We start from the raw sequence: 116,852 nt of genomic DNA on the forward strand, positions 1-116,852 counted from the left end.
TATTAGGGTAAAATGCAGAGTACCCGAGTTGTAGACATCGTAACCCCTGGTGCCGTAAACCACCTCAATGAAGGGTTAAAATGAATTCACACATCATTCATTATTTAAAAAAATAAAATAAAAGAGTTAAATAAAAGTAATACTTAACAGTAAGTGGTATAATAATGCTTTTAGTTTTATTTTGACCTGTGAAGCCCTTCACAGACCTGACTTCTCGCTCCCTCATACTCTCACACAATCACTTACTCATTCCCTCACATGTCACAGGCCCACAAGGGAGCGCTGTAGTAGTCAAATAATTTTGGTGCTTTGCATTAGTCACACCATAGTTATCAGTCATTTTTTCATAATATGGAATGATGACGGTCACTAAGAGACTGAATGTATTGCTCATAGCAAAAAACAGCTCTGCAGCTACAGATTTAAACCCACAATGATTACTGTGCCTCAGTCAAGACAAGGGAAGTGACCTATTTCCGACTTACTACCTACTCAGGAAGGCACTCTGTCATGTCTGAATCAAAGGGAATTTAGGAATCTCGCCTTCTATTTTAAAGGGTGAACATAATGTAATTGCTAATCACAACACAGCTAAACGCTCATATCCAGCAGTAAGCTGTCAGATACCATGGCAACACCAGGACGGTTTGTTGCCTTTGTGATTCGGTTACAGAGACCTTAACTACCACACTGCCTTCTCAGACAACGAGGACAGCAAGCCATCAAGTCGTCTGGACTACTTCCAGTTTCAGACAGAGCCTACGTTTAAAAATCGATGCATTTCCTGAATTGTTTAAGCAGCATTTTGCGTGAATTGGTATTTCTTCTCCTGGTCTCCCCGTACAGTCAGGAAGTGGAAGTGAAAACTGTTGCATGAACACATGCATTTCTGGACAAGCTGAGATATATATACGGAACCATCACTGAAAGTGAGAGAAGCATGCAGAGTTATATTACAGGATTTTACACAAATGTAACCATTTTTTTATTACCATGTATTACGCAGAGGGTTGCTCTGCCACCAAAGTTACATAGCGCAAGGGGCCGAACCTGGAGTAGCAGCAATAGGGGCACTATTCTCCCCATTCTCCGCAGAACAAATGATTTTAAAACTGCTATTTTAAGGTAAAAGATGTGGCTGTAATGCAAATCTCTTGAATTGACGCTGAAAGTCTGCACATGTCTTGATGGCTTCATTTCAAAGGTTATGTACAGAGACAAAAAAAAAATTGTCCAAATACTTTTGACCTGATGTGGTACGGCAGGCTTTGGAAGCACGGATATCACAAAAAAGAGAAAGATTTGAATATTTTATCATCTTGTTGTATATGTATATCTGTGTATACAGACAGGCCCAAAGACCGTGGGAGGAAGCAATCATTAAGATTATTAACATACGAGTGTGTGAACAGTTTGAGAGGCAATTTTAACTTTCTTTCTTGATATTTCCAAAACAGTAAGTGCATGCATCATATACTTAGATAAATGCTGTGTTCAGGAGAAGAGGGCTTAGCAATCCTTGTTTCTCTGTTTTTTGATTGTTTGTTTGTTTGTTTATTTGCCTTAATAAATCTCACTAGTGCATGTATCCTGCCTCCCTGAATGCACAGCAGCCTTAGGGCTGAAGGGGTTAAAAAACTGAAAACTGAAGGATGGGAGGTGTGGGAGGTGTGTTTCTTAGAGAAAAAACAAAAACAGTGCAGTGTCATGGCACACAGTGAGGGAGAGAGAAGTGTTATGATGAGACGTGTGTTTTCCTAAAATAGCAACATATGATGTCATCACTGGAGAAAAAAATGTAGCTAACTAGTAAATGAAGGCTCAGATGGGCCAGACAGGCCTTTAAAAGTTAATGAAATTGATGCACCAGAGATAAAGTTCTTTAAGAAATTTGTAAGACAGCATTTAGTGTCCCACTTTGATACACTGTGTTAACATGCTTCAGAAAATGACTATAGAATATCCTTCCATCCACCACTTCTTCCCGGTGAGGGTCGCAGTGAGTTCCGCGCCTACTCAAAGTCATTGGGCGCAAGGCAAGCATACCAACCGCACAGGGCACCAGTCCATTGCAGAGTGGGAGGAAACCTGGAGTGTTGACCCCAGGAGAACACACCAAGCTCCTCACAGAGGAGTGAAAGAGTAAGTGAGGGAACCCACAACTTCATGCCCCGGGAGCTGTGCGACAAACGCACAACCTGTAGCACTAGCAATATTTGTATACATACCGTATGTAGACCATAACCAAACTAAAGCCCAATCAACACACGTTTTTATTCGGAGTGCTTTATTAGTAAAAATCCAAAGAATAAATTGATTTGCAGTTACCTCAGAACCAGCAGAGGGCGGCAGCACTTAGTTTAGGGATGACATTTGGGCGTTGCACTGCAAAATCATAGCATATGCCATATACCATACATATCTTGTCCTTTTTATTGGTATTATTACTAACATTATATGTGCAAACATGGTTATATAGGATAAGCCAAACCAGTATTTGATATTGAGCAAATAAAAGAAAGCTGCTTGAAAAAAAATTCTTGCAGTTGGTAAGAACAAACAGTGTCCATTAAAATACATATTCCAGAACAAGTGAGCATAGAAAAAGGCCAAAACTGAAGCAACAAATTCAAAGAAAATATTTACACAGTGCTCAGCTCAGACAGACAATACATGTCGCAAAATGTACAAAAATAATTATGTATAGTATATTCCTCTACTTTATACATAGATACACGATTCTCCCTAAAATTCTGAACTACAATGTTTGACATCACAAAAGTGCAATTTTTGCTTATGTGTGACTTTTTGGAGGCCAGGCTAGCTACTGTGCTCGTTACACTTACTAAGCAAACTGGGTATATAAGCTTTGCCATACCTGTAGGCTACATGCACTGACGTAAGATGCTATGATCTGACCACCCTAACTGGCACTTGTGGTCCCTTTTGGTAATTAATACGATCTATTCATAAACAATAGTACAAGTATTGACAATATCCAAATAGAAATCACCAAAAAAAAACAAAAACAAAAAAAAAACAATATCACCTCCACATCATCATGCAGGCAGGCTCCTGACATACTCAGCCAACATGCTCATGTAGGGCTCAGATGGATGAAATGAGCTCTGAGTATATACGGTTTTACTGGGACCCAGTTGGGCTTCTCAAAAAGCCCCCTCGTTACAGCCCATCCTAATCTCACATGAGTCCCATCTAGAACCCAAATGCAGTGTACAACCCAGATGTGGCCCATGTTTAACCCCTCCTGGTCCATCACTGATCCTGGTAGGCATGTATATGTGGGGCAACGTGGAACCCGAAGGCAAAACGCTCTGGTTTCCAGTTGGGCTACCCATACAGGCCCTACACGGACATGTTAGCTGGGTATGCACCATACGGCTGTCCAAACCAAATTCAAAGACCCCATAAAGCAGTGTATCTCAACCCCAATCAGAGTGCTTCCATGTCTTGCGGATTTTGGGCACCTCATGAAATTTTATTTAGATCACAATGGTTTAGTTTTTGTAATTTTTTTTCTGCAGGACAAAACTACCCCAGGACCAGGACTGAGAAGCTTTAACTTAGACGTCCAAGGATATGCGAAAGTTGTGAGCCCTCTGAGCCAGTTCTTTGGCAAAGTCCCTTGCTTCCTGGATGGCCACTTTGTCTGGAAAATGCAGTGCGGCCTTCTTGGTGGCCACGGCCAGTTGCTTGAGCAGGGCGCACAGGTGGTTACTCTTGCAGAGAAGTTCCTGACTGTCCGGTCTGCTCTGGGCTTCACAGCACAGAGAGTCCATCAGCCTCTGACCCACCATGATCACCAGTTTACCATGGGCTATGAACTTCTCAGGTGGCTGGCCCTCCTCCAAGCTAGTAACAAACACAGCGATGGCTTTCTTGATGGCCCCAAAGTACAGACGGCAGTAGTCCGAGATTTGGGACTTGCTGGGGCTTTGGTGGGTGCTGGGCGGCCTTGGAGGCGCAGGTTTGGAAACCTAATAAAGACAAGAGCCGTTAAAAATCAGGATACCGCTGGTTACTGCTAGTTATCAGGATAGGAATCAGACCAATTGCAGTAAGATGGCCCTTATGCTGAGATAGGATCTGTTATTTACACACTGCTGTAAATAACAACAACCACAGACTAATATCCGCACATGCTGGCTGTGTAAGTGTGCCATCATTAATGCTAAGGGCGCCCAGACAGGAAGACTGCAGATGTACTAAAGAAGAAAGGAGCGGTAATGATGAAAGGGTTTTGCCCTCAATGAAGGTTATTTCCAGTGTTAGCACTGACAGGAAATGCAGGGGCATGGTCAGAGATGCCAAGCGATTTAATGCCTGATCATAATAAGGGCATTGCATGGATTTATGGAGAAATGCTTACCTGTTTTTCTTTGTTCTCTTCATTTGTGCTTGGTTTCGTGTTGTCTTCTGTTTTCATTTGCTGCTGCTCAAACTCTGTCTTTGTCTGGAGGGAGTGACAAAAAAGGAAACATGTATATATATATATATATATATATATTGCTTTTATATGCAGCTTTTTACTTCATTCCTTTAAGAAGTCAAGAATCATACTGTCTCATACTGGATATGCTTTAATACTGTCAAAAAGTAGTTCCACATTAAATGTTATTTTTATTCAATGGTAAGTTAAATGACGTGGGGATTCTTGTGGGGCCCTGTATGCAGCCTAAGACTACTGCTGATACTATAAGGCTACTATAGAGCCACAGAACTGTTGAAGTATCAAGTTTAGCCAGAGACAAGCCACTGGTTGAAGACAAGCCACTGGTTGAAATATGAATGGGAGTTCTCGTAACGCTCAACATGGCGTCTGTTTACAAGTAAAGACCAGCCCTTTAACAAAAAGAGCCAGTCAGCTTGCTGGTTATGCTGTGAGAGGAGTAGGGTTCACCCGTTCCATCATTGTGTAGAAGCCAAAACAAGCCGATAAATCATGGTTTGTTGTGCATTATTGAGCCAAACGCTACTGGTTTTATCTTCAGTTTCAGAGCATTTTGGTCTCCTTCCATTCACAGAGATCAGAGCCTGGTCTTGTGTGACTGGAAATGACTGCCCGGGTCAGCAGACTTCTGGTTCAGCTTTGCCTTGTGACTTTTTGTCAACACGCCAGCGCAGGGATACAGTTTTAGTGTGATAAAGCCATGTCTTTTATCACAAATATCAGCATGTTTCTCAACCAATCAGATTGTGAGGTCAGAACTAACTATTGTATAAAACTAAATCATCTCTAGGGATGCACCAATCCAACTTTTTTAGTCCTACAAAAAGTGCATTACAGCAGCCTAAGCATGAAATGGGTCTTGATTCATTGGATCTCTGGTTAGTACATTGATTTCATCTCCTGCACATTTTGTCATACAGTATTTCATGAAAAAGGCAGGGGCCAGACATGAGAATCACTGTGCTGAACTAAACTGTGTTGAACTGAACTCCACTTACCTGAAGTTGTACATAATCATTGTCATCTGCCTCCGAGTCTGGCGGTGGTTCATTCTTGCCAAGGCTTAGTCTTGTGTTCGAGGGACTGGTGTTTTTTGGTGCCTCGGGCTCTTTTGAAGCACTTCTGAAGAGAAGCTTGCCATTAGCATTGAGGATGGACACAAGCCGCTTCACATCTTCAGGCACGGTTCGAGCTACCATGACAAAGCGCTCAAGCTGGTCTGGAGTGTGTGGCTGCCCAGGATCCTGAACCAGGGCATCAAGGGACCAGCCCAAGCCACCAAGGGCATCCACAGACTGCTGGAGAATGAGTCCCGAGTCTTCCACGATGGACAGCTGCTTCTGCAGCCTAGTCTGCAGGTTGGAGTCAGTAAGCCGCCGTGCGTTTCCTCTAACATCCAGGGCAAAATCGAGGAAGCTGGTGATCGAATTTGCCACACCCTCAGCTGCCACATGGATTTCCTGGAGATGTTGACCAAGGTGCTCCCGACTTCTCCAGCGGCTGCTCACAAAGTCCATCAGTTTTGAAATGGCTTGACATACTACGTCCTGGAGATCCAGCAACCTTTGAGCGACCTCTTCCTGAGACATTGTGATCTCCCTTATAGGCTCGGGAGAAGGGGAGCTCAGCATCAGGGAGTCACAGGAGCTCCTGGAAGAGCTGGAGGTGGTGGAAGCAGTTGACGCGGTGGAGCTACGTTGGTTGTTGCACACAGATCGACCTCTGCCTGTTTCAACACTCTCCTCTATCTCCATGCTAGTTGCTCCCTCTTGGGACTGGCTAGTTACCCTTGTCTGCCTGCCCCAAGATGGGCGCCCTCGAGGAAGATCATACATGGGCCCACTCTTGCCTCTATACTCCAGAGGAACAGGTCCCTTGTCAGAATCGCTCAGGCTTAAGCTTTGCAGCTTTTGGACTGCTGTAGCATCCAGAGAGGCTTCTCTTTGCTTGGCAGTAGGTGGTATGTCATAGATGGACTCATCCCCTGATTTTCTAGAGTCTACACTTTGTTGTGCAGCAATACTGGGTTTTGGAATGTCATAGAGCGAGCAAGCAGAGGTTGTGGCAGAAGAGACACGTGCTGGCAGTGTGTCGTAAAGTTGTTCTGATTTCACACCTTTTGACGGCATGGTGCCATAGTTACCAGCTTCACCACAGGACTTCTCAGGTGTAACAGGCACATCGTAGATCCATTCAGATTTGCGTGGGTTGGGCAAAGTGCTATAGCCACAAGCCACCATTGGGTGAACCTCAGTGTTTGAAGGCACAGGGATGTCGTAATTGGGCTCCTGTGTGATTGATGGTGGTACTGCATAGACCTGCAAAACATGAATTTCAAACTCAGGGATGTGGATGAGTCTTTTGCAGAGAATTGCAATTGTTGTAATGGCACTGTTTACTAGGGGTGCACTGATCCGATACTCAGTATCGCTATTGGTCCGATACTGGCCAAACTCACTGGATTGGATATCGGAAGAAATAAAAAAAGTAGATCCTAAAAATCCTATTTATTATTACCTGATTTATTATCCTAAACTATCACATAAATGCATGGTTCATGCTTACATGCCAGTACCCTAGGCTTTGTAACAGATCAATACCCTATCTATCATTTCTTTAGTCTTTACAAAGAAAAACTCCAGACATAAAGTCAATTTCTGATCAAAATGGTCAAATGCAACTTATTTACATCTCGAATTTAGACATAGTATTAGCCCAGAATCTCCAGAAAATCACATGGCATGTGTGACTGTCTCTTATAAATTCATTGCCATTTTTAAGTGAATTAAGTTATGTCAGACTATTAAAAAAATATGCAAAATTGACCTGGTATCACACATAAAATGTAGTCATGCTACTAAAAGACCATATTAAAATGCTAGGGCGACCACATCTCTGGAGGGTGGAGATGGGCGCACAGGTAGGTGTTGCCTGGATACCACCTGATGTTTTTTTTTAGGTGAAAGGGTAAAAAGAGTTGATTACAGCAAGATTGACGCTTACTGTGGATTTCTTAAATCAATCGGTAAAGCGAACAATCCTTTTTTTCTTAAACTATGTAATAGTTACTTATTTTTAGTTTATGGACAGTATTATGCTAGCTAGCATCTCACAGCTTGGTGTCGAAAATAACGCAAATGTCAACACAACCAAAAAGGCAACAATGCAGATGGACCGATGTGTTGATGCCACAAGATGCTGACATTATGCCAGGTAGATGAAGCCAGTGAACTACCTTTCCCACAATGCCATGTTGCAGAACGCTTTGGCATGCAGTTTTCCAATACACATAGGGAGTTACAGTGGGGAAAAAAAGTATTTAGTCAGTCACCAATTGTGCAGGTTCTGAGAAGACTGAATCTGCAATAGGCAATCAGCTTGGTGTGAAGAAATCTACTGTGGGAGCAATAATCAGAAAATGGAAGACCCACAAGACCACTGCTAATCTCCCTCGATCAGGGGCTCCACGCAAGATCTCAGCCCGTGGGCTCAAAACTATCACAAGAACGGTGAGCAAAAATCCCAGAACCTCATGGGGACCTAGTGATTGACCTGCAGAAAGCTGGGACCAACGTTACAAAGGCTACCGTCAGTAACACACTATGCCGCCAGGGATCTTGCAGTGCCAGACGTGTTCCCCTGCTTAAGCCAGTACATATCCGGGCGCGTCTGAAGTTTGCTAGAGATCATTTGGATGTTCCGGAAGAGTATTGGGAGAATGTCTTATGGTCAGATGAAACCAAAGTAGAACTGTTTGGAGGAGAGTGAATGCTGAGTTGCATCCAAAGAACACCATACCAACTGTGAAGCATGGGGGTGGCAACATCATGCTTTGGGGCTGTTTCTCTGCAAAGGGACTAGGATGACTGGTCTGTGTACAACATACCAGTAACGGTGTGTGCAAACCTTGTGAAAACTTACAGAAAATGTTTGACCTCTGTCATTGCCAACAAAGGATATATAACAAAGTATTGAGATGAACTTTTGTTATTGACCAAATACTTATTTTCCACCAATATTTGCAAATAAATTCTTTAAAAAACAATGTGATTTTCTTATTTTGTCTCTCATCAGAGGTCTACCTATGATGTCAATTACAGGCCTCTCTCATCTTTTTAAGTGGGAGAACTTGCACAATTGGTGACTGACTAAATACTCTTTTCCCCACTGTACATGTAAGCATAACATCAGCCGGTGCACCCTTTTTTGTAGCATGGTTACATCAGCTGTGACACCATTTTGGGGTTAAGAGAGAAAAATGATGGCATTGTATTGCTATCAATATTAGCAGACCCCCTACTGTTTACTCTTTCATTGAGTTTACTGTACTGGACAGACAGAAAATTGGCACTACTTGAGGCATTAATGCGAATCATAATAATTATAATTATTATTAATAATTAGAATTATGGACTGTTCTATTCCATACATACGTTGTTTTGACATGGTTTCCACATTCTTTTCTCCATGCTTTCATATCGTTTCTGGGTCTCTATAGGCGTCATCACAGAGTTCTTCCGTAATAAAGGCCCTGGTGGTGGAACCTGTGTTTATCAAGAGCAATAATGTTCTTTGTTACTCAGAAGTAGTAAATAAAAGAAAAGCAAGGGAAAAAAAAACAACTACGTATTCCTATGAATATTCATTGTGTCAACTTACTGTATTTAGGGAGCCTTTTCTGACAAGACTTGGAACATCATACAGATCAGAGGGTTGTGCCACCTGCAAAACACATAATGAAGAGTGTCTTATCCTTATTCCCTTACCGCTCTAAACAGCAGCATCTGTCTAAAGTAGCTGACCATGAACTTGTTTTTGTTGGGCAGACATTCTTGAATCAGTATGTCTGCCCAATTAACCCAGTTCTCTAATTAAAACCATGGTGCACATGAAGTGGTGGGGAACTACTGTAAAGGTAAACAGTTTTGCCTGAAGCACTGTGGGGAAATTGGCAACATGTGGGTCTACCAGACCCTGTACCCACCCATAGCTGACACCTCTCCCTCTCGCTCTCTTTCTTTCACTCTCTTTTTTTATTTTCTCTCTGCTGGTTGCAGTTAGTGCTGTCTGAAGTCTTTTCTGTTCTTTTATGGGTCCATAAAGATGCTGTGCTGCATGCCTGTGCCTACTGAGACAAATCCCTAGCCCCCATCTGCTTGTGCTTTAGCAAGCAGGGTGACTGCCTCTTAGCCTGAGTTAGCATCACTAGCAAGGCTCTCTGGCTTACTTTGTGGTGAGGAGAGTTTTACTAAGCTAACCAGCATTTGTTCAGACGTGTGTGTATATTTGATCATATCTTTTCATATTTCTGTTCTATGCATGCTGCTAGCAGTCTGACCCCTCAAACCCTAAGAGTCTGTTTGTGGGCCACCATAATTGTTAGAATGATGTAGTATACTTACTAAACAATACGGTTAAGAACTAGTACTAAGCCTATGGTTTTAGAGGTTAAGGATTAAACTGTCTGTTTCTTTAAGGTCCAATGGTGCCCAATGACATGCACTCTTCATTTGGAAAGCTGCAGGATGCCTACCCTGTGTGGAGAGACGCTTCCCTCAGGCACCTCCGGCTTTTTGTGTTTCTGTGGGAAAGGCACGGAGGGAACCTTATAGATCCGGTCCATGACCTCATAAGTCGGACTGGCCGCTAAGGGCCGTGGCACTTTGGGGATTTGATAAATGCTCTGGGTTTTGAGACCCAGCGCTTCGGCCTCTGCTGGAGAAAGGCAAATCAGGCGGTTAGCTGGGGCCAAACCTTCCCGCCCGTGTAGAGAGCATTTCCACCAGCCAGGGCTCCCCTCCACATTCTGCTCCTTCACCGTTACAACTTCGCCCTTACGAAAAGCCAGTTCATCCGGGCTTTCCGCTGTGTTGTCGTAGAGAGCTTTGGCAAAGAGGGTCTGGCAGAGACAGGACAGAAAACACATAAACAGTATTTAAGACAGGTGTTCCACAAAAGATCAGCCTCACACAAGTTTCCCAAGGGTCAGTTAACTGGATGTGTTTCAGCATCTTTGGAGCTACAAGGCTAAATAATGTAGCTAGCAGGAAATTAATATTTATGTCCACAAGTATCCAGTTAAGACACCTCAAAAACGCTTGCCTATGTAGTTTCTGACACTGTTACGCTACAAGAATGGCCAACCTTGTGGTTGAAATTCAAGCTTCAAGATGGTTGCTACTGCTGTTTTTAGCTATGCAGCACGCTTTTATTCATTTTTATAGATTACAGTATGCCATACGTTGAAAGAAACTATATAAGAAATCTGATTGTGATTAGCTGAACTTAATTATTTGTGCAGTTTGCATAATGCTAATTGGTTGACTATAGACAAAATGGTTAGCCAATATACTTTAGCAAACTTGGGACACTAAATGTGTTGACTGATTAACTACATTTGCTTAAAGACAACAAGAACAACAATGCAGTCTCTAAACAGGAGATGTATAAGTGTGGTCACCAATAGAGAGGCCAGTGTCTTTCCAGTGCTGGCTCAGAACAAACAGTGGCTTTGTATGAGGGGGAGAATAGCCCCAGCTGTAGCTAGGCACTGCTTTGCTGCGCGGCTGAAAGAATGCCACTGACCTTATTCTCTAGAAATATTCTTAGCCAGAAACACAGCCTCGTAACACCTGAAGTCATGGTAGTCTAATCCAGTGTGTAATTCTCTGGACAATCAGACTGGAGATGCATTCTCCATGCCATGGAATGGAATGAAATCAGACACTTGTAGTGTTAAGTGAGCCCTGTAAATTGGGTCCACACTTCAATTCTCCACTCTTGTAATTATATATATATATATATATATATATATATATATATATATATATATATATGATGCAAGTGAGTAAGTAAACAATAAGAAAGGTCCATAACCCCATTAACAGTTTATTTTGCCTGCCATGTAGCTAAATGGATTTGCATGGTACTGTGGGAACTGTAGTGATTTAGGCTTCAACCTAGTACTAAACTATGGTGCCCAAAGTAAACAATGAGAAAGGTCCATACACTTTGATTAACATGAAGCTGAAGAAGTGTTGATCTCGTGCACTGAGTAATGAACCCCATATAACCTAATAACATAATCATAATAAGGCCAACATTATGGTGTTTATAGTGTTTTATGCAGTAGTGTGGACCTGCTGTGTGGTGTGGAATGTCTGCCTGGCTGTTGTTTTCAGTTTTTGTCTATTCTCTCCATCTTTTCATCTGCCAGTGTGGGTTAGCAGTCCAATCAAACAGCTGTTCATTTTCCATAGCTTAGATTAGAAGTGGCAGTGGCTCCAGACAGGTGCATAGAGGAAAAGCTCCTTTACCCATCTGGCTTTGGCTTCCTCCCATAGTTTCCGCTGGACAAATAAACGGAAGCCATTTCCACATACTTCTCCAAAAAAGTGTACATTAATATCCTCTCAGAAAGCCCCAAGACTCCCTTATAAACCGAAAACAATGACGAAACAACACAGACCAGTCTAGCAACATCAATCAGTGTCATCCATCCTTTTCTCAATGAACAGGGTTTCCTGAGGGCTGCAAATATAACCGTTGCTCTTCCATTTATTGTGTGAGCTTCGCAAACATTAGCTTGCAGACATACACAACAACACCTGCAAGATCCTGAACTGAACAAGAACAGTTGCTGCCTGCAATGTGCAGGGCCACCGTTCTCCCTCCCTCCCTCCCACTAACACACACACACATACATAAACACGCATGCACACACTTGTGCACGCGTCCCTTTAAACCGAGGCCCATGTGTTTAGAAATTCCTCTGCAGCAACAGTTACCTTCACATACATTCTTGCATTCAAGCCACACACTCTTCAGGGTGAGGGAATGCTTCGCTGGACCAAACGCTGCTAATTAACTGTATCAAGTATGAATCATGCAGTGTGTTTGTTCTTTTTAACAGTGTGAAAGTAATCGGCTGAACCCAGAGGTCCCTCAGTAATAGTAGTAGTCCATCTCCAATCTAACTCACTGATGGAATTCACTAATGGAAGAACAGCATAACCTGCTGATAGACACGCCTATGTGGTGTGTTGTTATCGTCACTGAGTGAACTCTGTGGTGCAGCGCTTGCTGTCCAGGCCTTCTGTGGGGAATTTGGAGCATTAAATAGATACTTTATCCCACAGCAATTGTCCAATCGAATCCTGCACTACTCTGGTTTATAGTCAGTTGGAAAAATATATCAATATATACACCAAATAGCCCTAGCATTAGTTCCACTGACAGGTCAAGTGAAAAACATTGATTATCTTCATCCACAGTGGAATCTGTCAAGGGTGGAGAGTTTAGGCAGTAAGTGAACAGTCAGTTCTATAAGGTGATGATGTGAAGGTGATGATGTGTGACATCAGGCAGGTCTTGTGTTTTTAAAAAAAATTTTTTATCAAAAGTGGTCCAAGAAAGGACAACCGGTGAACCGGCAACATTAGGATCATGGGTACCTAAAGCTCACTGATGTGATCCATGGAGGCCCCATCTCACAACTTACAGCACTTAAGGGATATGCTGCTAATGTCTTGATGCCGGATAGCAGCACTCACAAGAGGTCTCCTACACAATCCACTTAAGGCGTTCCAGACCCTGATTTTGAAGTCGTTATTTCAAGGTTAGATTGCTACATAATGTTGCTTTAAGTCTTGTTATTCAGACCTTCAATGGATTATTAAGTATCTATTATGAAATTAATTTGTCTTTTATGCTGGTACATTAGGGAACCATTGAAGACATACAGTCCATTAAGCCCTTAAAAATGTGGAAGGGTGAAACCGCACTGACACTGCAGTTTACTAATGCATGTCCAAGGTCCTGGCTCTTAGACTTCACTGGGTTAATATTAAAAGGACTATTTACAAGGACTAGTCTCTGTGATTCCAGGGCTTTGCTTTCTCTTTGAAGACGTTTCTTCAGAAATTGTCCGGAGAATCAGGTGTGTGCCCTTTTGCACATGCAGCGTTTTTCAATGTAGGACGCATTCTACACTGCGCTACACTACAGAAAATGTTCTGCATGGTTTAGGCAAGGAGCGACACCGGTGTAGCCACTGTGAACTCTTCGAAAAAATGACCTGCCCTGTTCACACATGGGCTCACTTGGACATTTCCCAGCCTTTGTACTTGGGGGCTGGCACGGGTACCGGTCCAACTGATCCGGACATTTGCGCTCACACATACAATCCCACATCACTGCATCACTGCTAACAAGCTTACATGTCTGATAGCTGAATGAGAAAAATTAGTGTTCTCCTTCAAGCGTGTCCAGCTGTGCAGTGACATTGTGTCAGTAGGTGTAGTTGCTGCTAAAGGATGTGGTGGGTTTCATGAGACAGGGAGGAAGCCTTTGTAGGCAGTAGTGGCTCAGTGGTTATTATTGACAAGGTTGTGGGTTTGAGACCATATCTGCTAAGCTGCTGCTGTTGGGCCTCTGAGCCAAGCACTTCACTGAACCATCTCTCCAGAGGTGTTGAGGCAGGGCTGATCCTTTGTTGTGACTCCAGGCTTCTCAGCTGGGATATGTGAAGAGATCATGTTGGCTGTACTGTGCAGGTGTATACATGAAATGTCAATAAAGGCACCTTCTTCTTCTTCTCCCTTCTTGCTGGCCCTCCCTCACCCAGCATGGGAGCGTCATGTGAGAGGGAGGAGACCTAGCAGAAGGTTAGATATCATTTCCTCTGACTAAACCTGGGGAAAAAATGGGTAAAAGCCGCCCAATTGTTGAGAAGCTTCCACTGTAGTTCAGTGACACCCAACGTCTATATGTCTTGCGCCATGCATGTCTTGTTGCAGTGCTCTGACGTGTGAAGTCGCATCATCAGCTATAGACACTTCCTGTTGCCTAAGCAAGCGTGTCACACTGAAGGAATTGTCCACAACTTGTATGCTGATGCAGTTTTGTTGTTGTGGTACTCTTACAGATCCCACAGTACACAGCAATGAGCCGTGAACAAGCAATGTAGGCTAGTGGACACAGAATAGCCGTAATAGCCGCTAATGTATGACCATTTTGGCACAATTTGACCAAAATGCGCTCCTTTTTTTTTTTTTAATTAGGGAATAGCCATTCATCTTCCTTATAGTATACAGTGTTCCTAATTTTGTCAATGGAGGGAATAGTGATTAGAGACTATTCTTCTTCCCTATAGTAATGTTCTATACAGTGCTCCTCATTTTTCAATCTATCACATACAATAGTGTTGTATATAGTACTCATAATTTTCAGATGTAGGGAAGGGTTGTTAAGGGGGCCATTCTTGTTCCCTATTATAGGTTCTTAATAGTACTCCTGATTTTTCAATGTGGGGAATGGTGATTAGGAACCCATTCTTTGTTCTGTCTAATAGTGTTCTATATTGTGCTCCTAATTTGGGATAATTATTGTTCCCTATAACAGGGTTCAGTGCTCCTCATTTTCCAATGTAGGGAAAAGTGATTAGAGGTCCAGTGTACATTTATGTTCTCGATAGCAGTGTTGTACATAAAGCTTTTATGAATTGGTGTAATTTGTTGTTTTAGAGATGGGACTAGTTTTCCAGAGGGAAAGATGTGTAATAATTGTTATAGCAAAATGGTGTAGGCATGGTGGAGTTTTCACAGGCCTAGTTGGTTCATTATGGAAAATACAAGTTATCCTTTTTGCCTGTTTGTTCCAGTGTTGGAAAATTAACTAAAAAACTAAATAGATTTGGAAGGACATTCTCTCAGTCTCATCCTAACACAGGTAATGTTGCAAATTCCTGTTACCCAGTCATGTATTTCAGATGTCATGGAAGTGCCCAGTGACATCTACATTCCCACTGACATCTGTGGGATGTGCCCAGTGACATCTACAATCTGAACTATTAGTCTATTCTAACTAGCTAAGGTTTCTTTCTTGGGTAAATAGCAAAGCACTTTGTAAGTCGCTCTGGCTAAGAGCATCTGCTAAATGCCATAAATGTAAATGTAAATGTAAATGTACAGTCAAAGTGCGTTAGTGGTAACTGACTATATAATACAGATGCAGGAGTTCTCGACTAGGCTGAAAAACGCTGCTCCTTTAATGTGATGATTTCTTCACCTCTAACCTCACTCTCTGCTGTGCCGCGTGCAGCTGATTCGACCCACGGCCCACCCAATCCATATGACGCACACTCACACAGCATGCTCTATCCTCACGATACATACGCGGTCGCCTTCCTTCCTCACCCCACACGCCTCCACTGATAACACCCGGCCACTAGAACTGCCTTAAATGGCAGCTGGCCTGCTTCTCTGGGTGAATCTTTCATGACAAAGGCTCTATTCAGCCTGTAAGGCCTGACGTAGCAGCACCTGTCGTGCCAAAGGACTGTCAGAGTGGGGCTTGTGGTCACTGCCTTTAGTGTACCAACCACAAGTGCCACACAGCTACACTGACTCAGAGAGAAAGATTGATCGTGGTAGACAGCAAACAGCACGCTAAATAACAATGATGCGTTCTGCAAGAAGAAAAGCAAAACAGCCATTTGGTAGGAAGGGTGAAGGGTTTAGTGTGATGATATCAATAATAACTCCTCTGAAATTCTGAAAGCAGGGGTAGTAAAGGGAGATTTGCCTCCCCTCCAGTAACAGACCTCTACTCTTCGGTGAAGGCTTTTAGTGACACTTTAGTGAGGTCAGGTGCTAATGATCTATAATAGGTCTGCATCACAAACACCACTCCACCTTATCCCAAAGGTATTGGATGTAAATCCAACACTCCAGAGGACATAGTTCTACTGCTTCACAGTCCAATGTGGGGATTTCTACCCCTCTAATAATTGCTTGGCATTGAGTATGGTGACCTTTAGCTTTTTGTGTGCCGCTCCAGAGCATCCATTCTATTGGCAATGCTTTTTTACATTTTGTTTTGCACAGCTGAACACCTCTGTCTAAAGTAGCTGAATTTACTATATAGAAGAGAAAAATGCAAGGAGGTAAGGTAGAGTATTGCTCTCAGATTCGTCGGTATGGTCTAGTGGTAGTTTCTGCAGAGCACTGGTCATTGTATTGTTCTATTGTTCAATAATTGTCTGTTAGTCTATTATCTGCACTGATGACATCACAAGGGCTATACCTTGCAGGCTGCACTAATGCTGTGACAATGGCCTGTAAGATGCAGGCCTCACTGATGACATCACAATGGCCTCTAAGATGCAGGCCTCACTGATGACATCACAATGGCCCACAAGTAAACAGGCTTCGCTGGTGACATCACAATGGCCTGTAAGATGCAGGCCTCACTGATGGCATCACAATGGCCCATAAGTAAACAGGCTGCACTGGTGACATCACAATGGCCCATAAGTAAACAGGCTGCACTGATGACATCACAATGGCCCCATAAGTAAACTGGCTGCACTGATGACATCACAATGGCCCATAAGCAAACAGGCTGCACTGATGACATCACAATGGCCTGTAAATAAACAGGCTGCACTGATGGCGGGTGGCACATAAATAACACCAATTGCATCAAAGCACAAGCAATAATGTCCATTACCTTTAGTAAGGTTTCAGCCAGATAATATACAGATCAATCAATGATGTAAATTATGATATGTATGATATGTATTTGTAAAAAGTGCATTTAAATAGTCTGTGCTTTTTTTGTGTTACTCTTGAGAAGATATGAGGAATGTAAGTGGTGCTGCTCTCAAGTGTGTATATACAGTATACACGTGTCTTCACGAAGCTGTGTGCTGAGTGTGTACATTTCTAAGTTTGGAAAGAGTGTGTGTGTGGTTTAAGAAAGGAGGTCAGATTCAGCTGTGATGGTGTTGGGATTCCTGCACATGCCTGTTTGTGGAGATCAGGCTGAGACAGCTGGCCGAGGCTTTCTTTCAACAGCTGTCTCTCTCTCTCTCTCTCACTCTCACTCTCTCTCACTCTCTCTCACTCTCTCTCACTCTGACCCAAGCAACAATGTTACAGTGTTGGTAGCTGAAAGGTAGCCCATGCTATTATGCTTTGACACTAAAAAGGACATCCCTGTGACACTTGTGAACCCTTCAGGGGAATGTGTTCATTATTGAATTTATCCAAACAACCACAGAAGTTTGCCCGGAACATCTGCAATTAGTCATGAGCTCACTATGCACACGGACCTTCTGCAGTACTAGTATTGCTAAGGTCAATAATTCTTTTTAACAAATGAATATCAACTGTAGAAGCAGAACTGTAAAGCTCTGGCATGAATTCTTAACTTTACATTCTTATCTTACCAAATGTTTGTGGACACCCTATCTAACGAATGCACTCAGCTCCCTTAAGTTGCACCCATTGCTGCCACAGATGTACTAATGCATACACGCACAGCTTGTCTAGTCCCTGTAGAGATTTACTGCCAATAGAATAGGACTCTCTGGGGTAGATATACATTAACCTATTGGCACCACTGGCACCATGCCTAATGCCAGGTTTGGGATGAGAGGGTTAGGCCCACAGCATTGAGCTGTGGAGCAGTGGAGCTGTTGTTCTCTGGAACAATGGTTCTCCTTTTCAGATTGGCTTTTATCTCTATGAGTGTGAAGGATGGCCCTTTCCCACCATCGCTCACCACAATGCTAGCCAGCACTACTGTCTGTTAGCTGACGTAAGCACGCCCCTCTAAGCTGGTTCACCTTTCCAACAAAGTTGTGATGGTCAAAGTTTGAAAAGATGTGGTTGCCTTGCGTTAATTGTGGTGATTTGGAGGAAGCACATGCTGGGAGTTGGAAAAGACTATATTGGAAAAGAAATTTTGTCATTAAAAGGTAGAAGCCACATTTTTGTCTCTTTGCGCTAAAGGGTTAACTGACACTAGACATTTCCAGGTCCTGTGGGAATTATGTCTTCATGGTTTACTTTGACCTTTGACCTTGTGGCGGAAACAGCCTAAACACAAAATGTGAGGTCAGCACCTCTCCGTGAACGGAACATTACGACAAAGCCAGGAATGAAGCAGCACAGTGGTCCGTGTATATGAACCCAGCAGTAAGGTATATGTGGAGTATGTGGGAGACTAAAACGTCAAAATAAACACAAAATAGACCCCATATGCAGCAAATTAGGACCACGGACTATGACACAGATACTCCTGCTGGTGAGAATGTGTGATATGTTTCTCATGGAACGAGAGGTTCAGCTTGTGTGTGAGTGTTTATGTAGAAACACTGAACTCATTTCCGTTTACTCAGATACAAGACAGGAAGCTGCTGTGCAAAACCAACACAGACCATCACAGTGTGTGGATGTGTGTGGATGTGTGTGCTGTGATGGTCTTGACCACAAGAAATGTAGACTGTTCAGCTTTATGACCTACACAAAGCCTGAAACTATTGAGTGAATAATATGAATAATAACACTATGCTTACCAGTAACCAGTGCTTTTCTGCTCTTAATATTCAGTTATTTTCCGAATGACTTCAGTAATCTAACAAACATTACAGCTTGACAAACATTCTTCATCCTATCATCTTATGAATTATAATATGTTTATGATATCAAATACATGTTCACAATATGTATGTGCAGTACATAGGGCTAGGCCATATAGCAAACATCTAATATCAAAAATAACTAATCAGACTTTTACAATAAATAAAGTGTTACAATATTTTTTTGACATCTGATAAGGATGGCACAATTAAAAATACTATAAAAACTATGAGTACAAATACTGGTCAGGTACTTTACTGTTTCGTACGGTATTACACTGAATCAAGTTAACCAGCACGAATTCTGCTTACTTTTGTAATAAATCATGCAGTTCATCAGAACAGTAGAATTGTTGTCAGTGTCAGTAATATGCTTTGAAAAGTATACTGTGAGATACTGTGATGTAGTTTATCCCAAATATAAATAAATGTGGTTGTTCAGTTCTACATATATACACATACATATTGTTACTGTCACACAATCTCCACTTTTTTTATTGATTTATTTTTTTTACTTTTCACTTTTACATCATCATCGTTTTTTAACACTGTATGCAAATTTCATGATGAATGGACCAATAAAAATACTCCAAAATGACCTGGAATAAAATCTCTTTACATTGACTTCCATTGAAAGTTTTTTCCTATTGGAGATTCAAGGTTTTTGCATAACAGCGATGAAATACATATGTACTGGTATGTAAATAAACACAGCATTACGTTCACTTACAGTATATGTATATGTATATACTTCTATAGTAGTATATACTACTAATCCACTACAATAAGTAAAGTGACAAAGTCAAACACATTAAAAAAGGAAGTGAAAAACTGAAAAGCAAATAACAATGAAAAGATCCAAAGAAAATGTAACCCCTAACAACCAGGCATGACCTGTTAAACCACCAAAACTTAACACTGTTGGTTTTAAAAGGATGCAGGTTTAATCAAGAAGCCATTTAGTAAGAAAATAAAAAATGTCCAGACCTCAACATCATTGAATGTGTTTGTGATTACTTGAATGGTGACAAGCAGAAAATGCTCCAGCTTCTAAGATTCTGAACTTTAAAATGAAAAAAATGCACAGTACTCAGTACTGTATGTAAATGACCTCTGTCCTATGTGTTATACTTCATCACCTCAGCTTAACTGGATAGGGCTAAGCTGTTGTTTCTTGAATGGATGCTGATGGGAATAAGTGTTGATGGTTTTAACATCACAGCCATGGTGAATTCAAATTCACAGTTTTTTATACATTATATTATATTTATTATCATATATATATTATTTATCCCTAACACATTTTTACATAGAAATGTTTTATATGGAAACAGTTCAAAACATCATCCCTAAACCCAGGTCTAAAAAAAGAGAAGATGGACGTTGGTGGCTACTCTAGGCCCCAGCATGTCGGTGTTTCTGGCCCTTTTCAGCTGCCCTGGTATTTCCTGTCTCAAAACTATGACAGATATGGTACATAAACGTTATGCTTCTCAGGCTCAGCTTCCTGCGCTCCCTCCACACGGCTTAGCTTATCCAGGGGCAGGATGCTCTATCTCAAAATGATTGACTGCTGTTTAGATCTGAATGCTAGCCATCTTTTAAGCTTCATTTGCAGGCAAGACTGCAGTGAGAGGTGCAGCTGCTGATCCACAGTACTGTTCAAAATTTCTGTTCAAAACACTGTTTATTAAAGAAAAGCAATTTGATTGATTGCAGAAAAATGGAGAAAATGATGCTTCAATGCGAGTTCAGTGGAATGTCCTCTTCTTTGGATTATAATTCTCCAATCCAATCATTAAACAAATAATTGGTTTGTTGATTTTTTCTCCCCACCCACCCGTTCCTAACTCCCTCTTGCACTAGCAATGCTCCCGATCCTAAGAGGGTAACACATGTCTCTATATGCAAAGTCAGCCACTGCCTCTTTTTAAACTGTGCCATCGCTGAGCAGCCGGCACGCTCAGAGGAAAGCGCTGGGTGCTAAGCTCCAACACACCAACCATGCTAGAGACACCAGTGTCAGCTAACATTGCATTAAAAGTAATGGGGGGGTTGGGGGTGAGTGCAACCTAATTGGCTGGAGAAAGAACAGACAATTGTGCTCTCTCTGTCTCCGGTTGCTGAAGGCAAAGCAGCATGGCTTGGGATTCAATTTTTGCGACCTCTGGGCCATAGTGGCAGCGCATTAAACCGCTGACCGCTACTTGGAGCCACCCTAACATTGTTGTTGAATTATTACTGTATTTAAAACAGCATATTAACATTAATATGGGAAGTGGTGCGTGGTATGACCTGTTTCTAAGATTCAGAAGTGTTTGTAGCAAAGAATAGATTGTGAGATATTTGAAACATCCAGTGCACACCATTGCAACACTCAGTCAGCAACGTCCAGCAGTGTGAGAACTGCCTTATAAGAATAGCTGTAAGTGAGAAGCTTATCGGTTCTTTTCCTTGTGGTTTAACTTTAAGCGAACTTCCTGGACCCTAAAGCTATCTGCTTTTATTCTGCTTTACCTCCACCACAGTGCTAACCCCTTCCTGTAGCTGTTCTGTCCTCACCAGAGTGACAAACCATGCCAGACTGTATCTCAACTATTAATGAAACTTAGTTCTACACAATTCTACACAAGTTTGATGTAGTTTCACAAAACTTTATTTAAAAAGATGCTGTTTTTTTACCCAGTCTGCACACTCCATATATGGGGACTGAGAGGCTAGAAATCCACCATATCCACTAAAGCGATAAGGAGTATTCTTACTGTAGATGGCTGGTAGCAGAGTTAGCGGAGAAGAACGTGTGGAGAACGGAACACCAGTGTGAAAAGTGTTGTGACCAGGTTGCGACTGGTAGTGAGTTTGGTTACAAGCTGCAGCGAACGATGGTGCAAGACACTGGGTGAGGGGAAACCCAGGGGAGAAGTTGAACAACATGCATGGATAAAAGAAAAGTCCCATGGTCTGCTTGGACCTTGTTTTCTGCTGCCAAACAGCTTGGAGTGCTCGTTTCTTTCGAACATCCATCTTGGAAGAGAAGAAATCCTGTTGCTTACATGATAGTTCCAGTGTTTTCATGACAAAACATAGTTTGGAGACCAGACAGACTCACTGGGGATTCCTGCTGGTCAAAGATCTTAGTTCGTAGTTTGTGACCCTTCTAAAAAAAAAAACCTGATTACAAGACAAGAGCTTGTGTGGTGTGAACAGTACTGCAATCCGACTACATTAAAAGTCATATAGTGTGAACATGACATTTGTTATCGTTGATTTTACAGCTACAGACTCAGATCAGATCATACCCTATACTGACCCCTTGCCTGGCTGCATTGCTGCTCCCTCAGTTCATTATTTTTTTTTTATGAACTACAAACGCCTGTTGTGTCACATCACAGTACCCTATACAGGGTATTTATACTACATACTACATATATGCCACAACATACATCACAATGTGTATAGTGAAGTTGCTGCCATGCCAAACCTGGTCATAGTCTACATTTCAGCCTGCACAGCCAATCAGAACAAATTATATATAAGGCAGCGAGTGAACAGTCTCTGTTCTTGAAGGTAAAAAATGTCTGAGGGACTTTGACTAGAACTAAACTGTGGTGGCTAGACAACTGGGTGCAATCCATGGAGGTTTCCATCTCCTGCTGCTTACGTCACAGGAAGCCTTCAGAGCTCTCCTGAAATTCATGACGTGAATGGTCAGATCTGTTGTGCTGACAAAAGGGGATCTACTCAATATTAGGCACAAGGCGTTGCCACCATGGCCTGAGGATCGTCTGCCATCAGCAGCCAGAGCCTGAGAGAGCAAAATTGGCCATGCTCTCTACAAGTGTGTGGTTCTCTCTCTCTCTCTCTCTCCCCACATCACTTCAGTGTGATGCTGTCTGGCACGGCCATCTGCTAGCTGATTCATCACAGCGGGGTATCTGGCACCTTTATATATATATATATATATATATATATATATACACAGTATGTGTGTGTGTGTGTGTGTGTGTGTGTGTGTGTGTGTGTATGTAATTAATTGCTGTCAGTGTAGAGGGACAGAAGCCGAAACACACAGTCAGTGTGTGAAAGCTGTAGAAGAGGAGAGACCACAAAAAGCTCAAGTGAGTGAAGTAAGCCAGTGTTAGTGTGTTGTAACACAGTGTGAGAAATTGCAAGCAAGCCAGGTCATGGACACTTGATACACAAACACACACTTGATGTAGTCCTCACCTCTCCTTACACAAAAAATCTCGGCACACTCTGCAATGCCAAAAATGCCAAAAGTGTCAAAAACAATATGCAACGTTGGAAATCCATATTTTCTTTATTTATTTATGTTATATATTAATACCTAAAAGTGGGTTTCAAGAAGCCCTCTGAATTTGCCACAGCGCTAACCCCTTCATTCAACCTTGCCGACAAGGAAAGTGATGAATTGTGTGAGACTGCGTCAGCGCTAATCTTATCAGCATCAGTAGGTTAATAGGCATGCTTATCCCAAAATCTAGACCAGTGATCTGTGGTCTGTCTAAATGACAACCATACAGAAAACCCACGCCTACAACTGAACAAAGACAGTTTAGCCTATAGCTTAAAACTCAGACTACGCTAAGCTATCATGTTGAAATTTCACTGCTCTGACACTCTCTTCTAAATTTCTGATGCCCACTCCCTGGTTAGCATCCTATCACATGGTACCAGTGCTGGGAGGGTGAAGTCTAGCACATGCTTCCTCTGAGGTGTGAAGAATCAACACATGTTTTTGAAATGCTAACACAACATCACAGGACAGCTGACCAGACCCCAGACTGCTTCAGTTGCACCAGCAGTGGTCAGTTCTTTGCTGGCTGCTTTGCACTGGTGTTTATTGTTGAAAATGTATGCCTTCCAGCGGCTTCGCTTCTTCCGCCGCTGGGGGGTGTGCATATGGGGAAAGCTCAATATGTGCAATGCTGAGCATCACCTGGAAAGGTGTACAGCAAACCTCTTAGAGCAGTGGACCATGCTTCCTCATTTGGCCATCGGGCAGCCATTTGACACAAGCTAGCAAAACCTTTTTGGCCAACACCAGTGATGCTCTTGTGGCTGAATGAAAGTGAGTGCCTGCTGCCGTGTTCTTAAGTCTACTGTAAAGTCTCCCCAGAAGAGTGGAAGCTGTCACTGATGTTCTGTAAGAACACGTGGATGTCATGTTCGGGTCATACCCTGTTGGCCATGTAATAAATTCCGAATGACACACAGCCTTAGTTAGGCTCTGGATGAAGGAACCTGATCCAGTGTAGGAGTTGACTGAATGACAGATGGTGAAGGGGAAGTGGAAGAAGTTCTGCTTATTAACCATCAGTGAGATGTGTCACCATTTCTCACTCATTCATCATTCTCTGGGTACATTCACATTACAGTAGCTGTGTCTGATGCTGTATCTACTCTTTCCTGATAATAACGTGATCAGGCAAAGCTACTTCATATGTTCTGATCCAAACGATGCTCTATGATCGTACACTCTCTCAGACAGAACTCACACTCAGCCAAGTCACCCTGCTGTGTCTGTTGTGTAGCCATGGAAAACACAACACTGCGTAGAATCCGCAGATCCAAAGCACTTTGGCTAACGTGGAAACGTTGGACAAAAGGCACAGAATGCTGACAAATTCCATCCATATTTAATGACATTTTGATGAAAATTAAGGCCATCTTAAATATTCAAAAGCAACTGAAAGCATCAATTTGTGGAGTTAATCACGATAAATGACATTTATCTCATCTGCTCAATTTAGAAATTTTAGAAGCAGTGCATTTAGGCCTCTTTTCTACTGCAGGCCAGATTAGTCCGGTGCTGACCTGTTAGACTTGTTTTGAGATCTTTTTCCGGACGTGCACAGCATCTCATTATAATTATAAGATGGTTATATTGTCATTAGTGTGTCTGGTCTCACATTCCCGCCCTGAGTTAGAAAAATTAGCATGGTAACTTGCGAAACGGAGCAGGCTTATCAAATGCGAACTGGAGAACTGATCGTTTTTTGCGAATAAGCCATACACCCATTCGGAATTGCTACCACAACAGTGAGTAAATCCTGACTATGAGTGTAGTGGTAATGTTTCCAGATTAGGCAGCTGGCAGATTGAAAATAATTCAATTAGCTTTAAAGTGCTTGTAGTTTTTTAAAGGTTCCTCCCACCTTCATAATACATCACCAGAAGGGGCTTTTCTTAGTCTTTAAACCAGATCTCCTTCTAGAGACTATTACAGCGCCACTGGACCGGCAAGTAAGCATGTGCACAACAGATAGACCGATCGTTTTATCAATTTTTCATATCAGGTTTTAGTACTCCTTTAACATAAATAGCAAATGAGCAACGTGAGCTTCTGTTTCTTTGAGTTCATTAGGTTGATTTTATTAGACCTGGCAACGGATACTACAAAATAGAGCATCTGTGGGCACTGCATGGAGAAGGTCAGTTGAGCAACAGGCCTTGAAATGTAGCCTTACAACTTTTCCATCAACCTCAGCTCCTTCTCTCCGCCGTCTCTTACAGCAGTTGCACTATATTTGTACTGGGTGACTCAAACGGAGCTAAGAGTAAAAAAAGAAGAAAAAAGAAAAAGAAAAAGTACCCGACACATATGACACACTAGTAGGCATTGAGTTGGTTTTGGGTAATTAGATCATTCTCACATTGACAAATGAGGCTGAAAAACCATAAACAATTCAAAACCTTCTTTTGTGCTGCGTAGCCTCAATGTATGTAGTGCTGCTCTCTTCAAGGGACAATATGTTCACTGAGTAATGAATGTTCAATGAAAGGATCACAAGATATTGTGATAAAGATAATGGGATGTTTTTTACTTGGTACAACTATAGAAACATCTGGGCCAGACGTAGAGTGACTTAACTATAAGGAAAGAGCTTTGTTTTCCCACCACATAGCTGTGCAAATCTTGCGTCACTCTAGAGAGCCATGCGTTGTAGCCATGTAAGACTGACAGTAGCAAAACTTGCATTGTGGCCTGCTATGCCAGGTTCACACTACATGATTTCAGCCACAGACTGGTTTTGGAGAGCAGGTCAGAGACAAATCTGCGTTTGCTTAGCACTGGCTTGGTCGCTATGTGTGAACTGCTGAAAGACGTGATGCGAGAGCTTGCTGAGTGATCTCTGATGCCTCACAAGCCCCCCAACACATATCTAGCAGGTTGACGACTCTACATCCGGTACTCTAAAAAGTGTTGTTAGTGCAGTGACTGGCTACAGCCAACAAGAGTGCAAAACATGGGGTGAAGAGAAAGTCGAGGGCTATTCTTTTCTTTTTCTTTGGTGTGTTTTCGCATCGCATTAGTTCTCGTATGTGTTTTCATGGAGAGCAGACCACCTCGTTGCGGGTTTCACTTGGTGGAAGATTCGTGACCCTGTGACGCTGATCAGTCGTGTAGTGCGCAAACTACAACCACTCGCAATAAGTTGTGTAGTGTGACGGGTACAACAATCTGGGGAAGTCATGTATTGGGACCCTGGCATTACCGGACCTCATAATTCATAGGATCCAGTGTCATTTGGGAGAGAAATGGACACAGGACAAAACAATTTGTTCACCACACAGCATGAAATTTCCCCTTCGTTTCTGCCATAGAGAAATCCAGCTTACATTTCCTAATATGGGTATGATGACTGGCTTCCTGTAGCTGCTGCCCGCATCAGATTCCAAACCCTGATGCTGGCCTACAAAGCCAAAGAACGGACCAGCACCTCCATAATTGATGGCAATGGTCAAAAGCCGATCCGAGCCCTTGGAGCTTCAAGTACGGCTCGGCTCAACCCGCCATCCCTCAAAATCCGCAGAAGGCAAGCGTCCAACCGACTGAAGACCCACCTTCTCCGAGAATACTTGGACGAATAGCGAATAGAGTACTATGGTCACCTAATTGACTTGTGCTTAGTAGAGTCTAAAGCTTAGAGGTATCTTTGAACTATTAGTCTATTCTAACTAGCTGAGGTTTTTCTTGGGTAAATAACAAAGCACTTTTATAAGTCGCTCTGGAGAAGAGCGTCTGCTAAATGCCTTAAATGTAAATGTAAATGACTCCACTCTCCAAAGAAGTTGCTTTAACTGGTTCTTCGAGTGACGCCGTAGAAGAACCACTTTACCAACACATGTCTTTTACAAATATCCTTCACTGGAAGTGGTTCTACTACAACATCTCCCAAAGCACCATTTGAAGCACCTTTATTTTTAAGAATGTAATAGAATGAGGACACATTCTATGCCCTGTTGCATTGATGTAATGTTCCCGCTGGACCACCCCCTCTGTAGTCAGACTGAGGGGCAAAACATTTGGAAACATGGCTGCATTTATTAAGGGAACAAATCCCAACCGGGAACAAAACAAGCAATTATCTCATGAAGTTAAAGGCAGCTGGACTTGCCAGAGATCCATCCACATTACCAAAGAACCAATGGTCAATGGACAGTGATGTGTATCCAGGAAAACCAAGCTAACTGAGGCTCAATTCACACAGGATAAAATCTCATATCTGAAAGCACAAAGTCGAGTAAATGGTTTCAGAAGTGTTTTCAGTGGCTGGATTCCAGTTGTTTCTGTGAATTGCAGCAATTCATTATCATCTTTGTGCAGTAAAAGGATCCTGTGAAATTCTAGAGAATTCTACCTTAATCTTTTTTTTTTTTTTTTTTTTTACAGTCAATCGCACAACAGCTCTTTCACACTGAATGCTAACGCTGTTCACGCAGCAGTCAGGGGAATCATACCGTCTATAAGGTCTCTTTCTAAAAGATGGATGTTGTGTGAGTGAGTGATCGCCACAGCAAGGTCTACAGCCCCACCTGCATGTAGAAGAGCCTGATTCCCTCATTTCTTTCTGCTTCTCTGTTTAGGTGTATGTATGTAGAGCAGCACACTGGGAATCTTCCCAACTAGGACCGCTGATCTGGCTCAAGCCTGGGCCATATCCGGCATTCAAATCTGGCCGACATACCACACTGAATGACTGCCCAGAAACAGGCAGTATGTCAATCAATCGTGCTAATTAGAATATTAGTAAAATACAAGCCCCTCCCCCTCCTTAGCCAAAATCTACTTCGATACGCTGCATCCAGGTGCCCCGTTTTGATTGCTGATGGTGGTTTACAAGATTAGCAGTGCAGCTTTTAAATTTGCGAGATTGCCCTTATATAACCTCAGGTGTAGATGTAAGCGTGTTCATAGAACACAGAACCTACACCGATTTTTTAAAGGAACCCACACTCTGGTGTACAGTTAGAGACCACCTGTTGATGTATGGTTTGTATTAGTCATCCTCTAGCCCTAAATTAATGGTAAATTTCTGACCACAAAGCAGCTCCTGGCTGGATATCTCAACCTCTCTCTTAACCCAGCCATGACCCTGATGTGTAAAAAACTCCAACAACACTGCTAAACCACACACACACACACTGTCACTACCATGTCTGTGCTGAGAATAGTCCAGCAGGCAAAAAATACAGAATGTCCTGAGGTCAGAAACTGACCAATGAGAAATTGTGCAGCAACAGATGGGCTGCAGTCTGTAACTGTGCATCTGTAGTGTGGCCCTGTAGGGTAGTTGGAGCTCAGTACAAGGTAAGGATTTCTAATAAAGTGACGGCACTGGCTAGTGAGTCCAGTTTGACTCTAGTCTGGTCCACATTTACACACTGATGGTCATTTCCACAAACCACCTGCTGAAGGCTTGTTTATACCCATGAACCAGATCATGCAAAGCAGGAAAACTATTCGTGTGATCTCATCCTGTAGAGTAAACACTGCCTCACACCTATCTTACTTATCCTCTCACTTCAGCACCAGCTGTTAGCAATGAAACTTCCTTCAGATTCCACACAGTTTCCTGCTATGCTCAGCCTGGCCAGGCAGAGGCTTAGCCCAGCTGTGGCCAATGCTCCATCAGGCTGGACACAGGGGCAGAGAGACACAGAGACAAGAGATGGAGACACACATCTGCAGACACAGATCCATCCAGGAACCTGCTCAGACACAAATCATCTGCCCTGGCTGCTTCAGACTCCAAACAGACTAAAGAAAAGAAAAACACTGGCCACTTTATTAGAAACCCTGCATTTCAACTCACTGACCATTTTATTAGAAACCCCCTACCCTGTATTTTCACTCACTGGCCATTTTATTAGAAACCCTGACCCCATACTAACACTGACTGGCAATTTAATTAGAAACCATGCCTTATATGTCCACTCACTGGTCACTTTATTAGAAACCCTGACTCTGTAAGTTTTTTACCCACTGGCCACATTATTGTATGTCCACTCACTGTCTAGTTTATTATGAACCCCTCCCTTGTACTTCCACTCACTGGTAATTTTTTAAAGAACCCTGGCCCTGTACTTCCATTCACTGGCTACTTCATTAGAATTACAGACTTGTTTATCCACTTACTGACCACTGGTGAAGAGACTAGTGGACAGCTAGCATGAACTGTGCAAGTAAGTGCCTACAGTATATGGTGAAAATGAGGATGAGGATATTGTGATATCACAACCACGTACAGTGCACTACGCTTTTGGCATGAAGCCACAAAAATGTGGACTTTATGCAACTGAATGGAAAAAATACAAGAAAATGGTAAAAATAGTGACCCTCTAACACATTCGCCGTCCATCTCTCGCAAGAAGGCTCTGCTTGCTTTTAACTTCTGCACTTCTGCATTTATTACTTTGGCAACTGATGTCACAAAAAATACACAGAGGCCACTTCTGCTTGAGTCTTAGAATAGCCGTGGTGTTGTATTCAGCTGACACCAGTCTAACACAGCGGCTTTAGGGAGATGGAGTCGATCAGCACCTCACCCAAAAGCCTGTCCTCTATTTTACGTCTTTCGTACACAGCTTAATTCCACAGATTCCTGAAGGAAAGCAACAAGTTAACGACACCAATAAAGTCCCATTCACCCTCTCCCTCTCTCTCTCTCTCTCTCTCTCTCTCTCTTTCTCAGTATCACATTTCACAGCAGACACTGCAACTCTAAACAGGGCTTTAGGGGGTGGGGGTGGGGTGGGGGGGTTGAAAGGAGGTCATGGGGTGCATGACAAAATAGGAGAGCGAGCTGACACCAACTTTTCAAGTGATATCCCAGCAGCTGGAGGTCCACACACACAAAAAAAAAGTGAGCCTATTAAAACGGGCAGTTTGAAAAATGTAAAAATTGAAGACTACCGCTCTACAACTGCAATGTTCAAAAACATATATTTACAGTACTGTGAAAAAGTGTGCTGCATCAGATTAGTTCCACAAAAGCTCCATTAGTGGACAGTATTAGTTTATTTGGAGTTTATTCACTAAATAAAACACTAATATTAAAAGAAATAGTAATCATATTCATACATAAAGGCGTGGTTTGTGATTTTACGTCACTGTGTTCATTAAAACCTCTCCAAAGCTCTCCTCATGTATTTATAGTCATCATCCAACAACTGGTTTGGTAAATCAGTGCTTAATGATGGTAAATCAGGTGAGCTGCTGCTGCTGCTGCTGCTGCTGCTGGAACTGAACACATCCACGCTGTGCTGGCTGGACTAGGGGTGACCAGGAGAAACTTGGAACCAGGCTTTGTACTTCAGACTAGCTCACAAGATCTCAACCACTTTCTTCAGAAGGAGAAGCTCTTGATTCTGCGTTTTTACTGGATTCATGTTTACCTGCATCTGTTTCAGTGTGAGCCGGAGCTTTTACAGTAACAACCCTCTTATTGAGGAGATTAATGATAGTCTATGCATTTTGTGCTTAGGTCCCAAAAACATATATAAGTACTGTCAACTTTCAGTGGAGGTCAATGGAAAAACTACAAGATTCCAAGTTATTTTGGAGCATTTCTATTGGTCCATTCATCATAAAATGTTGACACAATGTAAAGAACATGACAGATTCTAACTATATATATATATATATATATATATATATATATATATATATATATAAATATATATATATATATATATAGAGAGAGAGAGAGGCAGAGAGAGAGAGAGAGAGAGTATGGAACACTATATGGAATAGTAATGTTCCCACTACATTGGAATATTGGAATAGCAAGAATATAGGAACACTAGAATATAATAATGTATAAAAAATAAAAAATAATATAATATAATAATATATTAATATTATATATATATATATATATATATATATATATATATATATATATATATATATATATATATATATATAAATTCAGAAAATGTAAATACTTTTCCAGACCTTTTTCTGGTGTATTTACACAGACAGACAGATGCATTGTTCAAAATGTTCATTTTGCTTATGGCCATAACTGTATTACTGTATAACTGTGTTGATGCAATATATCCCATTCATGTAAAAAATAATGCACACCTCTGAATCAAGCTAATTTACCATAGCCCTGTCCTGTACCCACAAATAGATTGCTGTTAATGTAGAGATAGATAAACAGACAGATGGTATGCTGTGTTTGTGATCAGTGCTTACCTCCATCTCCGTCTTTGATTAACAGGCTGCAGTAAAATCCAGTTAAAGGTCCATTTACAGCTCAAGTACACTCAGTGCCCTACAATGGAAACCGCCAAGATTAGTGGAACTCTCTTCCTCTCTGCTTCTACACTTCTGTTTTCACCTTCACTCCTTTTTTCATCTACAGCCCACTCTCTGAGGTGTATCTCCCTGTCGCTCACTCTTTCTCTCTCTGTTTTTCACACACTCACACACTCATTGCCCGAGACACATACTCTACAACAATGAGTGGAGAGCAGACTCTGGAAGTTGTCCAGCCTGTCTCTGACCTCGACCAATCACAGTGTCTGTCCCGCAGCTGTCTCCGCCTCATCTGTCTATGTGACCCTCCTTTTCTTCTGAAAACTGAAGTAGTGGGGTAAGTGTGCTCTGATACCGCTGTCTTCTTTCTTCCGTAAAGGGGAAGTTTGGTCTTCCGATGTAAACCTCTTCCAGTGATTCTCCCACCCTGTATTTATTGTTATGCACTTATGCATTATCCAAAAGTCCCTGCCAAAAAAAAGGCTGGCGCATTGTCATTGTCCATATTCCACTGCTCCCTTCTTCAGTATATATTTTTAATGAATTCTAAATCGGAAGATAATCTCACTGCTCTTCATCTAATTCTGGGGAAGCTGGTGATGCTAAGATGCACTGAATCATCTCTTGTATAGAGCTGTACAATTACAAAGACAATTACATCTGTATCCTGCAGAACACTGCTATAGAGAGCCGCAATGCTCAATAGCCATAATCACTGTTCACTACACTGGACATTCAGGAACACTACTGTATATATTATACTATTTAAGGAAACAGAAATGGTTGGGAAATCAGGAAAACTATATAGAACACCAATACTTTAAATAGGAAAGGTCTCCTAATAGAAATAGTTCAGTATTCCATATGGAAAATTGTCCCCTGGAATCACCATTCCCTATATCAAAGGCAATTAATAACTCAGATGACTGTATAGATCACCATAATAGAGAACAGAAATGTCCTGCTAATCAGTATTCTGTACATCAGAAAATGGAATAGTAATGGTTCAATATTCCCTACATTCCCAAAATCAGGAACACTAGAATACAGTTAGAAGGAAAAGTAACTGTCCAATATTCCCTATATTGGAAAACCAAACAATTGCCTTATGGGATTTCTTGTTCTACCTACTAAGCTGTGAGATAGGATTGTAGAAGTGCAGGATATTCTCCACTATTGTGTCAGACTTTGCTGCAGAGCAGGGAGCGATATAGTGCACAGGGCAGAGTTTCAGACTCAGCCATTGTGCTGTTTTTTTCCTCCTCCACTTTTGTCCAGCCCCTCCAGCGTCTGAGCTGATTTATTGTTGATGGCTTATTTTAAAGGCCCGGATTCTCCGGCGTTTCTGCTTTGTTGTCTAGACAACACAAAGAAAAGTGGAAAGGACGGGGGATGGGGGTTTATGGTTTGGGGGATGTTTTGGAGGATAGACTAGAGCAGATCCTGACACAGTTGTGCTCTGGTATTCACTGACGAAATCCAGCCAGAAAAAGCCCTCATCAATCTATCTATCAGTGATGCTTCACATCTGCTCAAATGACACCAGAAGAACTTTCACTCAAAATGCTGTTAAAGGCACATTTACAAACACACACCCTTCATACTGTGATTATATGTTAAAGTCACTCAAATGAAAAGGATTTACCCTCAGCTCTAAATGAAACTGCACTAATGCACTAATGTCTGTCAAAGTCCTGCGAGGAAAATCCCTTATTAGTCAGTCAGCCTCACTATATAACACATATAAGAAGCATTATTTATGAATGTATGTGTTATTTATAAGAGTGAATTAACATTGACAGTGATAATCCACATTTCTGTCCATCATCCTTTATTAATTTGAGGAATTTCGTAACCAGTGTGGACCGTTTATTGTTTACTGACAAATTCCTGGAATAAAAACATCCACATCTGTTAAACGACACCAGAAGGAATTTCGCTCAGTCTGCTGTTTCTTCAGCAGATGAGATCTCAGTCTCATTTCAGCATTTTCTATTTACTGCAGAAAGTAAACTGTGCTAATAAGGATTATGAGTTATGAATTCGGGTTACGAATAGTTGAGCTAAATTATGAACAGTCGCGTTGGGCCAAAATGCACTTCGCTGAACTGAGGTAAATTTCTATAAGTTTAGTTAAGTTCAACTGAGCTGGGAACGTTTAACTAAGTTGAGCTGAGCTGAACTGGGTGAATGTATTTAAGTTCATTTGAACAGGGGCTGAACTAAGATGAGATTAGCTAAGATAGAACTGACCTGAACTGAAGTGCATTTATTTGAGTTAAGTTGATCTGAGCTGAATTGAGGTGAATTAAGTTGAGTTTTGTTAAGCTGAACTGAGCTAAACTGAGTTTAGTTAAGTTGAATTGAGGTGAATTTATTTGACTTCAGGTGAACTGAGCTGAACTAAGGTAAATTTAATTTGACTTTAGTTAAGTTGAACTGAGCTGAACGGAGGTGAGTTTAGCTAAAATGAAACTGAAGCTGAACTGAGGTGAATTCATTTAGTTGAGAGTTTAGTTAATGTGAATTAAGATTCATTTATTCGAGTTAAGTTGAACTGAGATGAATTTGTGTTAAGTGGAACTAAGCTAAACCTATTTTATTTAAGTCTAGGTAAGTTGACCTGAGCTGAACCGAAGGGGATTTAGTTGAGCTGAGCTGAGTTGAACTAAACTGAGTGGAACTGACTTGAATTGTGTTTGATGAAATTTTCCAGAACTGAGGTAAAATAGAGCTGAACTGAGCTTGAGTTGAATTTAATCAAGTAAAGCTGATTTAAGTTGTTAGGTTGAGTTTGAGGTAAGTTTAACTAAATTGAGCTGAACCGGACTGAATCACGCTGATTTGGGGTAATCAAACACATGTATGTACAGAAAGAGCTGTGTAGCAAAATGAGGCACTAAGTAAGATAGATGCCTGTAAAGATTCCAGACAGAGTACAAAGTACTAAGGACAAAGATAGTTCTCCAATATAAAAACAATACAAAGGGGACTAGAGTCTACATTATTCAATTATTATGATTATGATTATTAATATTGATTATTGGATACCTGATTGTATGTTTTTAATTATTTTACAAATCTAAAGCTTTATCTTTAAATACTTGAGCTTCATAACTTCATTCTAAGACTTTAAGATATATATAAATGGGAGAGAGAGAGAGAGAGAGAAAGAGAGACCGACCGACTGACAGACAGACAGACAGGCACACAGACATCAGGTCAATAATAGCTCACTAAAAATCCATGATGACAGCTTTGGAACTGTATCCTAGGAACAGATCTACTGACCCTTTTTGCTTTCCAAGAAATTAGAAACTGAAGAACTTTTCAGTTAGCGCCGTTTCTTTAGAATGACCGCTCTGAAGTATCTGTTCTACACAGCGTCCTTCAACAGGCCAGCTGCCTGAGTTTATCATCAGCTACAAGCCGATGACCGGCACAGGCAACACAGAAAAAACAACACCTGTAAGAAAAAAGTACACAACCGCACAGCATTTAGCTGAACTAGGACACCTGTAACCTAGTTTACAGTTCCGAACCTGTCAGACCACACTTTTCCAGACAGCATTAGATGAGAGACCACTAAACATATTTTGAGAGCTGGTACGAAAGTCAAAGCCTTAAAACCTACACATGCTGCTAGAATCGCCCTGATAAGAGAATGGTATAGAAGTCCGATTCATATTTCTTAATTATGAAACGAATAAGGCTAAATATCAATCATCATCAGTTCTGACAAATCATCCAGGTCCTGTAGAATCAATGCAGCCTCAGACTATCACAATACCACCCCCATGTCTGACCTTTGTCTCATCAGCCCACAAAATGTTATACCAAAACTCTTAGAAGTCTTCATGATGTTCATGATGATGTGAGACGAGCCGTTGTGTTTTAGTTTTGATCAGCAGTGGTTTCTGCATCGCAATTTTTACAATTAATGAAAAGAGGACTTTGGAGCACTGGGCAACAGTCCAGTCCTTTTTTCTTCTTAGCCCAGGTTAAACACTTCTGTTGCTATCTCTGGTTCAGGAGTGGGTTGATGTTAGGAATGCAGCCCCTTTCCTAGAGGCATCTGTACATGGTGGCTTTTGATGCACTGACAACAGCCCCAGTCCAGGATTGAAGCTTTTCTTAAACGATTTTAACCTCTCAAGGCTGCGGTCATCCCTGTTGCTTGTGCACTTTTTCCTACCTTCCAGACAACTTTTCATTAGTATGCTTAGATACAGCACCCTCTGAACAGCCAGGACAACTGCCAAATCAGCAGTGTTCTGTGTGACTGTGGTTGCGTGTGCTGAACTAGATTGAGAGACACATTGTATTTATACTGCTTGAACAGTAAATTACTCAAACTCTAAATAAAATACTCAAATAATCTGACATATAGGATTTCTACTGGTCAAAAGCAAAACAAATAAAAGGCTTGAATGCCACTTTGTACATGTGTATCCAATATAAGTTTACCTATTTAAAAGGTTTTTTGTGAGATGCACCTGTACACTGCCTTACCTGGGTCAGTTTATTATTTTTTTAAATTCGTGGTAGGCCACCATTACTCCAAGTATTCTCTATTTGTGGATAATTAATCTCACTGTGGTTCGCTGTTGTCCCAGAGCTTTAGTATAGGATTGTAATCCTTCGATGACATCTGTATTTGAATTACTTTTTTTAGTAGTAACTACTTTTTACCTGGGGGTTGAATAAACAAATGGATAAACAGATGGAAAAGCTGTATTGTGTGTTAACTTGTCTTCAACGTCAGAACTTCAGCTTCAGCCTCTGCTGCGTTCTCTCCACTGGCTTCCTGTAGCTGCTGCCCGCATCAGTCTCTAAACCCTGATGTGGCCTACAAAGCCAAGAATGGAACATCCCCTCCGCACTTGATGGCAATGGTCAAAAGCTAATCTGTACCAAGAGCCTTTCAAGCTTTAATATGGCTTGGCTTGACACACCATTCTTTAAGATCCACAGAAGACAAGCATCCAGGCTTTTTCTGTAGAGAGTACTTGGGCGAAGTGTAGTGTAGTGTAGTGTAGAGTATTTTACTGACTTTTGTGTTTAGTAGTATCTAGGCTTAGCAGTATCTTTTGGATCCTAGTCTATACAAAGTAGCTAAGGGTATTTTCTGAGTAAACAGTGAAGCACTTTTGTAAGTCAGTCTGGATAAGAGCGTCTGCTAAATGCTTAAATGTAAAGGTTTACTCGTGCTGTATTATCTTATATTTTATTTAGCTGGATGATCTGAAACACTGAAATTTGCCAAACATGCAAAAATGGAAAAAAAAACATTGATTAATCTGACCTGTATGTCCTTGTATGTGCAGCGCAATTGTTCAGTACTGTAAATACTATAAATGTATTTTATTTATTTATTTATTTTATATTCTCTTTTCCTTTTTTTGTTTTTACAAAACAGGCTAAAACAAACCCAATTTCTTTTATTTTTTTTATTTAAAAATGTTGAAATCACCAAACATGAACTGAGAAAGCAAGACTGGTCACATAAGTTCAGCGAGATCCTCTTCTCAAATAGTAATTGGTAGAAAAAAGATAAGGTTTGTTCTCCAGCCAAACAGAATGTGCGACACTGTTTAGCTTAAGATGATCAGAATTGGCTGAATTGACAGACCAAAAACAGTGTGACCAAACTCTTTATGGTCAAATGAAGCCCTCTAGTGGTGAAGGCCATTCAAAGCCACCAGTAGGAAGAACAGGCCTACTGTGATCACATCAGTCCAACAACCTATTTGGTAGGTTGTACAAACCTGAACACACACACTCACACACACACACACTCACACTCACTCCCTCCTAAAACACCTTCAGTCGGTTGTGGTCCGGCGGTACCAAAAGCGCGCTCTGAAGTCATCACTGCAGGTCATGAAGCCAGGGTTAGTTGGAGAGTGGACAATGCAGCGGACAATGTTGTTGTGTCCAAGGCTCAGCAGGTTTTTCCGCTCAGCCGTGCGCGAGTCCCAGCAGCACAAACTGACTGTGCGCTCGTCCGGCAGCAGCACGTAATCCTCTGTGTGGTTAAACACACCCTGAGTGCGGTGTGTCTGACGCCCGCTCAGTCCAGCACCTGTAAAACACAATAATGGCAAGACAGAGTGGTGAATACAGCCTGGTCACCTACTGATTATTCATAATGTCCACGTCACAATTTCCAATAATCAGGACTTAAGTCTTGTGACTAATATTAAACTCAGTTGATGTTTTTGGAACGTCAAGACGGGAAAAACACAGCTATCCAAACTCTCACATGATTCGCATAGATACCCAAGACTTGAAATTTGACTGCAACACTGACATTACTGTAGCCATAGAGTAGATGTAGTCAAGTAACCGCCCACCAATGTACTGCCCACCTAACGACTACTAGAAGTAGGGAAACGGGTGACGGGAAACCATAGTAAAAAAAAAACTAATACTATGGCCCGCGACAGGGATTTTGCACTGATCACTTAAATCAGTGAATTCATTAATAAATAAATAAAACAGATCTCGGTTTTCAGTCCTCAAATGTAATCCAATCTGATCGTCCATTTCATGAGAAGGACAAAGCTGCTAGCTGATTACGCTTATCCAACAGAGGCATGGGAATATAATTGCACCTCACCTTCACTGCCATTTGGGCTAGAGTACTGTCAATCTGACAATATCAAAGGCCATTGGATCAGAGCACTGTCTATCACTGTCTGTAAACCTTACAATACCCAACGTCTTTGGATCGGAGAGCTGGCAACAACTGCTTGAACAGTGGGATCTAAAGAGAGTACAACGCTGCTTTCTAGTGGTCCGGGGTTTAAACACAACACTAAACTAATCACTGTCTGCCACCAACCTCTACAAGTAAACTGTTTATTAAAAATCAGTGCTGTTTTTCAGAATCAATGTGGCACTTAAACACGTTCATTTCTCACCGGTGTATTTGACGAGTGTACGGCCGGTGGAGATTTCCCACAGTTTAGCCACAGAGTCCTTCCCGCTGGACAGGATGTATTTGGAGTTTTTGGAGAAGACGGCTGAGCAGACTTCGGCTCCGTCGTGGGCTTTCTCAAAGGTGGTGACGCAGCGGTTGGAGACGCCATCCCACAGCTTGATGCTGCCGTCTTTGCTGCAGGTGACGTAGCTGTTGGCGGTGGGGTTGTAGTTGACGCCGCAGATGGTGTCGGTGTGCTGGTCAAGGGGGTTCCACGACACGAAACACTGGAACGTGTTGACGTCGTATAGTCGCAGGGTGGGGTGCTGAGTGCCTACAAGCAGGTAATCTCCTGAGGGGTGAAAAGAGATGGAGCGCAACATTTCTGCTTCCTGTGGAGATAAAGCAGATTCCATAAGCAACTGACAAAAGCAGCCAGAAAATGAAGAAACCGTCATTTTTTTTTCAAAAGGGATAAGTGTAATAACATTTAAAACAGAGTGAAAGATGAAACCACTGTGTTCAGCTATGCAACATACTATGCGGGTACCATATTAGGGTAGCATTCATCAAGGCCAGATTTGATTTCAGTTTTGACCAAACTGGTCTAAATGTGAACTACACTAGCACATTTCCACTACTTTCTATCAGTCAGAGTTGCAACATTAATCATTTTATTTGCTCTAAAATGGGCCAAGCTGTCATTTAGAAAAAAACAACATTATGTGGGAATTGGGCTTTGTTGCTGCTTGGCTCCTCCTATAGCTGTGGAGCATAATTCACTTTTACTCCCCTGCCGTGAATACAAATCACGCATTACGCTCCACCCTTATGGTACATATGGCACATTGCATTTGTTATCAAGCTGAGAGATTCAAAACAGGTGTTAATAGTGAAAGAAACATGTGGACTGAGGTGGTAGAGTAATATTACAGGATTTTACATGAATATGACTGGAGTTACACTGTATTACGCAGTTCTCGCAAGAAGTCTTGTGCAGCTCCTACATAGTGCAGTAGCAGCTTTCCGTACTGGAACGGCACAGATAGAGACCCCATTCTCTCCATTACATTCATACAACTTTGTTATAAACACCATAGAAAATCTGAAGAAAAAAATGAAACACATGCATCATGCAATACTTTACCTGTATGTGCTTAAAAGCTCTTTTAGCCGAAGGCTTGGAATAGTCGAAAAGTTTGAGTGTGTAGTCGCGAGAGCCTGAGGCCAGTATCTGCTCGGTGGGGTGAAAGGCCAGGCAGGTGACCTCGTCCACATGGTCATAAAGCGTTCTGATTACAGGGTGGTTCTCCATGTTCTGTTGTGCCGTCTCATTCATCATTACCTGAAGCAGTCAGAGTCATAAGTCTGGTGTTAATGCCAGCTATTACACTGTGTAGCACTGTAACATGCTATAGTGGATCAGTCACAAACAACTTCGCTAACTGATTGACTGAGGGGAAATCTACTATTTACTTGTGGTATAATTATAAAAATACATTTAAGTTGTTGGTGTAGGGCAGTGGGCAACAACACCACCACCTTCCCTGTGCCAGATTACAGTCCAACCCCCCAGCCAGGCTAGCCATCCATACTACACCAATAAGTGTCCTTAGGCAAGACTCCTAACACTACAATTCGCCCACCTGCACAACATGTCCCAAATGTCAGTCGCTGTAAATTAAGAGCTTGCCATAAATGTAAATGTAAGGCAGGTTAATACAATAAGATACTGACGCTTATGTGCTGATCTACTCAACGTTATCCCTTGTTAACGATGCTGAAGCTTACAAGAAAACGCATGGTCATGTATCAGCAATGCTGCTGTTCTATATACCCACCTCCAATGGCATGGCACTCTTGGCCAGCATGCGCTCTGTGTCCAGGATTTTAATGGAGGCGTCAGCTGAGCCGGTTGCTATGAGCTGTCCGTCTCGGCTGTATGTGGCCACACGGCACGGACCTTTATGAGAAGTCACATAACAGGTCTCGTACTCTGAGGCTTCTGGAGACATCGTCTGCACGTCCGCATCAAATTCCAAATCAATCCCCACTCCCGGAGCCACGGTGTCTGAACGGCCAATGGCATACTGCACAGCACTGTCATCGTTCTCCAGCCCTGTAATCACAGAGAGAATCGGTCAAACAATAAATCAACAAACAAGGGAAAAGGACATAGGCTTGATTTTAGGCTACAGTGATACTTATTTAAAGAAATGTGCAAAATATATGTAGCACAACATAGCAGGGATGTCCATCCATCCATCTTATCTGCTTCTTCCTGCTCAGGGTCGTGGTGGGTATGGAATTCTTGGGTGCAAGGTAGGTACACCCCCTGGACAGGATGCCAGTCCATCTCAGGGTAGCACACGCACCCATTCTCTTGCGTATTAAGGGGCAATTTATCTACCATGTGCATGATGAGAGAAAACTAGTACCCAGAGGGAACTGAGAAACAGGGACAACACACCAAATTCCTTGCAGACAGAGACTGGATCGAACCCACCACCTCACATACATCAATCTGTTTTGCTTTTTGTGAAACAGACTTGCTTATCCATGACATGTCATAAGGACATCTTAAAGCTAAAGCGAGCACAGAGGTAGTCATGAGGTCTGAAATGTATTCCATACTTGTCCATTTTTCTGCACACATTTAGGCTGCATGACTACTGTTTGATTGTCTAAAGCAAGTGTGGGCAATTCTGGTCCCTGCACATGTTTTATGTTTTTCTGGCTCAAGCACACCTGATTCATCTCACCTGTTATTAGCAGGTATAGTTGGTCTGTTAGAGCAGGGAAATTGGCAAACTGTTGCCCACCCCTGTTTGAGAGGGAATATTGCATACACATTTCCTGTGACACTTACCAATCTTAGCAAGCTGCATGAGCTGCTCTGATGGGGACACCACGTTCTGGGGTTTCACTTCGTTGATGAGGCTGTTGGCAATGTTGGTATAGCCATCATATAGCAGCTGACTGATGATGAGCTTGTACAGGTGCTGTCTGTCTTTCAGCGTTGGCTTGGGGCGATACATCGTTCCGAATTAGATCCTTCCTGTGCAGAAGCAACAGAAATGAAACATCTCAACGTATTCTAGAAATGCACAAAATAGAGAATTGTGGTCCAGTGTCTGTCTCTGATTATATATATATATATATATATATATATATATATATATATATATATATATATATATATATATATATAGTTTTGTTTTTTTTTAAACAACGTCAGCTAGTGTTTACATTGTGTGGTCATTTCAATAAGAGTGAACCAATAGAAACGATTCATAATTACTTGAAATAAGAGTGTTACATGAATGTACACTGAAAGTAATATTCTGTTAATATTTTGAAGATATATGTTTGTTGTGTGCAGAGATCTTAAGGTGGCACTGTTTTTAATAAGGCATGGCCACACTATAATAAATAGTGAGTAAATATATTGCATCCTGTCTCTTTTTGCGGCCTTATGAAATGATCACATGGTCTCAATATATTATCTTGTGACCACTAGAAAATATTATCATGTGATCACAACTACCATGTCACCTTGAGGGCCCCGTAGTTGTGTAATGTCAAGTCATTATGTAAAACCATGGCCTCCAAAACAGTGCACTAGTACTTTGGAGCAATATTAATCCAGAATTATTGATAATTTACTACAGGGTGAGGTTTAATTCAACTGGTCTGAACTATGTTAAAGTCTCAGTAGCTCATTTTCTGATGAACCCACTAGGACAGTTTAAATCATTGTTAATGGGAAATTATAACATGTCTCTTCTGTACCAGAAAATACAAATCATAACACTACTGGATAATGTGATTTCTACCCAGATGCTAGTGCATGGCGATGCAGATTTTAGAGCCAAAAGATGTCTATAAATGTTAGAGCCATGTTTGAATGAGACGTTTAACATGACAGTGAACACACAATGGTTAAATGTGATTTTGGTGACTTTAACTTTAATCAAAGTCTGAAGACATTTTGCAGAACAGTAAGAACAGCAGTGAACGACAGAGGAAACAGCTTAAGGTTTTCTGTGTTTCTTAAATGTTAAGTTGGTCTAAGAAGGGTCTCATTCGAGAGAGCTGCCCAGGTTCTCCTCTTGATGAACATGGAGATGGACCCAATGCTGCTCGCCATCACTAGACCACAACTCTCTTCTGCACTTTCCACCTTTCGTCTCCATATTCTGAGCAGCTCTCTTTCTGTTAACATAAATGTCACTGAAACACAGGAATTCATTATTTTGATTTATTATCGACTGCTTTAGCTAGCTAAATGCTTTCACTGCTCAGCAGCTGAGTTACACAGCGCAACAGCTAGCTAGCTAACGAGCTCGCCAAGCTAGCGTGGCTGCTAACTGCAGATAGCTAAAGTCTTACCCCGACATTTAAACTCACAGAAACACTGAAATCTGTTCACTCTAGATTCAGTTTGTTTCAGTTTCTATTATTTAGAATCGTCTGGTCATGTCTAACACTGAGAAAACAACCAGACACGGGTAACGTTAATGTTGTGCGCTTAGCCTGTTAGCCTCGCTGCATAAAGAAGCTGCAGCCTCAGACTTCGGAAATAATAACAGTAATAATAATAATATCGTCTCACATATTTTTATTTCTACCTGTTGATGCATTACTAGAGTATTTTTATAATCAGCTGTATTTCTAAAACATGCCAAAAACAGAAGAAATAACACAAATAAATGAATACAATGAATGACTTACCGGAGCAGGTTAGCTACCACACGGCTCGTCTACATGGAACTGTGGGAAACCACACGATACAATAAAAGACACTGACATTTTGGAAAGTCTAGTTTAGACTGTATAACTATTTACATCAATGTTTTTTTAGTTGTTCTGTACTTTTACATTTGGTTTATATTTGCTTTGCAAAAAAAATATATATATAAATAAATAAAGTTTCTGTTTACATTTTTCTTGTTTGTAATTTTACTTTATAAAAATGCAATAAATGTATTTATAAGCAGCAATACTTGACTATAATCTGATAATCCTACTGCGTATATAATCACTTTTTATTAGACTTCAGTACACCCGAGCATAATACCGGCTTTCTGTGGTGAGAGGAGACTTTCTACCATTTATTTATAAATATTAAGTGGGAAATTACTCCCACCTGGTCTTGGTTCCTCCCAGAGTTCACTTTATCTCACTCATTTGGATTACATTTTTATTTTAGTCACTTTGTCTTATTTCTGGAGAGCTTTAAAGCTTAACAAATACAAATAGTTCAGCGAAACCATGTCCTTGGGTTATTGTGTGGAGGGAAAAAAATAAAATAAAAATAAAAATAAATAATAAGAATAAAAGTCATTACATGGCAAATTCATGTCCCTGGTCATGTTAAGCATGTATTATTTAATAATTCATTAATTAATATTTTCCTTCAAATTCCATTCCATCAAAATGTCTTTTTGATATTGACCTCTTGAACATGCTCTGATTTTTGAGTCCATCTTCATGCACCAACCAATATCATGTTTCAACGATAATGCTCAGCCAGGCCAGAGACCTTCCTTATGGCTGGTTCTCTCAGAAATGTGTCTCAGTACAGCAGGAACACACTTTACAATTTCTGAAAACATCCACTATTTGTCTTCTGGGATATAATAAAGAATATTGCTAATTTTTTTGGTCAAAAGAAGTGTGCAAAAGCTGAAGAGAAAACACTGCAATCCTCAAAAACCATCTACAACCACCAATCCATCACATTTTAGGTGTTGAAGGCAGTGGAGTTACTTTTATGAAGTCAAAATACAATTCTTTGGCTGCAAAGAGAAACAATGTTGAGAGGAAAAAAGAAGAGGTGCAGAATTTAATGAAAAGCTCCCTTTACCAAATGTTAATCATAGCGGTGGACTGATCATACTTTGGACTTGTGCTGTAGCCAGTGGCACAAGGGTCACTTCAGTGGTAGAAAGAAGAATGAATTTGAATCTAAATCAGCAAATAAAAACAACAAAGTGAAAAGGTGAAAAGAAGACGGCTTCTCCAGCAGGACAATGATCCTTTGCATACACATCCACAATGGACTTCCTCAAGATGTGCAAGCTGAAGTTTGTCATGGCTCTTATAGCAACACAGTACACAGCTATAATAGAATACCACTGTTGTGATGTGATGGGAAGGCTTTTGGCCCTGGCATATGACAGCTTCTCATTGCTCTCATATGAGCTCCTCTGAATTTCTCAGATGTTTGACCTAAAGCTGGAAAAGTGAAGGTGCATTCCCATTTCTCAAGACGACACAGAGTTTTCTTTTGTTGAATATCTTTAATGTATTTACAAGTTTTACATTTCCTCTATAGGTCTTTTTTTGTACAAGCAGACAGAGCAACCCAGGCACTGTTTTGACTTGCATTAGTAGTGTGTGGATCTTTCAAGCCCCAAATGCATTTAGTGTTTGTGATTTGTTCACTTATTTGAGAGTCCCAAGCATTTCTTGTTGGATGCATTACCTTTGCTGAAGGCAATTTAACTGCTTTCCGTACTGAGCAAGACAAAGCAAGAGGAGCCGTTACTGGTGTTACTCAAGAGAACCTGAGACATAAACAACCAGAGAAAAACAACCGCCTTTCCCTTCATACTAAAACATCTTCATCTTCTTCAAATCTTCTGTTCAGCCGAATGACATGGAAATCCAGGGAGGCCAAAATGCAGTATTCTTAATAACTAATTATTATTATTATTAATAAGATATTTAATATGTTATTTCTATCATCAATGACCTCCTCACTGTGAGCACCAGCAAATGTTAAATAAACTTCCATATTTGTGGCCTTTTTAAAAAAATAATAAATTATTGAGTTCAGAACCTATTTCTTAAAGTCTTTTCTTTAAAAGTAACAAAAGGAACAAAACTTAAAATTTAAAATGAAAAAAAAAAAAAAAAAAAATTCTATATATGATACAAGGGGCTTTACTGGCCCGTCCCTCTCAATGTAGGAATAGGAACACAATATAACGGAGCGATCCAAAGCCGTACCACAGAAATTTTGCTGCTGCAGTGCCTGTGTCTCGCCACCAGGGGAGGATGTCTCTAGCCAGTCATTTACGTACGCATTTCTTTCAGTTTATAATCAGCAGCGTGCCTCTGGGCCTTAAGCAGGCGGCCGCCGCTTCCTCTTGTCAATTGTCTTCTGACTCTTCCTCTGCCTCCCGTAACCATGTGAAGAAGGCGGTGACGGATTTTAGCGCTATGCCCTTTCCCTGCTGCTCAGCCGGGTCATTACTCGTTTCCCACCTGTAGAAGGCATCCTCTGAAATTACATCCTCATCGTAGAGGCAATCAAAGAACATTCGCAGCAAATCTACAGAAACAGAGAGGGGGAAAAATTGCCATGTTTAGACTGTGAATTGTGTCCATTTTATTTCATTAAAAAAACATAATACAAATAAATAAATAAACAAAACAAGGGAGAAAAACAAACGATTTAGATGCAGTTGTTACATTAGTGGTATCGGGGTTACTTTAAACTTATTTTTTTATTGTTTCATCTTCGGGCTGCCACAATTAGTTGGCGTAATCTATGATGTTGACCACTGCATACTTTTATTACCATGACTATTTCTGAATTACTGAACTGCTTCAATTCAAATAAAACTATAATGGCAGCTGCAGTAGAGTCTGACTCTAATAGGTACCCAAGACCCAAGGCTTTGAATGTAGGAAATGCTAAAATCACCTTTTTCTCTAAACAAAAACATGATTTTACACACAGCAGCTCTAGCACGATGCACCCGAGGAGAACACACCCAGGTGCTTTCTGGAAGATGGGCTGGCAAAAATGACAAACGTTGTCTAGTCATGCTTAGCAACTATTAGTAGGGAAGCTTAGTCATTTTAGTTGCAAAACACACTCATTACACACACGTCTGCCTGCTACCCTAGACTTTCTATTGAAAAAGAGAATAAGAGAAAATGGTAATATTAGAATGCAGGTTTCTCCATTGATTGACAGTAACCAGTGTGTGTGTGTGTGTGTGTGTGTTTGTGCTTTGGGCTTGATGGGACACAAAGAAATGTACTTAAATTAATGGCAGACCTTATCTAATCATTTTATTTCTGCCAGTAATTTAAGGAAATTGCAGGGAATTACATTAAATACAACAGACCACACATACAGCTGCTGTTAATTGAGGTCATTTAGTCTTTTCTTAATATTTGAGGCAATATTTGCACTAAACCAGAGATGTATGAAATGAGGCAATGAAAGTATTTGTAAAAAATAACAATAGATCTCAATTATGATCACAAATTCTTAGAAGGATTGATCATTTATGTCATGCAAAGTTATACAAACTATCTAAATGGTCTATAATTTAAATATTTGCCAAAATGTTAGACATTTCTAACATTTGCTTACCCTAACCTAACCCTAACCTTAAATGATTAGGAGGTTATATTGAAGTTGTTATATCCAATGATAATTTAATGTAGTTCAGTGTTTAAGCTGAAAAACTATAATAGGCTAAAATAAGAGTAGCCCACATGCTTAACACTGAAAGTTTCTGCTAATTTGCTCTGGTGTAAGGAATCTTCTCTGTGTTGCTACATTGTTGTTCTGAAACGAATTATTGGCAAATTAATCATTTACACAGTATGAATGCAGTAAACTATATCGACAAATCACAGCAACCTAGAGAAAAGTGATCCAAACAACAAAACTCAGATCTGGACACTTACTGGGTGGTTGCTCCAAGGTTACTATTAATGCTTGGAGAGCATAAAGCGCTTGCAACTGGCGCTCAGTATCTGAGTTAAGGTACTTGTGCAGCACAGGCAGGCGCTTCTGGATGATGGCTGTGTCCACTCTGCAGGAAGTATTCTCATCTGCACAAGAAGAAGAGAAACCCAGAGAAAGCATGTGTGAAATGAAGAACAGTGAGTTGGTCCTTCCAATTTCAACTGAAATCAGTCATATTACCCATCTTACTCATTTATAAAACAACTTAGAGGGCAAACACCTGCCATTAGGTATGGCGCCAATAGGTGCATATCTATCTGCTTCTCCAATTCTATTGGTAATTCTATCTACTTCTCTACAGTGACAAATATACTTCTATAAATAGCAAGAAAAAAAAAACCCTCATGTGTTTTGTAACCTGTTATAAAGAACCATTTCAAAGGTTTCCTACCAGATCAAAGAACCTTTTATCCAGACAAATAACTATTTAAGCACGCAAACTGTTATTATAATTGTCCTGGTTCTATCCAGAACTATTGCCTTTACTTTAGAACCATTAAAAATCCTTTCAGTATAAAATGCACACAATGACTCTTTAGGCACTAGGTAGGTTATGCCCCTCAACTCCAAAGTCTTTAAGCCTTTAACAATTACTTATTGGGCATTTCCATTGTTCTTTATTGCCATTGATGATACAGCTGCACACTGTAGAGGGGCTTGGTGACCAATGCTGCATTAATGCACTGCATTTTTTAATGCGTATAAATAGACACTATAAAATGATGGCTTTTGTTTTGTCGGACTACTTATTTGGATTGGTCATTATACAGAGATTTGAATACAAAATGCAACAATACACAATTTCATATTGCTCTAAATGTGTGTAGTAGCTGCTCCTTTCTCCCGTTTTGAATGCACTGTTACTAATAATAGGAGTTTCCAACCAGAACTCATGTGCACAGCCGGCGAAGCAGCACATACTGATACTTTCTTTTTTATATATGATGTGAATCATGAGAAAGCCTGGTTCTGTCATTCGCTCAATGATGAAAGACGTGCAGTGTATCTGAAATGCTCACATTTTACATGTATGCTTAAAACTGCAGTAGAGTAGAAACAGGAGTACTGTAGGTATTTTATTAGAGGGATAAAGTAGCAGATATTCCATTACGCCCGAAACAGAAATTGCCAAATTATTTTAAATTTTTATTTTATTTTCAGGAATCCTACTGCTAAGATTTATTCTCATAAAATGTATCACTGCAAATATCTCTGTTTATCCTGTGTGGTGTAGCTGCTTGTTAAACTCATGATGTAAGCCCATGATTTAAAACCAAGATTTGCAATAAGGTTGATCTTGGCCTTGTGGGCAGATAATGTACAAAGTATGCCATATGAATATTGTCCCAGCAACCAAAGAATGATCGGTGATAATTTATTCACCAGAATAAATAAGATGTACTCAACATGCATAATGAAAAAGTAAAAGGTTTCAGCGAGCTAAAAGAAAAGAGAAACACCATAAGGAAGAAAAAGCAATGTGACGAGTTTGTACTGCAGTATGGAAGTTTAGTCTTCATTGATAACACACTCACCTTTAACTGCAGCCTTACACACAGCAGTCATTAAAGCTCTGAGGAACAGAGAGGAGCTTATCTGAGATTCATCTAAATTTGCCTGCAAAGTAGAAGAAAACGTGTCACATGTCCATGTAGGGTTCATTCTACTATTAATGCCAAAGCACACGTTCGTAGCTCCCCCAAGCTCTAGCAACGTACTGTAGCATAGCAACAGTGATGCTGATGGATTCTTAGCAATAATGCCTTTATAATGTGTGTAATACAGTTTGTATGTAAATGTGTGTGCAGTGGCTCAATGTTACCTCCACCCAGTCAAATATCTGCTCATCGCTGGCCATATCCACCAGCAGGAGGCGCTCTATCTGTGTATGAAGCTCCTCTGGGGACAGGCTGGGTTTGGAGGGAGAAGAGGGGCTGGAGGAACAGTCTGACACAGTAAACTGCAGCTTCTGGGATGAAGAGAACAGAACATAGAAATGAAAAGCAATGTTAACATTTATGTACGTACATGGAGAAACAGGTGGTTTTGTGCAGTACGGAGATAAACAATTTATATAATTTGAAAAAAAGCTTTGATTGTGTTAAATGTGTGTGCGTGCGTTTTCCCCTCACAGCCTGACTGACCAATCATTTTAAACCTACTTATCTCATGATAAATGTGTAAGACTGTTTTATTTAACAACCATGAATCAATCATTCACAAATGATGAAGTGTGTAGTGTCCTGTCCAGATGTATAAAATACACTGCAGTAATAATTCAGATAAGGAATGCAGAGGAATATAGTGAAACCTTAAGCTGTAATTGTAAATGTAAATTAGCAAGCTAGCAACACAAGCTAGCTTAGCTCAAGCAGATTGGCATCTGACTGGTGATTGGTAAGTGGAAATGACTCACAGGAGGGAGTAGACCTCTCTGCTTCTTTCAAATCAGCTGTGTGGGAAACGTTTAGCTTCCCAGCTGAAGGACAAGTGGTAGGTCACACAGGGATAGTGTGTCAGTTGTAGTGTACTGCTGTACTGTATGTTCACACATACATATGTGTATTTACACATGTATGTATACACACACACACACACACACACACACACACACACACACACACACACACACACACACACACACAATGTTTTCACCCACTGTACTAAACTGTAATGCCCAAACTACGGTGTGAACCAAACCATGACTTCTGCGGGCCATTAGACCCCTTTTAATTACAAAACACTTAGAGTGGGAAGTGGAAATCGCTGTGACTCCACTCCACATGGTATGCTTATGCAGAAATCACCCTGCAGACCCTGTTGACTCACCTGCTCTGAGATGAAACTTTGAAGCTCCTGTTCTTCTGACAGGAAATCATTCCAGTTCAGGCCAGATTCTCTCCATAAAGCGCCTACTTTCCTATGGCTCTGGAGGAGGAAAAACACACAAGAAAGGCACGGTCATTCCTGCTCTAACATTACAGGAAACAAGTTAAATGTGTAAAATTGGTATTGGTGTAAAATAAAAAGGTAGGCCCAGATCGGTTCCTCCAAAATTAATGGGTAGGTGCACGACAAATACATCAGCCATGTATAATGATGTATGTTCACTTCCCAGCTGAAGAGAAAGTGGTAGTTCAGATACGGACAGTGTGTGAGCACTGTTTGACAGTTGGAGGGTATGTTTAAGGTGCTGCCACTGTTTTATCCTGCAAGTTTATCCGGCTGATATTTCGCTGTACATAACCTGAAGAACTCAGGCTCAGGTACTCAGGTTTTCTACAAAAACATGTGTCTCACATACACATTTACTGCTGCACATCAGCCACTGTCCAACAGCCATTATCATAAGTGAGTTCTGAGTAAACAGTCCAGGGCATTGCCCTGGAACATACTGTCCTTGAGAACTGACCAGATGCAGCACAAATAAAGATTAAGATGAAAAAGCTGAATTTGTTCCTTTAAATATGTAACCCTACATTACTTATAGAACCTAAAAAAGGTGGAAAAAAGAAAGATGAAAATCTTACCATTTGCTTGCATAGTAGATGCAGTATTTCTGACATTAACACGCCAGCTCTTCCCACTGGGAGTAACGGTTTGCTTAACTCACTGCAAAGACAAAACAGGCTTGTTTTAGTCAGAATTATCTTAAGTTTTACACAATAATGAAGACCTGAGATATAAGAGACATTTCTTCAATAACTATTCTAACAGGTAATGAACATTATAACCCATTTTACACCTGGTATATAAGCCTAAACTTCTTTACTCTCGTAACTCGTAACATCATAATTATCATCAGTTTTTATAGGCCCTAAAATAGAACCCTGTGTGACTCCAGAATATGTGATGAACCAGATGCTTACCATACAATTCACAACAGTTTCTGCATTAGGAAATATAAGTGAATAAAAAACCTAAAGGGCCAGAGGTTAACATACAAAACCTTCCTGAAGTACTAATTTCCTTAAAAAGAATTTAGAGCTTAATTCTTTGAAGCCACAGTTATCACTGAACATAATTATAATGATGTAACAATATAATGATGTAACTACATAAGCATATATACTAAGTGCAGCAATGACAATAACTCTCATAGGAGTTAGATGATGGTTGATGGTAAGACGAAATGCATTTACCTAAAAAGTTCCTTCATGGGGATTCCTCCTTCTTTAAGCACAGGGCACAGTAGCTCCGCCAGATAAAGCCAAATGTGAGGGATATCTATGGCCATATCATCAGCCATCTCCAGAGTGTCTGCAAACCTGGAGACAACATACATTTTTTTTAGACCTTTTATAAACATGGTCTCCATGTCTGTCTGTTCAATAGTCACACTGGAGGAAAGCATATGTAGAGCTGGGAAGAAATTCTCCTCTTTTAAAGGACTAATAGAGCAGTTTTCATCCTAATAGCCATTTGTGGCACCACAGGCTTTTTTTTACGACTACACGCTGTTAAACCCATGATGTAACACTACAGCTATCTCATGGGAGACACTACATGTAACAAATGAAACTTGCTTGACTGTCTGCTTTCATTTAATAATTTTTATTTTTTTTTTAAACTAGCGTAACCATTGCTTCCACAGAAAGGTAAAATCCCCCTGGTATCCACACTGGTATTCACTTTTATCCCTTTAAATCTCCCACTTCTATACATGCGTCCGGCATGGAAAATAAGAATGAGCTAAAAAAGTAACAAATGTTCACATAACATTTCAGTTCCTGAGCATTTGCAATTCACAAACCCTTTATATCTGCATTTGGGAGACAAGTCATCTATTTTTGTAATCTGTTATTTTAGCCATTCATGTAGTTTATAACTATAAGTTACTAAGTTCCTTTTTTTGTAACTATACTTTTACTTTAGTGCAGGGTTAAGCCACTCCACAGAGTGAAGAGATTCAATTCAATGACAGTCGCAGGGAACGAGTGAGTGAGTGTGTGTGTGTGTCACGCTCATGGGTGAGTGAGAGACAGAAAAAGCTAAGAGCTATATCTCACCCTGTGTATAGTTGTGTCCGTGGCAGACAGCCATGTTGGATGAGCTGATAGAAGAGCTGACCCATGTGCTCTCGGGCAATCTGACTGCGCTCCAGTGTGGACTCCACACACACCCGCACAAACACCACCAGGAACATTTGATCCAGCTCCTCCACACACTGCACCGCCTCCTGCACACAAACACACACACACACACACACATTGATCCATTACAGCAATCATGTAGCAGTAAAGCACAAACCATTACAAAGTATACATACACTATATGGACAAAAGTATTGGGACACCTGCTTATTCATTGTTGCCTCTGAAATCGAGGGTATTATTCATGTATTATATGGAAAAAAAAAGTCAATCCTGCTTTTGTTGGATTAATTGTCTCTGCTGTCAAGGGAAGGCCGTCTATGAGATTTTGGTGTACTTGTGGGAGGATCTGATTGTATTCAGAGCGCCATTCCAAAAGTATTGCATGGCGAACCACTGTTCCAGAGAACAGAGCAATGCTGGGGGGCTTTATACTCCTCTAGCCCATGCCTGACATTAGGCCTGGTGCCAACAGGTTAAAGTTTATCTGCTCAAGAGAATCCTATTCTATTGGCAATACTGAGATTTAAACACCTTTGAGGCTTGAAGTGATGAAATCTATTCCCTCACCCCAAATCTAGCTGACCTGAAGTTGGACTTTTCTTTCAATCTTGCACTGGAGCTACAAGGCTAAAGTAGCTTTAGTCTAAGCTAAAGTAGCTTTAGTCTAAGTCTAAGCTTTTTAATAGAAAAGAAAAAAAGGAGCGACAGCAACACCTTGTAGTCATTGATGTGCAAAAACTCATCGATGATGGCCTTGGATTTCCTCTCCATTTCCTCCTCAGACAGAGCAGGTTTGGCCGGAACCACCGTTACTGGGCTTTCTCTTTTTACTGCTGAGGAACAAAAGAGAACATAATTGGTTATTTTGTAAAAAAAATCCTGTCTTGTCTGATCTAGTTTAGTTTTGGTACTCCGGTCTGATATTGTGTGCTTAAGTGTGCGTAGACATGACTACAAAGTCATGCCAAGCCTTTAATTGTAGCAAATCAAGCAAATGCATACATGTGACTGCAATGGCAGGCCTATGTGTGGTGTGGAGTCTACTGTTGTAGACTGCTAAGCAATTCATCCACTAGGGGACAGTTCTGAGGCAGGAGTTTCTGACAACAACAAACATGGTGAGGGTGGAGAAGGTTGTGATGGCACGTTATTGAGGTTGTGCGTTTTCTGAGTCTCTTTTTGTCGTGTCCATATGGCAGTGGCTGTGAACTATTTGCTACACTGCTTCCATGATATCTGGTGGAACTGCTCAGTTCTGTCAGTATCCGCAAACTTTCAATGAACGTGCACAAAAACTAACAAAATAAATGCTGAGTACGAACAGAAGGCTCCTCCCATATCAGTATTTAATGTTGGGCATAAATGAGCTTGTGGTGGAGACAACAAAACAGACATCCCATTTCACCTACAGTTCAAACTTTTGACCAAGAAGCCATTAAGAAACTCATAATGGGCGAAGCTTGTGCTATTGAGCTATGTGCCACTATTAGCTGGTAAAAAGTGAGCGTGATTAAATAGCCAGCTAAGGCCAACATGACAGCTGCTTGAACAGCTGCTTGTGTCTGTGTTTGTTCTGCTTGCTAGGGAGCTGTTGTTGTGATCTATGTAGCAAGCTTGTTAATTTTTCACTCTCTTGACACCCCCTAATGTGTAGTCACAGATACACATGCTGGAGGTGCAAATGCGTGAGGAACAGGTCATGGATGATATGGCTATATAAAGGCTATCACACAATCAAATCCATTTTGCTTTTGTATTAGTAGTGTAAACATTATACCATGTAAAGTCAGTCCAAGCCGTGTATGTGTCTTACAGGGTTCTCTGGGTCTGCTGTGCTGTGTCTCGCTCCTTTCTTCCGAGACGCTGGTTTTGCGAGGTGGCATGTGTGTGTCTTCTCTGCGTGGCTCTTCAGGGGGCACAGCTTCCAGCAGCTCTTTACTGCTGCTGCCACGGCCCAGAGGCCGCGAAGGGCCCGAACTTAAAACCTTCTCACTCCGATTACTGCTGCCCCGGCTGAGAGACACACACACCCAAACGGCAGATCAGCAAAGTGTTGATCAAAAACATGAATAAGAACTGATGAAAAGTTATACAAAGTAACAGATATTAAGAGGAACCACTGTACCCTCCAAGGTCCATGCATCTTTTGATATTTTCTTAACATCACTCAACTGTGTGGTACATTTTGTAAATGTAGGGTATATGTAGTTCATAATTCATAAGCTATATGTTTGGGTAATCCATCTGTACTGTAGAACACCATCTTATGAACATTAAAGTCATCAATAAACACCATTGACCCAGTTTAATTGGCAGCCATACATGCTCATTCCACCATAACACTGCCTCCACCATGTTTGACAGATGATGCAGCACACATTGAATCATGGGCCCTCTGTATACTCCATTCTCTTTCAGTCTTTCTGGTACATGGCTTCATCTGTCCAAAACAAATCTTGTTCCAGGATTGGGCACATTTCTACAACTGGCTTTTTTCAAGATCTGGCCTTTTAGTTCTTGTGTTACCAGTGACACTAAGATACACACAACCATCCTGGCATCCATGGCATTCTCTGACACGACTGGAGGAAAGAGCTGGGTCCCCAGCTTCACCGCACTAAGACTATAATAAATCTTAAGGGCTCATTACCTTAGGTAAAGATCCATAGAGAGAGTAAAGAGGCAGTGTGTGACGCCACTTAGTCCAGAGAGGGAGGAAAGACCCAGTTAAACTAACTTAAAGTAGTGAAACCGATGAACTCTGAGCTCTGTTCCAATTCACTGCTGGCAATATGCCAGTTAATAAAAGCCTCGATGCCTGGAAGAAAGCCAGCCATAGACTTCCACCATATTCTAGCTGCTAACAAATGTGATAAATGTTCTTTAAATACATTATTTGCACTTACTGATCTGCATATGAAAGCAAGCTAGTAATTTGTAAATTGTTCCTGGCAAAAAGTCAAACAATCTTACTGCTAAGTTGATCAGCTACATGCTAACTACTTGATTTAAAGGTATTGCTTGGCTAGCTGTTCATTCAGACAAGAAATACGGTTATCTATCTAATTGCAGGTCTCAAGGTTGCTACTAAAGTACGTTTGTCCACATAACAGTAGAACATACAATGTCAGAAACCACATTAGCATGCAATTTTCCCATTGCTCATAGGTGGGGCATAAGCATTATTGTGTTTACCTTGCCAGAGGTCGTCTGGAGTCAGGCTCAGGGTTTTGCGCTGGTGGTAATGCTGACTGGGCTGCAGACGACTGCAGTGGTGAATACCGGTTCAGACTACTGCTACCAGTGCGGGACAATTCTGCAACACAAACACACAGAGGCACACAAACAGAAGTGGATGTGGATATGATATTTTTATAGAACATATAGAACAGTGTATCCTATTCCAAATCCAATACATCCCCTGTTCTAAATGTGTGTATTCTTAAAAAAAAAAAAAAAAACTGGATTAGTGTAAAAATGTGCTGTAAGACCTGTAAGTAAATCATTACCAGAATCGCTGGCTTTGGCTCCTCCGCTGCTGCCCTTCACCCAGTTTAGCTGAGCCCTTGGCCCCAGCTGGATCTTATCATCAATTTGAGGCTGAGAGAATGAACGAGAGAGAGAGAGAGAGAGAGAGAGAGAGAGAGAGAGAGACAGAGAGAGAGAGAGAGAGAGAGAGAGAGAGAGAGAGAGAGAGATGGCATATCATGGCTTAATTACTGTTTTCAGCATTTCCTATACTACTGTAAATACCTCATACTGTGCAATTTCTGTACATTTACATTAGACATTTACACAATGTTTGGCCCTTTTAACCCTTTAATTCCTGTATGTAGGCCCACACTTTATTACTATTATAATTTACATCACTTCCACGGGCCCTAAAATAATCAATATCCGGTGAACTAAACAGCTATACAATAGTTTCTAATAATTACATTTACATTACAATTATATTTCACAAGCACAAGTTTTACCCAGAAGTTGTAACCCGCTAGCAAGTAAAGTTTGGATTTGCAGGGTATATATCCTGTTATACCGAACTCACACTGCATTGAATTGTGGTGCAAATTGAACTGTTACACTACCCTAGATCTATCTTTATTATCATTACTTAAACTGAATCTGAATTCTAGGTAACATACTAAACATACCAGACCACACTGAGAATCTTTATCCTATAATAAGTATATAAATATAATAAAAGGGAGAACAGTAGGTCTCTCTCTCTCAGCTAGATAAATGCATGTGAAAAGCATGTCCTTTAGGGGTGGCTCAAAGAGCCAATTACACGTCCCAACTGTATGCAAGGGGGGAGGGGCAATTCTTGCATAATGCCGCTTTAAAAGTCATCTGTGGTTAGGAGTCCAGGAGAGCATAATTAACCTAGATTTCTCTGGATGGGTAGCATAGCCTCTCTCCACCCGATCACTCAGCACGATGCAAGCCAACATGGGCATCTGTTAGCTGACATAACTGCCAATTCTGTTAAAGTACTCCTCCAAGTGTGTTCAAATGTTCAGCAATGTTGTGTTTGGGGAAAAAAAAAATCTGTAGTATGTGACATGGAGGAAGCACGTTCCAGCCTTCACCCTCACAGTGCTGGCAGTGTTGTGTGATAGAAGAAGAATAAGAGGAATTAGTAAGTGGGTGAGTAACTGGAAGTGGCTAAACTAACTTCATCAGACGAACGTCAACGAACGGATTAGCTTGTGTGTAATACAGAGAGCAGCCATATAAACAAACCTTGGAGATTTTGGGGATTTTGGAGGGGTCTATGGTTCTGCTGTTTTTGGTGACCGGTACAGTACTCCAGGTTTCCTCTCTCTGACCACGCAATTCCCTCGGTTCTGTAAACAGAAGAAGACAGGATACATTCACTGCTTTGTACCTGCCGCCATTCAAACACACATATTCAGGTCCTGGACATTGATTAATAACAGATTTTACTCAGTAATATAGTTGGTGATATGGACAGCACCGGTCAAAGATTTGGAACTACTTGACTGAAGCTTTAAGATATTCATGTAACCCAACAAATGTAAAATAATTCGAAATCTCACAATAAGTAGTATATAGTATTCTGGATATGCTGTATGTTGCAGCCTTACTTGTAGAGCTTGAGGGTTTTTTGTTGCTGCAGCCTGACTGGTGTGCTGTTATGTAAACTAGAGAAGCTAGTAGTGAGTGCTGCTGATTTTAGTACTAACCTGGTCTTCTCTTGTCCTTAGATAGAAGCTGCTGGTGGACTTTCCTTTGCTCCTCCTGCTCCTCGATCTTAGCCTCTTTATGGATCTGCTCGATGGTCTTAGGTCCCTGTTCAGCCCTTCGGGAAACCCAGTTATGCTACAAAAATGGAGAAACAGAAACAAATGTCTTACAGAAAGGGGCCGGTTACTGATCACTGCATCAATGTATACATACAAAGATAAGTATTCAGGCAATCACTGAACACAGCATTTTGGTGAGCCTACACTGCGTAGTACTATCGACTACCCATGCTATAACTAGCTAGGTTAATTAGCAACTGTTTTCTAGCTAATGCTGAAGTTTCAGCCTTGAAGGACACTGAGCGTAAATGGGTATTCCATGAGAAATTATGTTTTGGCTCCTTTAATTCATTAATTAACAGGCCAGATAAATTAAGCACGTATCACATTTACTAAACAGACGAAAAAGTATTGGGACACCTACTCATTTATTCCAGGGTATTTAAAAAAAATGCTGAATGAAATTCATTAGAAGGGGTGTCCACAAACATTTGGACATTTAGTGTGTGTCATATGCACCAAACTGTCTGAAATGTATGTGTACTTGTAAACTACTGGAATGAAGTAATCCTTATTGTGCAATGTTTGTTTTTCAGTGAGCTGTGAGCCAAAATGCTTTTGCCCTGTCTGTTCTTTTCTCTGTTCAAGAAAACAGCAGTAATAGGAAACACTCACGGTAAACAATTGGTCAAAAGCGAGCCACGCGATCAAACAAAAACACAAACGGCACATGTACACACATACCAGTCTCAGTTCGATTACATCCTGAAGCATAAAGCGGATCCGTGATGACGTCTTGCGCTCCTTGACTATTTTCTCCATCTGGTTAAAGTACTGGTCCATGCGAGGCTATTTGAGGACACAGAACAGAGGCTAATCAGAAACACAGGCACTTTTTTAACTTACACACACCCCCACACCCACACCCACACACACAAAGAGTCTCGACAAAAGCACAACAAGAAAAGCCACAAACCGCTGTAACATTTGTTAATCTCACTGGGAAAATTGCCAGGAATAAACAAAAACATCATGAGAAGACATTCCAACAAGAAATATTCTACACAGGATAAAATCGTAATGAACTGAGAGACTATTTATCTGGGCAAGATGCACTTCTCTGCTCAAGGGAATACACTGTAGCATGCATCAACATTTCTGTTAATATTAATAGTTAAAAAAGTAAAAGATGACCTGATTTCCAAAAAAGCCTAAAGTGAAGTGACCCAGCATGGTCACCACTTAATAACACCCTACTTTGGCAAGTATCGCAGCCTGTAAATGTATTCTGTAGCCAGCTAAGAGTCTTTCAAATCCGATTGTGAGGAATTCCCAATTCCATCCATTTTTTCTGCAGAAAGTTCCAGTTCTGTGGGAATCATAGTGAGATACTCGATGATGTTTTGTCAGGGGACTGTGAGGCCATTGCAAAACCTTTAGCTTGCACCTCTTTAGGAAGTCCATTGTGGATTTTGAGGGGTGTTTAGGATCTTTATCCTGCTGCAGCCATCCTCTTCATCATTATCTTCAGATTTTGTACAGAAGTGTGTCACTTACACAAGCCCATACCGTCAAATCAGCAGGTCAAAAACAAAAAGTATCCTTGCTCAATCAATTCTGTGCCAAGACTCTAATACGAGTTGACATTTGTTTTTGTGTAAATGTGTTTAACCCCCAAGCTGTTCGTCAGTCGGATGTATGGTCTCGTACATGGTTATCGTACCGTAGCCAGGACTAGTTACCTTTGCCTTCTCAAAGTCCAGGTCCTTGCCGATGGTGGTAAGGAGCCTACAGAGACACTCTAGGCTTTCATCGTCGTGGTTCTTCAACAGCTTCACCACACAGTCATGCATGATGGGCTCAGTCAGCATCCGGAGCTTAAAGAGCTCGCCGATGAACTTGATGTTTCCTGTGGAGCGGCGGCGGGCCTTATCCTTCGCCTCCTCCAGTTCCTCCTGCAGCCGCTCCTTTTCACTGACCTTGTGAAAAAGAAAAAAGAAAACAATTAAGTAACATCATGTATTTGTATGCGGCTTCTGTATGACCGTTGCTATATAAGCAAGTACATCACATAGCTAGAATGTTTCAAACTAGCATACCAAACATCTACGTTTGATTTTTCTTTTTACTAAATCACTAAAGCATCACTTTTATTGGAGGTAAAAAGTTATGGAATATTCTAGGTGATGCTCACTGATGTTGCTGAGTCAAGCTCCTTCTGCTTCTTCTCAAATGCAGCATCGTCCATTTTATCCCTTTCAAATTCCTTCTGACAGCGGTTCAGCAGAAGCTTCCGGAAGTTCACTGTGGTGCCAGGTTTGTCTGCCATGGGTACCTTTAGCTGCAGGCATGTCAAAGGAAGTAAGAAAGTGAGAAAAAAAGTTAATGCAGATTGCTTCCAAGGGGCAGAAACAGCTGTTTTGCCCCCCCATTTTACTAAAATTTCAAAACACCAAACGGAAGACTTTATAACAGGCAAGAACTGCTATTTTATCCCGTCAGCATACTTTAGCACTTAAACCTGAAGGGTGTTTAAACCTCAATAGGGCTAAACGACTATGCTTTATTAGATTAACTTTCCTCACTCAAACCTTGGCTGGAATTAGCTTTTAGTCTAGCACTAGTCTAGTCTAGAACTTCCCTGTGAGGTTTATGTACCTTTGCACAGACAATGGCACAGGAAAGCTGCAGTCATGAGGCCTGGTCTAGTTTTTCTTTAACTTGCCAAGTCTCAGGAAACTGACAGGAAGAATTTAAAACATCATTCTCTTTATTTAAGTTTTCCATCACATCACAGCTTTTTTGCTTGAAAGACATTTTGCTAGTGGGCTGAGTGTAAAATTTTATGAAAATTACATTTTGGGGAAATATTAAAATAAACCAAGACAAACTAGGGAACCTTTAAAAATTACAGTCGTTCAGCCTTACTGTTGAGCCTAACAGTCATTTTAACACTGATTTTCCCAAACAGTTGGAAAACAAAAATGGTCAAAGCATTATTTAGGCAGACACAGCCAGACTAAGAAAGACACTTTCACTAAGCTTAAAAGACCCACATTATTTTTTTGTTTTTAATAATAATAAAAAAATTCTATAATATAAATATATATAAAAAAAAAAAAATAATAATATATATGAGGGAGAGTGAGAGAGAAAAAAAACCACATACTGTAGCAAGACAGTGGCACATGTTGGCATATGCAACTGAAAAGCTGGGCTCGTCAATGGCCTTCTCAAACACCAGGTCTATAACCCCCTTCAGCCGCTCCTCCGTGTTTATGGTGAGGTCCGTCACCTGCTTCATCAGGGGTGTAAACATCTGTGGTGTCAGCTTGTTCAGGATGCTTCGAACCTTCCGCAAAAGGTCCTGAATGGGAATCCACAAAATAAATCAATAAACAAAATTGACAAACATCATTTACAAATAAAAAACTGGTTATAAGTCTATAATTTATTTATCACCATCAGCTTCTTTAGGGGTAAATAATCTCAGATTATCTTTGATTTGCTACACTGTGTACACATTCATTTACACACTTTTATTTATTTATACCCTTATTCTGATTTGCCCCCCCTCCTCTCTTTGTCTTTTTTTGCTATTTAGTGGTCCTGGTTTGTTGGTTTGCCCTTTGTGTAGTAAGAAATTACTGAAAGAAGATGAACAAAAAAAAAGAGCTTTCTTGAAAACAAACCAAGAACAGGCCCAATTGTTTTTGAAGTGCTGAGCACAAATGCTTTCGTTTCGTCTTGACAGCAGAACGGAAAAACAGTAGAGAAGGAGCAAGTCTACATTACTTGTTTTCCCCTTAAGCAGATTTTGAACAGAACATACAGAGTTTACAATAACACAATTCAGTTACAGTAGTGAGTGGTAAGCAGTAGCCAGGAACTAACCCATAGAGGCCACACGTCATGTTATATGATTTATCACCTCATATTCCATTTGTGTTTATTAGTAGGAGACATTTCAGTATCACCCTGATTCTCAATTAAATGACAACATGTTTACCAAATGACACTAAATAACAACATGTGCACTTGATGTCTGGGTTGGGTAATTATGAAAGTATTGAAGATGAACATGGAGATTACTCTGGGTATTCTTTTAGCATCACTGTGAGGCTCATTCACCAAATTTTTTTCATTTGTCCTTGAGAAAAGTCTACGTCAGATTCATGATGTGCTTTCAAACCACACAACTGTTCACAGCTCTGCTCTTATAATGATGGATGCCACCATACTCGTAAATTGTACAAATCCTAAATAAGACATATCAGAATCTTTGTGAAACTGTGTAAGTGGGTTCTAAGAAGACATCTCTTCTTGCGAGCGGTTGGTGAATAAGGCTAATTGCTATTAGTCACGGACTATAAGGAATATACAATTAGTAGAGCTTTATGTGTGCTGTGTATAGGTCCAGCCTCCAAGTGTGTGTGTGTATATATATACCTGCGTTTTCTGTGTCGCCAGGTCTTCTGTGACCGCCTCTCTCTTCAGGCCGGGTTTCCAGGCATTTTCAGCCTTTTTGAGTTGCACATCATCATTCACTGAGACGTTCATTATGATCTTCCGTGGCGGTGGCCGCCGGGCACCCAGACTAAGGAGCTGAGAACAATAATTAATACAGTTACTCTGACAACAACAACGCAACAACAACAGTTTTATTAGATTTGCTTTTTATTATAGTCATATTAATTTCTTGTCATTTCATTCCATTTCTTTGCATTTTATTTTTAAACCATTGAGAAATGAAAGCAGTCAAGGCATGCATGTACAAAGTGTGTTATATCCGAATGCTACTGAATGGTATTCTACGGGACTGTGTCAATTCAATTCAGAAATCGTTATAAAAACTGTCTGGGGTGACTATCAATAGCCCAATTTAATTTTCGGAAGGGCTCACATGTCCCAATTTATCTGGAAAATGTCCAAAGAAGTCAAGAAGATCCAAATGTTTGACAGGCCCCGCATGTGTGCATATATATGGGCATATGACTATGTGCGTGTGCTGGCATGCATCGCTCACTGCTGTTCCTCGCATTCCGGGTAACTGTCTGGTAAAATCGGCGAACGCTGGAGTGAAGTCTGGCCCTCTGGCTATCAGCCGGGGGTCCACCATCCTAATCAGTGGCACCTTAGTTTGATTAATCTGGAACACAATACAATAAAATACAGCATAACCATGCAACACCATGACTTCACCAGCAGAGGGCAAAACATGCTCCAGCCAATCTGAAACCTTACAGATGAATGAAATTCCTCACATTCCCACACTCTAAACAGACAAACCAAGCATGTACGGAGCTAAAAACTGTACTGCTAACAGAAATCATTATGTTAGTAATCAAGTAAGCTACTACTACTACTAACCTGATGATTCATTAAACAGTTAAACAAAGTCAAACAATAAAAGTACACCATTCTAAAACCAGAGCCTTATAAAAGATTGCAAAATGCACAATATTTCCAAAAGTATTCCCTTTACATTCAACCATGGACACAAATGTTTGTGCACACACATCTTGTATAATCTCAATACAACAGCATTTCCAATGGAACGGGACATTCTGGAGCAGCTGTACATGAACAGTACCATAGAAGAGCCACTTTTGTTTCCAGAAAGGTAAAGAAGCTTCATATCAAATAATTCTGGATGTATAGGCGTCTACAAACTTATTATATAGTCATGTAGTGAACCCTACTGGATAAAACCATTAAAATAACTATACGCCATTAGAAAGACTTAATGGCTTTTCTGGGGCACAACGGGTGTACAACATTCAACTTTAATAAACAAAATGGGGAACAAGTTTACATTTTCTGGACTTATCTGAAATAGAAAATATATACAGGGACAGAAAATATATACAGGCTCAACAATACACATACAGCACACTTTATATTTGATTAAATGTATCTAAACAAGTTACGCTATGGTGCTCTTGGTAGCCATCATCATCAAGCTTTTGGCAGAATTCTAGCTGGATACTTGAACACTCTTCTTGGCAGAAGTGTTCAATTAAATCTGTTCATTTCTTGGCACAAATCCAACTTTAAAGCACATTCCAAATATTTTCCCGACAGAGGTCAGAACTTTGGGAAAGCAATTCCAAAAGCCTAATGCCTGGGTTATTGGTCTGTTGTGTCATGGGTTGCGTCCAAGTTTGAGCGTCTAACTGATGGTTTGAGGTTACGCTGAAGAATTCTGAAGTTCTGAAGTCCTCCTCCTTCATTATTTTCTTTCCACTTTATGCAACATACCAGTTCAAACTGACAGCAACCCAGACCCAGGGCATGATGCTACCACCACCAGGCTTTACTGCTCCAAACAGTCCTCTGATCATTGTGGCCAACCAACTCAACCCCAGAACTACACTCAAGAAGGTGTGTAGAACTCAAACTAATGTTTGAGCTTGAAGTTGTCGATTTAGGAGCTGGGGCTTCTTTTTAGAACACCTGCCTCTCTGTCATGGCGCTCTCAAAAACCTACTTGACTGTCGAACGTTACACTAGAGTTCCAGCAGCTTCCAGTTGACGGTGGGGCTGTGTCCAAACCTCTTTTTTCTCTTAGCGGAGGGTGATCGTTTGGGTCTTTCTTCAGATCTTGGTTACACCTCCCAACAACTTGTACATACATGTTCAATCGTTTGAACTGTTAATAGTGGTAAGTTGTTTAGAAAAGACGTTTCTGACAATCTGTGATTGTTGTTCTTATATCTGCACTGAGCTCTTTATACCTTTCTATTGTATGATGTGACGGTCAATCCAGTAGCTGTCAAGAAAACCCTTTTTATGTGGGCACAGAAAAGAGGCCAGCTGTAGTCAATCATGACCACTAACAGGACGTTAAGAGGTTTCGGCAAGTTAAAAAACATTTTGGGACCTTCAAAACCAATTAATTAATAATGGGTGGGTGTATGTATAGTACACAATATACTACAATAATACAATTAATGGACCAAACCAAAGACTTTATGTTTTTTCCCCCCTATTAAAAAATGTATCTTGTACACTAAAATTCTAAAACTAATATAAACCTTGGATTTAAACCTTGGACTTTTTAATACAAAACAGAGCTCAGTCGCTCTTACAGGCACAGTAACAAAAAATCAGCCGAAAATTCTAAGAATCAAGGCAGTGCCCCATTATAGTGCCTTCTAGGCAGGGGCAAGGCATCATAGAAACCCACTGTGTGTGTTGATATCCCCTCAACAACATGTTTAGCAAATTATGCCTCATTCATCACGTGACTGAAGCAAAGCAGAAAGTGAAGAAAACCAGATGGCAGCAGCCAGACATGCATAAATTAAGTCTAAACTAGCAACTCAACCTGAAACTGAAAGTACTAAATGAATGCTTGAGATGGGAAACAGGTGTGTGACTGTCATTTCCTTTCATCTTAAGTGCGGACGATCAGCCAATAGGTACAGATATCTGTAGGTTGCTTCTTGATGTCTGCAGGAAGAACAGCCACCCTAAAGCCCGACTGATTTTTCTAATCTACTTTCTAATCTGCTTTAAAGTCAAGAACCTGATTGTTTAGGCATGCAGTTTTCTCTTACAATGCTTTCACAAGGCTGGAGTATAGTGCTTCAGAAGCATTTCTTGGTGGCTCTGGTCCAAAACTCAAAGCGCAAACTTAGACACTAAACACGTCTTGGTGTCTTTTGTGCGATTGGCTACATCTGTGCAAATGAAATTTTTTTTCTTGCTGAACTGTGGCTTAAACAGGAGACAGTCCAGTGTAGAGTTAGGGTGTGAAATTGTGTATCTGATGCGGGCAGGACGTATTTTCCCGCTTGTCTTTCGGCTAAATTGAGTATACTGCCAAGTGTGACATAACCATAATGCAATTTTAATGGAAACAGGATGTCTGAACGCTTTGAGCAGAGAACTACCCAGCGGAGACATACATGAGCTACAGTTCACAAACTGTAGGCTGTTTTTCCACACAGGAGACAAGAGGAGAGCAGTATATTGGTTTTACAGATCATACAGTTAGAAGTATTTTTACATTTATATTCAAACTATAATTCAGTTAAAGTTTGTTTCTAGGAGTAATATAAATAGTGACATTGATGCCTTTCTATTAAAGCTTATTAAATTATCCAAGGATATATGTTATAAAATATGTATTACTTCTCCAACAAAATTACCATTGTCTTGTTATAGCAGCAAAAACTTCATTTCTTACTTTCTTTTTCTTTAGATTTCCCCCCTCATATTCCCCCCAATTTGGACTGCCAATTACTGTGCGTAACAAACCCCCCAGCACACCAGCCTGCAGACGCCAGTGACTGCCAGCATTGCAACAAAGCGACTGGGAAGGTGGAGGGGTAGGGGTCACCATCTACCCACCCTGAAGAGTCCACTGGACCACCTGGGGTCCCTCCTAATTTCTACAATATAGTGCTGGCCAGTATGATTATGTTTTTAGTATATTATTTAAAATTCGGCCCAGTGGGCTGCGTTTCTTCCATATCGTCATATGCAACAAAAAAAGTGCAGAATGAAATTTAGCACTGTGTAACTCAGATGCCATTACAGCTCAAATGCGTAGCATCGTGTTGCTAACGACAGTAGGCTAGCACACAAGCCCTCCTGGGCAGTTTTCACATCAGAGTAAACCTGCTCGCTGTTGAACTCGTGATTATGAAGGAGAGGCAGATGCGATAACTCCTATAAAGATCTTTGTAGCTGGGGTGCCCAACAGAATCATGCAGTAAATTACAAAACACTGAGCTTTAAACTTGCTCTCTGCACAACGTCTCACTCTCTCCACACACACGCGCTCTCTTACTTGTAGGGTGCCAGGTACTTTCTGAACACGCTACAATAATGTTGAGACTTTTTGGGGTCAAGCTGCACTTTGAACACATTTTTGTTTTCTTTCTTAAGTTCAGTTCATGAAATTTAAAAAGATATGTATTAAAGACTGAAGCACTTCGAAACAACACTGCTATTGTTAAATGTGTATTAGTAGTAAAGATAGCCACTGTTAACCTTTCTAGTAGGACTCAAAGTCAATATTACTGTGATATACTGCAAAACTGTCAAAAATAAATAAATAAATAAATGTGATGCACTTTTTGTGGTCATATAGTCCCACCCAGTCCTACTACAATGGAATTGCTTTAGTGAAACGTAGAATTGGGAAACACTGAACCCTATTATCGGCCTCTCTCAACGGTAAACAGTGGAGTACCATTCTCACAACAGAGCTTTCTGACTATATGCCATGTGTGTCATTATTTCCATGTGAAATCTACACAACAACTGCAGCATTAGACCACAGTGTATTCAAATGAATGTCCATCAGTTCATTAGTTGATCATTTCTCCACACCTGTTTTGTTTTGTCATCACTTGGTTGCCAGTCAGTGGATCAAATACACCATCCAGTGGACACAATCAAAGACCCTCTTACACTGCCTTCCATACACGCTAGTGGATAAGCATACATTCAGATGAGTAAACACTAACATACATTTTCCCCCATTCTGATGGCTGATCATTGTGGACAGTACCTGAAACTGCTGGTCTATATCTTGTAGGTGTACAGACCTTTGTAATACAATGTATGTGTTCATGGTGCCAGACAGGCCGGTCTAAATATTTCTAGAACTGTTTGTCTTCTGGGATTTTCAGGAACACCAGCCTCAAGAGTTTACTCAGAATGGTGCCATAAAAATAACTCCCAGATCTTATTTGAGATAGACAAACTAAATCCCTGATGGAGCCTCATTATTATTATTATTATTATTATTATAATTATTGGTTTTTACTAGGGAATGCACTACAGTTTAAATGATTACTGGCAAGGGCCGAGTTTCCCAAAAGCACACAGATGATTCTTAAATAGTAAACCGGGTCTCCCACTGAACACTCTCTCTACCAGCGACGATGATGTTAAAATGCTTCAAGGAAACTGGGCCAAGACTTGAGAAATTTGCAATGTCATAGACATGGTTGTGTGTTCTGTGAGCTTAGCCATGTTTTGGGCTCTGATTGTGCTCCACTGTGTACTTATTTCATCTGTAATTACCTGAACCTGAAGCACCTGAACAATAACAGCAGGCCTTTTCCAATGCACCTCATGCAAACGGAATAAACAAAGGCGGCTAATAGACAAGGCTGTACAACGTTACTGCTTTTGCCTGTGGCTACTGGTGGCTATTCGGGGAAATTACACAGATACTTATTATCACATGCCACACAATGTGTTTTATATAAATTCATTTGGGAGGATATTTCCACCCACAATAGTGGGTGAGCCCAAATGAGATACCCAAGATACCTACCTTGTCCAGAACGACATCACTGATTGGAGGCAAGCCCTCTGGTTTCTGCACACACGCTGGCATAAACTGGAAGCCCAACAGGAAGTCCCGGTCATACTGCCTTTTACCATTGGGCTGGACAGGCACTGAGGCAAAAAACATACGAAGCAGTGAAAACCAGAGTAACAATTACAATGCACTTTTACAGTTTACAACACTCTCTTTTAACCCCCACAGTTAAACCATTACAAATGTATGCTGCTATTGTACAGTAATTGTTATAAGGAAATTCTGTGGAAAGCAACGCCACGTATCAATCAATGCCACGTTTGAGTCTGTAAGCAGAAGAGGAAATATGTAATCTTGTACAGAGAGAGAGAGCGAGAGAGAGAAAAACACATTTCCCCCCTCAGACAACCCAGGCTTCTTCTTTCAGTCTCTCGTTCTCTTTCAAGCCTCCTTCCTCTTCACTTCTCATAAAAAAAAATAAATAAATAAAAAAAAAAGCTTTTGACAAATTCAAGGTTGGATCCATGTGTGTAATGTTTACTGTCTGAGAAAGTGTCTCTCAGGCCACAGCCAATTAACATTCTTATCTGTCTGGCACTACAGGCTATACCCCTTTACTTCTCTGCCAGAACCTGGAAGTATTAGAGAGGTTATGTACCCCAGAAGTAAGCAGATGGACTGATCTTCAAAAGGCAAAACGTTGAAGCTGAGACACTCATTTCAACAGGTTAAGCTAGTTGTTTTTACTCAAGATTTTACACACATTAGTGTATTATTATTATTTATGTTACACAATTTTAGAATGAAAGAAGAATAAAAACTAAAAAACAGGTAAGCCTAGTTTTGCCGGACCACCACTGGCTGCATAGAATCCTCAAAGGCATTTCAACAGTGAGGAGTTTGGCACCGAAAGACCAGCTCTTTATTGTGGAAAAAGGTTCTGTGACATAAAATAACCTGCCTGATAAAGGACTCTAGCCTCGTTCTTAGAGCGCATATGCAGACCACAAATACTACTTTTTTATGGATAAGATAAGATAGTCCTTTATTAGTCCAGCAGTGGGGAAATTCCCAGATGTGAAAAGCCCTGGACCTCATGAGCACCCCAAGACAATTGAGGGCTCCTAACTTTTAGAAAAGGTAGACCTTAATTAGCTTGTCAGGGTGGTGGTTTGTTCATGATAATCATTAGAAAAGGCCAGGTGATGCTAAATTCAAAGCTCGTCCCAACAATCAGCCACCATGGGCTCCTCAAGCAGCTGCCTAGCGCTCTGAAAATGTAAATAATTCATGCCTGCAACACAGAAGACGACTATAAGAAGAACACTGTGTTTTCAAGTGGTCATTTCCTTCCAGTTCGTAATGTACGTAATGGCAGTTAACAGGAACTGAGGTCAAGCTGAGAGAGAGCTGCTTGTAAAATCCCTAGGAAGGCAATCTGCTTGACTGCAGAATACCTTTAGGAAGATTTAGCAGACTCTGGAGTAATGATGCAAATTTTGCATTTTTATGTTTATTTGGAAATAAAAAAGTAATCTTGCTTAAAATATTAAGGAAATGTGTCATCTTCAACTTTGTGCCGTTCTGATATCATGACATCATCTTTAACTAACTTAGCAATTCACATTTACAGATATTTTGACTAAGTGCCTAGATCTAGTCAAAGTATCTATGAAATCTATCTATCAAAAACTAACCTTAAAAGACCTCTATAGTCTCCTAACTCGCATTTCTATTTTTTTTTATTACACCAATAAGAATGACATTTAACCTCCTATGCTCTGTGACCTTTCTTAAACTCTAATAAAGCCAGAAACTACCAGTGGTTCCGAGGAGGTTTAAAATAGCACAAAAGTCTAGGGAGGTAACTAATGATTATTTCTACTGGACTACTGAATGTTATTAAAATCATTATTCTTTCTCAATTTGCAGCTGCCTCCAAGCAATATTATCCTCTTAGCTTCCTGTAGTCTACTGCAACCTTTTAGAATGACCATGTGCATCATATGCACAATACAGAGCATCATAGCGTGGTTGACTTTCTTGACTAACAACTGCGATCTAAAGATACAGCATTAAAGTACAAGAGAAGCAAGCAGCTCATACTGCACCTCAAGTTAAGCCAAATAACTGTATCTATGCAACCTGTGAATTATTTTTATACTGCATACACATACATACACACGTCAGCTGCTATTTGTTCATATACACGGGTCTGGGGAAAAAACTGAGACTACTTTTATTTCTTAAATCTTAAATCTTTTTATTTGGAATTTAGGGGAAATGCATGGCTTCATGGCTTCATGGAAATCCATGGCTTATGAAATACAACACAAATGACAATTTCCCTAAATACATTACCTATAAATAGTAAAACCAGAGAAACTGATCATGTAGGGTGGTCTCTTAATTTTGTCCGGAGCTGTATATACACCTACAATACAAGGATCACTTCTTACATGCAATAACCATAATCCTTCAGTGATTCCATTTATTATTTTCTTAAATATTTCTCTTACATGGATATTTGTTTAAAAAAATAGGTATAGGTATACTGCCCATCTCCATGTGGGACAACTCTTACCCTCCTGTATGAGTGATGGCGTGCCTGTAGAGTTCTTCTTTTCCTCAGTGACCCCACTGTCCACACTCTCCGTCTCTGATGCGTGGCCAGCTCCGTTCCTCAGTGGCTCTGACTCACCGTTCTCCTCCAGAACGGATGGTTTCTCCTGGATGTCCTCTGCTGGTGCGGAGCCGTTTGTCTCCGACCCAGATGTCTCGTCTCCAGCAGAGCCATCCTTATCGGGCCCCTCCTGGAGGAGTAAAGAGTGGAAGAGGAGTTTTTGAGTTTGCTGAGGGAAATTAATAAGAACACAGGACAATAGAACAATATATCCATATTATCAGTCTAACAATCACAGTCACTAATGTCAAAGCTGCACTGCAAATACACACCTCATTCTGCTTCTGTGGAGGCTCCACATCCACACATTCCTCATTTGGTTTCTTCCAGCCCTTTGGTGCAACAGAAGCAGCTTGTGCTAAAAGAGAAAGAGGGAGAGAGAAAAGGCTAGTCCATGTTTACTTAGTAAGATCACTGAACAGCAGCCTTGCTTCTGCGGTTTATTTGAGAAATCTGATGACTGCAGTGATAACTATATTAGGCAATTGACAATCATATCTGCTCATAGTTCTATTAATTTTGTCGTCCAATTTAATGCACTTTACCTGTTGACAACAACTTTCTGGAATTAGTTTGACACTGTACATCAGAATTGGCATCAGTCTCCTGCACTGCTGCCTCAGCCTTTAGGTGGACATTAGTGTCTGTGGCTCTGTTTATTTCTTCAGTTTCGCTGGAAGTTGGCAGAAGTACCACAGAGAGGCCAGGAGGGGGCGCTAGAGCAGCCACAGGGATGCTAGGGGGCAAGGAAGTGGTTGAGGTGGATGAAGTCTGGGTACCAGGCTCAAATGGTGACGAAGTGATTTGTGTCTGGTGAGGTTCTCTTGAAACTGGGGCTTCCTTTTGTGGGTGTTCTATGAGAATTGAGCTCAGTGTTGAAAGGTTGGGGGCAGGGGCAGAAAGGATCTCCTGAGATGGAAAGTCTGATTCACAGCAGGGAGAAGGTGCTGGAGACTCCGCTAAACCGTTAACTGCTTTCAAAGGAGGTGAGGGAGAAGCTGATGGACTTGGAGAAGCTTCTGGAAGAGAGTTTTCTGTATCAGGTACTGGGGTCTGGGCTAAAACAGCAGGACCTGTAGAAATGGTCTGAAGATGATCTTCAGGTTCTCCTGCAGCAGTGGGCTTGCAGGTGCTCAGAGGAAGAGGGGCGCTAGGGGGCGACGCGGAGAGCTCTGGCTCCACGAGAGAGGGAGAAGAAGAGTCAGATAATGGAAGACTTGGGGCTTCCCTCCTGTCTGTAGAGGATTCCGAAGGCCTAAGTCCAGGAGATGATGGTTTATGGGGGCTGGAATCCGTTCTAGGCTTGTCCTCTAACATATAAAAGCACATCAGAGATTCAGTTGGTCATTCAGTTTTCCATTTATTTTATTACATTTTATTGTACTTAATGTTTTTATTAGTCATGTGGGTCCATTCATTCTAGCTAAACTGAGCTTGTTATGAAGATTGACTGCTGCTGATTCACTTCCTCTGAGATCAATCCATCAGTCAACTCTCAATCCTGTTCCATCATTGCTTTTAAGAATCTAATTTAATCTCACATGTAACCATTTCATCTCTGTGTATTACTTATCTTTGAGAGCAAACAGGTTGATCTAAAAGGGCTTACCTAAGGCGGGTTTGCTGTCTGTAGACACAGGGCTGAGTCTGTACGGTGGATCCATATTGTAGACTAACTGCTCTGGAGTCTGACTGGCACTCCGCTGCTATGGACACACAAAAGGGACGATAGATCACATCTACTGTATGATAAAAGTATATTATGTTCAGATTTCATGGATTTATTCATTTTGGAAAAATCCACCATCAGTGTTTACATATAGTTAGCAATCTAATGAACGCATCTCTAATGTGATAATTTTATTTGGGCAACACCTGAGTGGATGCAATTAATTACAGTATATTCCAACACTCCAACACCAATACAATTCCATACAACTGCTACATGCAGTTTTACACAGGAAGTCTGTTTGTGTTGGTCCTACCTGAGGTGGTGTGGGGGTGGAGAAAGTGTGACCCACAGGGGGTGTGGGATTCCTGCTCCCGGACATGATCTCCTCTGTGATGTCCTTTCCTCCCTGGTTAGGATCCCGGATCCGGATCTGTGAGGACAATGATACAGAAAGCACAGAAGGCACTAACTAAAGCAGCAGAAATGCACTGAATTTAGAGTGCAAGCTAGACGTGCAACTATCTCCAGTTAAGTCTGACAGGTTTTGATACTGACCATGGTCAGAAACTGCTTAATTTGGCAAGAAAGGGTCGCTGAGGTTCTGAAAATGAAGCTACAAAATCAGAGGAAAGGCCAGAAAAAGTCAAGTAACAATTTCCACTGTCAAAAAGGTAACCAATAAATGAAGGGAACTGCAGCAGCCCAAGGAGAAAGCCATCAGACATCACAGCTCGTATGCTCACCAGAAGGGAATGCAAACAGCAAAAGACTTGCAAAAACTCAGCTACTGTACAGCATTGATTGCACAAATATGATCTGCACGGAGGAATCGTAAGAAACCCTGACATTTAACCTTATCACAACAATCAAATGTCTGCATTAGCAGAACAACATCTAGATAAGCCTGAGGCAATATTAAACAAGTGTACAAAAAAGGAAAAAAGAGCAACATTTGATAAAAAGCACACTTTGCTAACTGTTAAGCATTGGGTTGTGTGGCAGCCAGTGGCACAGAGTATTCATTATAATAGCATGTGTAAATAGAAGAAAGGATTTGTTAAATATCTGCAAATCCCATAGAATCTGAAGCCCGAACAGAGGTCTGCTTCTACAACAGTGACCCGAGCTTCAAAATCCACCATGAACTACTTTAAGAAATGCAAGATGAAAGTAATTAAGTGCTCTACATGAAAACATGGATGGTTATTGTTAATACAGTGACAAAAAGGCTCCTAGCTGTGTTTGTAGGTGGTCATATCTGCCAAAAGAAGTGCTAGTATTAAGTAAGCGAGGTGCTGAAACTTGCTCAGGGCACAATTACCATTAAATTTTATTCTCCATTACAAATGACCATTAAAAGTCTATTCTCCAATTAATGAAAAATATAGTAGCTGATCTGATTAATATAACCATAAAAAATATAAACTTCAAAAAGTAACAAAATATATAATCTGATCACCCATTAAGCCTTCCTTTCTGTGCTGTTTTATTAATACCAACCAACCTTTCATCAGACCATATGGCCACACTGGGGTTTTTATAGACAGTTTTGGCAGAACATAGGCTACATCATGCACAACAGGGTTTAAATGGGTTTAAATTTGTTGGGTGTAATACAAAAACTAAACCCTTTAGTCTGATGCCAGCTCACCCAGGCCTGCTGTTATTTGCTATTCATTGTTTGGCACTTGATTTCTACTCTCTTACTTTTTTGTGAGGTGGAAATAACCCTCAACTTTTACTACACTGACAATACCTACACAGGGCCTCCACAAAAGTTTAATGCCAGTGTTTGGTTGTCTGTGCCAGTTTGGAGAAGGGAAAGAATCCGACTGGCTTTGACCACACCACCACATAAGAAAGACAAAACATGATCTGTTCACTTTCGAGAGCTTAAAAATACTCAAATCTGTTCCTGTGGGGACATCCGTCTTTCTTATTAACAGAATCCCCATAATAATCAAGCAGTTTTTCGTCCAGAACAAGGCTTTAAGTGATTTGATTGAAATACCTCCTCTTTACTGAGACTATAGTCAGTCAGTCAGAATGAAAATGTGTTGAAAATATGCTTCTTTAGTCTTAAATAAATGGACTTACATGGGTTATGATACTGTGTAATGTACTTCTGTGTCTTCAGTACATTAACTAAGGTTAATTAAGGTTCGATGGAGCAGAATGTCAGCTTTTGTTTCCTTATACTTGACTACATCTAGATGTGTTACCACTTAACACTCCAAGGAGTATTACATACTAAAGATATTATTCAGAAACTATAGGAACTTCTGTAGAAACTGGTTGGGCTATTCCTTGGTAATAGAAGTGTGTAATAAATCTCTTTGCTTGGCGTCGGCGGGCCATAGGCCATTTAAGTGGTTAAACAACTTGGAACGTGGTAGTACTTCTTTGGTGAGCAGAAGTACTGGTACAGAAGGTTTTAAAGTAAGCTAAAGTAAAAACACTTAAAGTTTGGTTGCATGTCTCTTGCTTCCAATACCTGTATGAAACCAACAACCCACTGATATCCTCAAACTGTTGCATTCTTTATTTTTATTATTTTTCTAGGTATTTTTTTGCAGCTTCGTTCAGAGGAAATTCATGTTCAGTCTTGGCCATGAAGTGCTTTCTAGTGTTGTGGGTCTTTGTCTTGTTGCACAATGATAAAATTCCTCTCAGTTACATTGGCTGCATTTCCTTGTAAACTGACAGGCAGAAAATGTCTATAGACTCCTGAATTCTCCTGCTGCTACCATCATGAGTTCCATCATCAATAAAGAATAGGGAGCCCATTCCAGAAGCAGCCATGCAAGCCCAAGCCATGACGCTTCCTACTTTCCTGCTTGAGTTATATGTGTCTTATCATGAACAGATCATTTCTTTCTCCACATTATGGCCTCTTCGTCACTTTGGTAGAGGTTAATCTTGGTCTTATAAGTGCAGAAAACGTTTGTGGCTCCTCTCCGAACCCCATTGCAAATTCCAATCTGGCATTCCGATTCTTACTGACAAGGAGTGGTTTGCATCCCGTGGTACAGCCTCTCAAAGTCTTCTTAGAATGGCGGATTGTGACACTTTCACCCCCCGTCCTGTGGAGGATGTTGGTGGGTTTTTCTTCACAGCCCTCATAATATTTCTGTCATCGACTGCTGCTGTTTTTCAGGACATTCCAAATGTTTTCATGCCCAATGCAATGTTCCCTCTTTTCTCAGCTTTAAAAAGTTGTTCTTTTCTCCCATAGATAAATGCAGTCTTCACCAGTAAGACCCAGGGCTCAAACTAAGAGTAGACATTCAGAGCTATTAACAAAATCAATGTTTCCAATATTTTTGCCCATTTGACAAATTAGTGGGTTTAAACAAGAAGGGCAATGTTCTAATTATTTTGACACATCCATATGTAAATATCAGGAAATAAAAGATTACAAATATTAATAAAAAGAATGGTTGGTTCTATAGAGCTCACTGAATTCCAGCATGGTGTTGTAATAGGGTGCCACCGTTGCGACTTGGTAAAGTCACTTGGAGTGGTTTTATTAAAAAGTGGAAGCTTTCGACAGCTCCTCAGCCACAAAGTGGCAGACCAAATAAAGGCGTGTAGTGCATAAAAGTCGTCAACGCTCTACTGACTCAATAACTGCCGATTTCCAGACCTCCTCTGGCATTAACATCAGCACAGAAACTGTGCTTCGGGAGATTGAAATGGTCTTCCATGGCCGAGCAGCTGCATGGAAGCCTTACATCACCAAGCACAATGCTAAGCGTCGGAAGGAGAGGTGTAAATCACACTCTGGCTCTGGAGCAGTGGAAACCTGTTCTGTGGAGTGACAAATCACGCTTCTCTATCTGGCAGTCTGAAGAACAAGTCTGGGTTTGGTGAAGGCCAGAAGTGCACTACCTACCTGACTGCATTGTTTGGTAGAGGAGGGATAATGCTACAGGGTTGTTTTAGGCCTCTTTATTCCAGTGAAGGGAAATCTTAATGCTTCAATATACCAAAACTTTGTGGACAACTGTATGCTTCCAACTTTGTGGAAACAGCTCGGGGAAGGCCCTTTTCTGTTGCAGCATGACTGTGCCCCAAGCCCATCGAACAACCAATACCAATTCATTCAGTGATAAGGAACAGAATACTGCTGTTTCACTGGTGCATCATCTCTGTTCCACAAAAAATATCCCATGCATTGGTGATATGAGTATAGTATAATGGTATAGCTCAAATGGCAAAAACGTTCAATACTAATAACTATATATGCCTTCTTTGGCATACTCACTGGCTTTTTCTCACGCTTGGCTGGCGGAGGCTGCTGTGGTACTGTAGGCACTATGATGGGGGCGGAGGAGGGGTACACCGTCTGACCCGGAAAATACGCCGGTCCAGCAGCTGCTGGAGCTGAGAAAGAGAGAGCGGTGAGTGAGCAGTAATATCTTGAAATTTTTTTTTTTTTTTTTCCCTCACTTCTTAATGCTTTCCAACTCACTATTGACTTAGTTTAGAAAGTTAAACTAAAAAAAGAGACAATGAGCAAGATAAAGAGGGACAAAATGAGAGCAAGAGAGAGAGACAGAGAGAGAGGTACAGAGTTAGAGAGATGAGCGTGAAATAGACAGTAAGAGAGAGACAGAAAAAGAGAGCATGATGGGAATAAGAGAGAAAGTGACAAAATGATAGAGGAAGACAGAGAATGAGAGACAGACAGAGAAAAAGATGACAGTGAAACAGACAGAGACAAAATAGAGTGGGAGAAAGAGAGAGAGAGAGAGAGAGAGAGAGAGAGAGAGAGGGGGTAAAGAGAACACAAAAAGTGAGTGAGTCAACAACGGTGTGATTTGCTTCATATGAGTCACTGATCAAAACAGCTACTGAGGAGAACGTTCTGGAGTGTGGACAAATCAGACAGGCTGAAAATAACCGCCAGTAACTAAAAGCAGCTGGGTGTGAGACACACACACACACACACACACACACACACACACACACACACACACACACACACACACACACACACACACACACAAATACGAATGACTACAGTGTGTACTGACCATATGGTGTGGGGTATTCCCCTGGTCCAGGCCCAGAGTAGAAGGTTCCGGAGCCCGGGGGCGGCACAGAGTACTGCTGTGGGGGTCCGACATAGGGTGCACTGTGACGATACTGAGCACAGAGTGAAGAAACCAGGGTTTAGACTCAATACCACCTACATTTACTACATTAGTGAGGATCCAACTGCCAGATTCAACACTGGGCATCAAACACACAAAACGCCAACCTGCACATACATCAACTTTCTTATGGAAACCTTGAATTTTTGACATGGTTACTTTAGAATGTTTTTTTCACTTGCTTTTTTTAAAACTTAAATGTACAAATTATAAAAAAAACATAATAAGACTTTACTCTGGGCCAGTTACTGATCCGTTCATCATAAAACGCGTAGGCCAACTGGCCTAAAAAACTAAAAAACAAAACAAACAAAGGCAGTCTAGGTAAAGCAAATTAGCATCTAGCTAATGCTGGAAGAGATCAACTGTACATTAGATATTGCTGAATCAGCCTGCTTATCAAGGGATTTAGGGTTTAGGGACAGTAAACATTAAATAAATGTTTCACTGTTACTTTCAGTTCAATAAAAAAAAAAAAAAACACATTTAAGACATATTTCATGCTTACATTGAAAGTAGGGTTTTTTCACTAGGTTTTACCAAACATCCGTGATTAATAGGGCTGGGTGTTGGAAATAACCAGGTGATACGATAAAAGTTTAATAATTGTATTTGACATTACACATTGCAGGTCCTGTGATTGACTACTGCACATTTGCACATTGCTGAAACGATTTACTGTACAACTCTAACTGAAATAATTCTTTAGTTTAGTTATTTTTCAAAACAGCTCACGATAATCTTGCTGCAAAGGTGGTATAAACACTTGAAAGCCTGTGTGACTGTGAGAGCTGACATCAGAACAAGCAAACAAAATGTGTGGCATTTGACATTAGAATTTGGCAAGTAGAACTATCACCACTATGGCTACAAATATTTAGACTATTTCGTAATACTGCTTTCTTCAAAATATACCTGCTTGGACTGTAGTGTAGTAACTTACTGCAACTAACACATGCATATACACACATACATACACGTGAATCTGCCAGTGGTTCTTTACATCAGAACAGATCCATGGACCAATAGAAAGGCTCCAAAATGACTTGGTCTTTTAGATCGATTAAAGTTGCCATTTTGGAGATGCAAGGTTTTTTGTGTGACTGTGATGATAATATTCGGAAAAGCTAGATGTCCCTAACATTTCTGACAAGCAGTGTAAACGGCCCAACAATTCTCCTGCTGGCGGTGTTGCTGGATGCTGAGTGTGTACAGTTCATTTAGTCTGCTAGAGGCGCCTCCCTGCAGCGCTACATGCACGTATATCTGCTAGCAGGTGTTTGGTGCGTACCTGTGGGATATAGTACTGGGCCGTCTGTGGTGAGGGGAAGGGCATGGGGGTCATGGTCATCATGATGGTCTGATTGGGGGGGTAGACAGCAGCCGCCGGAGTCTGAGATGGCCGGATGGAGGGAGCATTGGAGGGGAGAGCAGGACGAGTTGTCTGCATCTGAGCCCTGTGCAGAAACTAGAGAGCAAGAGAGAGACAGAGACAGAAAGAAAGAGGAAGTGAGAAAGAGAGAGATAGACAGGTGGATAACTGGTCAAAATACATAGATAGTCTTTTTCTTTTAGTTTCCATTCTCACATTTAGCTATTATTTCGATATTTTGAATAATTATTTTTTTAATGCATTTAGTCAATCATTTCTCTCTGCCAAAAACAAGAGATGTACTACATGAAGAAAAAAAAATCTTAAGAATTTGTTTTGAGATTCTGGTACACTTTCATACATCTCTAAAGGCTTGCATTATTTTAACTACACAATTTTATTTGTTGGTATCTTGTGAATACTAAATGAAAACTGATGCATAACATCAAGCCAACAAACACTCCTCTGGCTGAGAGCAGGGATGTCATACACATGGCCTGAGTTTTTTTTTTTCCCCCATTCCCCGTTCCAGCCTGTAGTAGCATGACCAGGATTCGAACCATGCGCCATATTCCGCTGAACCACTCGGGGAACCAATCAGCAGTCAGAATGTCCTTTTCAGCTCACTAATCTGGTAAACGCTTTCACTGCAATGCACGAATAGCTAAGATTTAGGCACTTTGTCATAGTTTACATTCCTATACGGTGTAAAAATTAGTCATTCGCAGGTTTTTCTGAATGCTACATTACTGGCACAGTTCCAACTGATCTTCAGAACTAGCAAAGGTAGCTAACTTGGTGAAGTGCAGTGAACAGGGAAAGGTCAAAGCACACACTGCCACTGTTTACTGGAACACGTTATTGTGTTATGGCTCTGATAGCGACTATATTTAATGATGAAAGTTAGTATTAGACAGTGAGTGAGCAGCTGTGCTTTAGCAGTCAGAGAAAACATCATGTCAGTCAGATCAATTTAAACTTTGCATTTAAATGTGACTAATAAATAAATAATTACACCTCTGGCTTAAAAGGTCTGTTTGCATGTTGCAGCTTTCTGCAATATCAGTAACGCAAAATTGCAATAACAATTAACACGATATATTGTCTTAAAACACACACACACACACGCATGCGTGCATATTCAAAGGGGCCTGTGGAACGGATGGGGTATTATGGGTTGAGCTCCAGCACAAAGCCTTATTCACCCAGAGAACAGAGTGTGTGTGCAAACTGCAGGAGAAATCCCCCAACCCGCACTGCAAATATTTCTTCAACAAACCAGCCTAATGGGAGCGCCAGCTGGGCAACATCAAACCGGGAGGTGACCCCTCAATATCCTTCCAGCTGCTCTTCCATACACACAGTCACACACACTCTCGTGCACTCACACACACACACACACACACACACACACACACAAAATAGTTATTTTTGGAAGAAAAAAAAAGGAAATATGTCACCAGTCAAAAGTTTTAGAACACCCCAATTTTCTCCTTATTCATTGATGTTCAAGCAGTTTAAGTTCAGTGAATAACCTCAAATGGTACAACGTCCAGTGACCTCAGCTGGACCACGGCTGGCTTCTGAGGACACGAACTACAAACTGAAAAATAATTCAAGTCATTGCATAAACAACTTACAGCTGGTCTGTAGTAATGGAAGTAAATTATTATGCAACTATTAAGACTACTAAGATTATTGATGCAACCAATTCACAACTTGCCAACCTTTTGTCTGTAGAAAAGCAGCGCTGGAACAGACTGTCACTGCACTCTGTACCACAGCATTTACACAACATTGCCCGTCTGGGCTGCCATCATAGGAAGACAGACAGAGCATTAAAACTCTTCAAAACAGCATCAGGGGCCCAGATTGGTCCAGCGGACTAAGGCGCAGTCAACATGAGCAGAGGAGGTGTAGGTTCCAATCCAGGTCATGCTGCTTATCCATCGGCAGCCGACCAGAGAGAGCACAATCTGCCTTGCTCTCTCTAGGGTGGGTAGACGGTGCTCTCTCCCCACATCGCTTTGCTGCGATGTTGGCAGTCACTGGCGTCTGCGAGGTGTAGAGAAGTACTGCTAATAGAAAAGGACTCTCTGAAGATTGGCACCAAGCATGCTTAAGAGGAGGGGGGGGGACTGGTTGGTGGTTACATTTTTGCTGATGAACTGATGAAAGCAAGGAATCTGTGCTTAAAGTAAAGCTATTTATTTGGGTAATTGTGTTTTATTGTGTAATTGTGATCTGGCAAGATTAAACAAAAAAACACACCAACAGATAGTAAAGCACCAAATCACTACGCAGTTCCAGTAAGAGTTACAGTATATATAAAATCCTAACAACACCCATCTCTAATTGTGGGTGAAAGAGGGAGGAAAAGTGAGGAAACCTCCACTGGACTCACAAAGCGAACCGCATCATAAAATCCACTGACTCTCTCCAGCTCAGTAAATCACTGAGCTATTGAGTGCACAGAGGCTATTTGGAGAACATAATGCTGTTATACTGAAATCAATGCGTCAGAAAAGCCAGAGGAGACCAGAGCCAACAGTGGAGTTAATATAAGGCAAGTATGTGTGTGTATGTGTGCGCATGTGTGTGTGTGTAATGCAGTAAGCCAGCTTTTATAAAGCAAACATGATTCAAACCCTACTAACATTCAAAGAGGTGATACTGTATCCTAATCTCTAAATGTCAAGAGTTGTTACATTTGTGTTTTTTATACACTTTTCAAATGTAATGATCTCTTTACATTATTCATTACATCGTTTTTCCAACACATCAGTGTCTGAACAGCTTCTAGTCTGCATTCCTAACGTTTTGTTTTCATGTCAAAAAAGAGCTCCAAGTCTTTCAACTCTTGTTTAGGGGATGTTCACCCTTCTTTTCGAAAGGGTTCTAGCTCTGTGAAATTCTTGGTCTGTCTTGCGTGCACTGCTCTTTTTTTTTTAAGGTCTATCTGCAGATCTTTAGGCCAGGGGACTGTGAGGGGCCATGGCAAAGCCTTCAGCTTGAGGTAGTTCAATGTGGACTTTGAGGTAAGTTTAGGATTATTATTTTGCTGTGAAAGTTGGAGAGGTTGGAGTTCTGCACCCTTTTTTGCGACTAACAGGTGCAATTTTACTTCATCAGTCCACAGGTCACGGCACAGTAGAGCTCCAGAGTCTGATAAATGTCTCTGAAAGTCTTCTGCAGTAAATATGGGGTCAATTTTTTTCTTTCTAGCAATCCTACAAGCGGTTCTTCTGGAATGTTTTCTTGGTCTTACAGACATGAACTCTATTTTAGACATTAACTCTATTCTAATTTCTACTTTACAGTATCTTTTTTGTTTATATATTGTTCTCTCTTACTAATTAACCTGTTTATTTATTCAAATTATTTACTTTAATCTTTAATAATATTCTGTTATGTTTTGCAAATGAGGTTTAAAGCATTACACTTCAATGTAATTCTGAAACCAGACTTTTATGGCTAAGACTTTATAAGCTTTAAGCAGCTTTCCAGATTTTCCCCTCACTGGAACTACGGCCCCCAGCTCCAGACCTTTATTCCTCCTACACCAAACCTTACAGTTGGCACTATGCATTCAGGTAGCTTCCGTTTCTTCCTTTTTATGACGACATTTACACCAACAGAAACATGCCAGAGTTGTTGATCATCGAAGATGGTAAATGAAATATACAGCCAGGTCTGTAAGTAATTGGACAGTGACAATTTTATATGTACACAATAGATTTGCAATGAAGCATTATAAATGTAACTTAATTCACCAACAAGTCATTGTTCAGGAATTACAGCTAGGGCTAGGAGGTGTAACTAAAAACCCAGGAGCAGACCCGAAACCCTCGTTATTTCATTTCAAGTTGGAGAGAAGCTCTGGAGTTAATTCTAAGTGCAGAATTTGCATTTGTAAGCTTTTCATGAGAAATTTGTATATAATATGCAGTATAAAGACACCACGGTGCGGCTGACAAAAACAAACAAACAAATAAAAAACCCAAACATAATCAGACAGATAGCACAAATGTTTGGAGTGGCCAAACCAATGTTGGTACATTTTTAAACAGAAGGAATGCACTGGCACACTCAGTAACACACACACACACACACACACACACACACACACACACACACACACACACAAAAGCACTGGAAGTGCTTCATAGTGTCCGGATAAAAACGCTCTTGCAACAAGCCAATATGTTTGCTCCAAGCTAACACAACAACACAACAGTTACCAGCTGGTCGTCTCAAAAAAAACGTTACAATACGACCTGCTGAGACAGGATTTCATACAATATGATTGGCTGTATTGTTGCAATCTTGTCAGTATTCTATATGAAAAGCGCCATCCTTCACCCACTCCCAACTAGAGGGGCAGAGAGGAACAGGAAGGAGAGGGGGGGGCTGTCTTGGACTAAAACATAGTGAGCGCATAAGTGTGGCAATAGTGGGGGTTTCCAGGCTACTATGTGGGTGTGTGGCCACTGACGAGCCATGACTCATTTGTGCCAACAGAAGAGCATAGCTGGGCCAAAAGACCACTCTACAGGCTCTGTATGTGTGTGTGTGTGTGTGTGTGTGTGTGTGTGTGTGTGTGTGTGTGTGTGTGTGTGTGTGTGTGTGTGATTACATCTAGCTATGATTCAGGTACACCAACAAGAGAGAAATGTGGGCTTGGAGCGAAAAATCTTGTGCTTGTCCTCCACAATCAACTTTGTGTATGGAGGTTCATCATTGATGAACAGGATGAAAGGAGGCTAACAAAGTAAGTAGCGTAGCAGATGGACTACAGTCTGGAATTATAGAACTACAATGTGCTCTTACATAGTAACAGGAGCTGATTTAATGGACAATGGCTGTAGAAACAGGGAGGTGGTATTAATGTTGTGGCTGAACACCTCTTAATCACTGAATTCAGGTGTTTCATTCAGCCCCATTGTCACAGCTGTATAAAATCAAACACCTAGCCAACTGTTCAATTTGGTGGAGGTGGGATAATGCTATGGGGTTGTTCTTCAGGGGTTGTCCTAGGCCCCTTAGTTCCAGTGTCGGAAAATCTTAAAGCTTCAGAGTACCAAACATTTTGGGCAATTGTATGTTTCCATGACTGTGCCCCAGTGCACAAAGCAACATTCATAAAGGCATAGCTGGGTGAGTTTGATGTAGCAGAACTAGACTAACCCGTACAGAGCCCTGACCTCAACCCCATCCAACACCTCAGGGATGAGCTAGAATGGCCATTGCGAGCTAGGCCCTTTCGTCTAACATCACAAATGTTCTTTTGGACGAATGAGCAAAACGTCCCATAGGTACACTCCAAAATCAGGGCGAAAGCTTTCCAGAAGATTAGATAATAAAGCTGCAAAGGGGAATCAGCTCCAAATGAATGCCTATGGATTTAGAATGGGAGGTCATAAAAGCTCCTGTAGGTGTCCAAATACCCCCCCCCCCCCCCAAATATATACTTTCCCCCCCAATACATCACTGATCACTGATGCGATCCATGGAGGTACCACCTCACAACTTACAGGACTTAAAGGATCTTCTGCAAACGCCTTGATGCCACATAACACAGGACTCCTTCAGAGGTTTTTTCGAGTCCATGTCTCGATAGGTCATAACTGTATTGGTGGCACAAGGATGGCCTACTCAATATTAGGCTGATCAGTGTAAAACTACTTCATACAATGGACAGTTCCAATAATAAAATATGATTGTTGAAGTATATTCCCACAAGGTGTCATTTTAAGGTCTATAAAACTGATGTTCATCATATTAGTAACATAGTTAAGAGAGTGAGGAACTGAACTGTGGGCTTACATACAGAGTCTAAAGGGTTAACCATGGCATGGGAAAACCCCATTAATTCACTGCCTTAAATGCTTTTATTTACACTAACATTTCATTATTGGATATCAACTAAAAACCAAAATATTAACAAGACAAATGATTCTATACATGAATGACAGTGTACATGCATCTAAGGGCGACTCTCTGGGCACTCCCACAGCTGACCTACATTCAACAGCAGCCAACTAGCCCTCTGTATGTGTGCACGTGAAAGTGTGTGTGTGTGTGTGTCCACTCCCTCTTGGCTCCCTGCTCTGCTTGGTTTTGTATGGCCTGCAGGCTGCTGGTGCTGACAGGATGCAGTGGAGGGCAGGCAGGAACATGCTGTCGTTCAGAGTTAGAACACCAGCTCAGCTCTTTTTAAACCTGCGTAGATGTCAAATCTCCACAGTGCACCATGGGAGACATATATAATTTAGGACAGAAGCCTTCCCTGACATATGAGCATGAACTGCCTTAAAAACTCAAAGGTTTAGCAATGCCAAGGTCATATATAAGGACGTCCTGGTCTGATCTGAAAGATCGATATCAGTCGTTTCAAGCATTGTTTTTTTCCCTTGTTATTTTAATGGATAGATAACATATACTGCTCTCTTATCCATTGTGTGCTATAATTGTACGCAAATGCACTATTTGGACAAAAGTACTGGGACACCTGCTCATTTATCGTTTCTTCAGGAGTTCATCCTGCTTTTGTTGGAGTAACTGTCTCTACTGTTCAGGAAAGGCTTTCTCCTAGAGGTTGGGGCATTGATGTGAGGATTTGATTGCATTCAGCAACAAGAGCGTAAGGTCAGGATGTTGGGTGATCACCACCTTACCTTATACCCAATTCCCCATCTCAGGAACAGTTCCATTGCTCCACAGCAGAATGCAGGGGGGCCTTATACCCCTCTAACCCATGTCTGGCATTAGACATGGTACTAATAGGTCAATGTTTGTCTGATCCAGAGAGTCCTATTCTATTGGTAATACTTCTCCACAGGGACTAGACTGATCTCTGTCAGCAATGGGTGTAACTTAAAGTAGCTTAGCGCATTCATTAGAATAGGGGCTCACAAACATTTACTACTTTTACTACAGTTAAAGTTAAACATTTACAGCACTCTCTAGGAATATTGTATCCAAGCTGGATGGATTTTTTCAAACTTTACGGTACTCGTATTATCTATATATGGCAAAAATACAATGATCAGATCAAACTCAGTACATAGGCTCGCTGAAATGGCTGAAAGCCCAGGATTTAGCTGTGTAACTGTGCTGTAGACTGTAGAAATTTCTACCCGTCTTAAAATCAGTGTAAAGTTCATCAGTTTAGATAGTATACAAGGCACAGCTACGATAACATCTGTGATACCTTCCAACAAAAATCATGCAAAAGAAGTTCTCTGGAAAAAATATTACATAAGCATTGATTATTAACATTCTCAAACAGCACAAGTGGATTTGCTTTCACTAGATCAGAACATGTAGAAGTTGTTGTTTCCACAGAAAAAACAATGAAGGGGTTTATTCTACTCCTCTGAGAAAATGGATCACGGACACTAACCTCAGAAAGCATGCCGCTGATGTCTGTTAGCATAGGATGAATGATATTTCTTAGCCTACGCTACATTTCATCCTAACGTTTCTGCAGCAGCAGAAAGCTCCATTGTTTCGCTTCCATCTGACACATGAATACTTCCGCAGTGGCAGCCAGCGACAGCGGCCCGGAGTGTGTGGCGCAAGCTTACAATGCCACCCTGCTGGAAGTTCACTATTTATGGCCTGTAAAAACTGTAAACAGCCAGGTGACTCAAAGGTGCGAACGACCAGGCAAGCTGTGCCTATAAGCCTGGAAAAGGAGTGCTACTGTTGATTGTACACAGCAGGACGGACATACGGTACTGTGCATAAGCCTTTTAGTTAGCTGCCAGTTTATAAGGTGCACCTTCACTGAACCTACACTCTCTGCTCAGTTTCATGGTATGATAGCCTAGTCAAAAGAAAATCACAGTTTCACAGTATCAGCAAATCACATTTTCTTGCCTTCCACAACACTGAAAACTACTACGATCAGCCGTAACATTAAAACCACCTGCCTAATACTGAGTAGCTCCTCTTTGTGCTGCAAAAAAAAAAAGAAAAAGAAAAAGAAATCTGACCCATCGAGGCATGGACTCCCCAAGACCTCTGAATGCGTCCTGTGGTATCTGGTACAAAGACATAGCAGCAGATCCTTTGCAGTGCTGAGGCCTCCATGGACTGGATTTGTTTGACCCGCACATTCCACAGATGCTTGATTGGAGTGAGATCTCGGAAAGTTTTTGTGTAGGTACTAACCACTGCATGCAGCTTTGCTACGCTGTCATCACATTCAGTATAAAGCGACACACACAGCAGCAGCTCACAGACGCCTGTGCTGACCAACACTGGTGCCATTAACCCATCCCTGAGAGAGCAAGGCAGACTGTTCTCTCCCAGACTCTGATGGCAAGCATGACCCAGGATTCGAACCAGCCATCCTTGGATCACAGTGGCAGCGCCTTAGTCCACTCGGAGCCTGTGGAATAATGTTTGACTCATGGCACTTATCAAAGTCACCCCCTATGCTTGCCTTTTTTCAGCTTCAGCTTTTCAGCACATCAACTTCAAGAACTGACAGTTCACTTGCTGCCTAATATGTACACTATATGTCCAAATGTTTATGGACACCCCTTCTAATGAATACATTCAGCTACTTTAGGGTTGCTCCCACTGTCTAGTCCATGTAGAGAAGTACTGTGGAGCAGACAAACATGAGTATTGGCACAATGTCTAATGCCAGTCGTAGGCTAGAGGGGGTATAAAGCCCCCCAGCATTGAGCTGAGGAGCAGTGAAGAGAACCATGTTCTCTGGAATGATGGTGCACCATACAGTACTCTAAGGATGAGTTGGGGGTTAGGTGGGTTGGTGACAATCCAACATTCTGACCTCCCTAATGTTGCTGAATGCAATCAAATCCTCACAGCAATGCTTCAAAATCCCTAGTACATAGCTTTCCCAGGACGGTAGAGACAGTTACTCCAACAAAAGTAGGATACACTCTCTAACATCCTTAATTTTGAAGAAACTGAATGAATGAGCAGGTGTCCCAATACATTTGCCATATATCCCATCTCTTGATGGGTGCCTTTGTAACCAGCTAATCAGTGATTTTAATTACATTAGTGGGATTAGTCATTTGTTTAGAAACAGTGGAAGGGTTACCTGGTGGTGGGTGGGTCGAGGGCCCGTCACAAACTGACGCAGAGAGAACAGGTGCGGGAGCAGGCATGGAGAGGACACCAGCAGCAAGAGAAGAAATGGAAGGAAAGAACAGACAAAAGAGAGAATAAGAGAGAGAGGTAGAGATGTAGATTACAGTAATAGACTACTACACTAACTACACCAGTGCCTGTCCTGGCATCTCAACAGGCTACGCATCCGCAGGACAGAGCCCTGTTATCGTTAACCATGTTGATTATGGAAAATCAATGCATTGCTCATTTAGACAAATGTGCCCTATAGTAACACTTATTTGACCTGCATGGCCACGCTCACACGATCCAGCAAAAAGCGACGAAGAGAAAGAAAGACAATAGAAAAGTACTAGCCACACCCGCTAAGGTAATAGCATGGCACAATGTGGCACAACACACGGCAAATAAATAGGAGGTATCACACTTACAATATTACTTACAATATTACACGCCTCTGTCAAGTCTTACAGCTACAGTACATTTACCATAAGGACAAAAGGATTTACTAAACAGCAGGCTTATTGTTTAGTCATTCTTTTTCAGACATATTTCTTGTAGTTCTGAGATTAAGGAGTGGGATGGAAGTGCAGGCCATATACTCTAGACCTAGAGTGTTTTAAGAGGTTAAAACAATGGGAAATGTTCAGTGTCCTTAAAAAATAGAACTATTGCTTTTTCAACAGGCTAAAATACATTCACAAACACTGAACCAAAACATGTTGCCAGAGGAAAAGAACATGGTTTGGAGATGCTGTTAAACAGTCAATTCCACTAAAGGAACATTATATTAATAAAAGTCTTTTTTATATAGAGTAACACAGTGTCAGAAGCCACAAGCCTCTTGAGATAATCTGACATAACTCAGTTTGCAGTGCAATTTGCTAATTAGTGAGGTCAAAGCTTCCATTTCCTGATAGCTACATCAGCCTCACATCTCTAGAGCATATCTAAAGAAGCGACAGACACTAAATACGTCAAAGCTGAGTATCTACATTTGGGCTGATCACGAACAAAGAAAGTGTAAAATTTGTGTTTAGACAAGGTCTTGCTTAAATTACAGCGTCAACGTGGGAGGAGTTGGACTTACTGGCCGGCTAGAAGGCTGTACGTTCATTGGCTGCGTCTGTGGAGAATATACAATAGAGGTGGAGCCAGCATTCTGTGTTGGACTGTATTGAGGCTGGATCCATGAAAGACAATGGAAACACAAAGAGAATATAATGAGTTATGATTCAGGTCCAACAAATGCACATTTTATAGAGTCTATTATGATGTACAGACAGACAGACACACTATATATATTATACATTCAAAAGCTTGGGGACCCCTAAAGTCATATTCATGCAGGAGTAGAACAGAGCACTCCAGAGTTGGCTAAACTTTCTAGCAATCATACAAGTTATTTCTCTAGCCAACTTCACCTCTTACATGCCATTTTAATGACATTATGAACTGAGGAAACAGTCATGTGAAAACGCCCTCTTCATACTGCCTTCTCCTGCTTTGTGGACATGAATTTTTGGAATTTGAAGGGAGCTAGGCAGCAGCTTGGAGGAGCCCCTGCTGATTGTTAGGGTATGGTTGAGGAGTATCGGAATTCGCATCACATGGCCTTTCCTAACAATGACTGTGAACAAAGTTATAGCCCTAATAAGCTTATTAAGGCCTGGGACCTTAGCAAAAGGTGGGGGAGCTCAAATCCGTAGGCTGGCCACACTTCTGCATGGTGCTTCTTTTCTTTTTTTAACTCTAAAATTGCTAAACTTGCTTAAAGTGGTTAAAGTTAAAAAAGTTAAAGTTTCATATTTAATTTGCTGAAAGGAGATCAATTCATCTGCCTTAAATACTCACAGTACTATGGTGTGAATAGGTGCCAAAACATCTGGTATTCACATATATGGTCATATTATCATCATATTTATCAATGCTGTTTCTTAATGTCACAATATGGCATTTATTTTTACCTTGTTTTGCAACCCTGGATATTAATAAAGAGATAGGGGTCTAAGAGCATAATCTCCCATCAACCTCAGATATGTAAAGAACTGGAGCATCTTATCATTGTCTTATGAGTGTGCTTGTGTGTGCGCGCGTGTGACAGAATGAGTGCGGAGGAGGCTGGTAGCCTCTATTATTAGACTAGCAGTGCTCCTTCAAGCTAATGCATTGAGCTCACAATCCAATAATTCCATACTCTAAAGGGCTCTTACTCACCGGAACCTGGATGCACAGTAAATATAGTGTCTAGCAACATTATTCAGTCCCTTAAAAAAAAAAGTCATCAGATTAGTCTGGTACACGGACGACACAAAGATAAAAAAATAGTAACTAATAAAAAGCTTTTAGCACACATATGCAATCCAGGTGCTGTGAAAGGTCCAATTAGGTAATATAGGTAAGTAGTGAAAATGAAGACCGAAGAGTCCCAGTGAGAAAATCCCAGTGAGCATTGCTGGATCAATTATGAGGAAACGGAGGCTGCATCACACCACCTGGACGCTGCCTAGACCAGGCTGTCCTTCAAAACTCATTGTCAGAGCAGGAAGGGAACAACGACTTTGAAGTAACCACAGAATTCAGTGGTTAAGGTTGGAGTGAAGGTTCACCAGTCAATGGTATCTAGAGGTCTGCATTTAGTCGGCCTGTATGGGCAGCCAAAAAAGGCATTCCTTAAGACCAACTTCAAAAACAGGTGGGGGAGGGAAAACAAACAAACAAACAAACAAAAAAAACAGGCCCACCATAGTTGAGAGTTTAGTGATGCAGAGTTCGACTGACTAACAAGCAAACCTGGATGAACTAGATCACTGAATGTGCCTGAAAACAGTCGAAAACACTCGCTGAGGCTTTATCCTCTAAACGTGTGTGATTTGAGTCTGAATTAGCTGCAACAGAGTCTGTGCTGTGTCTATCCTTTTTACAGCAATCGCCTGATTATTGGTCACGAGTCGCTAAAACGTTTATGAGTGGACTTTCTGTCAGCCAGACGTGAACTGTTTCTGCAGTGACATATCAAAGCATGTCTGGAGCTTGCCAGACGTGTCAGAGTAACCCAGGTAAAATGGCACACTCTAGTCAACATTCATCCCCATGTAACACTGAATTTCTCAATAAGCATGATTACAACAGTGAAGCATGGGGGTGGCAGGATCATATGGGGAAGCCTTTCCTCAGTGGGGACTGTGCATCTTGTTAAAAATGAAGGGGTGGATGTTGCAAAATACAGAGAAATGCTGCAAGACAACCTGCTTCAGTTTGGAAAAGAAGTAGGACAGTGACCCCACAAATGAAGCAAAAGAAACATTGGTGCTTGAACAACAAAAAAGTTGTTTTTCAAAGGTCTGGGCAAAGGCTGGTTAAATAGTCTAATTGAGAATTGAGACGATCAATCCACTGTTTGAAGACTGTGGTCCGCAAGCATCATCTAACCAACCTGAACAACCCGGAACAAGTCTACAGGAAGAAACTTACCCCGAATTAAAAATGCCATCAAAGCAGAAGATGGCTCTACCAACTATTAATCTGAAAGGGTTGGAAACTTATGTAAGCAGAAATTGCTTGCATGCTGGTTTGGAATAAAATACTGAGTCTTTAAAGGGTTGTTATTATATAAATAATTTGACTGCCACTACAGAAAAGCCACTGTGAATAAGACGTATGAATGCAGACCTGTACAAAACGGTGTGTGGTCTAGATCATCTTGACACACCATATGTTCCATTTACAACACAGACACAGCACAATGATGCAAAGCAATGTAGCTGTATTATGAGACAGGCACTGAAACACAGGAAATACAGAACAGAAGACACATGCACACACACTCACCCCTCCGCCTGCTTCCCAGCCCTTTATGTAGCGATATGGCGCGGTGGGGGTGGATATCTGAGACAGAGTGGGTGGCGCCCCTCCAAGGTTAGGATGGGCTTTACTCAGATCATGACCTGGATAAGGAGGACCTGGATGCCGAGGAACCTGCAAGACATACATATATAACATTAATACCGCCACACCGCCTCTCACTCAACGGCCATTATATCAGCTCCACTTACCATACAGAAGCACTCTGTAGTTCTATGTATAATTACAGTCTGCAGTCCATCTGTGTCTCTGCATACTTTATTAGCCTCCTTTCACCCTGTTCTTCAATAGTCACTCTCACTAGCTAAGGCTATCTAAGTAGCTAAGTAAACAGTGAAGCACTTTTTTTTTTTAAAGTCACTCTGGATAAGACTGTCCGCTAAATGCCTTAAATGTAAAGGCAAACATTCCAGCAGCACTCGTACCAGTGCAGCACACACTAACACACCACCACCATGTCAGGGGCTCTTGACCAATGAAGAACAGGGTGAAAGGACGCTAACAAAGTATGCAGAGAAACAGATAGACTTCAGTCTGGAATTGTATTAGTTATATTATACTTTATTCTTTTTTTGATTACATTAATTCCACAGTCTGTATATATTGTCACACAAAAGCTTTATCTCCATTTTTTCAATTTTGATATGTATGTTTGACATGTACCTAAATGTCATTTTCTTAATCATAAGACTTGTACCTGGGGAAAAATTAAGTTAACATGATTCATCACTTACCCGAGGTGCAGCCAAAGCATGGTTGCTATCTGAAGTTTGCTTCTGTAGTTTAAAACAAGACATGCTAGGCTAACATTGCTAACAAACACTGACTTTGACTTTGATTGGCACCTTGGCACCTGGTCTTATTATAGTAAATACCTGCCAAAATTCGCTTGAAAAAAACCCCCATCATAAATAAATAGCATGGACAGATATTTCTTCAACAAGAGCCCACACTGATAATGTAAGGTTCCGCCACCAGATATGCAAAAATGCCATTCATACAATGTTCTAAACATCAACTTTTCTGCACACCACAAATGCACATGTGGATGCATTTTGAGCCGACTGGGACACGTTTCTGAACATGCATTTGCAGAGATGAGATTGGTGACAGTCTAAATCCAGTGTCTGCTAGCAACATTAGCCTAGCATCGTTTGTCCTAAACTAAGGAGGCAAAGTTTAGATCCCAAACATAGTCTTGGCTGATTGACAGCATCTGGGGTCAGTTTTTTTTGGCCAAACTATTATTTTCATTTCTGTAACTACAACATATTTAAAGAAAAGACCTGACAAAACATGGTCCTGTAGCATCTAATCACCTGTACGCACCCACACACTGACGGGATCTGAAACCATTTGATACTTTATACTCACACCGAACGCTCCAGCAACTATTCCGACTCCTGTCGTCAAAACAGGGTCATTCTGACTTCACCATGGAAAATGAGGATAAACCACAGGAAGGGAGGGTATTAAGAGAGAAAAATCTGGAGACTGCCTCCAGAATAGGTGACTAAAAAGGTAGAGGAGGAAAGCAGAGAGAAATGGCCGGAGGAAGAAAGAAAAAAAAAAAAAAAGAAAGAAAAAAAGAGAGAGAAATAGAGAGAAGGCGACTGGCCAGAATCCAGGAGGCTTTAGAGTTCGCTGCTGCGGAATTCTGACAGAAAACTGTGAGTGAAGGATTACAGAGACAGAGACCGAGAGTGAGAGAGATGAAGGAGAGCGACAGAAAGTTCCCTCTGTTCTCCCAGTTCCCTCTGTCACACACACTGTTGTGTTTGCTGCTGCTGTTGGTTGCTAAGACACCAGGAGCCCGGTGCTTCTCTCTCCAGCAGTGCAGACGTGTGTGTGTGTGTGTGTGCGGGCAGGTGCGCTAGTCAGAGTGGCCAGCAACCAGGCAATGTTGAAGTGGGGCTGACAGTATTGGAAGGTAATGGCATGTGCGTGTGTGTGCACACTGAACATTGTGTAAAAGTCAAATCTGGGCTAATCCACTCTTCTCATAACCTTAGACATCATTATAGCAAACCTAGATCGATCAATAGATATATCTATCTCAAATCCAAATGAGCTGCAGGAAACTGAGAAATCAGTCAGTCCTTCTCTAGAATTTAGTCTAAATGGTGTGAAAATTAAGAGGAAAAAAAAAAAAAGAAAAAAAACATGCAGTGAGCAACAGCTCTGCTAACGGAAACGTCTTTAAGCAGAGAGGTCAGCAGAGATTGGACAGACTGGTTCGAGCTAACAATAGAGGCTACAGTAACTCAGATACACCACACTGTACAACGCTAGTGAGCAGAAAAGCATCTTACAATGCACAACACGTCCAACCTTGAGACAGGTGGGCTAAAACAGCCCAAGACCCAGTCAGGGTCCACTGCTGAGGCTGCAGTGGGCACGGCCTCACTAAAACTGGACAGTTGAAGGCTGGACGAAGGTAGCCTGGTCTGATCAATCCTCAATTCTGCTAAGGCAGGGTCAGAATTTTGAACCAACAGTATAAATCCATAGACCCATCCTGCCTTGTGTGAACAGTAAAGGCTAGTGGAGGTTGTGTAATGGTGCAGGGACTGTTTTCTTGGCCCCCCGAGGACCAGTTAATACCAGTTAATAAATAATAACTGTGGTCCAGGTGTCCTCATCTATCAATGCAAAGGGACACTGAAGAATGTACAAACTCCAGCCCAACTACGGTGCCTGGTGCACTCAATCTAGCACCAGAAATATTGCTATGCAAGTAGTGTCTGGTCAGCGGTGGTCCAATGATGGTCACTTTTGCCTTGACAGCCCTGGTAGAGAAGGCTGTTGCCTGATTGTGCAGTAACACAACAAGGGGCTACAGTCTGTAACTAACCCTGCAAAGTGTTTTTGTGTGGTGAATGGTTTAGTTTAAATAGTCAAAGAGTGTATGTACAAGGTAGGTGGGCTCTAACAGACTGCCAACTCACACAAACACAGTATACATACAGACGCAGGACCTGATGGCCTAGTTCTCTGGGCTGTCCCAGCAGCACTACACTAACCGCTGCTGCCAGGGGCACCATGTTCACCCAGAACAAACTGAAGAGAGGGGGGAGGAGCGAGAACAGAGAGAGGAGGAATGAGAAGGAACGGACAGTGAGAGGAGTTGACGAAAAGACTACATGAGGACAGGGAGAGTTCTGGCCTCAGAAATCTGGCTACAGAGAAGATCCTGCTTCTTAAAATACCCCTGGGTATGAAGGAATGGTGTTAACACGCGGGTGGACACTCACGCTGTACACTGCAGTCACCCCCGGCTGGGCAGGAAATATCCGCTCCTCCAGTGACAGTGGCACGCGTGGGATTCTGAAGCAACTGGGGTTAAGGAAAACTCCAGAATGGGGTCAACACAGGCCTAAAGAAGGTCAGCAAGGTCAATAAAAAGTCCACACATAACATATTTAATCATTTCCACAAGATAACGACAATGACAGCTACTTTTTTTTAAACAATTCAATCAATCATTCATTTATTTATCTTATCTGCTTGTTCCTGGTCAGGGTCACGGTGGATCCAGAGCCAAAGGCAGGAATTTCCCCTGGACAGGGCGCAAGTTCATCACAGGGTACCACACACAAACTCACAGGGTCACTCACACCTCACACTTTGGGGCAATCAAGCATCATCTTTTGGAGGGGGGGACCGGAGCACCCAGGTGGCACAGCACGACCCACTGCTCCATTCACACATGGGCTCACTCGGACATTACCCGGACTTTGAACTAGGGGGCTGGCAGTGACATACACTGCATATCGTTGTTGCCCAATGAAATTCATGTATCTCCAAAATAGAAACTTTACAGGAGATGGAAAAAACGCTGTAGCCTTTCTATTGGTCCATTCATCCAGAATTATCTACAGGGCAGCTACAGGGTTCAAACAATGGATAAAAACGGAGATGCATGTTTTTTTATCGGACAGCAGCGACATACCTGTATATCCGGTACAACTGATGCGGACATTTGTGTTCATGCGTTCACACACACAGCTCTTCTGTGTGGATCATTTGTATATAATGTGGCATTGTGGACTACGGTGTTTTGTTGGCTACATCTTTATAAATGATGATTTCATACGTATAAAATAAAATCACTTAATTTTTTGATATGTGTACAGTGATATACATTGCATTGGACCTTCTCGTTCAAGCTTAAAAGCAGAAAAGGCGTGTGGAAGTGTCAGCAATAAAAAGGAAGCTAATTGGTGAGACATCATAGCGCCAACTACATTAGCAAAACGATCTAAGCAAACTTAGCTGGCTAAATTACTTTTGGGGCGGAGCTAAAACATTGTGCGAGTGTGATGCTTCGTCACAGTATTCCTTCAACACACACACACACACACAGAGAGCTTTCTGTTGGCAAGCATGCAATTCAGCACACACACACACACACACACACACACAGCGAGGCTAAGAAAGTATACACAAAGCCTCACCAGCTCAGGCCCTCCCCTCCCCCAATATGTCCAATTCCCCCTTCTCAGTACATCATGTACCTTCACCAGAGGGGGGCGAGAAGATCAAAACAAAAGCCCAAAATGCAATTGGAGACTGGAATGCATGGTTTCAGCATGGAAAGCTTGAAAAAGCTTCAAAACTATGACTTTTTTTTTGAATCAATGTGGTTTTTCTCTATTAAATTCTGACTGCTGTCATTTTGAATCTCATCGAAATAACAGCATTCAAAACATCCTCACATTTGAACTGTTATTAACGTCTGATCAGCTGGTTGGTGTGGTGCAACAGGTAACAACACTACCTGCCGTGTAGGTGCTACCACAGCATGTGGGAGACCAGGGTTCGATTCCCGGTCTGGGTGACTGTGCTGTGCTACACCAATAAGAGTCCTTGGGCAAGACTCCTAACACTACATTGGCCCTCTTCTGTAATACCAGTAACCTTGTAAGTCGCTCTGGATAAGAGCGTCAGCTAAATGCCGTAAATGTAAATGTAAATCTGCAGTCCAGTACTACCCACTTACACCACCGATTTACACTCATTTATCTGAAACATCTCACAGTAGGCCAATGATTTTTTACATCTCTGCACTGTGGCAGCTGTAGTCTAACTCCTAAAGCGAGACACACCGGTAAACACACACCTGCGTAACTGAACGTCGGGGTGACCCATTCAGATATGAGAAATGACAGCGAGAAATGCACTGCATGGCCAGAAGTATGTGGACACTTTCCTACACACTCTCCACAGACATATATTGGCAGTTGGCTATACCGAGGAGCTCAATGCCTTTCAATGCGGCACAGTCTTAGGACAGCAGAGTTCTGCGTGCACATGTTGCTGTTAAAACCAATTTATGTTGCAAATCACGCTGAAATTATAAAGGAATAAAAAAAATAAATAAATGTAATCCCTTGCCTCGAATGATCAACTGTTCTGTTGTGGAGAAAGCTGGATTTCTTAGGCACACATTGTAGCTTTCATTCTGTTTATATAAAGTTTTTATATAAAGATTTGTGTATTTGAAGTTTGGTAGGTTCATTAAATAAAATACACAAACAAATCGTGACCAGCCGTGACCTGAGAGGAGTTTCGGATGCAGACAGGAGGACAGGAGTTTTCATTCGGTGGATCACTAACGATTATTATTACTTTTTAACAGTCCTATCTATATCTATTCATTCTTCAATATTTACTGTTTACCGTCTTGGCATTCACACCAAAAGAGAGAGGGGAAACTGGCTTTGGCAGTTCCCTGTGAGTGCAGGTCACATGGTTTCAGAGAAAGCCGAACTTTCCTTGTTCCCCCTCTCTCTCTCTCTCTCTCTCTCTCTCTCTCTCTCTCAGCATTTATACACACACACACATATTTAATTTATGCAATATCAGTACTGAAGCAGAGCTGCTTTTGCTCGGTCAGGTTTCAAGTCTGGACTGTTCGGTTGAGCCTATAGGTTAACACACATACACACACACACCCTCATCTTTTCTGGCAACCTGCCAACAAACACCCTTGAGAACCAGGGTAAAAGAGGAAGGAGGGGGAGTCTAAAAAAAAATAACAAAAAGAGAGGTACGGACGGGGGGTGGGGGTGGGTGGTGACCAAGGAGAACGGAGGGAGAAAGTGAGAGCAGGAGAAAAGAGAAAAGAGAGAGAGGACTAGAGAGAATGAGTATGATTGAGGACAGATAGACAGAGAGAGCGAGCGCCGGGGGGATACTTCATTCATAACTGCCTCAAATAAACCAAAATAGACTGTGGCTCGGTGTGTGCGTGCACATGTGTGTGTGTGTGTGAGAAAGAGTGTGTGTTTCCTCCAGACGGCAGTCAGCACACCCCTGGGGGACAGTATGAGTAAGTGTGTGTTTGACTGAGTGTGCGTGCGTGCGTGTGCGTGCGTGCGTGTGTGTGTGTGCGTGTGTGTGTGTGTGTCACTTCACTGTCTATTCTCCACTTTCTCCAGTCTGTATTCACTATTGGAAAACTAAGCTAGTTTCCTCCCTCTCTCTCGCTTGCTCTCTCTTCAATCGAGTGCAGTCCATTCTGGGTCAACAGGGTCATTTACACACAACTATGCAAGCTGTAGGGCTCTGAACAAATCTACACCACATACACAAGAGTGTGTGCACATACCGTACGTCAGGCAAGAAAACTAATGAGCAGTGAAAAGGTGACTGGTTCAGAAACCAGCCCCTGTAGCGGGGTCCGGCATTCTTCCGCTGAAGCTCAAAGACAGGGGTAACGGAATCACTACACCAACTCACTTCATACTAAACAAACAAAAACGCCTTTTGAGACCCCACACCTTTTCAACAATCTATTACAAAACAAACTAAAACAGTGCCCATTATTTGTGCTCTACTAGAACATGATGGCTCTCTGTGCTTGGACCCCCCAAGTATTGCCACATGCTATGTAATTTGAAGACCGGCGCTAAACCTGCATAGCGGTTACCAGTCTGTAGAAACAAACATATTCTACAGTTATCTTGGGTGCTAATATGGCCCATTTACACAAAGTACAGACAACAAAAAAAACAAAACAAAAAAAAAACTTGGATGACGACAAAAACACAGCTTTCTTTTGGTGTTTGTGATGTAATCATAATTCTGATTGGGCCATAAAAATGAAATACGATCTATGGATTGGACCAATAACGATGTGAGCTTAGAGCTAGGCAATATGACACCATTTAATTGTATTGTGATAAATTTTGTTATCGTAATACATAATATGCTTTTCTAAGGAGGATTTTGTTCATTCTTAAAAAACCCTGACCAACTGCAGGTTTCATTATGAACAGTGTAATTAGACTGGTTTAATCAGATGAAGAGCAGCAGATTATAAATATGAATCAATGTATTGGAATAGTAGTTTTTAAACATCTTTCGCTACTAATGTCTTTATATTTATTACCATACATGCGCTCAAAGACTAGTGTATGGTAAAAATAAAGTCTTTAAATATTAGGATATGGTCTTTTTACCATATCGCCCAGCTCTATATGAGCTGCTGCAGTGATTCGTTTCAGCGAAAGAGGGATTCTTTCTAAGAATTGTCTGTTGGTAGTGGAGCTTTTGCAACCTGAAAAAAAAACAAACAATAAAAATAATTAAAAATAATATATATATATATATATATATATATATATATATATATATATATATATATATATATATATATATATATATATATATATATACACACACACACACACACACACACACACAAAATTGCCACAATTCACGTGAAGGTACTAGTCACGTTAAGGCACTCAATGTTTCAACAGCAGGTACAAGTGATCTAATACGTTTACTTTCTTGCAAATACAAGCAACACTGTCACATTTTACAGACCTGTTAAAGCAAGAGTTCAACAAAAAAAGAGCTATATTTGAACTGATAAGAGCGGCGATGGCAAAATAAAGCTAATTTGAACTCTCCACTCCACCTTAAATAGTGTAGCAGTTACATTGTGTTCAACAGCAGAGCAGAACTGCTGCATCATGTAATGTGAAGAGGAAAGTGCCAGTAAGAGGACAACTTCAGCCTTGTTTTTGGTTTGATGTCAGTGCAACATCCAGCAATTCAAATTATGTTCTGTTTGTTTTGCTTACAAATAGACAATGTTCACTGCAGCAGGTGGCAGCTGAAATCATGACTGTTAACAGCACCTAACGGATCGGAAGTGGATCGGGCTTTAAAAGCGGATACCAGATCCATTCAAAGCGTCATTTCTGATAAATTATGAAAAACGTAAACATTTGAACCTGGAACGGTTACTCAACATTCCTGCTGCAATATTCATCTCTAAAGAGGCCACCTACTTACAGAGATGAGATTGGTGACAGTGTTTCTTAGCAAAGTTAAAGGCAAAGATAGGCCAGATATTGAACATCGAAATTTCAACCTCATTAATTTCATTTTTGCTTGGCCTTTCAGGAAGTGTTGAAGATCTAGCAGAGGATCTAAGGGAGACTTCCCACCCAGAAAAAAAGATGTTGAAAAGACGACCTTGCATGACTTCTTAACAACCTTGATATTTGTTTGAATGAAAAAGTGAAAGCCGTCTTTTTCAGGTTGTTGAAAGGACTGTTATAAAAAGATGGGGGCGGCAGCAGCTGCGGTCCTTCACTGCAGCAAGACAAGTCGTCAAAAGTGTCTCTCTTTTCCTAGATGTCAATATATGGAGTTTTTATGCTGCGATCACGTTTAGAAAGTCCAGTTTTATCTAATTATTATTTTCATGGCTATGTTAGAGATACATGTGGTCCAAATCACACAGACTAAACACAGCCATCCACTTTTTGGGCTGAATAAAGTCAAGGACGGGCCAACCAGATTTAGCCCAAAAACAATGTCTATATGACGTCTGGTGTTGAGTGGGTAAATGCAGCAGACAAAACCTGCCTTCGGAATCACAAACGTTTAGATTTTGTGGTATAAACTAATCCAATCTTAAATTAAGACAAATGTTATCCACTGTAAATTAACTGTATTACATAACTTAATTAACTGTGATTAAGCATTTGAGTCTTTTGATCTATATCATATACTGTGGTATATATATATATATATATATATATATATATATATATATATATATATATATATATATATAGTGTTACACATACCTGCAATTATTAAACACATACACATTCCCAGAGTTAAGTGGCAGGCTGTGTGTGTGTGTAAATCCCTCTTAATAGAACAGCCTGGTTAAGCTCAGAGCTGTTAAGGGCTTACAGGGCCTGCAAGGGAATAAGACTGGACTGAACATTCAATGGGAAAACCCAGAAATGATACTATATAGAAATATCATTTCATTAAACAAAGTATTGTTTTCATTGTCTGTAGTTCCTCCGGTCACATCTGCGTGTTCAGTGGATTTGAAATAATTCCAAATCGTACCACAAAAATAAAAAACAGAATCATTAGATGGCCAAATGTCCACTTAAAATCACAGGGACAGAAGAATGCGAGTGTGTGAGTGTGTGAGTGAAAAGAACGAGAGAAAAAGAAGAAAAGAGGAAGGCAAAATAAAAGGGTGGTGTTAGGGTCATAAAGTCAATTATGTCCTTTCTGCTGACATTACCAGACCCCTCACACTCTGAGCGAGCCAAAAAAACCTCACATTACCCTGCCGGAGCTGGAGATGGAGCTTTTTTTTTAGTCTGACAGTAATACTGTGGAGTGAGTGGGCTCCTGTAATTGGCTGAACCTGGAGATCCCTGAGCAACAGTAATCCTGTTCCAATCCACCTCAGGCTAATGCAGTGGTTCCCAACCCTGGTTCTGTGGAAAACCCTGGCCAGCACGCCTGACCCATCTCATGAGTTCACCGTTTTTTTTTTATTTAAAATAAAAGCTATGATTAATGGTCATGTCAAAAACATTCTTTTATTTTTTAGGGCCTTAGTCACCAGCTGTTCTTCTGAAGAAATGTCCACTGACATTCACTAGTGTTCTCCTATGTGAAATAATGTTGGACAGTGGGACGACTCTGCGGTTAACAAAACATCAGGAATCTGACATAGACTTTTCATTAGGACTTTTCTCAAGAACACGTTCAAGAAAATTCATCAGAAGATACTGGTGAATGAGGCCCTCAAAGAAAAAGATGTCCTTAAATATCTTCTTCACCTTAAGATGACCCCACATTTGTCTTAGATTGTAAGTGTTCAGAAGAGAAGCCTCTAAAATGATCTGTTCAAATGTCTAAAATCCTTCAATTTAATTGAGTTTAACAAGAATGAAAGTGTAGACTGTTCTTCATCTACATGAAGAAAATAATGGCTTTCTACAGTTACAGTTTTACAGTTTAAGACTTTCTTCAAGTTGGCTCCACCTCCACAGTCACTGCTGGCTCGTTCTTCCTGCATTTTTCTACTGCACACAAAAAAAGGGTTTATGATAAGATGTAAAATGCAGCATAAAAGGCTATGTTGCAACCAGCTAAACAAGAAAAAAAAAAACACATTGTGCACAAAAGTGCATCCAGTAAAATGCTTAGAACATATAAAAACTTTAAGAGAGCATCTGAGAACAGCTGGCCTCATTTACCAATGATTCTTAAGAAGAAATTTCTTCCTAAAAACCCACGAACGCAGATTCCACAAAGATTCTGACATTCACCAGTATTCTCTCATTTGGGATTTGTTCACTTTACAAGGACAGTGGGATCAATCTGTAGAAGAGCAGAGCTGTGAACAACTCATCAGGAATCAGACGTAGACTTTTCGTTTTTGAACATGCTTAGGAAGACCCTGATGGTGAATGAGGCCTATTCATCTGAACGTCTTAAGATGTTTATCCTAAGATTCTTTGTGAGTTTTGTGAGCTTTGGTGAATACGACCGTCCGGGCGCTACTGGAATAACACAACCTGTTAACAGACATGGACGTTCGGGTGTTGTTACGGGGACTGAGTGTGTCCTGTGGCTGATGTGAACTTCAGGGCTAGGACCGTTGATTAGGAGGTTATCCGTAGGTATTTGGGGAAATTACACCGATGTGTTATTCTAAACTTATCAGCCAATCAAACCTCACACACTGAATCCCACAATCCACAATCTCCTCTGAGAACATGAACAGTGCTTTAGTCTTCCTGGAGGTCACACGCTTTTACAGTTACAGCAACAGTGGTGTGTTTTCACTCCAAACACACTGTAGCTGTGTGAGTGTGGGGGTCACACTCACACACACACACACAAACGCTGGAGCGGAACTGGAGTGTGTACGTGGCAGCTGGGCAGAGGGGTTGGGGTGTAGAGAGAAAATACACCCTCAGCAAAAAGCAAGTGTGTGTGTTTGGGGAGGAGTGTATATAGCGTTTCAAAAAAGGTTGTCTAACAATAGTGGGACCCTTTTTGTGCTTCGTAGAATATTTTTTAAAGGGGGTTTCTTCATATATGAGGAACCTTTCAGCCAGGCATAGAACCATTGAAACATTCAAATGGCTCGCTCTAGTAGTGAATCTATATAAAACCACTGACTTCACTACTGAACCCATGAGGAACCCCCTTTTCAAGAGTGCATAGTATACAGAGATAAAAGAGACAGACAGACAGACAGACAGACCTGAGTGTGAAAGGAGTGAATGGAGATGCAGCAGATGGTGCCTCTCATCTGCAAGTCATCTAAACATAAGCATGCGCACACATGACCACATACAAAATCTGCTCTCACACACACACACACACACACACACACACACACACACACCTTCTTTACCAAAGACAAACTGCAAACAACAGACAAACACCAAAACTACTGAGCGACAGCCAAGCACATAGCTTCTAAACGTCCCCCACGTCACTTCCCACATACATGGAAGTGATCCACTGTGAACCTCAAACCTCCAAATCTGAGATAACCAACACAGAGCTGGAACACAGGCCAAATCTAAAACCCCCCAAAACTATTACAGTGTACGCATAAGGGGAGATCAAAAGCGGCACACAGCAGAGTCACAGCCGTGGAAGGAAGGAAGTGCGCAAGTATCTGTGCTAGGCTACAGGCTAAGACTTGCTGACAGATTTGACCATCTCTTAGCTCCGTCGTACGCTCCCTAAAAAACAAACTGGACTACCTCAGCCGAACCAAACACAGGGCAAGGCTACGAGCTAACTGACTACCATCTCTTCAGCTTGCTAACAGCACCTCACTCAGAGAGGACACAACGACCGGACAGCAACACTATCCGGTAAGACTTGAGAGGAGCACCGTATTTAAGAGAAAAATTAAGTTAAGTAACTACATTTAAACAACACATGAAAACTGAAGGAATGTGGCTGTGATTTGGCAAGAAACTGGCGATACAAATCAATATACGGCCACATATTGCACGACTCTATATTATGAACTTTTCAAATCAAATGCAATCAGAGTTAAACAACAATAAATGAACCACCAATCTTTACATGCAAACAAATACATAAAAACTGATACTACATTGATATTTTTTTGATATGGGAACATCAATCAGTTATGTATCGATATCAGCCTATTTTAATTCAATCTAATCTAATTCAAATCTCCCAAAATTCTACTTGGACACAAAGACACCCTGCAGAAGTCCTTCAAAGAGGACGTGTTTAAGGTTCACAGTAGATCACTTCCATGTTGCGGACTCTCATTACTCAGCCACGCCGGGATAAATGCAGTTTTCCATTCTAACAGAAGTAATGCACACAAGCGTAAAGTGCCGTGACCCCAGGTTGGAAGTGATTGGGCTAGGTTGATGCTGATGGAGTTAATGGTGAAGAGGTCCAGTCTAGGTTTAATCCTCTCGCTGTGTTTTCTGGGGAATATTTGATTGTGGGAGGTGAAAATGGGGCAGACGTTCAAAGGCTGTGTGCTTGGCTGTCGTTCACCATTTGTGTTGGACACTGAGGGAATTTGCCGTTGGCCTTTAACCCATTATTGCAGTGAACACACACACTAGTGAGCAAACACACACAGTGGACAGCGAGCACACATTCCTATAAGGAGGGTCAAGTCCCCAGGTATCGTACCCACAACCCTCTCATCAACAGCCCTATGTGCTAACTGCTGAGCCACCACGGTCCCCTGAAACATTATTTATTGCCTGACTGGGAATCAAACCCAGGCTGTGGAGGTGAGAGCACCGAATCCTAACCACTAGACCACCAGGCAGTCTTGCGCAAACGTTTGGGTGCTGGTCTAATGACGCATTGTGTTCATTTTCTTAAAACAAGTGGACAAATTCCTCTGCTGGTGTCAATGAATTGTGACATAATTAAATGAATTATTATAGTCATATTCAATTCCAACAAGCTTCTTTTTTTCCTACTGATGGCCAAAACAGCAACTTCCGAGTGTTAATCCACAGCTTATTTCCTCATGCAGCCCTTGATTTGCTTTCAATGTAAACAGAAACTTGTTCAGAGGAATTGTCCCACTGGGAAAGCGCACACACATTCCCACTATCCCTACATGACCCTACAAGTGCAGCAAACCTACATTACATACTGTAGAGAAAGCAGTTAAAGCCATACACTGGGAAACATCAAATTACACCAAATGTAGCTGATCAGTCGAGACACGTCTGGTGCCTGCAGCTGGCTGCGGTCACTGTTCCTCTGTGCTAAACAGTTCATGCTTGTAGATCACACGTCTCACACAGCTCAGCATCATTCTTCTGTATATACAGGTTCTCTTTATACAGTTGCGAGTTGTGTTTGGCAGTGGGAACAGTAAAATACTCTCTATAGAAGCTCTATTTGGACACTTCCAATGTGGTACTGAAATACGATACATACCCCATATGTGTAAACGCAACAGTCGGGTCACATTTCAATACATGCCCCTGCCATAACACTGCCTCCATCATGTTTGACAGATGATATGGTAAGCTTCAGGTCATGAGCCTTTCCTTTCCTTCTCCACAGTCTTCTCTTTTTTCTATTTATTATGATACGTGTCAGTTCAATCTGTCCACTCTGTATTTACATTAATGCAGGCGTCTGTTGATTGTACACTTTGACAATGATATGCCGACCTTCTCTAGAGTGACTTCACTAGATGTTGAAGGGCTTTTCTTCATGAAGAAATGAATTCGGCAATGATCCACTTTAGTCGTCTTCCATAGTCTTCCAGGTCTCTTGGTGTTGCTGCCTAGTGCATTCAGTCTACAATGTACTAGAAGGTGCACATTCCATTCATCTTCTCCAGGCTTTTAAACATTTGTACTGATATATTAAAAATATCCAAAATATCCTCACCCAAAAATGAGCTGAGGTGCAGTTTGTTTCTACTGATACTGCTAAAGAAATTTCTAAAACTGAACTGAAGGAGTCCACCTGCGGTAGATTCAATTGATTGGGCACGATTAGGGACTGCCATCACCTGCCTATATAAGGTCATACAGTTGACACAGAGAGCAAACTCCAAGCCACAGGGTCAAATAAATTATCTGCGGACCTTCTGTAGCTTTACAGGTCCCAAAGAGAACAGTGACCACCATCATTGGTAGATGGAAGAGGTTTGGAAGCACCAAGAATCTTTCTAGATTTGGCCACCCAGCCAAACTGAGTGATCAGAGAAGATAGGTCTTGGCCACAGAGCTGATCAGAAACCTGAAGGTCACTCCGACAGTGCTTCAGCATATCCTTGTGGAGATGGGAGAACCTTTCAGAAAAGCAACTATCCATGCAGCACTCCACAAATCATGCCTTTATTTTTGGGAGGCCTGACGGAAGCCACTCCTTAGTAAATGGCACACATCATCCCGCTTGGAGTTTGCCAAATGGCACCTAGAGGACCATGAAAAACATCCTATAATCCTGGATGATATATTGTCCCAGAAATAATTGCGACAAACAAATTTATTGCCATTTAAAGACTATTTTATTTTAATTTTATGCCACAGATATAATGATTGGATAATAGCCATAACCTATATAGATAGACCAATAGTCTTTTGTGCTGTTAGTGGTGATTGCTAATTCTGCTCTTCTGATACTAACTATATCGCTGGGCTGGGCTGAGTGACTGTCTCTTATTAGCCAGTTTAAACAAATAAGCTTGACACTGTCCATGGCAAGAAATTGTGGCACTGAATTGGTGTGCCTTGGCAATCACTGTCCTTATTGGCAGCTTTTCTCTTTACTTCTACAAGTAAAACAAGTCAGAAATCCTGTTTGATTCACTATAGTCTGTTTTTACTTCAGTGTGGTTCTTCAGGTGTTCACTGTTTGTACTCAAAGTTTGAAGTAGCGAATTGCACACCTGATTTAGAGGTCACGTGAATGTGTACGCCACACGGTTTGAGGTATGCAGCTAGAACAATGCGATTGGTAGGGCTATGGGCTTTCGTTACATTTTTGTTTGCCACATTAGCTTTGCAGCTGCAGTGCAAAAGCAGGGATGCAAAACATAGACACCAAACATGTCTTGACTGATCCACTACAACTGGACTGATTTTGTTAAACCACGGCTTCTGTCTATACGCTGTGCCTGCCTAATTGGCTCACAGTGTAAACAGCAGCTTGTTCCCGGGGACATGCCCCATTGGGGAAAACGCATCTATCCCTACATGACCCTGCAGGTACTGCAGACCTACATTACACAACGAAGAGGAAACAAAGAAGAATTCATGTGCTCCTGTATGGCAGAAGGAAACAGGGGAACTCAACGTGACTTGAACTCTTGACCTTCCTTTTCGGTTTGCTGTTAAGGAAAGTTAGGAACAGCTGAGGATGAGGGGAGAAGAGAATGCTGAGAAGTGAAGTTGGAAGGTAATGTTTCCTGTGGTAAAGGGATGAGACAAAACTTAGACAAAACTATTGGAAAATAATGTAAACAAATCTAATTTACTTTGTTTTGCTTCAAAATCAGAGATTTTTTAATGCTGACTATCGGCCGATATTGATTCAATCTTTGTAGTTCTATAAATAATACAGCCCCCGTCCCTGTCTAGGGTAGTTTAAAATAAATAAATAATGATAATAATGATAAGTTTGTCTGCAGCAACCAAAGATCATGTCTATTAATGGTGCCTAGAGGACACTGGACATCACTCTGCTGCAGCAAACCTATGGATCGGAATTGGAACTGAACCCTAAAAGCCAATAGCCGATTATAATGAAAAATGCCCCCACCGATCCTGGATTGGCTCAAGACATCCTAAGTTTAAATGAACTGGTGTAATTAAAGCTGATTGATCCATCTTTTTTGTTGTTTTTTGTACTTTAATTGGAGTCCATTTAACTTAACTGAATGGAGTCATTTAGGAGCTCCCATTATTTGTTAGCTACATTAGCTGTGTAGCTCCTGTACAAAACCAAAGAAGCAAACTTCAGACACCAGACAAGTCTTAGCCGACTGAATACATTCCAGGAACCCTTAAAGCAAACGAATAAGGAGTTTCGGATATCCGTATACTGGAATAACCCCGCCCAGCCCGAGGGGGCTGTGAGAGACTCCGTCTGCGACCTGGGCTTTTGTTGGTCGGCGGTGGGAAGCGCTGCCTCGGTCACACACACCGCCACACACTCTGATACGCTCTCTGAATGCTAAGCAGTGCCGCTATTGTGTGCAGCGGAGCAGCAGCCGCTGCATGGGCTTCCTGTTGCTATGGCAACGGCCAGCACAACCCCCCTCTCTCTCACACACTCACATACATACATACGCAAAAAAGCCCTGTGCTCAGCATCATCAACAGAAACACATGGTCCCCCACTCCTCCTCCTCCTCCTCCTCGTCAGAAAGAAACAAAGAAATGAAAAGGAAGAAGGAAAAGAGAAATAAAAAACTATAAGCAGATTCACACTCAATTATTCATCATTAGACACACCTCCTCGCACCATACTTCAAATGAACCACACCAGGAAACCAAAAAAAACAAAACAAAAAAAAAAAACATACTGAGGCAGACTTGCTCTAAGGGATCTTGGTCTAGAGGTCACAGTTCAGATGGCAGCGTTCTCACAGAGCAAATCACACCAGGATTCGTTTTAACTCAATCAAAACACTCCAAGTTTAAACACACCCTAAAAGTGTATCTCCAGATAAGCTCAGGCAGTATGCCTTTAGATTCAGATTCGATTAGATCTTGAGTCACTTTTACTTTAATGGGGAAAATTAGGGAGGAAAAGGAAAAACACACCAAACCAACCCCCCCCCCACCCCACCCCCACCCCACCCCCACCCCCACACACATCATCTTAAGTGCTATAGAGTAAAAAGCAATATATAATAAATATATAAAATAAAGACAGGTATAAAGATAAAGCATACAACAAGCTGTCATGTTTGGAGTCAGATTAATAAATAATAAATTATTTAATTTAATTAAATAATAATAATAATAAATAAAATTAAATTATTTAATACAAAAAAAAAATCCAGGCAGATTGAAGATCTTCCAAGGTCATTATATTTGAAGGTGTTAACACTTTGGGGAAATTGGGAAGAGCTTATGTTATTCACATGCCAACACACAAAGTATTCAACTTGCTGATAAATTGTAAGGGTTGTGGCTTTTGTGGGCTTATTTTGTTGATCTGCCCAAATAATTACGACTACAAAACAGAGGCCATCTCTGCTGTTGCTCCATGTTAGAATCAGACCAGAGCAAACTAAGCTATAGATGTGAAAATGCCCCATGTGTGAACGCTGCCTTTTAAACTCCGGTGTCTCTGGATCTCAGTCTAAACGAGTTCTGGTGGGCTTAAAATTTTAAGTAAAAACACGATTCGAACCAAAGGCATCGGAACGTACCGATCGCAGGATGTGAGGTCACAAGATGGCTGTGTTACAGGCTTTCTTGCAGCTAGAATGTTGTGCATGGGTATGGGGTCACTACCGCCCGCTCACACCACCAGTGTCATGCCGTCTGTATCTGCCTGCTTCATCAGGGATGAGTCTCCTCGCAGACCTGCCCACGTTTCTGTACTTTTAGGGCAGCTAGGGTGTCAAAAAGAAAAACCCACTACCACACTACACAGTGTTTCATTAGTGTAGTTGCCTCAGTTAAGTAAAGACGTGTGTAATTTAGGATTCTCTGCAGTTCACTTACAGTATATTTATTCCTGCCCACTTCCACAAGCAGCCAGTAATCTATTCGCCAGAGCTCTGCTTCTTCCAGAGAGATATTACCCACCTGCTTCAACCCGCAACCGGCTGGATGTTTGGACCACGGAGCTACAAATTAAATCCTGCCCGCTAGTTACTGCATGAACCAAGCTTGGTCCGGACCAAGTACACCAAACTACAAGTATAAACACACCCTTACTTGCATCATTCAAATCAAAATAGTGACTTACAAACACAGAACTTGCGGCAGGAGTGAAGAGTAAAGAAATGCAAAGAGCGCAAAGAGGCCTGCTGATGTCGAATTAAAGGGTGACCACTGGACACTGCACCACTACTCCATACAAGAAAACAGCAACGGCTACTTTTAGTGTAAACATTTGCAGTTTTTGTTTTTTTTTAAGAATTGAAGATGGTTGCATACTTGCATGTGCTCCTAATAAATGCTCGTATTTACAGTTTGGGGCACAATAGTACCCAGGAACTGTTAACACAGTCCTGCAATAACAACAAACAGTACGTTTTATCGCATATGGTCAGAGCGGTACATCCACAAGATAGCTTTGGTTACAAAGGTCACTGGGTGATGACCGACATGTCAGAGCAAACTGCCCTTTTGAGCTGGTTCAAAGACTTATGCTTAAAAGCATGAAATCCGTTTGCAAACAGTGGCAACACGAACACGTGAATTTACTGTTTAAGACTAATCACAAGACAGCTCTGAAGATGCTCTGACAGAAAACACAGCCCTCAGACTTTGCATTTTTTGGTCATTAAATTCTTTCAACCACTTGTTTTCCCCTTAAAAGACTTTACGCACACACATAATATGTCAAAAACGTTAGTGGACACCCCTTCAAATGAATGTATTCAGCTACTTTAAGTTGCACGCATTACTGATGCAGAGATGCAGATGTGCAAATGCACACACAGCTTGTCTTGTCTCTAGTACAGCCAATAGAATAGGACTCATGGACACATGAACCTATTGGCACCAAAAATACCTATTTGGGGTATAAAGCTTGCCCCCCCCGCCCACATTAAGCTGTGGAGCAGTGAAACTGTGTTCTCTGAAACAATGGTGCTCCAGGATGCTCCTAGGATGAATTGGGAATGAGGCAACATTAGGGCTGACTGTAATTAAATCCTAAATCTAGTAGAAAGCCAGTAGAGGCAGTTATTTAAAAAAAAAGCAGCCCAAACTCACACAGCAAACTCTTAATACTCTGACTTAGAAAGAAACAATGAATTAGCAGGTGTCCCAATACTTTTGTCCATGTAGTGCATAGACATCTGTGCTAAAAGTAGCCTTACGTTATGCTTGTGCCAACTGTGACATGAAACACATACAGACACGACATAAACCGCCTAATTGGTAATTACACATAGCTGATACAACGCCACTTTTGGGAGATCCAGAGTGGGGCAGACATCCAAGTGATGCTAGCCAGAGCGAGCGTCCGTTACCTGGCGTAACAGAACTGGCAGTTAGCGTAGTGCATGCATGTTTAGCTGTCCAATAAAGTTGCATCCGCGGCAGTTATTAAGATGTGGTCATTTCACTCAAAGGTAGCACTTAGGCCTTCACCCTCCTGATTTACAACACTTTAGAAATACCTGCTATATACATGCTTTCATGATTTTGGAGCACTGCTGGACAAGAACATTAGTGAGGTCAGAATGTTGGATCATCACCTCATCCCCAACTCATCCCAAAGGTTGGATGAAGCACCACCATCTTTCCAGAAACCACAGTTTCACTGCTCCACAGGTCAATGCTGGTGGGCTCTATACCCGTCTAGTCCACACCTAGCATTAAGCATGGTGCCAATAATTGAACACATTCATTAGTAGGGTTATCCACAAGCATTTGGACATGTAGTGTATGTACACCATATGTGCTCCCATACCAGTGCATCCCTAAAAAGCAGAGCTGCCACTGTGCCACCAACCACTTCACTGAAGCCCTGAATTTCTAGCCTGGAACTGGGGCAGGTTGAAGAAGCTCTGCTTCTGGGGGTCTAACATGACTGGCCCAGATTGGGAGAGTGTAGATTTTATTGCTCAATCACTTGGCTCTGGCAAATACTGCTTGGTCATTCAAGCCATTTGAGGACACGCGCTTTAAAGCAGCGGTCTGGCCGAAAAGCTCATTTACACAATTTTCCTCCTTAGTAAACTGCATCTGCTAAACCTTCCCTCAAGCCTATATTTAACCCATCTGTCAACATGGACAGCAGGCTTCAGGCTGCAAAATGGCTGCAAGCACTGTTTTTAGCTAGGCAATGTACGCTGCCCACACTCAAGAACCTTGAATCTCCATTTTTGTCATTACGTGGCATATTTTTCACAGAATCATTTACAGAAACCGCTGAAGTTTTACATCTAAAAATCAGTAACTGAACCATTAAGCCCGAAGTTCAGATCCGAATTCAATCTCCCAAAGTTACTTTGGGTAAAATCTGCTTCAACAGGGTGACACTACATTTCAGTGCATTCCCTGCTTCAACACACACAGCATTCAACAGGTCAGCTAATTAGCATTAGCTAATTAAGAAACCCTTCATGGGTTGCATGAGACACTATTAGCGTTTTCTGACCCTGCACGGCACAAACACACCTGATCCAACTCTTTGGCTTAGTACCAAGCCCTTCATGAGGTTAACAAAACCTTGCTGTTATTTTATGCTAATTACCGATCTCTCCCAGCCCATTGTGACAAGTGGAGGAATTCTGTGGATAGCGTCTCAATACATGCCACATCTGTTTCTGTCCAAGGGTAGATATTTTCTTTCGATGTAAATTTAAATAGCCCATCAATGCACCACAAATTACGCCTAAGGGTCAAATCTGGTGTTTAAGGTTGGTGTTTGGGCCTTCACCCCCCTACTCACCCTCCTGATTTACGACACTTTAGAAATACCTGCTATATACATGCTTTCTACTAGATTTTGGAGCACTGCTGGACAAGATAATTAGTGAGGTCAGGATGTTGGATCATTACCTCATCCCCAACTCATCCCAAAGGTTTTGGATGAAGCACCACCATCTTTCCAGAGACCACAGTTTCACTGCTCCACAGGTCAATGCTGGTGGGGCTTTATACCCCTCTCGCCCACACCTGGCATTAAGCATGGTGCCAATAATTAAACACATTCATTAGTAATGTTATCCACAAGCATTTGGACATGTAGTGTATGTACACCATATGTGCTCCCATACCAGTGCACGAGAAATTACGCCTAAGGGTCAAAACAGGTGCTTAAGGCTATGCTCACACTGCCAGCATGCAGTTATTTAAATCACTTTTTTGCCGTAATGTGACACAGGTCCAATTGATTCTGATGAATGTGAAAAAAGCTCAAAGTGGGTCCAATTTCATGCGTATTTGTTCCTGTGCCCATGCGCTTAGTGCTGTTGTCATCAGCCAGCGCCAGCAGAAGTCTGGAAACACAACAATGGAGGCAACGTGCATAAACGTATCATGGTGTGCATTACTTACATGTATGAATGTGAAACATCAACAACAACAACAACAAAATCTCAATTGATTAATAAGGCTCGTAATGTGAACGTAGCCTAAGAGCAACACATGAAACACAGCTAACTCCACTCACATGCCCATCATGTGTGCCCACCACTGTGAAAGCTGAATTAAGTTTGTTACAAGTTTGATCCTGACCATTAGCAGCTGAATCAAATACAGGCAAAAACATGACCTCCTCTTACACACAATCCAGTGTTCTCAATCCAGTCCTTAGGGACCCTAGTTAAGCCATTTTTCATTGGCTTGTATACCCCAGGACACCAGGATGCCGAAAGCAGGTACTCTGCATTTAGCTGCGCTTCATTACCTAGAACAGATGCGTTTGAAACAGGAACCTAATTAAAAATATGGACAGGCTGCAGGTCCCTGGGGAGCACAACGAAACCCTCTATGCCAGAGTAGTGGTTCCAGGCTTCAGTCCTGCACTCCACCTGTTCTTGAGTCACACCATTAACTAATGCTCTAGCCTTTCCTGGCCTTTATCAGATGTGTTACAGTAGGAAACCAGAAACCTGTGCAATCCAGGTGGGTGATGCTGAGAGCTGAAAAAGGCACAGGTTCCCAACCCTGGTCGTGGAGCACCCCATGTTCTGCATAGTTCAGTGTTTTCGACCCTTCAGTTTACCAGATCAACTAAGATTGGGCTTATGTGGTGGATCATGGTTGTTGGGAAGATGTACACCACTACTGCATGAATGCAGGTCGTTGGGGAACTCTCGGAGCACGGTTGGGAACCACTGGCATAATGCAATGGGGGTCTGACTTGGTTCCTAAGTCTGTGGGGATAATAAAAATGTGAATGTTCAACCTTTAACACATCAAATTCACATAAACTCTGAAAGGAAGCGAGTCCAATCACATGTGCTAGAGGAAGACTACTGAACTACTGAAGGTTTGGGAAACTGCCTCAGCTCAATCAAGCACCACTGGCTCCAAAGGACACCTGCAGCAAACAAGGGGAACATCCATACTAGATAACTAGCTACAACCCACAAACACACAGTCAGACCCAACTTTACTGGTTCATCACTGGTTTAAATAAAGTGTGATCTGATCTAATCTGATCTAGAGATCTAAAGTGATCTGATCTCAGCATCACTGTCTCACAGCTGCAATTTGTCATGTTCAAGAAAACAAAACAAAGCAAATGGCCTAAAGAAACCAACTGAATACACTTGGTTTTAAACATAGCTAGCAAAAAAGGTCCAGATATTTAAGGTAAACACCGAGTTTTAAGCCAGTTTAGCAATTCGCTAATAACGCAGCTAGCTAACGATACCCCACAGCACCGACGGCTTTAGCGCGGTAACAGTTAGCACGGCTAGCTACACAGCCTCGCTCTCGGGCGCGCGCGGGCGCGCGAGCGCGCACACGCACACAGATTCCGTGTATTGCAGTGTTAGTGGGGTGTTTCCATGTCCTCCTGTATGAGTGTGTGTACACGCTGCAGTGCCGTGCCTTGCCCTACCTAACCTAACCTTGCCTTGCCTTGCCTTAACCTCTGCAAGCAGAATTGCTGCATTAGCGTGTAGCAGTACTTTTACTTCTTACAATAAACGCTGCAGTTTTGGGGGGCTACGCATTTTCTTCAGGGGGAGCAGCCTAATGTCCCCACAACGTCATCCTGGGGCATTTCGTCCCCACCAGGCGCCAAGCACGTACACACACACACACACACACACACACACACACACACACAGATACTGTGCACTAAGCATTGTTTTGCTTTTTAAAACGTCAATAAATGTAGCTAGCTACTTAATCGACATCTCCCTGGACACACACACACAAGCACACACACATGCATACACACATAAACACACACACACACACACACACACACACACACACACACACACAAGCCTTATCCCGGCTTCTCCATCCACCCATGGCCGATAAAAGGATACTGAGGCGGCGGTACTGCTGCTGACGGCTGTGGGGCGGTCGGAGCTCCAGGAGGCAGCGAAACCGGCGGCAAACTCGTCCTCAGCTGGCCGGCCGGCGGCGGCCCTGCCACGGCCCCACCGACCGTCACTCCGCCGGTGGATTTGACCACCCCTTTCTGCGTTAAACTCATATCTAAACAAACGAAAATAAAACGAACGAGAGAATCCAACGGCACAGCTAAGCGCTAACGCCTATAGTGGCATACATAGGCAGACGGCTGCTGCTGCTGCTGCTGCTTCTTCTTTCAGCACGACGTTAATGTTGACGTTTTTTGGTGTAAAAAAGCCATTTTTGGGGGCGAACTTGTGTTTTCTCCAGGCTGAAGGTGCTGCTGTTTGTTCTTCATGGGGACGGTTCGCCTCCCCTTCTCCGCCCTGGACCTCCACAGACACCCCGGTATCAATCCGGCTCGTCTCCAGGCTCGCTTCACGCACACGCCTCCCTCATTTCGCTCTTTGGTCCTGTTTGATCGTGATTTATCATTAAAGGTCGCAGATTTAGCTCAACATGGCGTTTTGCGGGCCGCCTCAAGCCGAGTCCGGCAGGACGGGACGGTTCGGGAAACGTCGGCGGAGCTTCGGAAACGCTCGGCTTTTTTTTTTTTAGCTCAGGTTAACACACAAAAAAAGCTACGGAATGAATTCCTGACATTTCACTACAAAAGGTCCCGAAATGTAGCTAGTTTAGTCGCAACGTATATCGCTTCATGGACATCGGGTAAGAAATCTGGACGCTATATCCGCAGATAACGAGTGAAGTTGCGGTTTCGTTTCCAAAATAAAGCAGTGAAGGGGAGTGGTCTAACGGCCAGCCTCAGCCAGAACAGAGGGGGGAACAGTGACCGGCAGAGTGGATCGCAGGCCAAACCGTCAGCAATCAGCAATCAATAAGCAATCTGGAGTCAATAGGTGTAGATTCTGACTTTAACAATTACATGGACGAACAAAGCACAGGCCAAGTCATCAAATCTTTTGTAACGTTTCAGCTCAATAATGCGCATGTAGCGCCATCTAGCGGCGGCGCTGAGCGGCGATTACACAAGGCAGCGGAGACAGGCGAGCTGGTGAGCTGGTAGGACTGCACCATCAGTACTTCCTCATCAGTATTCAGCCACGGTGCTTAACGAAGATAATGAGAGCGCCAAAAGCTAATCACTGTCTCTTCACCCCATGCGCTGCTGATGAGTGGGGGACTCGTATAAAGTCACTCGTTATTATAATAAGTAAGTAAGTTGGAGAATCCGATGTAGTCAGATTTCTGCTAAAACACTCAGGACAGAAAGCACCCATTGAGCTGGTCATTTGCGCAGATAGGCTCTGGTTGGTAATCGTACACATATACAGTGGCCCTATAAGGTGAATGAATGGAGGTCATGAAGAAGTGACCAGTTAGTGGAGGTACAAGGTAGGAGTATCTCTTCTGTTGCCAATAGGTTCAAGTTTATCTTATTTAGAAAGTCCTATTCTATTGGCAGTACTTCTCTACATGAGACTAGAAGAGCTGTGTGTGTGTGTGTGTGTGTGTGCATTTGCACATCTGTGTTAGCAATGGGTGTAACTTAAAGTAGCTAAATGCATTCTTTAAACCAGGTGTCCAATGTAAAAATGTCCACAAACATTTGGACATATAGTT

The 116,852-nt window shown here is 41.4% G+C and overlaps 3 protein-coding genes across 7 annotated transcripts; all 3 read right to left on the reverse strand.

Moving 5' to 3' along the window:
• Nucleotides 1-2,285: 2,285 nt before the first annotated feature.
• Nucleotides 2,286-31,639, reverse strand: cass4 (Cas scaffold protein family member 4). The gene is made up of 7 exons (XM_072666006.1): nt 31,408-31,639; nt 10,005-10,370; nt 9,131-9,193; nt 8,905-9,015; nt 5,470-6,789; nt 4,391-4,474; nt 2,286-3,998 (listed from the first exon to the last, which is right to left on the reverse strand). The coding sequence occupies exons 1-7, from the start codon at nt 31,411-31,413 to the stop codon at nt 3,585-3,587; spliced, it is 2,364 nt and encodes a 787-aa protein (XP_072522107.1). The 5' UTR covers nt 31,414-31,639; the 3' UTR covers nt 2,286-3,584.
• A 5,266-nt stretch (nt 31,640-36,905) lies between these two features.
• cstf1 (cleavage stimulation factor, 3' pre-RNA, subunit 1) lies at nt 36,906-43,186 on the reverse strand. The gene is made up of 6 exons (XM_072666556.1): nt 43,130-43,186; nt 41,265-41,453; nt 40,237-40,514; nt 39,543-39,740; nt 38,397-38,787; nt 36,906-37,555 (listed from the first exon to the last, which is right to left on the reverse strand). Exons 2-6 carry the CDS (start codon nt 41,431-41,433, stop codon nt 37,296-37,298), a joined length of 1,296 nt encoding a protein of 431 aa, XP_072522657.1. The 5' UTR covers nt 41,434-41,453; nt 43,130-43,186; the 3' UTR covers nt 36,906-37,295.
• A 1,508-nt stretch (nt 43,187-44,694) lies between these two features.
• Nucleotides 44,695-115,977, reverse strand: eif4g3a (eukaryotic translation initiation factor 4 gamma, 3a). 5 transcript variants are annotated; one of them, XM_072666551.1, is made up of 34 exons: nt 115,181-115,976; nt 94,947-95,019; nt 91,660-91,806; nt 88,919-89,011; nt 87,800-87,832; nt 78,634-78,810; nt 77,223-77,334; nt 76,451-76,569; nt 72,497-72,613; nt 72,121-72,214; nt 71,057-71,821; nt 70,784-70,869; nt 70,413-70,641; nt 67,841-67,965; nt 62,567-62,689; nt 61,990-62,145; nt 60,710-60,907; nt 59,735-59,881; nt 59,283-59,519; nt 58,285-58,389; nt 57,481-57,616; nt 57,017-57,120; nt 55,780-55,870; nt 55,466-55,586; nt 54,084-54,283; nt 52,985-53,103; nt 52,184-52,353; nt 51,317-51,442; nt 50,705-50,786; nt 50,004-50,102; nt 48,997-49,143; nt 48,710-48,791; nt 47,114-47,260; nt 44,695-45,737 (listed from the first exon to the last, which is right to left on the reverse strand). In XM_072666551.1, exons 1-34 carry the CDS (start codon nt 115,348-115,350, stop codon nt 45,556-45,558), a joined length of 5,112 nt encoding a protein of 1,703 aa, XP_072522652.1. In that variant the 5' UTR covers nt 115,351-115,976; the 3' UTR covers nt 44,695-45,555. The 5 variants fall into 5 exon arrangements, with proteins under 5 accessions (XP_072522652.1, XP_072522650.1, XP_072522649.1 ...); XM_072666549.1 differs by having other exon boundaries at nt 72,121-72,217; XM_072666548.1 differs by having other exon boundaries at nt 87,800-87,875; nt 88,917-89,011.
• Nucleotides 115,978-116,852: the final 875 nt, after the last annotated feature.

This window comes from Salminus brasiliensis, chromosome 21, assembly GCF_030463535.1.
Source record: "Salminus brasiliensis chromosome 21, fSalBra1.hap2, whole genome shotgun sequence".
In the NCBI taxonomy this organism is placed as follows: domain Eukaryota; kingdom Metazoa; phylum Chordata; class Actinopteri; order Characiformes; family Bryconidae; genus Salminus; species Salminus brasiliensis.

Excerpts from the sequence above, each read along its gene's own strand:
- cass4 (XM_072666006.1), bottom strand. Across the intron at positions 9,016-9,130 it reads GAAAAGGCTCCCTAAATACA|GTTCCACCACCAGGGCCTTT; the intron begins GTAAGTTGACAC and ends TGATAAACACAG. Across the intron at positions 4,475-5,469 it reads ATGATTATGTACAACTTCAG|ACAAAGACAGAGTTTGAGCA; the intron begins GTAAGTGGAGTT and ends CACTCCCTCCAG.
- cstf1 (XM_072666556.1), bottom strand. The coding sequence starts at position 41,433 with ATGTATCGCCCCAAGCCAACGCTGAAAGACAGACAGCACCTGTACAAG. Across the intron at positions 39,741-40,236 it reads AGAGTGCCATGCCATTGGAG|GTAATGATGAATGAGACGGC; the intron begins GTGGGTATATAG and ends TGACTGCTTCAG. Across the intron at positions 37,556-38,396 it reads TACACTCGTCAAATACACCG|GTGCTGGACTGAGCGGGCGT; the intron begins GTGAGAAATGAA and ends TGTGTTTTACAG.
- eif4g3a (XM_072666547.1), bottom strand. The coding sequence starts at position 115,350 with ATGAGTTTAACGCAGAAAGGGGTGGTCAAATCCACCGGCGGAGTGACG. Across the intron at positions 67,966-70,412 it reads GCCATCACTCATACAGGAGG|TGCCTGTCCAGCCCAATGGT; the intron begins GTAAGAGTTGTC and ends TTTTTGCCTCAG. Across the intron at positions 55,587-55,779 it reads AGCCAAAGCCAGCGATTCTG|AATTGTCCCGCACTGGTAGC; the intron begins GTAATGATTTAC and ends TTTGTGTTGCAG.